Genomic DNA, 114,092 nt, shown 5'->3' on the forward strand with positions numbered 1-114,092 from the left:
TTCTTCCAGTGTCTGTTGAGTCCCTTCTGCGTGCTGGGCACCAAATGGGATGTAAATATAAAGAGGGCATTGTGTATGTTCTCCTAGGAAACATAAAATGTTTATCTAAATAGGGATTAGTCAAAGTGGAATATATTAAGCATCACTAGAGAAGAAGGAAATGTTATCATTCTCCACAGAGGTGGACGAGAGCACATCTCCTTAGGAACATCAGGAAGGGCCTTTAAAAAGGGGCATAAACTAGCAGTGCATTTTCAAACCTTTCTAGCAGTGAAACTCTCCTCCCCACCCCCTAGTAAACTTATGTGGAACCTCACTGATTAAATACAAGCAATATTTTATTGATATAAATTATTTTGATAAATCCAAATGTATAATGTTTACCTATAAAGTAGCAAAAGTAATCAGGTAATTCTGATGAATGCCTCATCAGAATTGAAATTACTCAACAAATGTTTATTCAGCCCACTTTGGTATTTCTTGATACTTTAGTGGTCAGAATTGCAAGAACATCTGGAAGAGGTTTATAGCTTCTAACTTGTATTTTGTTTGTGTATGCACACAGTTTATTTTTTCGTCTAGCCTATAAACTACCTGACAAGGCTGTATGAGTCATCTCTGTAATTGCCACATTATTTAAGCCATTTATCGAACACAACAGACATTCAATATATGTTGTTAAATAAATGTATTCAGACGTGCTAGCCATGGTAGGGATCTGGCTAAAGACCATGGGCAGAGTTTTCTCACAGATTTGGGACCTGATTGGGGCTGGGGTGTTGAGGAGACACCCCTCTGGTTTGACATATATAACGCCTTTCCCCCACTGAGAGAGTTGGTCTTCCAAAGGCCCCGCTTGCAATATGACAAAGCCAAAGCTGCAATCCAGAACACGTTGTACCCCAAAGATTGGATTAGAGTGAAATTTTATTCAGTCACTAATCTGGTCAGAAAGCTTTTGATCTGTTCAATCCAAACTTCAAGTCTACCTGTCAACAGTTTGTAGAGAAGTACATTGAACTACAGAAACTCAGAGACTGTTTTATTAACAGAAGGTGTCATTTTAAGACAAGTAGGAGAAGCAAGGACTCAAAAGGAAGATAGTCATGTTTCCTGCGAATCTGAACCCACAGGTGTCAAACTTCAAACAGTATTGGGGTGGGAGGGTGGTAACAGCCTCTGGAAGAAGCTCCACAAGCCCACCATTTGGAAGAATCTGAATAACAGTCAAAGGGTCTCTCACCTCCCCGAAGAACAGGTATACCATGCATATTGACATCCAAACTGTAGCCACTAGATGAATGTTGAACTGTTTTTAACAGCTGAACTTGATCTCTAAGGCATTATGTTTGCCTTCTTTTAGTTCCTATTTCTAGGTTGTCATAAAGCTCAGTTTCATGGTTTGAATGAACTTTTATGTTATGACAGTATTAAATAAAGAATTCCCTGGTTGCTTGTAAAGTAAGTTTACTTTAAAATTGTAAATAGCACAAGGAAAACCTTATAAGTATGGTTTGAATGGGACTCGTTCTGTGTAGGTTTGCTTGGATTTTTGTGTTAACATGTGGGTTGGTTCTATTTAATCCTCTGGTATCTCTCTCGTTTCTGGCTCCTTCAGGCTTTTACTTGTGCATTACGGTATGTCCCCTGGCCAGCTCTTCCTGTCTGCAGATCATCTTTACATTTTGCTATAGAATTATCGATCTTCAACTTGAGCAGCCAAGCTGACTTGTGCTTCGAGGTAAGAGTGAGAGCCTATCATTGATGATAGACAAAGGTCAAAACTATAACTTTACTCTCATAGCTTGAGTATGCTGGAGATGATTAGCATAGGCCGAGCATAGTAGTTTGCTCAGTAAAGATTTGAATGAATAAGTGATTACATCCAGTTAAAGACTGAATACAGATGACATCTCTATTGATAACTGGATTGCCAACACGGAGCCAGTTAATTTAGATGCCATTCTCCACCAGCATCCACCTGCCTCCCTGGTATTGAGATGTGCTTACAAGACCTTACTAACTGTTCTGCTTTCTTCATTTTCATATCTTATACTGAATAAATGAAATATTCCTCTGAAAAAAACATAAATGTATTCTATGAATAATGAACAAAATGAATAAGTGAACTTTAATATAAAGCTATGATTTAATACAGTGTGATAAAGTTGATAGGGTGTGGCAGATTATACCCCTTGTAAAACAGAGATAATAATTGTAGGTATTTATTAAAGAGTAGAAATAAAATATGCAAAGTAATTGGTCATCTTGGGTGTTCAGTCAGTGATAGCTGTCATAGCTATGGTAACTGTACACAAACAAAGGAATGATATGGTATGATAGTGGGTAATTTTGTTATTGATAGCAAGTGAAAGGATATAAAAAGAGGCGGGTGGGGAGGTAAAGGTAGGTAACAAAGGTGAGCTGAAAACAATGTGGAGAAAACTTAAAAAAAACAAAAAATAGAATAATGACAATAATCTACCCAAATCCTAAATAGGATTTGTATCACAAGATACCTTTCCTGCTCCAATAACCAATGATGCAAAGGCATTTGTCCTGCACAACCACCAGAACCATACAAGATGCAGGTTCTGAAAATCCATCCTCTGTGATGTGAAAAACATTCCTTTTGTTAGTTAGAACAAAGGTCATGATCAGTAAGAAGAGGCACACAAGTCCTAATAAGGAAATCACAGACTATATAGAAAAAGCACATCTGGTAGAGTTTACCTGGGTTGGAAGTAGGTTAGAAGAGCAGAAGCAAATTCTCAAACTTTTAAAGGATGGAATTTAAGTAGCCAGAAATGTCACCACGTATTTTAGAAAAAAAAAAAAAAAAAACTACATAAAAATAGATTCAATACTTTGAAACCAAAGATAACCTTTATTAAAAGGAAAATTAATTTCATCAAAAAATTATAGTAAAATTCTTTTTCCATCTATATTTTGATTATCCTATAAACATGTGAATATGGGACCTATGTAACTGAATTGCTGAAATAATCAGTGTGAGCTTACCCGAGGGCTGGGGGCCTGTGGCCCCACACACATATAACTATGATAAAACTAGTTGTGATAATGGACTTTATTTTATTGAATACATGCCTCCACTTCCAGAAATATGAATGATATGAATAAGCAACAGGACTAGCCAAACTCCTACCCTAATTAACCCCCATACTTTCTATGACTTGAAATCCATAATTTTGCATTTTAAAGGGTTTTTACTTCAAAAGTCCCTCAATAAAAGACAAATCCCTCTTGATAGGGAAATCCTGACCATCAACTAACACCCTACCTGAAGTATGATACCAGCTAGCTAATAACAAACCCTCAGAGAATGGAGTAGGCACCTAAAGACAAGAAAAAAGGTGGGCTGAGGGGAGGGAAGAGGGGGAGGGCTTGAGCTGCAAAGAAGAGAAAACAGAAGAAGCAAGAGGAAAAGACATAAAAGGGTCCTGGTTACCTTACAGTTTCTCTGGTCAGGCTTTGGGACCTACATTCATTTGTAACCATTTTTTTGCACAGAGTTAGGCACGATCAGTATTGAAAGCACAGATTCTACTCTGGTTATAAAGGCCTTAAATGTTAGCCTGGGTCAGTGGGGTAGAGAAGGCTGACAGGATAAAACAGGGAAAAGAGCAAGACAACAGAAACCATTTGTTTCTCTGAAGCTTCCTCAGGCTTCCTCAGACAGTATTGGATCCTGGGGAACCCTTTTTCAAAGTCCCCCACCTACAAAAATGGAACTGGAAAGACACCGTGAAACAGAATCAAATTCTTTGAGTACCAGGACATTTGAAGTCAGTTTCTGGAGTTTTCTTTGAATTTGAATTTTAATTAATAGATATCTAAACCCAGGAGATATTGTCTAAACATGTTCAACCTCCTTAATACCAAAGTAAAATCAAGCATTTAAAGGATGTCCTATCATTATGTTGAAAAACAAAAACTCACCAGGTCTCTGGAAGCTACTACAGTGAGGCTGCTGGTGTGGTGGGAAGGATAGGTTTTGGAATCACGCTGATCTTTGTTAGGATCCTGTTGCTTTTCAGAATTTTGAATACACTTCTTAATTTCTTTAACCTCAATTTCCTCATTTACATATGAAAAAGATAATATCTGTTCTGCAGAGATGAAAGAATAGAGACAATACACGGAAAGCACTTAGTATATAATTATATCTGGATAGAGGCACCTGGGTGGCTTAGTCGGTTGGGCATCCGACTTCAGCCCAGGTCATGATCTCACAGTTCATGGGTTCGAGCCCATCGGGTCTGTGGTGACAGCTCAGAACCTGGAGCCTGGTTTGAATTCTGTGTCTCCCTCTCTCTCTGCCCCTTCCCTACTCACGCTCTGTCTCTCAAAAATAAATAAACATTGAAAAAATTTTTTAAAAATAATTATACTTGGATATACTACCTTTAGCAACTTTGAGCTGTGATTATTATTAGCTCAATTCCAGGATACAGCCTTGACCAGAGCATGAGGTATTAAACACTGCTACGGCTTCACTCTGTTCACATTTGGCTGCACTTTGATTCTAAGATTTCCAAGTAAAAAAATAAGAAAAGAGTAAATTCAAGTCAGGATGCTCAGGAGATCCTAACAGCTACAACTGAGAAAAGCTGCGAGTGTAGGATTGGTCTTCTAGAGCCTATTCGAATATAGAGAAGACCCGTTTGTTCATCATCATGAACACTCTCATACAACAATCTAACGAACGCTTGACTGTGGCTGTTTTAACACATCATGTGCTGAGGTACTTAACCATCCTTTACGTCTACACATCTCTAGTACATGCTGCCCTTTTAGTATATTTGTGTTTAAGAGCAGAATCACCTAAAATGGATAACGTGCTGCTCTACCAAATGAGCTTAGTCACTGTGACCAGTAATCTGAGCTAAATTGTTTTTCATCTATAACACAGGAAAGCATCAGGATAAAATGTTTACGTATCTAAAAATTGTTATATCAATACAGTTACACTTTATTGCAAGTTTTATCTGGAACTTTGCCTCAGAAAACCTTAGGTATCATGACCTACACACCTCTTTTTCTAGCCTTTTCTAGAAATATATATTTAAAACTTAATTTAGCTGTAGAAATACACATAAATGTGACCACAATGACCAGATGCAGATGAGACTTATTAACAGATTAAGATCCACTGTTGACTTAAGAGGTTAGCAAATGATCCATGTCCCAGCTGGAAAATAGAAACTTGGAATACAGTGTATCCTCTGCCCTTTCCTTATGTATGTAAACAATTTCTTCTGTTCAGGTAAATATAGCAAAAGACAGTATAGAAAGATCAAAGATATGTTCTCTATTTCTGACATTGTAGCTTATTAAGTAGTCCTACCGCTTAGCCCCATTTACACGGGTTTTAACACCAAAACTCACAGCATAAACAATAAGAATGCATAAACTACAAATGATGTGTCACTAGCAAATGAAGGAAACATCACACTCATGTAGAAATAAAAGAAAGAAAATGTATCAAAAAAGAATCAGGACTTTTTCAAAATGAGGTGTTTCTGGTGGGCTTTTCAAATTCCTATTTCACTGCCTGTTTTCCCATTTGAGAATGCAAGTAAATTATACAGTTTCACTGGATCACCATATAATATTCTCATAAAAGTTGGTGAAATCACAGATTGTTACTGTCAAAGATTTCTAATTTATAAGACAAAAATGTTGGTGAGCCAAACCAATGCAGAACCCGGTCTACATTCTCCTCTCCTGTTCTTTTCCTGCACTAGCAATACAATGCAATTTACATCACATATTTAGATGACATTTTACAACACCCAAGCTCCCACTGCCACATCTGAATTAATTCTAATTTTTAAACCCAAGTAACCTAAATACCTCGGATTTTCCAGAACTGCCAAGGGACCATCTAAGTAGATCTTCTCAGGCTTTCTAGAATTGACTCAAATAGGAAATATCTAAATCTTCTTGCTGGATCCTGAAAATATCAGACATCCACATGGCATGTAATGAAAAATGAGATGAATGGTGTAAAGTACCTGTCAGAAAGCCTGACACATTTTAAGTTTCAATAATTGGTATCTCTTGCTGCCTCTGTTGCTACACAAAATGACTAAAAAGCTGCCAAACTTGAGCTTCATCTTATCCTGTTCTGCCTCTGAATAGCTGTATTTAGTAACTTTTTTTAAGTAATGTCTACACCAACATGGGGCTTGAACTCATGACCCTGAGATCAAGAGTGGCATGTTTTACCAACTGAGCCAGCCAGGTACCCCTGTAGTAAGTAACTCTTAAGACATTTTCTACTTGCTGTCCTCATTTCAGATATAGGACATGGAATCCTATTTATATCCTGTCTTTCAAGAAATAAATGGCTATTTGGAGATTTAAAATACTATATACATTTGGAACTCCTGGGTGGCTCAGTCAGTTAAGTGTCTGACTTCGGTTCAGGTCATGATCTTGCAGTTTATGAGTTTGAGCCATACGTCAGGCTCTGTGCTGACAGCTTAGAGCCTGGAGCCTTCTTTGGATTCTGTGTCTCCCTCTCTCTCTGCCCCTCCCCCACTCATTCTCTCTCTCTTTCTCTCTCTCTCTTCCAAAAAATAAACATTAAAAATATATTAAAATACTATGTATATTTCTGAAATTATTACCATTATTATAAATGATAAATTCTACTTTTAAAAATCTCCCTTTTTAACGTGGCCCAGATTTGATTCACATGCTTTGACTGTCCTCACCAATCCCCTATCCTGTGACATTGATGACCTACTTTCAAAGCTAAATCTATTCCCATGATTCATAAAGATGTCTTTAGGTTAAATGGTAAAATATTATGTATGTGTAGAAAATACTTCAGTAGAGCAACTAGCAACAGTATACTAAAGTAAGGGGAAGGTTGAAGGCAGGCAAATATATAATCCTGGTGTCTTTCTGAGAAGAAGGCCAATGTTTACTGAAAGGAATATGTTGTTGAGAAAAGACTTTAAAGTTTAAATAATCCACCCTTGTGCTCCTGACCAGTATTTACATTAGAAATTGATCACAAGTACAAGCCCCTTGAACAAATGGTCTTTATGATATCAGAGAAAAAGCCTTATTCTTCTCCCTCCACTGCCTATAAAATTTATTTTACGGGGCCAGTTCTTCTCCTAATACGAAACGGAATTTCAGGTCACACTACTTTTTGTTAACTTTCAAAAGAAAAGAAAAAAAAAGCCCTCTGGTCACGTTAGTCCCACAAAAAGGACTTTGGACTTAATTTAAACTGAAGCTTCTTCCATCCCACCACAACATATCCAAATCCTCCAGTTGGGAAGAAGGGTCCTGGTTGTGTCTCTATGTGCTGCACCAACTTCTCTTGGCCTCTCTCCCCAGCCCCACTCCAGCTTTCCCCCGACAGCTGAGGAAGGCTGCTTCTGTGTCCTCCAGAGTTGAAACTTGCAGGGGGTAGTTAAGGAGTCAGGAAATGTCATTTTTTTCTTTCTCTGGCCTAGAGAATAATTTAAAACAGACTCTCCTGGCCATTTCTGTGGGTCTTTGGACAGGCTACCCTTCATTTGTGATCTCTAACGTGCAGTATCTTCGGTGGGGTAAATGCACTTCATCTGACTAGTCACACACAAGTTTTCCTTCAAATTTTTACATGCATGACACACTTTTAGCCTCTCTACTCAGGTCTCATCACTGCTCCATATAATCCAATCAGTCAGAAGTAAGACAGACCCAGTGCCAGTGGACCCACCCTTGACTGGGATGTTGCTCCTTTTCAAATGTAGCCCTTGTTTCCTTCCACCTCCTGGCAGGAGGATCTACCCATGCTCTTTGCCTTCTAGACCTTTTAGCAAGAATCAGACAACAGTCCCTGCATCCTCCAAACTGCAGAGGACAAATATAAAGTGCTCTCAGAAAACCTCAAAAAGTCATGCTCACTAAACTTGAGGTTGGTCAAAACAATGTCTTACTCTGCCCTGAAACTGAAAAGGATTGTGGGCACCTGCCATAGGAGATGCTAAAACCTTCTGTAGCACTAATGTGATTCAAAAAGAAAGTCATGAGCAAAAAAGCAGGCAAACAAGTCACTGGTACAAAACTGAGTCCATTACTAGATCCAGTAAAAATGAAAATGTAGTATATGATAAATACTTCAGTTATAGTTTATTAGGAAAAAATGCAGCTTATTTAAAAATGATACTGATATCATAATCAGATCTCATCTGGAAAGAAAATAGTGTTAGCCCTTCTTAATGTCATGTTCAAAAGTGAAAAGAGCAATGGATTGAGGATTTAATGTAAAAAATGAAAATATTTAAAAAAAATAAGAAAGTATTAGAGTCAGGAAAAAACTCTTCAAAATTAAAAAAAAAAAAAAACCAAGAAACTATAATGGAAAAAATTTACAGAGTTGAATTCATAATAATACAAATATACAAAGACAAAAAATATGATAAGTAAGGTAAATAAAAAAGGGAAAGAGATAGAGAAAAGGCTTGAAATATATATGAGGCAGAAATATATAAAGAAATATATAGATATATATTATAGATAGATGAAGAATATGTATTACATATGTAAAGAAGTATATAAAAGAGGAAATGCAAATGGATGAAAAAATTTATGAAAAGTTTTTTGTAAAAGGTGCCACAGCTCACTAGCAGCTGAGAAATGCAACTCAACACAACCCAATACCCTCATTTTTTCATATATTAAGTTAACAAAATATTTGATAATTCATAACATTTAGTGAAACGGACTATAAAAATGGTGAAGTTGTGAATTGCAGTACACATTGTTTCTGTAAATGGAAACAATTTTGGAAATCTGTTCTGTAGAAACGGACATGTTTCTTTCTAAGAGATGAATGATTTAGATACATGTGCTGGCCTAGAGGAATGTTCATGGTACACAGTTCAATGAATACAGCAATGAGGTAAGAAACATATATAATAATGATCCTATTCTTGTGACTAAAAGTATGGGGTACATATGTATATAAATATGTATAATTATATATGTCATATTTTTATGTGAGTATAGAAAGAAATGTAAATGATAGGCACCAAATTGACTTTTTCTTTTTATAATTTTGTGTCATTTGGCTTTTTAAAAACATAACTCCCATTTTTGAATTTTGAAAGAAAACACCATTTTGTGTGTGTTGTGTGTGTGTATAGTATAGACAACTAGTGCTCTAAGATTTCAGGGGAGAAAGAGAGGGATATGGGAGACATGTGGCTTGATCAGAACTAGAAGGATGGGTTTGGAGAAATCAGATAAACAAAAAGAAGTCTTTCAGACCATGGACAAAACAGGAGGAAAGCAGTATTATCTTGAATCACTTAGACTCACTTCAAATGCTCCACACCAATTGTAACTACATATTTGAAAAAAATCAAAGTATATATCCATGTGTTTGTGAACAAGCAATATTATTATGATTTCATGATCCTGCATTACACAGAATTTTTGTCACTACCAGGAAATTATAGACAAGATAATTAGAAAACCAAAGAGTCTTATATTTCTGAGTATTAAATTGACCTTACATTTTTCCCAAGCAAAAATAACTGAATTGCAACTCACAACAACCTAAATCAAAGAACTCCCTTTACCTTAGCATTCACCATCATCTCTATTCACTGCTGCTTTTACACTTGCGTCTGATCATCAATTTTTTTTAAAAAATTACTCATTGAGTAACCAATATGTATAAAGCTCTGCACACATGTAATCTGGAGCTTCTTGCTCTGCAGAGAATCAGAGTTATAAATAAAGAGATCTTTGTTTATGTAAATTTTAATCCTTTGATAAAGTTTCCTTGGCTCTGAGGGTTACATAAAACAGGTTATAGAAAAGATTAGTCACTTGGAACCAGAGGCTCCTCCCTTGCTGTTTGTTTGTTTGTTTGTTTTGTTTTTAACAATTAAGCCTTATATGGTTGTGGCTCTGACTATAACATCATATTAAAAAACTAAAGAAAAACTCAGTGAATAAGTATAAGTAATAAGTAGTTCACTTGCTGAGCTTTCAGTGTTTTTCTTTTGTACTTTAACAAGGCATTTGTAAGTCAAAGAATTACTTACCAATTTGCTCACATATTAAACAAAATGCTAATATGTTGTTCGATTTTCTGGATAACTGTATAAGCTAAGAAAAGATGATACCAAAATAGGAATAAACTTGGAAGCAATAAACTTGAAGCAATGCTGTGGACAGGAGCATTCATTTCTATGAAACATTGGTTTTCTCCCATTGGCCACCAACATTTCTGAACAGTAGGCCAATGGGAGAAAACCAATGTTTACCAGTTAATCCACCTTGGTAACTTGCCAGCCATATTGGATGAGTGAAAGATCAGGGGCTATGTCATGTGGTGAAATAGTCAGATGCAGGTAAAATTTGGGATGAAGTAGAAAGGATGGTTTGGATTAAAATGATACAAATGCTATGGAATGTTTACAAACATCAGCTAAACCAGCTCCAGCACTGACAAGTTGTGATCTTTGACAAATTCATTTGCCTCAGTTTCTAACCTATTCTAAGGGATAATTATAGGACCTACCTCAAATAATTATAGGACCTACCTCAAACAAAAAGAGATTATTGTTTTTTCATTTAACAAATATTTGCTGAGTGCTTGTTCTATGTCAAATACTATCCTAGGTGGTAAAATGTCTAGAAGCTACTGTTTGGATCTTGAGGCAATCATCGTGGTAGAGTGTTAAGATGAAGGCTCAGACTCTAAGTTCTGTAAAATTTGAATCTTAGTCCCTGACCATGACAACGGAAGAACTGGTGCTTTCCCAGTAATGAATGGCATAGTAAAGGAATAGGAATAGCGGCGCCTGGGTGGCTCCGTCGGTTGGGTGTCCGACTTCGGCTCAAGTCACGATCTCGCGGTCCGTGGATTCGAGCCCCGTGTCCGGCTCTGTGCTGACTGCTTAGAGCCTGGAGCCTGTTTCAGATTCTGTGTCTCCCTCTCTCTCTGACCCTCCCCCGTTCATGCTCTGTCTCTCTCTGTCTCAAAAATAAATAAACATTAAAAAAAAAAAAAGGAATAGGAATAAAGGCCAAGATTTTACAATGTTATAGTGCTGTGACTTGCACTTTTGGACTTCAGTCCTTGAACATGCCAGGAAAAAGGTCTTATGACTTCTTAAGATACTTAGTTCACTGATTGTGATGCTTTCTTCTTTTCTTTCTTTCTTTCTTTCTTTCTTTCTTCTTTTTTTAATGTTTATTTACTTGTGAGAGAGAGAGTGCACAAGCAGGGGAAGGGCAGAGAGAGAAGGGGACAGAGGATCCCAAGCAGGCTCCATGCTGACAGCAGAGAGTCCAATGCAGGGCTTGAACTAGTGAACCACAAGACATTACCTGAGCAGAAATTGGATGCTTAACTAACTGAGCCACCCAAGCACACTGCTTTCTTCTTTGCTAATGTAAGTCCTTATGGTTATAAATTTCTCTTGAAGTACCACAGGTTTTGATAAATAGTATTTTTCTTACCATTCAATTCTAGGCCATTTTTTATGATTTTTTTAACCTATGATTTATTTGATAGCACTTTTTTTTTAATTTGCAAATATGTGGGGAATTTTATATATGTTTTGTTTCACTTCTAACTTGTCCTGGCTTGCTAATAGTATTGTTCAGATATTTTAAATCTTTCTAACCTTTTATATATCTGGCGTATCAATAATCAGAAGAGTGTACTGACATTTCAGTACTGTTAATTTGTATGTCAGGACCCACAAAATGGAGGTCACCCCAGGAACCTAGCCCATGTCACAAATGTAAACCTAAGTCCACCTACTCATACAGGAAGCACCTGTCAAAGAATCCTTACACCAATCACAATCCTCCAACCTAGCTTTAGCTAGCTTCCCTTACTCTAGAAAACAGGACCCTGTTTCTGAGTTGCCCCTTCTAAAGTTCTACAAAACTCCCTCTTGCCTCAAATCCCTTGGGAAGAGTGTTCCACTGCTTGTGAGGCACTGTAATCCCATAACCTATGAATTGGTTTTCCTTGAAAACAGGGCATCAGACTTGTCACTAAATTATTTTAGTTTTATCATTTTACAGTACAATAGTGGATGATATATTAATGTCTCTAATGTCTATCAATTGTGATTAATGTATTTTAAGTTTTAAAATTTATACATTTTCAAGGCATATTGAATCTTTTTCATTGTGTGATGATTTATTTTAGTTTTAATAATTATTTTTTACCTTAAAGTCTATTTTATCTGATATAAATAACTATAAAAACTTAATCTCGGCTAACATTTGCCTGATATAAATTGTTTTCATATTTTTACTTTTGATCTTTGCATGTCATTATACTTGGTGTTTCTTTTGTAAACACTATACATTTAGATTATTTGTCCTATTTATCCCCAAAATTTTAAGTTTATTTTTTTTTTTATTTTGAGAGAGAGAGAGAGCATGCAAGTGGTAGAAGGGCAGAGAAAGAGAATCCCAAGCAGGTTCCACACTGTCACTGCAGAGCTCGATGCAGGGCTCAATCCCCTGAACTGTGAGATCATGACCTGAGCCAAAGTCAGATGTTTAACCAACTGAGCCACTCAGACACCCCTTTATTTTCCCTATTTATCAATCTGTATCTTTTAACTGGTGAGTTTAGTCTAATTGTATTTTTTTAAATTACTAATATATTTGGACCTGCTTCTACCTTCTTAATTCATTATTTCAATTTTTTTTTCCTTTTACTAAGTTTGTTATTAATTCAGTTCAACTGGGTCAGGGGAATAAAGGACTCAAAGAAAGAGAATTCTAAGGAAAAACGAAACCCAATACATTACTAACGGGTTTGAAGTTATTGAGTTGGAATATTAAGTGTTTGAACTTACTGATCTAGAATGTTAACTCCAAAAGAGAAGTAAATAGCACATAGCAGTTACCCAATATATTAATTTTCTATATTCCTGTCATATTTTAATTTTTTGGACAGTTTGGGAAGAAAGTAAGTGATTGGAACCAAGAAAACTAAGCAAATAAAAAAGCAAAGCAATTATTAACCCCAGGGAAAACAAAAAGTTTGTACAGGAGAAGAAATGTAGTCTTAGTGTAATAGCAGCTATGACCAATATTTATATAGTTTTAACTATATAAGCATTGAATACATATTTAATCAAAATTATAATTGTATTGGGATGCTATCAAAAGTAGTATTATATGTATAGATATATGTATAATGAGTTATTTAAGAGAGTTACATCTTCCATAGGGAGAAGTAGATAACAACCATAAAGCCAATTACTTAGTTTAAAAAAAAAAAAGCCGGGGCGCCTGGGTGGCGCAGTCGGTTAAGCGTCCGACTTCAGCCAGGTCACGATCTCGCGGTCTGTGAGTTCGAGCCCCGCGTCGGGCTCTGGGTTGATGGCTCAGAGCCTGGAGCCTGCTTCCAATTCTGTGTCTCCCTCTCTCTCTGCCCCTCCCCCGTTCATGCTCTGTCTCTCTCTGTCCCAAAAATAAATAAAAAATGTTAAAAAAAAAAAAAAAAAAAAAAAAGCCAATTACCAGAAAAAAACAAAAAAAAAAACAGTGAAGAATATTAAAAATAGTTTTCTTTAATAAGGGGTATTTGGAAATGGGAAAAATTAACACGTGCTATATTTTTGTTGCAAGTTTTGTAAAACTTGACATTTATACATGTGTAATTTTGATACTTATAAAAATAACTTATTAAAAATTGTAAAACAAAATATAAAAATAAAAACTATGTGAACTAGTATACTTGCTCAATGACCAAAACTATGAATAAGATAGGAATTGGTGCATATCAAAGAGAAGTTAAACCATGGTAAATTTCCTGAATTGTTTGGGAGGGTGGTGAAAAAACATACATTTCAGAAAAGTACGATGTACATATGTATTGAAATGTAAGGATAATCAATAAACTTATAGAAATAGAATGTTGAGCTTTGCTTCCATTATTATATCAGATTAGAGCACTTAGAGACTGTATCACTGCACAATATCTTTTCAAGAACACTTCCAGCTTCTGGAAAGAAAACATACTTTTTTCAACATGCCATGGGTCTATACAGGTAGAGGAGGTGTATAAGAATGGTAAACTTTATGACCCTATCCATTCCCAACCTACACCTGGGTTGCCCTAAGGATGAAGACAAGAGCAATACTAGTATTGGGATGCTATGCCATAGTCCACAAGCAAATTTGCCATTGAGCCAAAACTCTAGAGAAAGGTTCCAAGTCAGCAGTGCCCCCGGGTGCCCACAGAAGCAGAAGAAATCCTACCTGCAGAAAAATGTTCCTCAATTTAGTTTCATGATTAAGATAAAATAATTAGCTCCACACACAGTGGAAAGACAGATCCCTTTGAGTGAGAGTCAGAGAAATAAACAGAATCAGACTACTGAGAGCCACAGATACTGGAAATTTCAGGCACAGAATATAGAACAGTCATATACAAAGATTTAAAGAGGTAAGGGGGGTTCCACTTAGAACATTTAACTATTGGTAAATGCAACAAGCTAGATGAACCTCCAGAGAATTATGCTGAGTGAAAAAAAAGCCAATCCTAAAAGGTTACTTATTGTCTTATTCCATTTTTATAAAGTTCTTTAAATAATGAAATTATGGAAGTAGAGAACAAATTAGTGGTTATTAGGAGTTAAAGCATCATGAGGGTGGCAGAGAAGTGGGTGTGGCTATAAAAAGGAAGTATGAACAATCCTGTGGTGATGGAAATGTTCTGTATGGTTGTGACATTGTATTATAGTTTTTCAAGAAGTTACCATTGGGGAAAACTGGGTAAAGGGAACATAGATTTTTCTGTAGTATTTCCTACAAATGCATGTGATCTTCCATTATTGCAATATAAAATGCTTAATATTTTTAAAGTATGAAAATTTTATATGATTTTCAGTGTCCATAAATAAAGTTATATGGGAAGTCAGTCAGGCTAATTTGTTTATATATTTTCTATAACCGCTTTGCTGCTTTAATGAGAGAGTTAAGTAGTCATGAGAGAGACCATATGTCCTGCAAAGCCAAAATATTTTTTATCTTGACCTTTACAAGGAACGTTTGCTGACTCCTGACCTAGGTAAATCAGATCAACTTACACATTGAAGTAAATTTATCCACTAAAATCAAAATCTAGCAGAAAATACAATATGATGTAATCCTAGCATTCAATCATTCAATGCTGCTTTTGTCCAGAACACATTTGTTTTTTACCTAAGATAAACAATTGCAAAACTAATCAATGTCTATAAAATGTGGGTGCAAAAGTCTGACTTGGTCAAATTTAAGAGAAAAGGAGAGGGGCACCTGGGTGGCTCAGTCAGTTAAGCGTCTGACTTCAGCTCAGGTCATGATCTCACAGTCTGTGAGTTTGAGCCCCGCGTTAGGCTCTGTGCTGACAGCTCAGAGCCTGGAGACTGCTTCAGATTCTGTGTCTCCCTCTCTCTGCCCCTCCCCTGCTCATTCTCTGTCTCAAAAATAAATAAAAACATTTTTTAAAAAAAGAGAGAAAAAGAGGGGCGCCTGGGTGGCTCAGTTGGTTAAGCGTCCGACTTCGGCTCAAGTCACGATCTCACTGTCCGTGAGTACGAGCCCCGCATAGGGCTCTGTGCTGACTGCTCATAGCCTGGAGCCTGTTTCAGATTCTGTGTCTCCCTCTCTCTCTGACCCTCCCCCATTCATGCTCTGTCTCTCTCTGTCTCAAAAATAAATAAACATTAAAAAATTTTTTTTAAAAAAAGAGAGAAAAGGAAAAAAGAAGTAGTATTTCTGTAAAGGGGTCACTAATGACTAGGATTAACTTATGTCCAGTCTTACCCAGGTCAGTTCTGACTTGCTCTTATTGTCTTAGCATCATAGTTATATCCACCCTCCCTTTTGGTTTTAGAAAAGCCAATTTTGAATAACTTATATGGTCAACCTACCTACGACCTTTCCATCACTAAATCTAACGGACATCTTCCCGTCTTCTCTTATTTGACTTATCAGTGGCATTTGACAAAGTCTATGATTCTTTTCTTTTGGAAACTCTTTTCACTTGGCTTCCAGGACACCATATTTCTTGGTTTTCCTCCTATCTTATGGGTGATTTATTTATGTCTCCTCTGAAGGACCCCCCTCTTCTGCATGATCTTCTAACACTGGAATACCTCATGACTCAGTCCTTGGTCTTCTTCTCTATTTCATCTATATTTACTTCCTTAGGGATATTGCCTAGTTCACTGGCTTATAAATATTCCCCACAGGCGGACCATTCCCAAACAGATGTATCCAGCCTGGGTATTACTACTAAACTTCAGATATATGTCTACTCAACATCTCTAATGGATCTCTAGTGGACATATTAAAGTTAACATGCACAAAACAGAATTGATCTTCCCTTTGCCTCTTCTCTCCCTCAAAATACATATGTACATACATACATACACACATATGTACCCTTGTTCTACATGCAGATTTCCCCATCTCTTGTTCTTCTATTTAAGCAAGAACTATTCCTGGAGCAATACTTGCTTCTCTTTCTCTTCCAGCATATCTCTCCCGGCATTCAATGCTGATTTTGCCCAGAGGACATTTTTCTGAGCCAGGACAAACAATTGCAAAATGGATCACTTATTGTGGATGATGGGGCAAAGCCTGACTGGGGTGGGATTGAAAAGAAAGAAGAGCAGAAATTGTTCTGCAATGGGAGGGGGAAAAAAGCTCTTTCAAGGTCACTAATATCTGTAATGATTTTATGTCCAGTTTTCTCCACGACAGTTCTGGTTTATGTCTCTTGTCTTGGTGGAATACTTAATAGCATCATCCCTTTTCTATTTTAGAAATGTTTAGTATAATATAAAAGTATATAGTCAACCTCCCCAAATCCTGTTGATTCTTTCATCAAAATATATCTAGAATCCAAATACTTCTTCCTGATGCAAGGCACCATCTCCTCTCACCTGCTGCATTTTGTCTCTGCTCTTAACCTTGCCTTCAGAGCAGGTCACTCTTATGTTCGAAGCCCTGCAATGACTCTACATTTCATTAAATAAATTCCAAAGTTCTCTCATGGCCTACAAAGCTCTACTTAATCTGTCCATCGCTTCCCTGATCCTTTCTCACCTCATATCTTATTATTTCCCCCTTGGGGCTCTGCTCCAGCCAGATTGGCCTGCTGGCATTGCCTTGTTCATGCCAGATATGTTCCCATTTAGGGGGCTTTGACTTACTGCCCACTACCTTGTCCTTGCCCCATCACCTATAATCTTTTTCTCCCAGACATTCATATAGATCTTTCACTCCCTTCATGTCTTAGCTCAAGTACCATCTTTTCAATGAGACCTCCCTTTTCACTTTGATTAAAATTGTAAACAGCATACCTCTACATGTATTATTCATCCCACTTTTCTTGTTCAAAGTGTTTTCCATAAATTTAACACTTTTAAACATACAGCTCTGTATATTTTATTTATTTTACTATCTGTCTTTCACTGGTAAGACAGAAATTTTTGTTTGTTTTATTCACAGCTATCACCCAGGTGCCAAGAACTGTGTCTGGCTTATAACAAATGCTCAGTAAATATTTGTTAAATTAATAAATCAGTGAAAGTGTAATTATTTTTAAACTTTTAAATGACATCAGAATGATCATGCTTATTTCCATTTGTGTAACCTAAATGTACTTCTCTTAATTCACTTCATTATGTTTTTCATTATGGAAGTAAATGTTACTGAGCTTATTGAGCATATATAGCTAATTATGATTAATACAAACTTTTATGAAACTAAAGAAATATATTCAGACCTAGAAATTCACTACATTAAATTATTAAATTCACTACATTAAATTATTAAATCCATGATATTTGGGAGGGGGCGATAAAGCCATTGCCCTGGAAAGAGTTGTATTTATGTACCTATTTGATATCTCAATCAGAGTTAGACATAAATATAGACATGCAGATATAGATCCAGATGTGTACATACATATGGATACATATAGGTGTTAATTATACGTTAGTCTGTACGGTATCCTACTTCTTGTTCATTGCTAAGCAACCTCAGTGTAGAAAACGTAGTAAACTGAAATCTGTGTGTGATAAAATATGACACAGCCCCTCACAAGGTAAATTTACAAAAAGATTAATTTGGACTGGATTTGCAGGAACGATTAACATGAATTGGCATCAGTGCGGCCAGGAACAGTATAAGAAAATCAAATTGTCAGGAGGGTCCCCAAAGTATAAATCACATCATGCCTACAGCAAAATGTTGCAGATAAATCACAGTGAGAAATACCACAATAAATCATTGAACTCCTTTGAACTATAAAAGCAATTTATTTGACTTTGAAAACAATATAAAATACTACCTTCAGTTTTGTACTCTTTCAAATACCACATAGAAAGTTAGTCAGAGATGAGCAATAGGAATAAATATAGCTGTAAGATATAACAGGAGTGAATCAAATGTTTCTGCCCTTAGGTAATAAAATAAAAGAGATCTAGGTTAGAAATATGTTCAGCAATAAGCACAGAAAACTAATAGTGGCTTAAGTATATAGATTTATTTGTCTTAAGCAACAAGAGGGCTGGAGACAGGCAATCCAGAGTTTTGAAAGGGGCTCAATTTACCCTTAAGAGGAGGGTTTTTCCATCTCTCCCCTTACATCATTAGAAAATATATATTTATCTTCATATTTCTGATCTCATGGTCACAAGACGGTGTCTTTACCCCTAATCTCACATCCACATTCTGGACAGGAAAAAGGAGAAAGAGAAAAGCAGGAACTAGCAGTACCTGTATCAGGAGAACAAAGGTTTCCTGAATCTCTGGCTCACTTCCACTTACTTAATGGCCAGGATGTGTCACATGGCCACCTCAGCAGCAAAAGGGTATGGAAAGACAGCTATTTTTAGGTAGCACACTGTCAATTTACAAAATTGGGAATTTGTTCGTAAAGAAGAAGGGAGTAATGGATATTCAATAGGCAACAAGGAGCAGATGTGTTAAAAAGACAGTATAGAAAGACAAGAGAACTTCACAGAGAATAGGGTTTTGAGAAATGAGTACATTTAGGGACAGGTGAAAGAAATGGGTCATCATGGGACAGAGAACAAAAGGATCTAGAGATGTAAAAGGGAAATATGAATACTGGTAAAGGATTTATTTATGTTTTACAATATTGTTAGGTTTGTATAATATTTTGACACATTTCAAAACTACCTTTTTAATGTGAGGAAGATCATTACATTTTGATTCCATAAGTCATGGTTTTCTGATAATTGGCATTAACATTAACATTCCTATTTAAAAAAAAAGGATAGTGTAGGTTCCTGGGGCAGATAGCTGGGGGAAAAGAAAGGAGGAAATCAATGGTTGCCCAATTCTCCACCAACACCAGATGCTGTAACTATTCTGTAACCAGTAAGACATTAGATTACTTCAAAGATGTCAAAAAATGAATCATTGCACAGCCAGCTGATGTGTATCTTTAAATAAATGCCTCATCTTTCTGAGGAAAATCTTTTCCCTCTGTGAATGCAGTTTCACAGCCACAATAACAAACTTCATGTTATACAAAATGTTTTTTAAAACATTGTTCTTCAAAATGTGACCCATACAATAAATGACCTCACCAAAACCTAACCAGAAATCAGTTAAATTTGTGTCTCCCATTTTCTAATGATGAAATGCCAATTTCTTTTCACTTTTATCTTGATATGTTTGAGTCGGCATGATCAATGTGAATCATTGTTGCTACCAAGCATGATTTGATCAAAGATCATTTTGACAGCTGGAATTCCAAAGTTTCATGTAAACTTGAAAGTATTTTCCAGACTAAAAAGGATAAATTTACTTAAACTTTCATATAAATCTGTCTTGTATACAACATAATTTTTTTCTTTCTAAAATACATAAAATTATTTGATACAATCTAATGCTAAAAAATTTTTTTTTACGTTTATTTATTTTTTGAGAGACAGAGCACAAGCAGGGTAGGGGCAGAGAGAGAACGAGACACAGAATCCAAAGCAGTCTCCAGGCTCTGAGCTGTCAACACAGAGCCCCACGCGGGTCTCAAACTCACAAACTGTGAGATCAGGACCTGAGCCAAAGTCGGACGCTTAACCGACTGAGCCACCCAGGCACCCCTTAATACAACCTAATTATAATGTCAATATTTTATATCAACTAAAATGAATTAGCCACATCTATTTGATGCCATAATTTAGTCTTTTTTTTTTCATTTTCAGGAAAATACGCTTCTTTATACCTTCACTTGTGTTATAGGAATTACAAGGGGTTTCAATAAACAAAAAGTATAAATATAAAGTGTTGTTCCTTACTTTTCCCTTAGTATAATAACCAGCTGTGGGAAATATTCTATTTATTTATTAGAAAACAACCTGAATTTCTCTTATCTTCAATGTAGCTGATGTTAAAATGTTGCCTTACACATCAAAATGGAAAAAGTTAAACATCAAAATAATTAAACAATAATTTCATCCCAGTGGCCTTTCTCCATTTCCTCTGGGAACTTGAGTTCCAGTCTATTCTTCTCTTTGCCCATCCTAAAGGGGGAGTAGCTTTCATAATATACAGGAAGACCTTAACCTTGGAAAATGAATGAAAGGTCTTGAGGGAACTTCCAGGCAGTCCCATGCTCCACCTAATTACATGTTCATTCAGGACATTTATATTAAGCACTCATTACTAATTAAAAATTGAGGATACAAAGGGAGACTAATAATCCCTGAGATTAAGGAGTTTATGTGGGTGGCACATGGGAGTCAGGAGAGGTAGTAGGTAGTTTTAAAATAAGGTGATATGAATCTAAATTCAGCGAATGACAAGGTGCTATTGGAAAATATAGAGAGGACACCTAGCTCAGTCTTAAGGATATTCAATAAAGATTCTTAGGGAAGGTGATGGCTTCTTGAAACCAAAGGTCAGTGAGGATTTAGCTAGGGAAAATTAGTTGGAGGAAGAGCATCACAGAAAATGTTATGTGCAAATGCTCAGATAAGAAAGAACAAACCAGGGGCACCTGGGTGGCCCAGTCAGCTGAGCGTCCATCTCTTGATTTCTGCTGGTGTCACAATCCCATGGTCTTGGGAGTGAGCCCTACAAGCCCATGCTCAGTGTGAAGCCTGCTTAAGATTCTTTCTGTCTCTCTCAAAAATTAAATAAATAAATAAATAAATAAATAAATAAATAAATAAGCAAGCAAGCGAACGTTTGAAAATTAAAAAAAAAACAACCGAAAGAACATACCATATCCTGGGTGCTGCCAGCATAGTTCAATCTAGTTAGAGCACAGTGTGAGTGAGATTATGTGAAAATAAGAAGCTACAGAAGTAAACAAGACTGGATTGCAATGGCTTAAAATAACTAGTTCCTCCTATAAATATTTTGTTTGGTTGTCTAAGCTAGTAGTGGGAATTAAAATCATTATTGAACTGCCTACTATTAAGTTTATTAAATCAAAGCACAGTAATTGTTAGGTTATCAGTAAATATCAGTAATTACATGGTAGGTTTTCCTGTTTATATAGAATGGTTATTTCCAGAGTTCAAAGAATCAAACGGGGGTTCTAATTACCAGTTTTAGAGTGAGCTAGAGAAATTGTACCCTCTTAATATTATAATACAACCCAAGGGAAAATATTATATGAGATAGCAAACGCAAGAGTAAATAATGAAAATAGTGAATACTCTAATAATGTGCATATGGTAAAAAAATATTTTTTTAAAAAAATTAGACACTTCTCAAAACAAATGAATACCACGGAAAGGTGCTAGCAGTAAAATTAAGATTGGGAATATTTAATTCAGACTTCACACATGCTATTTACTGGAAAATTGGGAGGAACGTTAATTTATTTTGACAAAATGGCGAGCAACTCACTATAGTACTGGAAATTTTAGCCAAGGTCAAAACTGTAAACGGAATAACTTCTGAGAGCAATTCACTAGTATTGCTTTGCTTTAATATGTCATGAATAATATGCTTCCAAAATACACAACCTTGGATTGCTAGGCGAAATGTAGGGAAGGATGATACTGCCTACGTCATTAAGAGTTTAAGAGCTGCCCCTATGCCAAATTTCTCGCAGGAATGAATAGTGAAAACTTCAGGGCAGTTCATTAATTCTGAGAGTGCTCTGTCCTGTGAGAACTCTGGTTTGTGTTTAGACAATTTGCCAAGCTTCTCTTGGCGACCCGTCTTCTTTGCTTTGTTTTAAGTTCTTTTTCCCCTTCCCCTTCTTCTTCTCTTTATCAAATCAACGTGGAGAAACCACAGTCAGGGGTAGTAACAGTAAAATGAAACCCCGGAATCAGAGATGTCTCTGCACTTCCGAATCGCAGCCGGAAGCGGATACGCAAGGAATTAAGTGTGAGCTACTGGGTACCCGTAGCTCAGAGTTTCACGTTAAGGCACAGGCACCGGAAGTAGCCGCCCAGCTTTGCTCCACCCCTGTGAGTACAAACTATCCGGCCTGGGCAACCCGCGGTCAGTAAACCACTAGGAGTCTGACCTCATGGAGGCAGGACACCCTCTCTCGAGGCGGGGAAATTTGTGGTGGTTGGAGGTGGCATCGCGGGTGTCACCGGTGCTAAGCAGGTAAGCTGACCCGCAGACAGTTCCGCCTCTTCCCCGGCTCAGGTGGTGGCGATCAAGGCATCCTCCCGCCTCTCCCCAAGTCCTCGTTCCAGATTCCTCTATAGCCGCTGCCTTTTCTCCCGCCCCCTGCACTCCTTCTTCTTCTCAGTTATTAGAGACTGCGTAGTGGCCCTTGAGCGAAATTCTTAGTACCTCGCAAGGTTCGCCTTAGGCTCAGGGAGAAGTGGGGACAAGTTGTTGGGGGGACCCCAAAGCTGAGTGAACCAGACTGTGGTGATAGTTAACCTGAGCAGACAAGAGGGTTTAAAACTGATTAAGTACTTGGTCAGAACATTCAGCCTCCTTTCTTAATTAGCTGATTGAGTTCAGCTTCCAGGTAGATGCCAGAGCCTTAGTTTATCGTAAATAATTGATAAACTCATGTTGTTTCCTATACTTTGAATTTCCAAGATAGAAGAGATTTCATCTCCAGTAATGTTTTATAAAACAACCAACAAGGGAATAGATGCAGCTGGGGAATAGTTTTCTGATTATAGTGAATAATCAGACCAAATATATACATATATACATTCCAAAAAGGACTATTTTGTGGATATAAAGTAAACATAAGCAATCACTGAAGTCACAGAAGTAGTGCAGGAAATTCGAGAGTTGTTTTCACACTTTCAATCCTAGGTGTCTATTTTCCGTTTTTTCACAAAGTAAACACCTGTTATCCAGGTACTGTACTAAGGGCTGGTTAGTCAATTATAAACAGAGCCTTGTATTTCCTTTTTAGGGATTCACAGGCTAGTGGAAGAGACATGTAAATAAATCATTTCATCAATGTGTTTGCCAGCTTAAGGATATCAGTGGAGTTGGTAGGGCATGAATTAGGGGAGAGGTATCCTTTTGTCTCAGTGTAGAAAATGAGTAAAAGTTCACCAGGTGGACAAGAAGAATTAGATGGTTCAAAGGGAGGCGAGGATATAATCTTAGGTGGAAAGCATGGCAGTACTGAGAGCAGCAAAGCTTAAAGAACATGGTGCTTGGGAGGTGATCAGAGATGAAGCTGGGAAGGTTGGCAGAGACCAGAACATGAAGGGTCTTATAAGCCTTGATGAAAATGTAACAAGAACTTACTAGTAATGAGATGATTTTGAGCAGTGGCCTAATGTGATCAAATACATTTTGAAAGATCATTAGTTACAATGCACTTGGGGGAGGGGTTAAAATGAGACTGGAAGGCCAGTTGAAAGGTGATTTTAGTAGTACAAAGAAGTTTGAGGGGTGTCTGGCTGGCTCATTCTGTAGCGTATGCGACTCTTGATCTCAAGGTCCTGAGGTTGAGCACCATGTTGAGTGGCAGGATTACTTTAAAAAAAAGGTTTGAGAGCTAGATGTAGCAATGAAAAGAGAAAGTAGGTAAATAAATTGCAGAATATATACAGAAAAGAAAGATGGAGAGAGTGGTAATATTATCAAGTATTATAGAAAGTTCAAATAAGATGATATTAAAAAAGAATCTGGTGGGTTTTAAGGATGTATAGGTGAATGGAAGATGCTCAGGGTTTTGGTTTTTTTTTTTCTTTTTTAATATTTATTTATTTTTGAGAGAGAGAGAGACAGAGTACAAACAGAGGAGGAGCGGAGAGAGGGGGACACACAGAATCTGAAGCAGGCTCCAAGCTCTGAGCTGTCAGCACAGAGCCTGACACGGGGCTCTAACTCACAAACCATGAGATCATAACCTGCGCTGAAGTCAGATGCTTAACCAGCTGAGCCACCCAGGCACCCCCTCAGGGTTTTTTTCTTTATTGAATATTGACATACAATATTCTCTTACTGAGGTGTACATTGTAGTGATTGGATATTTTTATGCATTATGAAGTGATCACCTCAATAGGCATAGTTACCCTCTATCACTATACAAAGTTATTATACTATTATTGACTATATTCCCTGTGCTGTGTATTGCATCCTTATGACTTATTTATTTTATAACTGGAAGTTAGTTCTTCTTAATTTTTGTTTTGGCCACTCCCACCCCCTACCCCCCAACCCCTTCCCACTCTGGTAACCAGAGTTTGTTTGTTTCCTGTATCTTTGAGTCTGTTGTTTGTTTTTAGATTCCACAGATATTGAAATCATATGGTATTTGTCTTTCTCTGACTTATTTCTCTTGACATAATACCCTCTGGGTCCATTCATATTGTCACAAATGTAAAGATTTCATTTATCTTATGACTGAATAGTATTTCATTGAATATTTATATACATATGCCACATCTTCTTTATCCATTCGTCTATCAGTGAACACTTAGGTTTCTCACCTACCTTGGCTATTGTAAATACTGCTGCAGTGAACATAGCAGTGCGTATATCTCTTTCAGTTGGTGTTTTTGTTCTCTTTGGATAAATACCCAGAAGTGGAATTCCTGGATCATATGGTAGTTCTATTTTTAATTTTCTGAGGAAACTCCATAGTGTTTTCCTTAGTGGCTACACCAGTTTATATTCCCACCATGACTGTACAGTGGTTCCCTTTTCTCCGCATCCTCACCAACACTTGTGACTTCTTATCTTTCTAATTACAGCCAATCTGACAGGTGTGAGGTGGTATCTCATTGTGGTTTTGATTTGCATTTCCCTGATGATTAGTGATGTTGAGTATGTTTTCATGTGTCGACGTGTGTTGGCCATGTGTATGTTTTTGGAAAAAATGTTCAATCTACCCATTTTTTTAATTGAGTTTTTTTTATTCAGTTGTATAAGTTTTTTAAATATATTTTGGATATTAACCCATTATTGCATGTGTGATTTGCAAATATTCTCTCCCATTCAGGTTACCTTTTCGTTTTGTTGATGGTTTCCTTCTCTCCACAAAAGCCTTTTAGTTTTATGTCATTTCATTTTACTTTGCCTGAGGAAAATGGTTCAAAAAATATTGCTAAGACTGGTGTCAGAGAGCTTACTGCCTATGTTTTCTTCTAGGAATGTTATGGTTTCACATCTTATATTCAAGTCTTTAATCCATTTTGAATTTATTTTTGTATATGGTATAAGATAGTGGTCTAGTTTCATTCTTCGGCATGTAAGCTGTCCAGTTTTCCCAAGACAATTTTCCATTGTATATTCTTACCTCCTTTGTCATAGACTAGTTGGCCATCTATGTGTGGGCTTATATGTGGGCTCTCTGTTTCATTTCATTAATCTGTGTGTCCATTTTTTTATGCCAGGACCATACCGTTTTGATTACTATAGCTTGGTAGTATGGTTTGAAATCAGGGAGCATAATACCTCCCACTCTGTTCTTTCTCAAGATTGCTTTGACTATTCAGGGTCTTTTTGTGGCTTCATACAAATTTTAGGATTCTTTGTTCCAGTTCTTTGAAAAATGCTGTTGGTATTTTGGTGGGGATTGTATTGAATCTGTAGATAGCTTTGAGAAGTATGGACATGTTAACATATTAATTTTTCCAAACCATGAGCATGATAGATCTTTCCATTTATGTATATCTTCTTAAGTTTTTTCATCAGTGGCTTATAGTTTTCAGTGTACAGGTCTCTTTGTCTCTTTGGTTAAATATATTCCTAGGTATTTTATTCTGTATGATGCAGTTGTAAATGGGATTGTTTTCTTAATTTCTCTTTCTGATAGCTTGTTATTAACGTATAGAAACTAGACCAATTTCTGTATGTCATTTTGTTCTCTGGAACTTACTGAATTAATTTATTCATTCTAATAGTTTTTTGGTTGAACATGCTCAGTTTTAACGGTATAGTAGTGAAAGAAATAGAAAATGGTGGAGTTGAAGTGGAGGATGATTTAAGAAAATTCTTTCAAGAAGTTTAAAGTGAAAGAAAAAGGTTGTAGCTGAAGGAAAATGATGGAAAAAAATGGTAAGTTAAGCCTCTAAATTCTTTCGAAGCTAATACTAAAATGGTTTTGTTTTCCCAGAGTATATACTGGCATATAAGATAGTTTAAGTAAATAAGGAATACAGTTGATGGTATTTGAGCCAATATGACAAAATCAGAGTTTTCAAGCCAAAATCAGAATTTTGGAAAATTCATATTCTTCACTGTGAGCCTCATGAAACTTGAAGAATTTTCTGATGAGATTGTTGGTGATAATAATGAATGTGTTTTTTTGATAATGTAGTGATTTGAAATTTGTTAACATTTGGAAGATCTCTATAAAACTTAGTGAACCAATATTGTCCAGATGACAAATGTGATGTTACAAGATCCATTTAAAGTTCAGGATAGACCAATGGCTTTCACAAGAACAGAATATGAAAAATTCTTTGATATGGTTTCAAATTCTACATTGCAACTAATCTTTAAGAAACCACACGTGTTAGTGTAATACCAAAGTAGAATATACAGTTCTCTGAAAAGGCTGCATATCTGTGTGAGGGTGAACTGTCTTCAGATACTTCAGCCAGATTAACATATTGTAATAGTTTGAATGCAGAAGCAGTTCTAAGACCAGACATTAAAGAAATTTTCAGGGGTGGCTGGGTGGCTCAGTCGGTTAAACGTCTGCATGATCTACAGTTCTTGAGTTTGAACTCCATGTCGGGCTCTGTGCTGACAGCTCAGCCTGGGGCCTGCTTCAGATTCCGTGTCTCCCTCTCCCTCTGCCCCTCCCCTGTTCATGCTCTGTCTCTCTCTTTCTCTCAAAAATAAATAAAAACATTTTTAAAAAATTAAAAAAATAAACTTGCAAAAATGTAAAAGTGCCATTCTTCTCAATTTGTTTTGGAAAAAAAGTATTATTTTTTATTAAAAGGATATTATATCTGTTTAACATGTATTGGATTTATTATTCTTTTAAGTGAATTAAATATTTTAATTTTTTCTTAGTTTTAATTTTAATGTGGCAAATATCACTGGGTTTAACTCACACAGACAAAAGTTCTTTGGAGTCCTCAGTCATTTTAAGAGTGTAAAGGGGTCTTGAGACTGAAAGGTTGAGAACTGCTAGGGCCATGGAGTAGGTAGGTCTTCCAAGTAGTATTTGATGGACAGCTGAAGTCAAATGCCAGTCTGCAAGGTGTGGTCCTTCCACCACACACTGAATATAGGACTGGAGAAAGCAGGTAGTTCAATCTGTGATTAGGAGTTTTAGGGTAGTTAATGGTTAAAGATAAGAGAGCAAGGAAGTAAAAGTTTGGGCAAAACATGAAATGATCTACAACGGAGTCTTGGCTGCATAGGAAGAAAAGTGAACCCAAGAGGATGCTCATGGTTTTGGACAGCAGGAAAGAGTCCAAAGACTAGATCACAATAAAGTTAGCTAGTAAGTGGACAGAGAAAACTGTAAGGATATGGAAATAGACAAGCTATTCTTGTCTATTCTATGTGGTTCAAGTATGCAGAAGTAAGTAGAGTTAGCCCTCATTTTCCAGGCTAGGAAACTAATGTGGAGTGACTTGGCTGACTTGAATTCAAGTCTTAAAATGTGGACTTTGCCTACTTTTCACTGCATATAGTGCAATTAGCTGACCTTCTTGTTTTATGAACATGAAGTAAGTAGTGTATACAAATAAAAATATTTATTAAAATTCTTAAAAGGAAATATTTTTTAAAAACATACATTTTTTTACCTTTTTGATCTAATATGGGTTTCTGAAGTATTGGAGGAATTTGATGTTGAAGAGCGACAGAAAACCATGTTAGAAAATTGCTTTCCCAACATTAAGGTTATAGAATCCAAAATAAAGGAACTGAAGAGTAAGGAACATGTAAGAGGATTTTTTTCTTGGGATGCCTGGGTGGCTCAGTTACACGTAGGACTCTTGATTTTGGCTCAGCTCATGATCTTACGGTTCGTGGGTTTGAGCCCTGCATCTGGCTCTGCGTTGACACTATGGAGCCTGCTTGGGATTCTCTCTGCCTCTGTGCTCCTCCCACATTTGTTCTCTGTCTCTCTCAAACAAACATTTAAAAAAAAAAAAAAAAGGATTTTTAATGACAGCCCATTGTTCGGTCATTTTTTAATATATTTTTTTAATGTTTTATTTATTTTTGAGAGAGAGAGAGGGAGACAGAGTGTGAGCGGGGGAGGGGCAGAGAGAGAGGGAGACACAGAACCCGAAGCAGGCTCCAGGCTCTACACTGTCGGCACAGAGCCGGACACAGGTCTGGAACCCATGAACTGGGAGATCATGACCTGAGTTGAAGTCGGCCGCTCAACCGACTGAACCACTTAGGCATCCCCCCCACCATTGTTCAATCTTGATGAGCTTTTGCCTGCTTTCTTTTGACCCCATCTGTACCCCCACCATTACTAAGGCCCCTAGTATATAAAGCTTAGTAACATTGGTTTCATTATTAGAAAAATTTATACTTTTTGAGAGTTTATTGGGATTATATAATTAGTTGGATTTAGCATTTTAGGTTTTACATTTCAAATTAGCATTAACATTTATATAGTGTCTACTATGTTCTAGGCACTGCAGAAGTGCTGGGATACAACAGGAACATTACAGTGAACTTGGCCTGGGAGGTCTCATTGTCATAGGGAATATAGACATGCACATGTACTAATTATATGTACATGTGAAAGCACAGTCACTGAAATATTATCAAAGCTCTGATACTAGGGATTTTGGAGGACCTCACAGAAGGAGAAAATATTTGAACTGGGTTTAAAAGGTGGGTGAATTAAGAGTTCTTAATTAAGGACATTGTAGGAAAAGGAGGTTGCTTGTTCAAAGACCCAAAGAAAAGCAGCACGTGGAAGAGTAACGTTGTCAGAGGTACTGTCTGTGGTAGAGATAAGGAGAGGAGATTGGCAGACTAGGGCAAACAAATAGGACTGTGAAGAGCTGTTTACATCATGCCAAGAAATTTATTTTACCGTCAGTGGAGAAATAAAGAGAATTTACATGAAGGCAAGGATGGTAATATATTTTTAGGAAGATAGATGGCAATGTTGAGGATGAAGCGGGATGGAGTGAGTGATAGTGGCCAGCAATCAAACCAGAAGGTGGTTGCAATAGTCCAAAATGATAGAAGACCTGAATGAAGACAAGGACAGTGTAGTTGGAAAGAATGGCCCAGATATGAATGAGATTTTTACTATAAACTCAGCAGGACTCAGTAACCCATTGGATGTGGGAATGAATAAGGCAGTCGGAAGAAAGGTGTTGTCAGATGAGAAACAATATCCTCAGGTGAGCCTTAGGTAAGATGAGTAATAGAGTTTGTAGTTGTTTCTCTACAGCAACTCTAATGTGGGAGTTCTCCCGAGAAAACGGGTAGGTAACACATTTGAAACACAAATAACTTGATAGGAAAAAATAAAAAGTACTAACTTTTCGGAGAAAAACATTAAAACTCTGAATCCCAAACCAGAATAAATTTCTAATACTCATAGTGGTACATATCGCCTAGGACATCCATGTCATTTAATTTGCAAACTGAGGTGGGCACAAATGTATGCTGATAAATTGTGAGGCAGTTATATTAGCACCTTTGAATAAATCAGAGTGCCACCCATTACCATTTGAAGTGTCCTACATGAGATCATGTCTGTATTCTCTTATTTAAATGTCCTGAATATTCTTTAATGAATTAGAGATTTTTTTATCTTCGTGTCTACTTGCAAAAATTTAACATTAACCAATGAAAAGAATGTTTGTTTTTACAGTAGCCAAATGTAAATTATTTTTTAAATTTGGTCAGTGTCTGTAACTACTGTTGATCAGATAAAATTCTAACACATTATCTGCAGGAAGACATATAGAATTTCTATGTGCAGTATACTGTATTGAATTATTGGCCTTATGTATTTGCAATGCAGCTAAAGAGTTAAATGGATAATGAATGGCTCAGTGGGTATCAAGTGCTGTCTTATGATTTGCCATATTTTATAACATGGCACAATGTTAACCTGTAAACCACTCCCACTCCACCAGTCTGGCATCTCTCATAGTTGTATGTGGGTGTGTGTGTGTGTATGCATGTATGCTTTTCTAAAAGCTACTACTTATATGTAGGTTTTCATTTGATATTAAGGAACAAAAACAGTGGATCTTGAATGTGTATTTTTAGCCTCAATGATATTAAAATTTAATATAAGGGTGCCTGTTAGTCAGTTAAGCATCTGACTCTTGGGTTTCGGCTCAGGTTATGATCTTACGGTTCGTGGGATCGAGCCCTGCCTCGGACTCTGCACCAACAGTGTGAGCCTGTTTGGGATTCTCTCTCTGCCTCTCCCCTGCTTGCCCTCTATCCCTCTCTTTCTCAAAATAAATAAACATAAAAAATTAAATAACCCTAAAACAGTATATGCTAGGATTTAAGGTTAACACACTTTACACTTATATGAAAATATCAAGGAGCATGTTTGCTGGTAAAGTGATTGTTATTTGTACTTAAGAAGAATCTAAATACTGTTTTAGTACTTCCAATGTTTTTATACTAAGACATATCGTAACCTTTTCTACCACACTTTACTCCCCTGTACCCATGGCAGACATTAAGGTATGATATGATTAGAATTACTAGATCTTAGTAACTCCCATTGAGATCAGAAATTCTCAATAAGGCCTGCCCCAGGTATAATATCAGAATGCTCAAATTTTATTTATTTCTTTATTTTAATTTTAACATTTATTTATTTTTGAGAGAGAGAGTGCAAGTTGGGGCGGGGGGGGGGGGCGGGCAGAGAGGAAGGGAGACACAGAATCCTAAGCAGGCTCCAGGTCCTGAGCTGTCAGCACAGAGCCCGACACGGGGCATGAACTCAAAAATCGCAGAAATCACGACCTAAGCCAAAGTCAGCTGCTTAATCAACTGAGCCACCTGGGCGCCCCCAGAATGCTGAATTTTAAATTTTTTTTAACCTGAGGTCAACATGCCTTCCTGAATATCATGAGATTACCTAAGTTTTATGCAAAATCTGGTGTGAGTGTACCTTTTTTCTCCAAGAGAGAAAGATTAGTTTTCACCAGATTCCCAAAATGGTTCACGGACCTAAAATGATGGTGACTCACTGGATTGGATAATGGGTTCTCAGGTTTACTTTGATTTTCAATTGCTATAACAAAGTATTGAGTATCACAAAAGGCAACCTTAATGTATTTTTTTTTGCTTTTGTCTTAATGAATTTTTTATTTAAAATGAAATTCTACCCATGTATAAATATATTTCTCCTCTCTTCTTCATGGCTCTATGTTTTTACAGTGCACTGTAACAGGAGATGGCAGTATGTGTATAAGAACTTTTTGTGCTGGAGCTAAAGCAAAATTGATACATGAAGGAAATCCTTTTGTATCAGGAACCCAGGATACAGACAGTGCTCAGGTAACATTCTGAGGTTGGGTCATGGAAAAGGAACATGAATATTTCTTAGATTTTTCTATATTTGAATCAAAGTATTCCACTTAGAGTGTTAAGTTCTAAATTATAGAAGAGGTTTGTTTTATGATCCATAAACCAGAAAATAGTTACAGTGTTTTATTACTACCTATTTCAGTTTTAGTTTTGGGTGATAATTTTTGTTTTTTAGTTCATGCTCATGTTCTGTGTTCTTTCCATTGTGCACTATCCCAGATGTAATGACTGAGCTGAAGGTTATAACTTTCTTTATACACATATTCATTACTGTACTTTGGGAATATGTGATTTGCAACCTAAATAATGGAGTATAATATATTAATATTTTTAAATAATTTATAAGGTAATTATCAATTTAAATTTACTTTGTTAGAAGTTCTATGCTTAAATTTGAAGGAAAAATGTTTAGAATGCCCTATTTTGTAATTATTCCCAAAACAAGGAGATAATATTGATTGCATTACAATTGTTTTAGCAAATGTGCCTTATAGACATTATTTAGGTCTTTTTTTTTTCTTAAACTACAGTGAACGTGGGGCTCGAACTCATCTCCCCAAGATCAAGAGCCGTATGCTTTACTGACTGAGCCAGCCAGGTGCCCCTCAAGGGGTGTTGTTTTAAAGTCCTCTCTCGCCTTTTTCTTTCTTTCTTCTATGCATTATCACAAAATGCTATAGATAGCTGGTGGTGATTACATTTGAGAATAAAGTTTGGTTTGTATTTTTGTTTTTAGAGGTATGGCCTACATAATTGACCAATGAAGAGATATACAGCTGCAATTTCATGGTCGGTGCTACAGAAGTTACTCCAAATATAGAACCTTTTCTCTGTGGCAACAATGTAAGGTGAAGTTTTTTTATGTCCTGCTGTGAATATTTTTAAAATACTGTATTTATAAGATTTCTAACTCCCAAGCATAAATAACTGTTCCTTGCTTTAGTGTAAAACTGTAAGTTAAGGAAGGTGAAAACAATTTGGGTCATATTCATGTTTGGATTTGCAGTTATTCCTTACTGCCTAAAGTCCTTAAGCAGCTAACACCCCAGCATAGATGTCATCGTTGATGGGACATAATGCACAGTTCATTTGTCTAAAGGTTAAGAGACTGACACCTATGGATTCACAAGTGATTTCTTTTAGAGAAACTATCTTGTCTTTTTTTGCCTTTTAGCATTTGAAGCTCACAAAACAGGAATATTGTAATTATGAGTGGGGTACTCATATGGTTACTAAGTGTTCTTGATGTTGAAAGTCTAAGAATTTTTGAGTTGGTCTGTCTTAGTAGCATTTTGATTCCCTGGAAATTGAGCTGAGTTATCTAAACTTGCAGCTATTTTTTACTTTCTCATTAAAGATCAGCATACCAAGGTGTATAAATGTGGTGTATAAATGTGACTTGTTCTTTTACTTTAGAATGACAAAGCCATCTTTCACTTTTCTTCCCATGTGTTCTCATATGAACATTGTTTAGTTTGATGTAGGCGAGGATGGTGGCCTGAAAGTGGATGATCACATGCACACGTCTCTCTCTGATATCTATGCTGCAGGTGACATCTGCACTGCATCATGGCAGCCCAGCCCAGTGTGGCAGCAGGTAAGCCAGCATCCAGGATCACATCTTCATATCAGAGATTCCATCTGACGGTAAAGGAGTTGCTACCAGCAAATCTAAATATCTGGTTTTCCAACTTCTTTACCTTAAGTAAGAAACTGTCATAGCGTTTTTTGTGACAAAGAATTTTTCCCTTTCGGTAAGTTATTATATAGTGATGGAACAGTAGTTTAAGAACTATGGGCTATTACTTTGCTTGTCATTTTCAGATACTTACCAGCACTGTCCAATGGAACTTTATGCGATGACAGAAATGTTCTGTACCTTTGCAGTGTCCAGTCAGGTAGTCACTAACTACGTATCTCTATTGAGCACTTGAGTTTAAATAGCTACATGTATTTAGCGTCTGCCAGACTGGACAGCACAGCTTTAGATTAATAAATAATTACTGAGGTATAAACCAAGTTGATAAATGATGATCCTATGGGACCCTGATTACCCTACTCTGTCCCTGGGGAATTAGGATTGAAAAAATTTCCGATAGTAAACAGCCTTCCTCAGCTGAACACGTCCATTCAACTGGATGTAGACTTCCTCCTGCCCTCACAGTGTTGCCGCCCTCCTAATGGTGGAGCAGAAATCCTTGAAGAGATACTCAAACTGTGGTCATAGGTGAGGTTGTCTCAGGGGGAGTAGAGACACAGATAAATGAACCAGGCAACAGTTGGTAAAAGACCAGCTCCAAAGGTTGGGATATCACTCCTTCAGATCAACCATGGAGCATGAAGTCATGAAGAACTAGATGTATTTTAAGAGGCAGCTTCATTACTTTGTGTGTTTTTACCTACAGCAGGGCTAACAATCATATAAGAGTGCTTTCAGCCTGTTTCTAAAGTGCTAGGTTGTTTTCAGTTTCCTCTGGAGTCATTCTGTGTCACTTCTATGGTATATCTGTCATCAACTCTCAATTAGGAGTTGGGGGTTGTGGGATTTTTTTTAACATTTTAAACCCTCTAGAATAAATTATATCCTTAATGTGTCATATTCTGCTATAGGCAATATCCAAAAATAAACAGGTGTCTGTTTTGAGTGAATCTAATAGACCTTGTCTCTTAATTTGCAGAAGCAATAAATAAGTACACTAAATAATTTGTTTTACATAGTCCAAGACACAAAGTGAAGGGACTTTGAGGCTAGAATACATTTGGTAACAGTCCAGGCAGTGTTATACTGCAAGCCACTTCTATTAGCCATTTTCTAGTACTGTGCTCTGTTTACTCTGCTCCCTTACCATAGGGAGGCTATGATTTCATCACACCTACCTTGTTTACACAGGAGACTGAATTAAAAAAAAAAAAATTATCACTTCTACCAGAAATGAAAATCCTATCTGTGACTGTGGTATTTTTGCATATGAAAGAACATTAGTCACACACAGTTATAAAGAAACTAATTGCTTAGCTTATTTAATTCTCATTTAATAGATGGGATACATTTATGTTTTAAGTGAAGAAATCAAGGCTCAGTTAATTAAATAAAAATATAAAAATTAAATATGTAAAAAAGTTGACATTTAAATCTCTTAACTCCTGGGGTGCCTGCGTGGCTTAGTCAGTTAAGCATCTGACTCTTGATCTCTGCTCAGGCCTTGATCTCAGGGTTGTGAGTTCAAGCCCCACATTTAAAAAAATAAAATAAATCTCTTGACTCTCAGGGCCAGTGTTCTATCAGGGATTCACAAAACTTGGTAGAAATATAATAAAAATACTGTAGAGGAGAAATTAATGATGTTTTAAAGGGAAGAATTAAAAATGTATTCCCAACATGGGTTGCTGAAATCTGGTAAGATTTCCTGAGACTAGACACCAACTAGTATTATCGGTCTGCGTGACTATTGAGGTTTAACTGCATTGGAAGCCTTAATCTAAGGATTAAAAATCTAAGGATTAGGAAAAGGGACATATATTTCAGTGATACTTTGTCATTTCTTGTGTGATAAACTTACTCTGCAAGGGGAGACTGGTTATTAGCGTTATTCTTACCTAGTATAGCCTCAAATATTTTAGTTATTTTTGATAGAGAATTTATTGAAACATATAGAGTTGGTATTATCCTTTAATTTTAGGGCAGTAATTTGGATAGAATTCTCAAATAGCCAAGTCAGTTTTGGTTAGTGTGGACTGGTGATTGCTTCCATGGCAAACATAATCTAACTAGTCATCTGGCTAGCTAGATCTAACCAATCTCAAGGACTGTCAATATTGAACCCCTTTTAAGGAATTTTTGTCAGGTTAAGGTGCTAGCATTTTTTAAGTAAGGACATTGAAAATTATATCTCATAACATTTTTCATTTCAGATGAGACTGTGGACCCAGGCTAGACAGATGGGGTGGTACGCAGCCAAGTGCATGGCTGCAGCTACTTTAGGACAATCTACTGACATGGACTTCAGCTTTGAACTTTTTGCTCATGTAACATTTTTCAACTATAAGGTAAAATAGATAAGCAAATTAGTACCTTTTTCTGCTTGTGAGTCTTGTAACTAATTACCTGATTTTCTCATTGAATAAGAATTTACATGGTTTTAATCATTTTAGAAAAATGACATGTTTTCTCATTTCTTGCAAATCAAACCTGGTATTAATGCTAGTCTTAAGGGAGAAAAAAATCTCTTCTGGAGTTGTTTCCCATTAGTGCATTTCTACATTTATTTGGGATTCAGTCTCACTTTTTAAGGGTGATAGCTACTGTACTTAAGAATGAACCAGGTACTTTGCCATACTTATTATTTACTCCTCTTTACATTATTCTGAGGTAGGTTTTTTTTTGTTTTTTTTTGTTTTTTTGTTTTTTTTGGTAATTTAATGATGAGTAATACACACAAGGTTTAAGGAGGTTAAATAATTTGCCCATGCAAGATATAACTCAGTTCCTTATTAAATATTTAAGTCATGACTCTAATATATAGTCCAGATCCTACATATTTAATTTACTACATATTTTTAATTTTCATATAGATTGTGTGGTAGTGTCATCTGAACAATAAATGTAATGTCATTCAAATGTTTTCTGTGGGACCCTCTCCAATGAATGACACTTTTAGCTATAAAATTTTGTGAATAGATTTTTGTGCTAGTCATCCTAAAATAACACAGTGTAACTGCATATTATGCTTCCTTTTTGGTACTCATTAGAATAACTTTATTATCTCTGTATATAGGTTGTACTACCAGGAAAATACCATACATGGGGCTGAGGTTCAGATCATGAATTAATGCTGAGATGTACCAAAGGACAAGAACACATCAAAGTCGTCATGCAGAATGGGAGAATGATGGGAGCTGTCTTAATTTTAAATCATATGGATCTTTCATCATATGAAGAAGGTCTGCTAGATCCAAATATTGATATACATTATTTTGATTTAAAAAGGCATTTCAAGAATTACATAAAGTTCCAAGTAACACAAGAAAGTCACAATAAGGTAAACGACCACATGGATTTAATGAAGTTAAGAATACAGAAGTCATAATGAGAGTAGTGGGAAAGTATTAAAATAGAAGTAAAATGGTAAAGATCAAATAATTTACAGATTTTTTTTTTTCCAACACAAATTGACCACTTATGTAAATGTAAGGATTTAAGTTAATCATTTCTGTGTAACTGCTTTGGAGCAGATTTAGCTACTTTATCTACTTAGCTGACAACTTGGTCTGGTATACCAAAGTCATTCTTTGATTGTGAAATGTCAGAGAGGATTGTCGTTTCAAGAAGCTTACAATTTTACTTTAAGGAGGTAGCAAGATCTTACTTGCTAATATCCTTTTATGTTCTGATTGTATAGCTGTTATGAGCTGAAATCACTCTTTTCTGTAATAAGCCTACATAAATATTCCTTATGATAACATTAATATCAAAAGAATACAATTAGGTATATCAAGGGATAAAAATATTTTACATTAAAATTATTTTTCTCAAAAAATAATAAAATTACTTTTCTTGTTTTATACTGTAAATTTATATAATTCATGATCTTAAATATTGAAGTCTTCAATACTTCAGGCAAGTTCCATATGTATAAAATATTAATAAAACTGTCTTAAACTTTTAACTACAAAATAATGGTGTACACATGCATAACTATTTTCTTGGAAAATTTAGAAACACTCATCTCCTGCATCATCAATTTTTCTTTTTTTAGTCCCTGTATTCTTAGATCGCTGAAGCATGTTTGCAGACTTCTGGAAGTTACCTGAATTTTTTTCTTCCCTCCTTTTATCAGCTCCTTCAGAATGACAAGTTTCAGATGATTCAGTCTGCCAACAAAAACAAAGCAAACATTCCGATCAAAACTCAGCTGTTCCATTTTTTCTTCAGATTAACAATCCCCCTGGTCCTTGTATATCCAGTAGCTCTTTAGTTAAGTGTCTAGTGGTCTCTTTTTTACCTTTAAATATCCACTCAAATATGAGCCCTATCCTAAAGGGATATGCTGTCAGAAAAACCCTAATCCATAGACACAATGATACATGGCATGTCTTTGCAGACGAGAGTATTTCATGCATAAGAGTCATTGGTTTTCGACATCTGCTACAAACATAGACTTCTCAACCAGTGTTGATCACAAACTAGACAACACTAAAATGGATTTTTCATGTTCTAAAAGGTTGGAAATTCTAGTCTATATTAAAAGGTAAAGTAGTTTAAATTGTTACTTAATACTTCTACAATAAAACAAAGGTAATGTTTTCTCTCTTCCATGCCTAGATTCCTGCCTGTCTCCTGTGTTCATCTGGACCCAGCACAGTACCATTTAAAGTATCCCATAAGCTTTAATGTATTTTTTCATTATATAAAGAGTCAGTTACCTTGAAACAACTCTGTGTGGGCTTCTTTACTTGCATGGTAATAACATGCGCCTCATTATTTAGAAGATGAGCTTTAGGTCCTATTTTCAAATATGAAATGGTAGCGTAAGCTGTAAAACTGTAGTCTTCTCTGTGGAAGATAAAGGCCAACAATCAGAAAGCTTTTAAGAAATTACAGAAAAACTACAATTTATAAAAACAACCATAAGTGCAATAATTTTAATATGTGGAATATGAAACTTGTGAAAAATTAAAATACTTTCTGTAAGTTGTATTTTTTTTGACATACAATGATCTGTTAAAGTTTATTAGGTAAATTTTATATGGCATTAAAGAGTTTCACATGAGACAACTGGAAAACCACTTGCTTTGTTGCGTTATGAGAAACAAAGACAACACCAAAGGACAAGAAATGGATCTGTATATACTTAAGATACTGCTGTAGAAGAAAGTGTGCAATAATTTTCTCCAGGTCTTCACGAGGAAGTTGGGGAGAAGCAACGCCTGCCACTCTCAGTTTTGCTGCCCCCTTTCCCATCCAAGAATCCATCAGTTTCAGTGGAGTTAGCTTTTCATTCAGGTCCTCTGCCTGCTTCAAAATCTTGATTAGATCTCTGCAGTATGCTGTTACATTCTTTACTTCACACGCTATAATGAGACAGGCAAATGAGATCTAGAAATTACAGCAAGGACAAGCTAGTCTAAGTGGTTAAACTGGTTTGAAACGAGTCCTCAACATGACCCACCCTAAACACTGATGTGTTATTTTGTTCTGAACCAAAATTAGGCTATTCCTCAAGTCTATCAGTAAACTAAGTTATAGTCTCAATAAGACATTGTTGAATTTACATGCTCGCTTCGGGAGCACATGTACTAAAATTGGAATGATACAGAGAAGACTAGCATGGCCCCTGCGCAAGGATAAAAGGCATTGTTTAATTTACAGTGATGTAAAGAAAATCAGCTGGTTACCAGAAGGCCTTTGGGTATGCTCTAGGAATTAGTGTCTGCCAGACCTGAGAGATTTATAGAGAATCAGTCTATTCATCGTATTTACCTAATTTGTGCTCATTAAACAATATTCTGAAAACTATGGCTTCCTTGGTACTGATTTAGAGACAAGAATGTCCTGGTTAAACATTCCTAATTATTGATTCTAGCACCCTGATTTACATATCAGACTCTTATTCATGTGATCAGTATAACACAGAATAAACTCATAAACAAGGTTATCTAGCTGCAAAGTTAAGACTAAAGTGATCTTCACCCACCAAGGCATCAGAACTCTGTGAGGGGGAACTGGTTATTCCCGCTCTTTGGACACAACACACAGGATGAGAAAAGTTAAAATACAACACCAAAACACTGGTAAATTAGTATCTTATGAGTAGTTAGGCATTATCTGGATCAAAAATGATTGGACTGTAATCTCTCCTTTACAATAAATTCTCTTCCTAATTAGTGACTTAGTGACTAGCCTTTTCTTACAAATAGCAGTAGCATTTAGAAGAATTTAAGCTTTTCCCTTCATTTAAACATTTAACATGACTTCAGTATAGCAACATAAAATACATTCATCCACATACCAATTTTCCTTTTGCCTTTGTTTTAAAACTTTGAGTTGTTACTTTTGAATCTAGAAAATGCTAGTCACAGCTTGCTTAATCCATTTTGGCGTCTAATAATTCCCCCTATGTAGTCCTAGCTATATACGTTAGCCTATAAAGATTTAAAAACAATGAACTAGGGAGTGTTCCAATCCAAGATGGCAACTTAGTAAGATCCTGAACTGGGTGCACCAAATCTACACCTATTTATAGGCAATTCCTCTTGAAGAACTGAGGACTGACTGAACTAAAGACCACACAGAACACCAAGAGAGACATGGTAACCAAGGGTACCCCACCCCTGATGCTGCAAACTGCAGTGAGGAGAATAGTAATGTACCAGGAGCAGATTCGTCTGCACTTAGACACACAAAATAAAAGCCACGGCTTAAAAGACCAACTAGAATATAAAGGAACTAGCCGTGAACCCTGCTAAATGGGAGGGGAGCTGCTACAACTCTCTCTGGGTTGGAAGATCTAATATGTGTCAAGTTTATGCACCCTCCCACCACCTTGACAGCATAGATTGGAGCAGGGTCCAGGCATCCTAACCAACCTACCACCTCAGTGAGCCCTGGGCCCCTAACCCACACCATCCCCAGCTGTCCCACCAAGACAGCCCCATGGTGGCGCACACCAGGAAGTCCTGGTCAACGCTCACTACAGCTCCACCTGTCTCACCACACTGAGGCAGGCACAAAGCACCTTGGAACATTCTAGGCCCTCACTAATTTGGCTTCAGGAAGCTTTCTAAGGCACCCCAGTAAATGCCCGTTTTCAGCTCCACCTGCCCTGCCAGGACACCCTGGCTTGCACCCACTTCAGCTTCTTTCCAGGGAACCATCTGTTCAGAGAGCCCTACAACTGCCACAGCCCATGCCCTTTCAACTACCAGCTGCCCTGCCAGGTTGCCCCCTGCACAAAGCACCCAGGGACCTCTCCAGCCAACAATACACCTCAGTTCCACCTGCCACAACCAGAGCACCTGCTGCACATCCCAGAACACCCCAGCTTACACCCACTTCAGTTTCAGCCATCCTGCCAGGGTGCCCTCTACATGGAGAACCCCAGAACCACTCCTGACTACACCCACTTCAGCTTCAGCTGTCCTGCCAGGACAACCTGTCTCTGCAAAGAGCCTCAGGAATGCCCCAGCCCACACCCACTTAAGCACTAGCCATCTCGCCAAGGCAGCCCCACCATGGGGTGCCCTGAAACCCCCAGCCCATGCCAGCCACAGCTCCAGCCAGCCAACAAAAGTCACCAGGCATATACAGTCAGCACAGAGGACCACCACACACCAAGAGCATTCCTTCAAGTTTGGGAAAAGTAGCAGTTCTGCCTAATTCATAGAAATAAACACCATGTCAAGCAAGATGGGGTAACAAGGGAATATGCTCCAAATGAAAGGATAAGACAAAACCTCACAAAAACAATAAAACAGAGAAGAGCAATATGCCCAATGGAAGAGCTTAAAGTAATGATCTTAAAGGTGCTCACTGGACTGAAGAATGGGAAAACTCAGCACTTCAACAAAGAACTGAAAAATATAAACAACCAGAGTTGAAGAATAACTGAAATGAAAAATTCATTAGAGGGAATCAAATAGTGATTAATGGATACAGAACAGATCAGTGATTTAGAAGACAGGGTAATGCACTCAAAGCTAAACAGCAAAAATAAAGAATTGTTTAAAATGAGGATAGAACAAGGGATCTGTTGGCCAATATCAAGTGAGTAAACTTTCATATTATATATGAATATATATGAATATATTTATATTTATATATATAAATATGTATATTATATATAATATTTATATATTCATATATATGAATATATTTATATTTATATATAAATATGTATATTATATATAATATTTATATATTCATATATAAATATATATGCATATATATTCATATATACTGCTTTATACTTAGAATGTTACATATGAACCTCATGATAACCATAAACAAAACCTGTAATAGGTTAAAAAAAAAAAAGGAAAAAGTACAGTATACAGAATATAGTCAATGGTACTGTAACAGTGTTGTATGGTGACAGTAACTACACTTGTGATGGGCACAGCATACCTTATAGTTGTTGAATCACTATCTTGTATATCTGAAACAAATATAACATTGTGCTGACTCAAAGTAAAAAGAAATTTAAAAATTAGGGGTGCTGGGCTGGCTCAGTGGGTAGAGTGTGAGACTTTTGATCTTGGGGTTGTGAGTTCAAACCCCATGTTCGGCATAGAGATTGAAAAAAATAAGACAATAAAAAGTCAAAAAGATGTGAAAAAATATTTTAAAAATTATAAAATAGAAAGCCAAATATAACACCTCAGAAAGTCATCAATCACAAAGAGAGCAAGAACAGAACAGAGAAGAACTACAGAAACAACCAGAAAACGATCAACAAAATGGCAGTAAGTACCTAGCTATCAATAATTACTTTAAATGAAAATGGTCTAAATGTTTCACTCAAAAGATACAGGGTGGTGGAATGGATTTTTAAAAAACAAGACCCGGGGCGCCTGGGTGGCTCAGTTGGTTGGGCATCCCACTTTGGCTCAGGTCATGACCTCGCGGTCCATGAGTTCGAGCCCCGCATCGGTCTCTGGGCTGACAGCTCAGAGCCTAGAGCCTGTTTCGGATTCTGTGTCTCCCTCTCTCTCTGACCCTCCCCTGCTCATGCTCTGTCTCTCTCTGTCTCAAAAATAAATAAATGTTAAAAAAAAAAATTTTTTTAAAAACAAGACCCATCTATATCTTGCCTATAAGAGATTAACTTCAGGCCTAAAGATACATGTAGATTCAGAATGAAGAGACAGAAAAACATCATGCAAGTGGAAGCAAAAAGAAAAGCCAGAGTAACAGTACACATATCAGACAAAATATGCTTTAAAACAAAGACTGTAAAAAGAGTCAAAGACGGGTATTACATAATGATAAAGGTACCAATCCAACAAGATATAACAAGTGTACATATCTACACACCCAACATAGGAGCATTGAAATACATAAAACACACATAACCAAAGAGAGAAACTGATAGTAATACAATAATGGTACGGAACTTTAACACACCACTTACATCAATGGATGGATCATCCAGGCAGTCGGTCAATAAGGAAACTGTCTTTGAATGACACATTGGACTGGATGGACATAACAGATATAGACAGAACATTCCATCCAAAAACAGAATACACAGTGCACATGGGACACATCTCTAGGACAGATCATATTAGAGGACAAAATAAAAATAACTCGATAAATTTAAAAGATGGAAATCATATCATGCAGCTTTTCCAACCACAACAGCATGAAACTAGAAATCAGTCACAAGAAAAACACAAACATGTGGAGGCTAAACAACATGATACTACACAATCAACAGGTAAGCAAAGAAAGAAGAAATTAAAAAAATACATGGAGACAATGAAAATGAAAACACAACTGCCCAAAATCTTTGGGAAACAGCAAAAGCAGTTTTAAGAGGTAAATTTATAACGACTACCTCAAGACAAGAAAAATCTCCAATAAACAATCTAGCTTTATACCTAAAGGAACTAGAAAGAAAAGAACTAGAAAAAGAACAAAACCCAAGGTAAATAGAAGAAAGGAAATAATGAAGATCAAATCAGAAATAGAGTCTAAACAAAGAAAAAGATCAAGTAAGCTAAGAACTGGGTCTTTGGAAAGATAAACGAAATTGCTAAACCTTAACCCCACCACTCATCAACAAAAACAAAAGAGGACTTCTACCCAGTGTGGAGCCTGCTTGAGATTCTCTCAAAAAAAAAAAAAAAAAAAAAAAAAAAAAAATTCAAAATGAAAGTGAAGCAACTGACACCACATACAAAGGATTCTAACAGAATATGAAAAATCATGTGCCAACAAATTGGACAACCTAGAAGAAATGGGTAAATTCCTAGAAATGTACCATTTTCCAAAAGTGAATAAGGGAAAATGGAAGTCTGAACAGACCAATTACCAGTAATAATATGGAAGTTTTTTATTACTAAAAAAAAAACTACCAACAGGGGAGCCTGGCTGGCTCAGGAGTCCAGCTCTTGATCTCAGACCAGGGCTTGATCTCAGGGTTGTGAGTTCAAGCCGCGTGTTAGGCTCCACACTCGGTATGGATCCTACGTAAACAAAAACAAAAACAAAAACGTTTTTAACTATCAACAAAGGTCCAAGACCAGATGGGCTCACAGGTGAAATCTACCAAACATATAAAAAGGAGTTAATACCTATTCTCAAACTATACCAAAAACTAGAAGAGGAAGGAAAGCTTCCAAATACATTCCATGAGGCCAGAATTACCCTGATGCCAAGCCAGACAAAGACAACACCTAAAAAGAAAGCTACGGCCATTATCATCAATGCACATAGATGCAAAAATCCTCAACAAAATATCAGCAAACCACATTCAGCAATACATTAAAAGGATCATTCACCAGGATGAAGTGGAATTTATTCTGGGGATACATGGATGTCTCAATATTTGCAAATCAATCAATGTGATACTCTTTTACAATAGGTAGAGTAAAAACCATATGATGATTTCAATAGATGTGGGAAAAGCATTTGACAAAATTCAACATCTGTTCATGACAAAAACTCAACAAAGGTTTAAAGGAAACATACCTCAACATAACAAAGGCCATACATGAAGTATCTAGAGCTAAAATTACACTCAATTGTGAAAAACTGAGAGCTTTTCCTCTAAGGTCAGGAGCAAGATAAGGATGTCCACTCTCACCACTTTCATTCAACATAATACTGGAAGCCCTAGCCACGGCATTCAGACAAGAAAAAGAAACCAATATTAGTAAGGAATAAATTAAAATGTCACTATTCGCAGGTGACATAATACTATACATAGAAAACCTTAAAGACTGCATTTACAAGCAATTAGAGTAAATGAATTCAGTAAAGTTGCAGGAAACAATACACATCAGCTATGTTTCTATATGCTAATAATGAAGTAGCAGAAAGATAAATTAAAAACACAATTCCATTTACAATTGCACCAAACATAATAAAATACCCAGGAATAAACTTAACCAAGGAGGCGAAAGACCCTGTACTCCGAAAACTACAAAACACTGATGAAAGAAATTGAAGATTACAAAAGCAAATGGAAAGATGCTCAATGCTCATGGATTGGAAGAATACTGGTAAAATACCTACTACACAAACCAATCTACAGATTCAGTGTAATCTCTATGAAAATACCAAGAGCATTTTTCACAGAACTAGAAATAATCCTAAAATTTGTATGGGACCACGAAGACATCAAATAGCCAGAGAAATCTTGAGAAAGAAGAATAAAGCTAGATTTCAAATCCCAGATTTCAAGATATACTACAAACTTGTAATAATCAAAATAACGTTGGGGCACCTGGGTGTCTCAGTCGGTTGAGAGTCCGACTTCGGCTCAGGTCATGATCTCGCCGTCTGTGAGTTCAGGCCCTGCATTGGGCTCTGTGCTGACAGCTCAGAGCCTGGACCCTGCTTCAAATTCTGGGTCTCCCTCTCTCTCTGCCCCTCCCCACCTCATGCTCTGTCTCTGTGTCTCTCTCTCTGTCAAAAATAAATAAACATTAAGAAAAAAAATTAAAAATATAATGTACTGGCACAAAAACAGATCAATGGAACAGAATAGGCCAGAAATAAACCCATGCTTATATATATGGTCAATCTATGACAAAGGATGCAAGAATATACAATAGTCTCTTCAATAAGTGGTACTGGGAAAACTGGACCACTTTCTTACAACATACACAAAAACAAACTAAAAATGGATTTAAGGCCTAAATGTGAGACCTGTTACCATAAAATGCCAGAAGAGAACATAAACAGTAATTTCTTTAACATTAGCCATAGCAACATTTTTCTGGCTATGTCTTCTCATGCAAGGGACACAAAAGCACAATTATTGGGACCACAACAAAATAAAAAGCTTTGACAGTGAAGAAAATCATCGACAAAACTGAAAGACAACCTACTGAATCAGAGAAGATACTTGCAAATGATATAGTCGATAAAGGGTTAGTATCCAAAATATATAAAGAACTTATACAACTCAACACCAAAAAAATAATCCAATTAGAAAATGAGAAGACCTGAATAGACATTCTCCCAAAGAAGACCTACAAATAGCCAAGAGACACATGAAAAGATGCTCACTAATCATTAGGGAAATGCAAATCAAACCCACAGTGATCAAACCACAATATCACCCCACACCTGTCAGAATGGCCAAAATCAACAACATAAGAAACAAGTGTTAGCAAGTATGGACAGAAAAGGGAACCTTGTGCATTGTTGGTGGCAAAGCAAACTGGTGTAGCCGCTGTGGAAAACAGTATGGAGCTTCCTCAAAAAATTAAAAATGGAACTACCACATGATCCAGTAATTCTACAACCAAGTATTTACCCCCCAAAACCAAAAACATTAATTTGAAAAGATAGATGTAATCCTATGTTTAAAGCCAAGATATGGTAGCAACCCAAGTGTCCATTACCACAATGGAATATACACACAATGGAATATTACTCAGCCATATAAAAGATCTTGCCATTTGCAAAAACATGAATGGATCGAGAGGGTATTATGCTAAGTGAAATAAGTTAAATACTATAGGATTTTACTTATATGTAGAATCTAAAAAATAAAGGAATAAGCAGAAAGCAAAAACTGACCCATAAATATAGAAAACAAAATGATGTTTGCCACAGGGGAAGGAGGTAGAGGGATGGGGAAAATGGGTGAAGGGGAGTGGGAGTACAAGCTTCCAGTTATGGAATGAATAAGTCATGGGGATGAAAGGTACAGTACAGAGAATATAGTCAATGGAACTGTAATAGCATTGCATGGTGACAGATGGTAGCTACACTGGTACCTGGCACAGCACAATATATAGACTTATCAAATTTCTATGCCATATACTTGAAACTAATATAACATTATGGGTCAACTGTACTTCAATAGACAGAGAACTCAGGGGTGCCTGGGTAGCTCAGTCAGTTAAACATTGGACTCTTGATTTCGGCTCAGGTCATGATCTCACAGTTTTGTGAGATCAAACCCCATGCCGGGCTCTGTGCTGACTCTATACAACCTGCTTGGGATTCTTGCTCTCTCTCTGCCCCTCCCCTGCTCATGCTCTGTCTCTCTCAAAATAAACTTTAAAAAATTAAAAAAAAAAAAAAACAAGAACTCACAAATGTCTTTACAACAGTTATCACACATTCTGTTGCATGCTTCTGAATTCCATACTTCATCAAAATGTTGAGCTATCAATACACGGCGACACCTGCAAACACATTGATATATACATTATTAAATGACCTAGTAAGTTTTAAGAATTCCTATTTCTTTTTTAATTAATTTATTTTTTTTAATGTTTATTTATTTTTGAGAGGAAGACAGAGTGCGAACGGGGGAGAGGCAGAAAGAGAGGGAGACACAGAATCCGAAGCAGGCTCCAGGCTCTGAGCTGTCATTGCAAAGCCTGATGCGGGGCTCAAACCCCTGAACCGTGAGATCATGATCTGAGCTGAAGTCAGACACTTAACTGACTGAACCACCCAGGCACCCCAAGAATCCCTATTTCAAAACAGAGTTATATATTATATTAGTTTCCTATTGCTGTCATAACATTACCACAAATCTAGTGGCTTAACACAAATTTATTGTCTTACATTTCTATACATGAGAAGTCTGATATGGGTTTTACTGGCTTAAAATCAGAGTATCAGCAGGGATGGATTTCTTCTGGAGGCTTTAGGGGAGAATCTGTTTCCTTGTCCTTTCTGATTCCTAGAGACTGCCTGAATTCCTTGGCTCATGCCCCACTTTCCTCCATCTCCAAAGCCAATGAATATCATTCTAACCTTTCTTGCTTCATTCCACAATTAAGTACCCTTATGATTATACTGGATCCACACAAACAACCCAGAGTTATATCCCTATTTTAAGGTCAGCTCATTAGCAACCTTAATTCCATTTGCAGTCTTAATTCCCTTTTGCCACGGAAGGTTAATTTACAGTTGCCAGGAATTTGAATGTAGACATCTTTGGGAGACTATTCTGCCTATCACATATTTTTTTTCCATATATACTTGATAAACACTGCTTTCAGAAGTTGTCTGAGATTCCCTTGAGATTCAATATTTGGGAACTATTAAAAGAATCTTCCTGATAGCAAAGCAGTTTCTTGTATCTTAGTAGTTTCTTGTATTTGACTCTAAACCCCCAAATATGCTTCTTGATATCTATTGGATATCTAAGAAAATTTTCATTTTCTTACTTCTTTAACTAGATTATTGTATCACCTACAGGAAGAAATGACGTTTTCTGTTACTGTTCGATAGCTGCTTATCAGTTCAAAAATTTTGAGTCCATTTTACATGATGGGCAATAAGAGTACAAAGATGACTAATACTGAAAAGCCACCAAGGAACTATATGCTCTAACTAAAACCATCCTAGATTTAAATTTTATTTAGTAAGGAGAAACTTAACCCTGCTCTCAATTATTTCATCAACCCATCAGCTGGTAAGATGGTACATGTTACAGAGCTCAGCTCTCAAAATGCCTATCATAAATACCTTTTCACAACTGGTAAAGCATGTAGCTGTATGTCAGTGCCAGAGAGAAAAGGCTTGAACTCACTGTGAATTTGTATCAAAATTTTCAATAAAAGTGGGGATGGATGAAATACATGAAGGGGATTAAGAGGTACAATCTTCTAGTTATAAATAAAATAGAGATGACAGGGGGATGTAATGTACAGTCCGTAATATTGTACCAACTCTGTAGGGTGACAGAGGGTAACTAGAATTATTGTGGTGACCATTTTGTGATATATGAGAATACTGAATCACTATGTTGTCCTCCTGAAACAGATACAATATTGTACTTCAATTATTCTTCAATTGAAAGAAAATCAGCATCTCAATATACTTGTTTTACTTAAAGAAACAACAACAAAAAAAAACTCCAATGAAAGTTTTGGAGGATTACCAAATAGAAAGAGAGAATACATTTTCTGGAATTAAGGCAGATCCTGAGGGTTCACGTACTGGTTCCCACCCTTTAGACATTTGCTTTTACAGGTTTGTACTTGATATTCTACCAGTGTATTTACTTACTGAGCAAGTATCCAAAGTAATTTCCCAGACTTTCATGTTGTGCTTATTTTTAAATAACAAGTTATAAAAAGGTATGTGGCTTACTTGCTTATGTTTTGACAGTATGACACCATCTCATAAAGCTTCTGTTGTCCCACATTTTCCATCACCACCATTGAACTTATTCTGAATATATCTCCAAAGCCATAATACAAAATACAGTCCGCCTTCATGTCATCTCGACCTGTAGTGTGAGAAGTCTTGAGATTGCATAATTACTTGAAAATTTCAAAATATGCAAAAATAATATATATAAAATTAGCTGGCAATGCTTCACAGTCTAAATATATCACATCTAGAAATTTCAGATATGTGCAAGTTAATTTGTAACAGCTGCCCTGAAATTATAAAAAGAAAAACCAACTAATGAGAGCTATCAACAATCAGCTTTATTAGTAAAAAAAAAATATGTGCATAAATAATCCAATTATTGAAGTTAACAATTTGAAGCCACTAATTAAAAATTCAGAAGTTAAAGACAGACATCAAATTATCTTAGAAAACATAGGAAACAATTCATAACACTCCAATACAAGTAAAATAAGCACACAAACATAAGTACCAAAAAAGTATAAAACTGTAAAAATGACTTCATTGTTCTAAAAAATACTAGCTACTAAATATTTAAAATACAGAATTATTAAACATATATAATGTGTTTTCTGGAAAAGCTTTGTTAAAAGTTCCCTCTGGTTAGAAGTTACACATACCTGCACGTCCACTCTCTTGGTAATAATTTTCAATAGATTTACTCATTGAATGATGGATAACAAATCTCACATCTGGTTTATCAATTCCCATACCAAATGCAACCGTGGCCACCACCACCTAAAATGTTTTAACATTTTATGTTAATTATATAAACTTAAAATATTTTTAAATGTTAATGAGGATGCTGTCGAAGATATATACTTAACCTGAATTTCATTGGCTGACCATCTTCTATGAACCTTGGTCTTATCTTCTGGTTCCATATTGGCATGGTATGCACCTGCCTGAATTCCCAGTTTCTGTAAACTAACTGTAACTTGCTCAGAGTCTTTCTGAGAAAAGCAATATATGATTCCTGTAATAAAATATGTCCAATTGTTAGATATACATACACACATATTCAAGATACTGATTAACACAACGCATGAGGGAAAAAGATTTAGGAAAAAATGCCAAGGTCTTCAACACATAATGACTTTCTGATATAATTCAAGATTTGATCAGCAGCTTGCTCTAAAACAGAAATAAGCCCTGGGCCACAAGTTTTGGTTCCCATTACCTCTTTTTTTCTCTCAAGTATGATGTGAAAAGTTTCATGTGCAAAGGAGTTTGGGAACCACTGCATTGAACAGGTTTCTCTCTTTATTTGCAGGACTGGCCAGAACCTCTAATGTGCTGGTATACCCCATGAAGCTCCAAGAGGATAAATAGCTGCAGCTTTTCTCAAACTTATTTGACCCTGGAGCTCCTTTTACCCTGTGTACTCATTAATGTCTCCTGAAAATCTGTAGAACAGCTTTGAAATGCTACCTTTACACAAACTCTGTGCTTCAGTAATGCTCATCTGTGCATTAATCCAGGAAACAGAAATACTCTCAACTCCATCTATAGATACCTCACTCAATGTGCACTATTTATTCTTTAATTGTCCTTTGCTATCAAGGACTATTTTACATCCATTCAGAAAGTCAGTGCTTAACCTTCTAATACACAGTGGATAATTAACTAAATGTGCTGTTGATAATTAGCATTATGCCATTAGGTCCACTAATGACTACTTAAAGCAATTAGGTGCAAATAAACAAAAATAAATAGTTTTATGACTCTTATAATCCATCCCATTAGTAAATGACACACCCAATTTCTAAGATCACCAAGCAAATTAATTTTTTTTAATTTTTTTAATGTTTATTTTTGAGAGAGAAACACAGAGCATGAGTGGCAGTGGGGGGGGGGTTGCAGTGCAGAGAAAGAGGGACACACAGAATCCAAAGCAGGCTCCAGGCTCTGAGCTATCAGCACAGAGCCCAACACAGGGCTCAAACCTGCAAACCATGAGATCATGACCTGAGCCAAAGTTGGACACTTAACCAAATGAACTACCCAGGCGCCCCCACCAAGCTAATTAATTTTAACATAACATTTTCAAATATCTTCTGCCATGCACTAATATTTTTGGTGGCTAATCATTCATCAGTAAATCAGTATGATATTACTTTTTGAAACTTTTCTCTCAGTCTTCAAAGTTGTTTTTGTATTACCTGATTGCCCTTTGTATCTCCCATTGATGAGCTTTACAATATCCTCAATAAAATCTTCAGTGTTGGAGGGCTTCTGCCGAATCTAAGAGAAAGCTAACTTATTACAAAGTAAATTAATGAGTACCATCCATGTAAACATTGACTTACAACTTTCAGGGTGCCAATCTTTTATAGGCATAGTGCCTTTTCCTTGCTCTTTCATTCACCTCTCCTGACCCTGCCACCTCCCAGGCTCTTCTTGATCCTTGGTTTTGAATTTGCCAGGAATAAGAAGGCACAGAAGCAGTGAACTTGTAAAGATGGAGACCTTTTTATTTTTTGATGCTACTTTTATAAAAACATAAACCATGGCATAAATAACTTGAATGGAGACTCAGAAAAATATTATCTATTCTTAAAAGGATATAATACACACACACACACACACACACACACACACACATACATACATTTAGGAAATTAGAAAAAACATGTCACATAATCTGAATAGAGTATTAGCAAATGGTATATTAATCTTGAACTATTTTGTAATTAACTTCAATAGAGATGTAGTTAGGGTCCTTGGCATCAATCTTCCCTCCATCCTTGCACAATAATGTGCATCAACTTCACAAGGCAATGTCTTTTATTTAACCCAGCAAAGGATTATGCAGCAAAAGAGATACAGAAGAAAGCACGAATCAATGAATATGCTTCTCATCACTTCCTCATTTTAAAAACTTTTAAACAGAGTTACCTGTTACTTATAAACATAATGAAAAGGTAACCTCTGCTATAATCCTTCATGAAAGTAATACGTTGACATAAAAGTTACACACCTCATAATAAAGATTTGGCCGATTAAAAGAAGCTGTGAAAGTAAAACACTTTTCCACACACAGTATTTTCTGGGCATCCTTCAAAACATGGCTAGTTGCGGTTGCCGTCAGCCCGATTAGGGCCGTGTTAGGGAACTGCCGCTTCAAGATACCCAGTGCCTTGTAATCTGGAAAAGAAAACATACAAAGTGGCCCACTTTCTACATGTAAGCAGTATATATCTAGCATGTGCTGCCTGGCCTTTCTGAGTAGGCAGGCTATATGATACTTTTCCCTGGCTCTTCAGAAACACTGTTCTTGGCCACAGGTAGAACTCCCTGTTGAAGAGAGAAAACCAACACATTTCCAGTAAGCTGTGCACTGGTCTACAACCTCTGACTAGTGGATTTAAGAGGCAGTGGGAGTGGCCACAGTGTGTGAATCTCTCACAACAAACAAGAGATAAAAGAGGCCATCAGGCAAACTCCTTCTACCAACACTATCACGCAAGTGTGGCAAATTCAGACCAGAAAAATTTTGGTGAGGGCACTAGTTTTTATAGAATGTACTTCCAGGAAACCATTCTGGGCTCATATTTGTCATCAACACTTAAATCACTAGATAAGTTGTCCTTATGTAATTAACTCTTTGCAGAAAGTAGAAGAGAACTGTGGTAGAAACTGCTAACTGCAAAGCTAGAGGACTATGAAAATAGAGGAGAAGGTCACTGCTGGGGAAGTCGTGAAGGTTTCAAGGAGGTAACATGTGAGTTGGGTCTTGAAGACAAGCAGAAGTTACTAGGAAGGGTAGAAGAAAACACCAGGCAGAGAAAACAGCACTTACACCGCAAATACACTGGCATGAAATTACTTAGCATATTCCAAAAACAGCAAGCAGGTCAGTCAGACCAACCCACAGGGTGTCGAGCTGGATGTATTACTGTCAACTCCAGTAAGCTGGTAACCACATTCCCTGTATGGATCCACGCTAGAACTAGACCAAAAAAGGAACGAACGTGTACAAGGTGTGGCAGGCAGAAGTGAACCAGTTGCCATTACTCTCTGAAGATCTTTCCAGGCAGATAAGATGAGGGACAGATAGATGCAGAGGGGCCCAGCCAGTTCTAACTTGTCCTAGTTTTTTTCCACTCCTCCTTCAGCTCTTATTCCCAACTGTAGGTCTTACCCATCACCAGTCCCCACTGGATGCCTGGCAGGCAGCAGGCTCACAGAGCTGACAGCTACTCAGAGAGAGCTTACCAGAGACCTCTCACAAGCTTCCTGTCTGTGTACCCTCTGGCCCCGGCCATGCCAGTTGCAGACCTCCCTACAAGCTCCAGTTGGTCCTCCCACACCAGGGCTTCAGGAAATCAGAGACCATCCTCCACCTCCTTCACACCTTCTCTTTCCCTGCTCTTCACACAGTTGTGCAGGGTCTGCTTCCTAAAATAAATCCCTGATCACCTGCCATTCACAATGGCTCTGCTTTCCTGCCTGCACCTTAACTGATACTGTTACACTGAAGAGTACAAGAAGGCAGGTTTAAGTAAGACTGGGAACAACATAGTTGATTCTAAGAACTAGGACTTTATCCTATAGGAAATTTTTGAAGCATAAAAGGGATATAAATAGACTCATCTTTTGGCAGTAGTGCAAGGTATGGGCTGGAAGAGACAAAACATAAACAAATGGAGATCAGTCAAGAGATGACAGCAGCAAACCAGAACCCCACTAAGAATAGGAAACAAGGCATGACACTGAGGATAGAGCAGAAAGAAAAGACTGAATACAAACCCAAGAACCAAAGCCCGATAGGTCCTGGTAACTATTGGTATATGGGCTCCGGGGGATGCGGGGTGGGGAAAAGGGGAGAGAAGGGGAGGGAAAGAGCCCAAGATTCATCCATTTGTGCCAAGCATGTCTTCAGGAACTGAATGTTAAGTGGTGAACAAGACAAAGCCGTTTTGCAAATGGAATGATTCAAGCAAAGAACCAGACAAAACAAAAAGTAAACCAATAAATATGTTATTATCAGAGAGTGAGAAGGGCTCGGAGTGGTAAGCCCAGTGTAATGGAAGTATAACGAGGGAGGGAGGAAGAATAGGAAATCGAAGAGAGGTAAACAAAGGACAGACCACATGTCACCTTATGGACCTCGGTCAAGAATATGGAATTTATTCTAAGTACAAAGAGAATCTGCTGGGTAGTTTAGGAAGGGAAGTAACAGGATTTGATTTATACTTAGAAAAGATCACTTTGGTTGCTGTATGAAGAATGAACTGTAAAAGGGTAAGACTGGAATCACAGACTAGTTAGGGAATCATTGTAGTAGGTCAGTGGAAAGGAGCCCAGGTGTACCTAAGAGACAGCAGGACAAAGAGAAGAGGACAAACTTGAGATTCACTTTAGAGGCAGAGTTGACAGGACTTGGTGATGGACTGGATCTGCAGAAGTAGGATAAACCGGGCACCTGGGTGGCTCACTCGGTTGAGTGTCCAACTTCGTCTCAGGTCATGATCTTGCAGTCCGTGAGTTCAAGCCCCGCATCGGGCCCTGTGCTGACAGCTCAGAGCCTGGAGCCTACTTCTGATTCTGTGTCTCCCTCTCTCTCTGCCCCTCCCCCACTCATGCTCTGTGTCTTTCACTCTCAAAAATAATTAAAAAATTAAAAAAAAAAAAAAAGAAGTAGGATAAACCAAGGATGATGGACTAGCTATTACATTATTTGTTCACAACTCCAACTCCACCTTTTGATACACTGTTTGCAGTGCTGATGCAGGGAATGTGCACACTATCTTTCTGCTTTGCCAGCTGGCCCTAGACTACAAGGCTAAGGGAAGAATTAGGGTCTTGCTCCTTCCTTTTTGCTTCCTGTGGGCTTGCCTGTGTTCTCAAGAATGTTACCCAGCAAGGCTTCTTCATCCCTATACCAGCACTGTCTCTTTGTAGTAGCAGCCAAATACAGTTTTTCCAAACTTTGAAGAACCAGCTTCATCACAGGTCCACCTCACCTCTGCCTCCATTAAGAGGCTCCAGCACCAGGTAGCTGTGCCTCCTCAGAGGTCTGAGTTTCAGCTCCACAAAGACCCTCCTCTCAAGCTTATTAGTTCCAACCTTTTCTTCTCACTCAGGAACAAGACAAGGATACCCACTCTCACTACTCTTATCCAACACAGTATTAGAAGTCCTAGCCAGAGAAATTAGGCAAGAAAAAGAATAAACAGTATCCAAATTAAAAGAGAATAAGTAAAACTGTCACTATTTAAAGAAAGTTTGCAAAACATAAAATGAATACACAAAAATAAGTTGTGTTTCTATATACTATTAATAGACTATTAGAGAAATTAAGAAAACAATTCCATGTGTACCTGGGTGGCTCAGTCGATTAAACATCTGTCTCTTGATTTTGGCTCAGGTCATTATCTTGCAGTTCGTGAGATAGAGCTCCATATCCGGCTGTGCACTGACAGCATGGAGCCTGTTTGGGATTCTCTCTCCACTTCTCTGCCTCTCCCCTGTTCACACTGTCTCTCAAAGTAAATATTTAAAAAAAAAAAAAGAGGGATGACTGGGTGGCTTAGTCAGTTAAGCATCTGACTCTTAATTTAGGCTCAGGTCATGATCTCACGGTTGTGAGATCAAGACCACGTTGGGCTCTGTGCTAGCAGCATGAAGCCTCCTTGGGATTCTCTCTCGCCTTCTCTCTCTGCCCCTCCCTGCTTATGCATGCTCTCTCTCTCTAATAAATAAACATTAAAAAAAGAAAAGAGGGGCGCCTGGGTGGCTTGGTCGGTTAAGCTTCCGACTTCAGCTCAGGTCATGATCTCACGGTCTGTGGGTTCGAGCCCCGCGTCGGGCTCTGTGCTGACAGCTCAGAGCCTGGAGCCTGTTTCGGATTCTGTGTTTCCCTCTCTCTCTGCTCCTCCCCCGTTCATGCTCTGTCTCTCTCTGTCTCAAAAATAAAATAAAACGTTAAAAAAAAATTAAAAAAAAAAAAAAAAAAAGAAAAGAAAAGAAAAGAAACAATTCCATTTACAATTGCATCAAGAAGAATAAAATGCTGAGGGATAAATTTACCCAAGGAGGTAAAAGATCTATACACCTGAAAACTATAAGACATTGATAAAAGAAATTGAAGAGAACACAAATAAATGGAAACATATTTTGTGTCTATGAACAGGAAGACTTAACACCGTTAAAATGTCCATACACCCTGAGCAACCTACAGATTCAATGCAATCCCTATCAAGATTCCAATGGCATTTTTCACAGAACTAGAAACAACAATCTTAAAATTTGTATGGAACCACAAAAGGCCCCCAATAGCCAAGGCAATCTTAAGAAAGAATGAAGCTGGAGACATCAAACTCCCTGATTTCAAACCATATTACAAAGCTATAATAATCAAAACAATATGTTATTAGCATAAAAACAGAAACATGGATCAACAAAACAGAATAGAGAACCCAGGAATAAATTCACATATATATGGTCAATTTATGACAAAGGCATCAAGAATATACAATCAGGAAGCAACAGTCTCTTCAATAAATGGTGTTGGGAAAACTAGACAGCCACATGCAAAAGAATGAAACAGGACTTTACACCATATACAAAATCAACTCAAAGTGGATTTAAAAAGTCTTAAACATAAGACCTGGAACCAGAGCACTACTAGAAGAAAACATAGGGTATATCCTTTCTTCTGTTAACGTGATGTATCACATTGATTGATTTGTGAATACTGAACCAGCCCTGTAGCCCAAGAATGAATCCCACTTGACCATGGTGAATAATTCTTTTAATATACTGTTGGACTCGATTTGCTAGTATCTTGTTGAGAATTTTTGCATCCATGTTCATCACAGATATTTGCCTGTAATTCTCCTTTTTAGTGATGTCTTTGTCTGGCTTGGGAATCAAGGTAATGCTGGCTTCACAGAAGGAGTACAGAAGCTTTCCTTCCGTTTCTATTTCATGGAACAGCTTGAGAAGCATAGGTACTAACTCTGCTTTAAATGTCTGCTAGAATTCCCCTGAGAAGCCATCTGGCCCAGGACTCTTATTTGTTGGGAGATTTTTGATAACCAATTCAATTTCTTCACTGGTTATGGGTCTGTTCAAGTTTTCTATTTCTTCCCTTTTGAGTTTTGGTAGTGTGTGGGTGAGTAGAATTTGTCCATTTCTTCCAGATTGTCCAGTTTGTTGGCATATAATTTTTCATAGTATTCTCTGATAATTGTTTGTATTTCTTCAACGTTTTTTTGTTTTTTTTTGTTTTTTGTTTTTTATTATTTATTTTTGGGACAGAGAGACAGAGCATGAACGGGGGAGGGGCAGAGAGAGAGGGAGACACAGAATCGGAAACAGGCTCCAGGCTCCGAGCCATCAGCCCAGAGCCTGACGCGGGGCTCGAACTCACGGACCGCGAGATCGTGACCTGGCTGAAGTCGGACGCTTAACCGACTGCGCCACCCAGGCGCCCCTTGTTTGTATTTCTTAATGTTGGTTGTGATCTCTCCTCTTTCATTCGTGATTTTATCTATTTGGGACCTCTCTCTTTTCTTTTTGAGAAGCCTGGCTAGGGGCTCATCAATTGCTTATTCTTTCAAAAAACCAGTGATTCATTTATCTGTCCTACTGTTTTTTGGATTCTATATTGTTTATGCTCTAATCTTTATGATTTCTCTTCTTCTGCTGGCTTTAGGGTTTCTTTGCTGCTCTGTTTCTAGTTCCTTTAGGTGTGAGGTTAGATTCTGTATTTGGGATTTTTCTTGTTTCTTGAGATAGGCCTGGACTCCAATGTATTTTCCTCTTAGGACTGACTTTGCTGTATCCCAAAGGGTTTGGACTGTCATGTTTTCATTTTCACAGGCTTCCATATATTTTTTAAGTTCTTCCTTAATTTCCTGGTTGACTCATTCATTCCTTAGTAGGATGTTCTTTTCTTGTGGTTGATTTCAAGTTTCAAAGTGTTGTGATCTGAAAATATGCATGGTATGATCTCAATCCTTTTATATTTGTTGAGGACTGTTTTGTGAACCAGTATGTGATCTATTTTGGAGAATGTTCCATGTGCACTCATGAAGACTGTATATTCTGCTGCTTTTGGATGAAAAGATCTGAATTTATCTGTTAAGCCCATCTGGTCCAATGTGTCATTCAGAGCCACTGTTTGCTTACTTATTTTCTACCTAGATGATCTGTCAATAGAGGGAGAAAAAGCATTTGACAAAATACAGCATCCTTTCTTAAAAAAAAATCCTCAAGAAAGTAGGGACAGAGGGAATATACCTTAACATCATAAAAGCCATATATTAAAGGCCCACAGCTAATACCATCCTCAATGGGGAAAAAGTGAGAGCCTTCCCCCTGATATCAGGAACACAACACAGATGTCCACTCTCACCACTGTTGTTTAACACAGTGTTGAAGACCTAGCCTCAGCAGTCAGACAATAAAATGAAATAAGTCATCCAAATTGGCAAAGAAGAAGTCAAGCTTTCTCTTTTCACAGATAACACGATACTCGACATGGGAAACCTGAAAGACTCCACCAAAAAACTGCCAGAACTGATACATGACACCATTTCAGCAAAGTTGCAGGATAAAAAATCAATTTATAGATATCAGCTGAATTTCTATACAACAGAAAGAGATATCAAGGAGTCGATCCCATAAAATACTTAGGAATAAATCTAACCAAACAGGCAAAAGATCTGTATGCTGAAAACTACAGAAAGCTTATGAAAGAAATTGAAGAAGAAACAAAGAAATGGAAAAATATTCCATGCTCATGGATTGGAAGAGCAAATATTGCTAAAATGTCGATAGTACCCAAAAAATCTATGCATTCAATGCAACCCCAAACAAAATAGCATCAGTATTCTTCACAGAGCTAGAACAAGCAATCCTAAAATCTGTATGAAACCACAAAAGTCCCCGAATAGCCAAAGTACTGTTGAAAAAGAAAACCAAAGCTGGAGGCATCACAGTCCCGGACTTTAACTTTAACCTCTACTACAAAGCTGTAAACATCAAGACAGTTATGGTATTGGCATGAAAACAGACACAAAGACCAATGGAACAGAATACAGAACCCAGAATTGGACCCATAAACATACAGCCAACTAAACTTCAACAAAACAGGAAAGAGTATCCAATGGAAAAAAAACAGCCTCTTTAGCAAATGGTGCTGAGAACTGTACAGCAACTTGCACAAGAATGAAACTGGGCCACTTTCTTACACCATACACAAAAATAAACTCAAAATGGATGAAAGACCTAAATGTGAGATAGGAAACCATCAAAATCCTACAGGACAAAACAGGCAACAACCTATTTATTTGACCTCAGCCACAGCAAATGCTTACTTGACACGTCTTCGAAGGCAAAGGAAATAAAGGCAAAAATGAACTATTGGGACCTCATCAAGATAAAAACCTTCTGTACAGCAAAGGAAACAATCCAAAAAACTAAAAGGCAGCTGACGGAAAGGGAGAAGATATTTTCAAATGATGTATTGGATAAGGGTTAGTATCGAAAATCTATAAAGAACTTATCAAACTCAACACCTGAAAAACAAATAATCCAGTGAAGAAATGGGCAGAAGACATGAATAGACACTTTTCCAAAGAAGACATCCAAATGGCTAACAGGCACATGAAAAGATGCTCAACATTGCTCATCATCAGGGAAATACAAATCAAAACCACATTGAGATACCACCTCACACCGGTCAGAGGGGCTAAAATTAACAACTCAAGAAACAACAGATGTGTCAAGGATGTGGAGAAAGAGGAACCCTCTTGGGCTGTTGGTGGGAATGTAAAATGGTGCAGTCATTCTGAAAATAGTGTGGAGGTTCCTCAAAAAGTTAAAAATAGAATTATCCTGCGATCCAGCAATAGTACTTCTAGGACTTTATCCAAAGGATACAGGAATGCTGATTCATAGGGGCACATGTATCCCAATGTTTATAGCAGTGCTATCAACCAGAGCCAAATTGTAGAAAGAGCCCAAACGTCCATCAACTGATGAATGGATAAAGATGATGTGGTGTGTATATATGAGCACGATGCTACATAAAACTATAAAACACTTTTGTACAGCAAAGAAAACCTATGGGCTAGGAAAAAATATTTGCAACTATATGATAAAATGTCAACATAAAAACTACACAAAGAATTCATTTATCTCAATAGCAAAAATACCTAAAAATTACAACTGAAAAATAGGCGGAGGATCTAGATAGATATTTTTTCTAGAGAAGACATACAAATAGGCAATGCGTACATGAAAAAGTATTCAGCATCACTAATCATCAGTGAAATGAAAATCAAAACCACAATGAAGTATCACCTCACACCTGTTACAATGGCTATTATCAAAAATACAAGAAATAAGAAATGTGAGAGAAAAGAGAAACCCCGATGCACTGGTGTTAGCAATGTAAATTAATGTGGCTGCTACGGAAAACAGTACAGAGGTTCCTCAAAAATTTAAAAATAGGGGCATCTGCGTGGCTCAGTTGGTTAAGCGTCCAACTTTGGCTCAGGTCATGATCTCATGGTTCACAAGTTCAAGCCCTGTGTTGGGCTCTATGCTGACAGCTCAGAGCCTGGAGCCTGCTTCAGATTCTGTGTCTCCCTCTCTCTGCCCCTTCCCTGCTCATACTCTTTCTTTCTCACTCTCAAAAACAAACAATAAAAAAATTTTTTTTAATTTAAAAATAAAACTACTTTATGATCTAACAATTCCACTTCTGAGTCTTTACCCAAAGGAAACAAAATCACTATCTTGAAAAGATATCTAAGCCACTATGTTCACTGTAGCATTATTTATAATAACCAAGACATGGAAAAAATGTAAGTGTGCACTGATGTACAGATAAAGAAAATGTGCTATGTATATATACATACACACACAATGGAATATTATTTGGCCATAAAAGAGGAAATTCTATTTGCAACAACATGGATGAAGCTTGACAGCATTATGCTAAGTGATGTAAGTCAGCCAGAGAAAGACATTGTATGACATCACTGACATGTGGAATCTTAAAACAAACAAACAAACAAACAAACAAAAAACATCTCAAAGATACAGAGAACACAATGGTAGTTGCCAGAAGTGAGGCATAGTGTGGGAAAAATGGGTGAAGGGAGTCAAAATGTACACACTTATAGTAATGCTCAATAGTGATAATACTGTATGTTAAGTCGCTAAGGGAGTAAATCTTGAAAGTTCTTATAAAGAAAAAAAAGATTTTGCAACTATGTGTATTGATGATGTAACTAAACTTACTGTAATAATCACTTCCCAGTATATGCATATGTCAAAGAACTATCTTACACAACTAAGACTAATAAGTGCAATGTTATATGTCAATTATATCTCAAACAGTTTTTTAAATGGGTACACATTTCTAATAAACAATTAGGAATATAAATCTACAGCTGAGGAGTAACAGGACTAGACATGGGAAAAACTGATTACAGCTGGCAGCTAATCTACAGAGCCAACACAAGTTATGGTAATACACAAGCAATGGTTCTCATCCTAAGTGATCAGCACTGAGGTTGGAAATATAAGGTAAGGGTCAGAAACCTAGCATTTCCACTAGCTACCAGGTAACAACTCTTTGGAGTAGTCTGATTAAGATGGTGGGGTCTTTTGTAGAAAGGACAGTATATGTACTGAGGCATTTAAAACAAAATTTTAAAAATTACCTGTGTCCCAAATAATTCTGAAGGCAGTGAATGTGTCTTCAGGCCACAAGTCCACTAGGCCTGGGGAAGTGTAAGAAAAGGTGAAAGAGATCGGAACCATAGAGAACACTAACATTTGAGGTGGCAGCAAAGGAAGAAGGCAGCAGTGAGCGGGGAAAGCGTTCCGTCACTGAGGGAGGCGAAAGTGGCAAGGAGAGAGGTGAGTGCAGGAAATGCTCCTGAAAGTGAGCAGGAAGGGGAATGCAGATGAGCCCACAGCATTAAGCAGTGGGGAGTGAGGTCTCAGCTCACCCCTAAGCAGAGTGGCAGAGGCAGAAGCGACTCAGTGAAGTCAAAAAGGAATAAAGGTGAGAAGGGGAGAGAGTTTAGAGGAGGAGGCAAAAAGAAGAACAGAAATAGGACAATGCCATAAAGGGGTGGAAAAGGCCAAAGACTACTTGGGCTTCTAATGTTTGTTTTTGTAAAGTCTGAAGATGCAGGAGTGAAGACTTTGACAAAGTCAAAGTTAAGAAGGCAGGAAAGGATGAAGCGGAAGGAGTCATGGTAACTTATAAAGAAATGGTCCCTTTTGCCTTAAGAAAAAACAAAATAAAACAAAACAAGATTACTAATGTTTGGAAGGGGAAAGAGAAGACGTCCATACCTGCTGGCACCTACTTTCCGGGCTCTGGGAGGCATCTGCTAAGTATGAGTTAGGACCTAAAGAAAAGTTAGCGGCATGAAAAGCTCATTGGAAGAAATGTATGCAGGAGACAAAACAGGAACAAGAAAAAGATAGTGGGGTACGATGAAAGCTGAACTGAGGTGGAAATTAATGCAGTTCTGCAATTTTTTCCCACCAATGCTTAGTACTGAAACAGCAGGCATAGAGAAAGCAGAAGCCTGGATGGGTCCAGAAGAAAAGTCTGGCACAGAGACTGAAGTAGGTAAAATGCCAGGCAATCCACGAGAAACACAACAGAAAAGTGGCAACAGAAGAGTCTGGAAGGAGGAAACAGTGGCCATCAGGTGGGGCCTAGAGCAGTGGGCAAATATAAGGACAGATTAAAGAGGACCCCAGGGGAACCATATGAGTGTGAAAGCAGGTTCAGAAAGAAATGAGGTTGAAATCACAAGCAGGACTTTTTAAATCTAAGACCGTCTTACACAGAATAAGTCTGAGTGATCTGCTTCTGGCCATGTAGGATTAAGTTGGAGAAGTAAAGAAACAGGTTACTCAAATATCCCACAGAACTTTAACCCTGAGGTGTTAGTTGAGTGTAGATCTGGAAGTGGATGCCAAAGACCCTGAAGACGACCTTGAAGGAGATCCTAATTCCTCAACAGATGTGAGAGAGAACCTGGATGTCAGTAAATCTTTATGGCTAAAGATGGGAAAGAATAATGTTTAAGAAACATACATTTCAAGGGATAAAGGCAATCAGACTAAGCACTACCATGGCGGGGAGTAGAGATTAAAATTCTGCCTCTTGGTTCCCCGTAAGTTAAGGCAAGAGGAAATGAGTAATAACTGGCTGAGAAAATAATTTTAATGGAAGCAGGGATTTCCATCATATAAGAAAACAGTCCCTAGAATCAAGGAGTTTTCTAGACACATCATACATACCAGGTCTGAAATCATGTCCCCAGTGGCTACAGCAGTGAACTTCATCCACAGCAATTCGGGTAAATCTCCTCGCTTCATAGGCTTTCTCTAGTCTTGACATGAACATTTTGCTTTTTGCAATTTTCTCTGGAGTCACATAAATTAGCTTTAGCTTGGAATTTTTATTTACCATTTCAGCATGAACCCATTTCACATGCTCCTGTTGGAAGGAGAAACAGACGTAATGACGGAACTGAGCTAGCCAGTGGGGATGCTAAGCAGTAAATTAAGATGCTCATTACTCAAAGCAACAGCCTTAAACTGTTTTAGCAGATGTTGAGTTCATTAAAATTGTGACCATGTCCCAGTACTAAACTTCAGGGCAGCTGTAAATAGCATTTTAGCTATTTACTTATAACCAAATATTGATAAAAGAATAATCTCATTTGACAAAAAAGAGAAAAGTAAAAATGAAAACACTCCAATAGGCATTTACTCTATGAAGACATAATTCTAAGTTGTTCATATAAATGCCAAAATATGAGCTAAATGCAATAGGGATGGTTATAACGTTGGGTTTTATTAATTTTAACATTGTATTTGTGATCTCTTCATGTATCTGAACAAAATCTATTCTTTATTAGCTACTTTAATGATGCTATCAAATCTACGCAATCTCTTTAGGTTTTATAAAGTATCTTATTCATTGAATTATGATTTTATAAAATAAAATATATACTTATATATAATAAAAAATAAATCCTAAAAGCTCACAGTTATTAGGTTCTTAGTGCTCTATTTCATAAAATATTTAGCACATTAGGTGTCATATTTTTCCTTCTAACCTAATTAGGACCAAAAGAAGTGTAAAGAAACAATGGTGAACGTGATGGACAAAGTCCAAACTGCTTTCAGTATCCCAGCAAAACCATTTGCTAATTCCTCAAGAATCCTTAAGTTTCTTAAGGAATGACTAAAGTACATTAAACATTTCAACTGGTCCTAAATGTCTCAGAAATCTTAGGGGAGCAAACATAAGGCTATTTCCTCAGAAATGGAGGAGTTAAAAAAGAAAAAAAAAAAACCACCAGAATTTCTGGCAAAGTGGAGCAGCAAGGTTAAAAAGATTTGTATTCACATCCTATGAACTGCTAGTGAAAGCAAACAGAAATTTGGACTTGACATATCCCTTCTCTTTATTTTCTCTCCAACTTTTCAGTCGTGATACAGTTCAAATTATTACTCTTTTTCAGTGTTAAAGAAGTACAGTATTAGAAAGCAATGTTCTCCACATTCACCCATTGAATAAGAGAGCAGTTAGGACATGACAGTTTCAATAAAATAGAAATAGATGGGAAAAACCAAGGAACCAGGGCTACCTGGAGATAGGGCTGATGCCAGGTCTGAGAGGAAATATGCAAACTGAGCATGGAGTAACTTCACAAAAAAGCAAGGAGTCAAAAACTATGGGATGAAGAAAAAAGATTCAGGAGCCAACTTGAAGAGATGCTCACTGCTCAAAGATGGGGCTATTTCAGCACAAAAAACAATAATATGGATTAAGATCTATCAAATACGCTAGATACTCGTAGGTTTATAATGATACTTAAAAAAACAAAAAAGATCTTATTGACCACCTTTGGAGAATGCTAAGAAAACAACTCTCTGACAACTGGGAAAGAATGGGAAACAATTCTCAATCTGCAAAGGTTTATAAGGAAAAAGTTCTTTATAGAAAATGCCTAGCTAATAAAAGAAGGAGTGACAGAAGGAGAAATCACCACTTTGGAAGCCCCTAATTACAGCTGTTACTTAAAGGCAGGCAATAATCATCAGTGGCTTTAAAGCCAATAGATGAAAAGGGGACAAAGAACTTGATAATAACAGAACAAGCAGTTATCACCTGAACCCACTGACCAAACTTAACATCACACAAAATAACCAGGTTATGATGTACCTCCTACTTATGCCATGGGGAATAAAGTCTTGAAAAAGAAAAGACCAAATACAGTCACGCTTTTAAGTCTAACTAAAAATAACAAGTTAAACAATATCACAAGAAGGTTATCAGAAAAACCAGAATGTAGCAAACTAGAAAAAGACCCTAGTTTCAATAAAAAAAATTAAATTTGCATGGGGAAACAAATAAGAAATAAGGGGAATCTACAGAGAGATCAACAAAATACAACATAATGCATGAATTTATTCTGGACCGTGATTTTAAAAAAGAAAAGTAAGATTTGATGAGACAAAGGAATGTGAATTTGTTTGTTTTGTTGTTTGTTTATTCTTGAGAGAGAGAGAGAGACAGACAGAGAGCAAGTGGGGCAGGGGCAGAGAGAAAAGGAGACACAGAATCCGAAGCAGGTTCCAGGCTCTGAGTTGTCAGCACAGAGCCCAACACGGGGTTCGAACCCAAGAACTATGAGATCATGACCAGAACCAAAGTCAGATGCCCAACCGAGCCACCCAGGTGGCCCAAAATGTGAATATTTTTTAATGTTTTAATTTTTGAAAGAGAGAGAGAGAGAGAGAGAACGAGCAGGGCAAGGGCAGAGAAAGGGAGACCGAGGATCCAAAGAAGGTCCACACTGTCAGCACAGAGCCCGATGGCAGTCTCAAACCCACAAACCCTGAGATCATAACCTGAGCCGAAGTCAGACACTTAACCAACTGAGTCACACAGACACCCATTTACTTGATGATTTTAATGAATCAATATTAAATTGTTTTAGGTATGATAATGCCATTGCAATTATTTTTTTTCTGATATACATTAAAGGAGTTACAACTAAAATGATATGATATCTGGGAACTGTTTCAAATGAATAAACCAAGGGGAGGAGGCAGGGAAAATTCCAGGTATATAATTGAAAAAGGATTGGTCATATGTTGATAAATGTTAAAGGTGGTTAATGGGTACTTACAGTTTTATTACGATTCTCTCTACTTTTCTGCACTTTAAAAAATTTCAATAACATCCTTTTTAAAAAAGAATAGTTGGGAAATGCTTATTCAACAGATGAAAGTAAGAGAGTCCATTCCGAAACCAAAAAGATTCCATAGGGACAGGTTATCTTGTTAGTAGTGCACCATTTATATTTAATAATATTGTATAATTAGGAATTCTTATTTACTATCTTCTAATAGATAATATAAAACAGCTCAGCTGATGTTTACTGTAAAGTGCCAGATAGTAGATATTATTAGGTTTTGTGGGCCATACAGTATCTATCACAACTATTTTGCCATTATTGTGTGAAAACACATAAATGAACGAGCACTGTTGTGTTCCAATAAAACTTTACAGACTTCCTTATAATTTTCACACTTCACAAAGTGTTATTCTTTTAACTTTTTTTTAACCATTTAAAAATATAAAAACCAGGGCGCCTGGGTGGTTCAGTTGGTTGGGCATCCAACTCTTGATTTCAGCCCAGGTCATGACCCCAGGGCTGTGGAATCAAGCCCTGTGTCAGGCTCCGTGCTAAGTGTGGAGACTGCCTAAGATTCTCTCTGTCTCTCCCTGTGCCCCTGCCTTGCTCATGCTCTCTCTCTCTCAAATAAACCAAATTAAATTAAAATATATAAATATAAATGTAAAAACCATTCTTAGCTCACAGACCATATAAAAATAGGTAGTAGACTAGAACTGGCCCATCAACAGTACTTTGTAACTCTTGATATAGTTATTAGCTTATAATTTTATAACCAATTCAATTGTAACCAAGGCTCCTACTTTAGTGAAGAGTTTGGATTTTAAAAAAAGGGCGTGCCTAGGTGGCTCAGATGGTTAAGCATCCAACTCTTGGTTTCAGCTCAGGTCATGATCTTTTTCACGGGATTGAGCCCCACTTTAGACTCTGTGCTAAGAGCATGGACCCTGCTTGAGATTCTCTCTCCGCCCCTCTCCCAAACAGGCATTCACACTCTCTCTCTCTCTCAAAATAAATAAACTTAAAAAACAAATCAAAAAAAAAAAAAAAAAAAAAAAAGAACCACAGAAGCATACCTTAGGACTAGAAGCATTTAACATGGTAGCTGAAATTCCTAATTGTTTTAAAACCATTAACTGGTCTTCCATAAGAGAGATCAATGGGCAAATCACAAGGGTAAAACCTAAAAGAGAAAGTATCTACTTTAAATTTTATACTACCTCCAGAATGAGTTTCAACCACTCACCTGAGGGCATCACAACATCAATATACTACCTATTTTTTTAGCCTCATTAATAGAGGAGATAGATATAAATAAATGATCATTAGTCAAATAAGCAGATATAAGATTAGACAGAAATCTCTTCCCTCATTCGTTACTATAAAGATAAAAATAGATATGATTGTGAATTTTTACTTTACTATCATTTTTAACAATCAGTACTGGTAACCTTAGCAAAATAACATAAATCAAGTCAAGTAGTAAGCAGTTATATCAGAAAAAAGTTATTCCAAAGTTTCCAAAGAAAACATAAGCAACCCGTATAATTAAGAATGATAGTTACAAGACTATTCTTCCACTTACTGTACCAGATTAATATATGCCACATAGAAACCAGTGAACAGTTTATTGACTGGATGAAATTCTGATAGTGTCCCCTTTCTCTTATTTTTGAAATTGTGCACAGCTGTAAGAGCTATTCTACATTATTAAAATCACTGACCTTATGTTTCTATAGTTTGTTCCTTAAAATAAACCAGAGAGCAGACCAATTAAAAAATATACCAGATTCGGACTTTATCAGGGATTTTGACATCTCAAATAGTCTCTCTGCTGTATTTTCATATTCTCCCTCATCAATGATAACTTCACATTACATTTAAACACGGGCAAGCCTCTCTCATCTTTGAAAAACCCTGGACACCTAATTTAGGGTCCCCTCTTTTTCCCTTCACAGCAATTCTTTCCAAAGAATGTCCTATTCACTACCTCCCCTTCCTCAACTCATCTTCCCTCTCTCTCCATTCCCATGTAAATTATGTCTCCAAATGTAACCTATTTCAGTGAACAATTTGTCCCAGCCTAGAATTTGGGCAACATTCTATACTATCCCTTCTCCTACCCCGAATCGAATGAATACCAAGTCCTACTGAATCTACCTCCTAATTATTTCTGGAATTCCTCCATCTTCTAAACCACAATTCTGGCAAGTCTCTTACCTATATAAAACCCTTCAATGGTTTCCCACTCATCTAAGGAAATTTTTATAATATCTTTCAAGACTCTTTCCATGTGCCTTGCCCCTCACTGCCTGCCACACTGAAATTCTTCCAGATTATTGATACTCCCTACCATGCATGTTCTTACTTTTGGGCTCTCAGAAATACTGCTCCCCTGCGTGAACATTCTTCCTTCCTCTCCTGTCTATCTTTGCCTACTTATCCTTCAGCTTTCAGCTCAAATGCCACTTCCTCAGGACAGCCTTCTCTGGACAGTCCCTAGACCAGATCTTTGCACTGACTTAATTCCCTATTAACACCTTTCTCATGGGACACCTGGGTGGCTCAGTTGGTTAAGTGTCCAACTCACAGTTTGTGAGTTCAAGCCCCGCGTTGGGCTCTGTGCTGACAGCTCAGAGCCCGGAGCCTGCTTTGGATTCAGTGTCTCCCTTTCTCTCTGCCCCTTCCCTGCTCGTGCTCTCTCTCTCTCTCTCTCTCAAAATAAATAAATAAATGAATAAATAAATAAATAAAATTTAAAAATTAATTAATTTGGGGCGCCTGGGTGGCTTGGTCGGTTAAGCGTCCGACTTCGGCTCAGGTCATGATCTCACGGTCCGTGAGTTCAAGCCCCGCGTCAGGCTCTGTGCTGACAGCTCAGAGCCTGGAGCCTGTTTCAGATTCTGTGTCTCCCTCTCTCTGTGCTCCTCACCTGTTCATGCTCTGTCTCTCTCTGTCTCAAAAATAAATAAACATTAAAAAAATTTTTTAATTAATTAATTAATTAATTAATTAAAATAAAAAAACCTTTATCACAAAACTTTTATTGCAATTGCCTACAATTACCTCTATTTTCTAGTCCAGGTATCAATAAACTAAGAACTAGCTACTTGTTTGAGTAAATAAAGTTTTAATAGAATACAGGCATATCCATTTGTTTCCATGCTGTCTATGGCTACTTTTGTACCACAATGGCAGAGTTCAGTAGTTGCCACAGAGACCATATGAACCACACCTATCACATTTACTGACTGCCTCTCTAAAGGTAAGTTTGCTGACCCCTATCTATACCACTGCTAGTCCCCAAAGAGCAACCCAGTACCTGGGAGCTTGTTAGAAATGCAAGATCTTGGGTCTCACACAAACTCAGAATCTGCATGTCAATCATGTCACCAGTAATCCTTACACACATTATAGTTTGAGAAAGTTCTGCTTTACACTATGAGCTCGGTGAAAACAAGAACCTTGCCCATTTTGCTCACTACTGTTATCTCCAGGGCCGAACACCCCTAGCTGACACTCAATAAAGATCTGGGACTAGACTCCAGGTCTATAGATTCCTTTTCTAGTACTTTTTGTCCCACAACATGTTTTTTAATTATGTTTGAAGAACCATATAAAAGAACCAATTCTGCTCAAAGTCTTTAACATTCCCTCTTTAAGTGAACCTTTTAAAATGTCTATTAACATTAAGATAAATGAAATTAAAAATGCACTTGATTTATACATAAGTATGGTTAGAAATTATTTTTTTTAAGACTTAAAAGAGAAATTCCTTGGGGTGCCTGGGTGGCTCAGTCGGTTGAATGTCCGACTTTGGCTCAGGTCATGATCTCATGGTTCATGAGTTCAAGTCCACGTCAGGATCTGTGCTGACAGCTTGGAGCCTGGAGCCTGTTTCAGATTCTGTGTCTCCCTCTCTCTGCCCCTCCCCCACTCGTGCTCTGTGTGTCTCTCTCTCTCAAAAATAAATAAACATTTTAAAAAAAGAGAGAAATTCCTTTGTTCAACTTAAAACGAATCTTTATTAATACATACCATCTGAACATAATGCTGGTAACTGGTAGCATAAGCTCTTTCCACCTCCTGTAGGCATAACAAGAAATACCTCCTTTCCAGACATTGTTACATTAATAGTTTCAAGCTGAAGCAGTCTGAACCTCTGCAGTTTAAAGACATTTTGCAGAACCTCTTTAACTTTACCAGACCAGGGAAAATCTAGACAAAAAATAATAATAAAACAATAATAATAATAATAATAAGCCAAATATATTAGAATTATTTAGGATTATAAATGCAATACAAACGTAAATGGCAGCTTTTATATTAGAGAAAAGCAGTTAAGAATTTATGTAAGTTTTAATATTACTGACAATTTAACCTTTATACTGACAATTTTGAGATTAGTTTAACTCCGAAGCTTAGGCAAAAAGATTTAATGATATATAGTAAGAAACAATCCATCAGAAAAAAATGAAAACATTTGTCAGTTGAGAATTAACCTACACAGAAGAGGAAGGTCCTTGACCAGGCATTTGAAAACCAGTCTGATTGTTGATCAAGGAATTCATAGTATCATAAAAATCTCAAATACCGTCAAGTTAACAATTATGTGGAGTTTTTTATGTAAATATCTTGTTTAGAAGCAAATCCCCTGAAAAGCAAGGGCTACAAAAGCACTGTTACGAACTCCAGTATAAGTGATAGTTCATGATAAACATGAGACTTGGCAAGATCTTGAATCAAGGAAGGTGTTCACTAGGGCAGGAAAATGAACTAGACTTTGGCAACTTTGAATTTTTTTTTAATTGTTTAACTTTTTTCTAATTAAAACTTAGAAAATTTAGTAAAAAATCTTCTTTTTCCAAGCATTGATTGATGCTGCTAGAACCATATTTGGAGGGGCACCTGAATGGGTCAGTCAGTTAAGCGTCCGATTTTGGCTCGGGTCATGATCTCATGGTTCGTGGGTTCAAGCCCTGCGTCAGGGCTCTGTGCTGACAGCTCAAAGCCTGGAGCCTGCTTCGGATTCTGTATCTCCTTCTCCTCTCTCTGTACCCCTCCCCCGCTCATGCTCTGTCTCTCTTTCTCTCTCAAAAATAAACATTAAAAAAATTTTTAAAAAACGAACCACATTTGGAAAAAATAATGAAGTGTGAATAATAAAAGCTTCATTCAAAAAGACCATGGGCAAAGAATGGTTTGCCTACTGGTTTCCCATGCACTTAAGGAACAGCCAGTTTCCCTTCCAAGTGCCTAGAAAGCACTGATCCAGGAACAATGATTTAACTCCTGTGTAAAGAAACAAGCAGAAACAAGACTAGCAAACAAAAACAGAGCAAACCTTCTTTATTCCAAGCAGCAGGTGAAGAATCCCATTCACTGCTTTCCCCAGCATCAGAATCCTCAAAATGCTGCTTTATTTGGTTTGTTAGGATGTTCTTTTTCTGAATAAGCTCTTGTTGCTTTTCCAGAAGTTCCTGAATTTGAATGTCTACTGCATGTAGCTCATTGGTTACAGACTCCAATTCTTCAGTTAGAGCTATGAGGAAGGAAAAAAAGATGCAATAATTAATTAGTTTTAGGTATCTCTGTTGATTTTTGGCTATTCCTCACCATCAGAAATACAGACAAACTTACAGTAGTAGAGTAAGGTGGTTAAGAGCATGTGTGCTGGAGTCACATAGACCTAAATTTTAGGTCCTCCTCTTAGCTCAGGCTAAGCACTAAACCAAGCCTCAATTTCCCCATCTGTACAAGGGGACAATATCTAGCTTTCATAGTATTGTTTTAAAGAATTAAGTGAGATAATATATGGAAAGTTTTAACATAGTAACTGGCACATAGTTATGCATTTAATAAATGATCATTATTATATTTACTGTGTTGTAGAGCAGTGGTCCAACAGTCTCCTAAGTCATTTAAGTGACCAAACTTTGAAACAAAAGGAAGCTTTTTTTTTGCTAATTTGAATCCAAGGTAGTTAACATATAATGCAATAATGGTTTCAAGAGTAGAATTTAGTGATTCATCACTTACATATAACACCCAGTGCTCATCACAACAAGTGCTCTCTTTAATGCCCATCACTCATTCAGCTCATTGCCCCACCCACCTCCCCTCCAGTAACCCGCAGTTTATTCTGTGTATTTGAAAGTCTCTTATGATTTGCCTTCCTCTCTGTTTTTATCTTATTTTTCCTTCCCTTCCCCTATGTTCATCTGCTTGTTTCTTAAACACCACACATGAATGAAATCTTAATTTGTCTTTCTCTGACTTACTTCGCTTAGCATAATACACTCTAATTCCATCCATGTTGTTGTAAATGGCAAGATTTCATTCTTTTGATTGCCAATATTCCATTGTATATATATATACCACACCTATCTTATCCATTCATCAGTCGATGTACATTTGGGTTCTTTTCATAATTTGGCTATTGTTGATAGTGCTGCTATAAATACTGGTGTGTTGTGCTTCTTCAAATCAGCATTTTTGTATCCTTTGGATAAATACCTAGTAGTGCAATTGCTGGGTCATAGGGTAGCTCTATCTTCAATTTTTTGAGGAACCTTCATATTGTTTTCCAAAGTGGCTAGACCAGTCTGCATTCCCATCAACAGTGCAAAAGTGTTCCCCTTTCTCCATATCCTCACCAACATCTGTCGTCTCCTGAGTTGTTAATTTTAGCCATTCTGACAGGTTATGAAGTAGTATCTCATTGTGGTTTTGATTTGTATTTCCCTGATGATGAGTGATATTCACCCCATAACTACTTAGCTATTATTTCATGAAAACATATTTGGGTTCATATGTTGGCAAGATAAGGCGTTGGTGATTATAAACAAGCTGATGTAACAATTAAAAGAAAAATCGAGTGTGCTACTGGAATTGACATTATAAGTCCATCATCACTAATTTATAAAGCAGACTTAATGTACGATTCTAATCAATCCGAGTATTAAAGTCAAAGTGAGATTCCTTTTGACACCATACCAATAGAAACCAAAAATTTTTAAAGATGTCCTTGATGCTCTCTAAAACATCAGCCTGCTTTAATCAGTGTCCAGCTTTAATGCCCCAAATTTTCATAAGATGAAATCTCATGGCTATGATTTAAAATAGGATGTTATGGTGTTTTTGTATTATGTCAATACCAGAATTGCCTTCCCTGCATGATTCTGGTTAGGATTGGTCACAAGTGAACTCTGCTTCAGACCTGGAAGGTAAAAATGAAACAGCAGTCAGGTTTACATTCAGATGGCTGGCATAATGTCAGGTGCTGCTGGGGTTCATTCACATTGTCATGGATCTGCTGCTTCACCTTCCTGGCATAAAGCAGAACCCAATTCCACCAGCTCCTACTGAACCTCTTTGGGGCAGCAGCTTGGCCCACAGCTTCTTCAGCTTCCCTGAATCCCTGGCCATGTTCTTGTGCAATTTTCTATGGCAAGTGTACTAGCTCTTCTGCAGGGCACCAGCATCTGGAGTCAGAGCCTTGGAGGCGGTTACACAACCAACACAAGTCCAAGTGAAAGGCAGACAAGCTCCATTTTGTCCTCCTGGGTTTGAGCTCATCTTTACCCTCCCACACTCCATCTCCATCTTCCCGTTCCTACTGCTGGCACTGCTGACTTCAGGACTAGCAATGGACTGCTTAACCAGGCCCCATGATCATACAGGAACTGATCCCTACAATAAATCCCTTAAATCACTCATGATTCAGCTTCTCTGAGTGAACCCTAACCAATATCAAATGTTGTTCCAGAGGAAAAGAAACTTAAAAGCAGGTTCTCTAAATTGCTTCTATGCCACCTAGAATAGTCTCCGATCTGATTAGATTTAGGCATTAATGACCCTTGCCTGCAGTTCAATTGGTATTCCATGGCATGTAGTAGACAAAGTTATTTAGATTACAATCTAGACACCAGTAATTAAGTATCTAGAGAGGGAAAGGCTCTGGGTGACCAAGTGTTTGCTGTCACAGAATATTTCTGTTGAGAATAATGCGGTTGATTAGCCCCTCCTAAATATGCTGAAAAACCTGAGAGAAATGTAGGATCTGTATAAAGGAACCTCAAAGTCTCTATGATTGTCCCAGAAGAACCCCTTATCTCCTATAGGTACTGGGCCAAGACTACCGAATGTCAAAAGCCAATACAGGCTGAAAGTTAGACCTCTTGAGTCAGTTAGCTGAGTTGTGAATGGAAGGGAAAAGTTCTGGAAGGAAATTAAAAGTACTATTCCAGTAAACGTATGAAACGTAAGAAAGGAAAACAGCCTTAATGCTGATATGGAGAGAGGTTTAGTAATCCGAACAGAAGATCACACCAGCCACAACATTCCCCTAAGCCAAAGCCTAATCCAGAGCAAGGCCCTGACTCTCTTCAATTCTAGGAAGGCTGAGTGCTCACTTCGGCACATTTACTAAAATTCTACGAAAGCTCAGAAAGGTGAGGAAGGTGAAGAAAAGTTTGAAGCTAGTCGAGGTTGGTTTGCTAGGTTTAATCTCCATAACATAAAAGTGTTAAGCAGCAAGTGTTGATGTAGAAACACCAAGTTATCCAGAAGATTTAGCTAAAATAGTTAATTAAGGTGGCCACAAGAAACAACAGATTTTTATTGTAGCCTTCTACTGGAAGATGCCATGTAAGACTTTCATAGAGAGGAGAAGTCAATGCCTGGCTACAAAGCTTCTAAGAACAGACTGACTCTCTTGGTAGGATCTAAAGCAGCTGGTGACTTTAAGTTGAAGCCAATGCTCATTCATAATTCCAAAAATCATAGGGGCAAGAAGAATTATGCTAAATCTATTCTGCCTGTGTTCTATAAGCCTGAATCTATAATTATGCACATCTGTTTATAACGTGGGTTATATTTGAGCTCTATTTGAGCCCTAGGGCTCAGAAAAAAGATTTCTTTCATTGACAATGCACTGGTCACCCAAGAGCTCTGATGAAGATGTTTAAAGAGATTCATCTTGTTTTCATGCCTGATAACACAACATCCATCTGTAATTCGTGGGTCATTTACTTTCAAGTCTTATTATTTATAAAATACATTTCATAAGGCTATAGCTGCCACAGATAGGGATTGCTCTGATGGGTTTGGGTAAAATCAATTGAAAACCTCTGGAAAGGATTCATCACTCTAGATGCCATTCAGAAAATTCATGATCCATGGGAAAATGTCAAAATATCAACATTAATAGGAGTTTGGAAGCAGTTGATTCCAACCCTCATGGATGAAGGGCTCAAGATTTCAGTGGAGTAAGTCACTGCAGATGAGGTGGGAATAGCAAGAGAACTAGAATTAGAAGTGGAGCCTGGGACACCTAGGTGGCTCAGTGGGTTAAGCGTCCATCTCTTGGTTTCGGCTCAGGTCACAATCTCACGGTTCATGAGTTCAAGTGCTGCATTGGCTCTGTGTTGACAGTGTGGAGCCTGCTTGGGATTCTCTCTCTCTCTGTTCCTCCCCTGCTCATTCTTTCTCTCTCTCAAAATAAATAAATAAACTTAAAAAAAAAAAAAAGTGGAGCCTGAAGATGTGACTGAATTGCTGCCATCTCATGATAAAACTTTAACAGAAGTTAAATGAACAAAGAAAGTGGTTTCTTGACATGGAATCTACTCCCAGTGAAGATGCTGTGAAGATGGTTGAAAGGACAACCAAGGATTTAGAATATTACATAAACTTAGTTGATAGAGCAGTGACAAGTTTTGAGAGGACTGACTCCAATTCTGAAAGATGTTCTACTGTGGGTGAAATGCTATCACACATACAGAGAAATCATTCGTGAAAGGAAGAATCTATTAATGCAGCAAACTTAAGTGTTGTCTTATTTAAGAAATTGCCACAGCCACCCCACCCTTCAAAACCACCACCCTGATCAGTCAGAAGCCATCAACATTACAGCAAGACCCTCTACCAGCAAAAACATTACACTCACTGAAAGCTCAGATGATAGCTAGGATTTTTCAGCAATCAAGTATCTCTAATTAGGTATGAACATCATTGTTTGACGTTCTATTGCACACTTAGTAGAGAACAGTATAAACATAATGTTTATATGCACTGGACAACTAAAAAGTTCATTTGACTAGCTTTATTGTGATATTGACTTATTATTGCAGTGGTTGGAAACAAATCTGAAGATCTCTGAGGTATGCCTATATCACCAGAAATATGGTGGGAATATGTGAGGGAACAGATCCCAACGGTACTAAATCAGAGTGAATAGAATATTAAATGAAGCTAAATTCACTGATACAGACTCAATATGTAATTCTGGTTTAGTGCAGTAGTACAGTGGCCAGGAGTGGCTCTAATAATTTACTTCGTTGGTTGCCAGAAACCTGGCTCCAAAGATGAATTATTAGAAAGTTGAGATAGAATGACACAGGTGTAGATCTCAATGATACTGAAGGGCTAGAACTTTCTGGGTATACACTAAAGGAGGGGATCCAGAGGCTTCAGGAAAGGAGAATGCTACCCAGCTTCCCTGAGGAGCTCACAGTGACTGTTCTCTGTAAGCTAGGAATGACAGCGAGGGAAGTACTGCCTTTGAAGCAGATCAACAGAATCAATGAGAATAATGGACTTTCCAAGGTATGAGGGCTAATTCAGTTCACAACCAAAGAAAAGATATATGTGGTTGCTATAATAGGCAACAGAGCAGAAACAGTAATCAGAATAGTCTGATCCGCAGAGAACTCTGGCATTGGCTAGTTGATCATGATGTCCTTGAAACGGTTTACTTGATTTGAATATGCAGAATCCAAAGCCCTGATTCTGGTAAACTAAGTTTGACTTGAATCACTATAGAGTCAGAGTCTTTCAACCAGCTCCCAGAAAAGAACCAATTTATAGACCCAGAGTCCCCTGAATAGAGATTGGGACCCTGTGAGAAAAGACACAACTAAAAATTTATATAGTAAATCTTCTCACTAGTGTTCTCCAAAGAAACGTATCAGGGTAATTATGTATTGGGGAAAGGAAAATAGCTTCTCATAAATTACTGGACACTAACTCTGAATGGACAGTTCCTGGAAGACAAATGCCATGGTGATCCACCAGTCAAAACAGGGACTGGACTTATGCAAATCACGTGATCAATGCAGTTTTGCTCATGTCCATCATACAGTGGGCTCAGGAGATCCTCTAACCCATTCTATGGTTATTTCTCCAGTTCTAGATCATATTATCAGAATAGATACATTCAGCAATGGGCCAAATACATATATCAGTCCCCTCTTAGGAAAGACTAAGTGGAAGCCAGTATAACTGCCCTTACCTACCAAAACAATGAATAATGCTGTTTGTCCTATAGATCGGATTCTTGAGCCTAGGGATCAGGGTGGAAATGAGAGTGGCTCTTCTTACTATTACCACTTACTAGTGATCCACTAATAAAATGTTTGCTTCCCATCCCTGAAACTTTGAACCTTGTTGGCTTAGAGGTCTTATCAGGAAGGAATGCTTCTACCAGGGGAAAATGCAGTGGTTCCATTTAAACAGAAGTTGGTGGGATTGCAAACTGGTGTAGCCATTCCGGAGAATAGTATGGAGGCTCCTCAAGAACTACCCTATAACCCAGAAATTGCATTACTAGGTATTTACCCAAAGGATACAAAAATACTGATTCAAAGGGGTACATGCACCCTGATGTTTACAGCAGCATTATCAACAATAGTCAAACTGTGGAGACAGCCCAAATGTCCATCAACAACTGATGAATGGATAAAAAAGATGTGGTATATATACACAATGGAATATTACTCAGCCATCAAAAAAATGAAATCTTGCCATTTACAACATTGATGGAGCCAGAGTGTATTATGCTAAGTGAAATCAGTCAGTCAGAGGAAGATAAATACTCTATGATCTCACTCATATGTGGAATTTAAGAAACAGATGAACATATGGGAAGAGACAAAGGAAAAAGAGAGAGAAACAAACTGTAAGAGACTTTTTAGTGTTTATTTTTGAAAGAGAGAAACAGAGTGTGAGCAGGGGAGTGGCAGAGAGAGGGAGACACAGAATCCAAAGCAGGCTCCAGGCTCTGAGCTGTCAGCAAGGAGACCAGTGTGGAGCTCAAACTCACGAACCATGAGATCATGACTTGAGCCAAAGTCAGATGCTTACCCCACTGAGCCACCCAGGCACCCCCATAAGAGAATCTTAACAATAGAGAACAAAAAGGGTTGATGGAGGGAGGTGGGCAGAGGGTGGGCTAAATGGGTGATGGGTATTAAGAGCACTTGTTGTGATGAACACTGGGTATTATATGTGATGAATTACTGAATTCTACTCCAGAAACCAATATTGCACTGTATGTTCACAAAACTAAAATTTAAATTAAAAAAAATAATAATAAAAATAAATGGAAGTGGACTGCCTCTTGACCACTTTGAGCTCCTCATGCCAGTAAATCAACAGGAAAAGATGGAGGTTACTATACTGGCTTGGGTGACTGATTCTGACTATTCAAGGGAAATTGGATTGCTACAACACTACTGAAATAAGGAAGAGTATGTGTGAAATGTAGGAAAACCTCTAGGGTACCTTTTGGTAGTCCCACATTCTGTGATCAAAGTTAATGCAAAACTACAAAAGCTAAATCCAAGCAAACTGCTAAGGCAAGTCCACACACCGGGCAAGGATTTGTAACCAGGTGAGGTGTTGTTGACAGCAAAGAAGGAATACGTAAGTGAAGAACATAGTTATAAAACAACATCTAATGACCACATGACCAGGTGAGAAACAGAACTGTAATAACTATAAGCATCTCTTCCTTTTTGTTGTTGGTGGTAGGTATGTATGTATGTATCTAGGTCCCTTTTCCTATTTTCCTAACATCTAAATAAAATGTGCTAATAGTAGCTGACTTCATATCTCAGGAATTAAGTTAGAGGATTACCAAGAAGGATGTGATTTAGCAAGAGGAATGAGCATCATCCAAAGATGAATAACAAGAACCTGTGCCCTTTTTTGGGGAGAAGAAGAGTTTGTCTTTGGTTGTACAAGGGACACTTGTTTCCTTGGGCAGCCAGATATATGGAAGGTAGAAGTGAAAGAGTACCCTTGTTTTCCATATGTGGAAAGGTTAGTTAAGACCAGGACTGATGACCTCACTGGCACAGGGCAGCACCAAGCCCACAACTCTGGCTGCTGCTAGATATCCTTGGGGAAAGAGCAGAGTCTGTAGCTCCCCCGGATGCTGTTGGTTCTCCTTCAGCTTCTCTGAACCCTCAGCCAAGCAGTATGCCAGTCCATGTGCATGTACACCCACTCCTGAATCATCCACACTGGAGACTGTGAGGCACTGAGACTAATACAGGTTCTGCTAAGAAACACGATTCATGATTCACAGGTTGCAGTTTGCCTCTGCACCCCCACTGTACATCACCTTCTCTTCCTGACCGTTGGCATGGACTTCAGTGCCACACACACAGGTGACAAACACCAGGGAAGAGCTTGACCACTTCACACAATCACATAAGGTTAAATCCCTCCAGTAAATCCCTTGTATCATGCATAGTGCCTCTGCTTCTCTGATCAAACCCTAACTGACAGAGAACTTCTGATCCAAGATGGCAACATAGAAGACCCTGAACTCATCTCCTCCACAGACACAACAAATCTACACCTATTAACAGAGCAATTCCTTCTGAAGAACTGCGAGCAGACTGAACAGCTTCTGCACAACAAAAGATAGAGCACATGAAAAACAGCAAGAGACATACACTGTAACAAAGAAAACTCCCAGCCCCTATGCTGCAAACTACAGTGGGAAAGGATACTATTGAAGGGCCGGGAGCAGGTTCATCTGCCCTGGGACACAGAAAAACAGCCACAGTTTGGAAGGGAAATTAGAATATAAAGGAACGAGCCTTAGGCCACTACCAAATGGTGGGGCAGCTCCTAGAACTCTCTCCAGATCTGAGGCGCTGGCAAGTGCCATGGTTAACGTTCCCAGTCCACCTTGACAGCACAGACGGGAGCGGGTTCCAGAAGCCATAGCTGGCCTGCTGCCTCTGCAAGCCCTGGTCATACTAGCCCTGAACCCCCTAGGACACAGAAAAAAAGCCACAGTTTAACAGAACAACTGAAATATAAAGGATCCATCCCTAGAACTCCACCAAATAGCAGGGAAGCTGCTGGAAATCTCTCTGGATTGAAGGGGCTGGTTGAGTGGAGAGTATACATTACTTTCCACCTTGATTACATGGATGGGAGCATGGTCTAGGCACCTTAACTGGCCTATTGCCTCAGTGAGTCCTGGTCCCCTAGCCCACACCATCCCAAGCCGACCCACCAGGGCAGCCACGGTACAATGAATGCCAGGAAACCCTTGGTCAGCACTCACCACAGCTATGGCCATCTTGCCAAAGTGACATAGGCCCAAAGCACCCTGGAACAATCCAAATCTGTACCATACTAGCTCCAGATGACATGCTAGGACACCACAGTGAACAGCACTCCAGGACCTCCTGGCTCATGCTCTCTTCCACTCCAGCCACCCTGCAAGAGCGCCACTTGCACAGTGTGCCACAGGAGCCACTGGCTTGCACACACCTTGGCTACAGCCACTCTGCCAAGGCACCCCCTACATGGAGTGCCCTGGGACTCCCCTCCTTCCCAAACCTTGCCTCTGTTCCAGCAGCCCCACCACAACCAACTCATGTCCACTTCAGCTCCAGCCACACCATTCGGGTGCCCCTTATGCTAAAAACCCTGGGACACCCTGGCTTGCACCCACTTCAGCTACAGCTCTCCTGCCAGGGCACCATCTGTACAGAAAGGCCTGGGACTGCCTCAGCCAATGCCCACTTCAGCTCTGGCCATCCCACCAAAGCAACGTCAGTACAGAGTGCCCCAGAAACCCTGGCCCACACCAGTCAAAGCCTCAGCCAGCCAGCAAAAGTCACCAGGCACACACAGTCTGCACAGAAGACAACTATACATACACAAAACCATTCCTTCAAGTTTAGGAGAAGTAGCTGAAACAAACACAGAAGGTCAAAAAACATGAGACAGGAGCATATGTTCCCAACACAAGAAGACAAAACCTCAGAAAAAGGACTGAAAGATGGATATGGCAAATCTAACTAATGAAGAATTCAAAGTAATGGTCATAAAGATGCTCACCGGACTGGAAAGAAGAGTGGATGAATTCAGTGAAAACTTCAACAAAGAAATACAAAATATAAAAAGGAACCAATCAGAAGTGAAGAATAGAATAACTGAAATTAAAAAATATAGTAGAAGGAATCAACACATCACAGGATAGGTTAAGGGACCTCTGCAATAACCTCAAGCATAATAACATTTGCATTTTTAGTGGTCTCAAAAGCAGAAGAGAAAGAAAAGGGGGCAGAAAACTTTTCCAATTTCCCTAACCTGCAGAAGGAAACAGACATCTAGGTTCAGGAAGCACTGAGAGCCCATAACAAGATGAAGCCAAGGAGGGCCATATCAAGTCATATAATAATTAAAACGGCAAACATTAAAGATTAAGAGAGAGTTTTAAAAGTAGCAAGAAAGATGGGGCGCCTGGGTGGCTCAGTCGGTTAAGCGTCCGACTTCGGCTCAGGTCACGATCTCACGGTTGGTGAGTTCGAGCCCCGCGTCGGGCTCTGGGCTGATGGCTCAGAGCCTGGAGGCTGCTTCCGATTCTGTGTCTCCCTCTCTCTCTGCCCCTCCCCCATTAATGCTCTGTCTCTCTCTGTCTCAAAAATAAATAAAACGTTAAAAAAAGATTAAAAAAAAAAATGTAGCAAGAAAGAAGCAAAAGTTATATGCGAGGGAAACAGCTTAGAGCCCAGAGCCTACTATGGATTGTGTCTCCCTCTCTCTGCCCCTTCTCTGCTCACACTCTGTCTCTCTCCCTCAAAAATAAATAAACATTAATAAATAAATAAATAAATAAATAAATATTAAACAAAAAGAGAAACTGAAAACCAAATAAATAAAATCAGAAATGCAAAATACATAACAACTGATACCACAGAAATACAAAAGATTACATAATAGGCTACAATGAAAAATTATACACTAGCAAATAAAACCAACTAGAAGAAATGGATAAATTCCTAGACACTTACCACCTTCCAAAACTGATCAGGAAGAAATAGAAACTGACCAATTACAGGCAACACAATTAAATCAGTAATCAAAGAACTACCAACAAAGGAAAGTCCAAGACCAGATAGATTCACAGGTGAATTCTACCAAGCATTTAAAGAACAGTAATACCTATTCTCCTCAAACTATTGGAAAAATGAGGAAGCAAAACTTCCAAATACATTCTACAAAACTGGCATTATCTTCATGCCAAAGCCACACAAAGATACTACAAAAAAAAAAAAAAAAAAAAAAAAAAAAGAAAACCAGAGACCAATGTTGCTAATAAACATAGGCGCAAAAGTCCTGAATAAAATATTAGCAAAGCACATTCAACAATACTTTAAAAGGATCATTCACCTCAATCAAGTGGGACTTATTCTGGGGAGGAAAGAATAATTCAATATTCACAAATCAATCAACGTGATATACCACATTAACAAAATGAAGGATACAACTCATATGATCATCTCAACAGATGCAGAAAAAGCATTTGACAAAATTCAACATCCATTCATGATAAAAACTCTCAACAAAGTTGTGTTTAGAGGGAATATACATCAACATAACAAAGGCCATATAAGACAAACCCACATCTAACATACTCCAAAGGTGAAAAACTGAGAGCTCTTCCTCTAATATCAGAAAAGGCAAGATGTTGTTCACTCTCAACACTTTCATTCAACATAGTACTGAAAGTCCTAGAAACAGCAATCAGACAATTTTTTTTTTTCCTAACCGGTACATTTTATTTTATTTTTCAATATATGAAATTTATTGTCAAATTGGTTTCCATACAACACCCAGTGCTCATCCCAAAAGGTGCCCTCCTCAATACCCATCACCCACCCTCCCTTCCCTCCCACCCCCCATCAACCCTCAGTTTCTTCTCAGTTTTTAAGAGTCCCTTATGCTTTGGCTCTCTCCCACTCTAACCTCTTTTTTTTTTTTCCTTCCCCTTCCCCATGGGTTTCTGTTAAGTTTCTCAGGATCCACATAAGAGTGAAACCATATGGTATCTGTCTTTCTCTGTATGGCTTATTTCACTTAGCATCATACTCTCCAGTTCCATCCACATTGCTACAAAGGGCCATATTTTGTTCTTTCTCATTGCCATGTAGTATTCCATTGTGTATATAAACCACAATTTTTTTATCCATTCATCAGTTGATGGACATTTAGGCTCTTTCCATAATTTGGCTATTGTTGAGAGTGCTGCTATAAACATTGGGGTACAAGTGTCCCTATGCATCAGTACTCCTGTATCCCTTGGGTAAATTCCTAGCAGTGCTATTGCTGGGTCATAGAGTAGGTCTATTTTTAATTTTCTGAGGAACCTCCACACTGCTTTCCAGAGTGGCTGACCAATTTGCATTCCCACCAACAGTGCAAGAGGGTTCCCGTTTCTCCACATCCTCTACAGCATCTCTAGTCTCCTGATTTGTTCATTTTGGCCACTCTGACTGGCGTGAGGTGATATCTGAGTGTGGTTTTGATTTGTATTTCCCTGATAAGGAGCGACATTGAACATCTTTTCATGTGCCTGTTGGCCATCCGGATGTCTTCTTTAGAGAAGTGTCTATTCATGTTTTCTGCCCATTTCTTCACTGGGTTATTTGTTTTTCGGGTGTGGAGTTTGGTGAGCTCTTTATAGATTTTGGGTACTAGCCCTTTGTCCGATATGTCATTTGCAAATATCTTTTCCCATTGCGTTGGTTGCCTTTTAGTTTTGTTGGTTGTTTCCTTTGCTGTGCAGAAGCTTTTTATCTTCATAAGGTCCCAGTAATTCATTTTTGCTTTTAATTCCCTTGCCTTTGGGGATGTGTCGAGTAAGAGATTGCTACGGCTGAGGTCAGAGAGGTCTTTTCCTGCTTTCTCCTCTAGGGTTTTGATGGTTTCCTGTCTCACATTCAGGTCCTTTATCCATTTTGAGTTTATTTTTGTGAATGGTGTGAGAAAGTGGTCTAGTTTCAACCTTCTGCATGTTGCTGTCCAGTTCTCCCAGCACCATTTGTTAAAGAGACTGTCTTTTTTCCATTGGATGTTCTTTCCTGCTTTGTCAAAGATGAGTTGGCCATACGTTTGTGGGTCTAGTTCTGGGGTTTCTATTCTATTCCATTGGTCTATGTGTCTGTTTTTGTGCCAATACCATGCTGTCTTGATGATGACAGCTTTGTAGTAGAAGCAATCAGACAATTTAAAAAACTAGACAAAAGGCATTTGGATTGGTAAGGAATAAAAAAAACTGTTACTATTTGTTGGTGACAGGACCCTATTAGAAAACACCAAAGAGTCCACTAAAACACTACTAGAACTGACAAACTCAGTGAAGTTGCAAGATACAAAATTTATAGAAATCTGTTGCATTTCTATACTCTAATAATGAAGTAGAAGAAAGAGAAATTTACAACTGCACCAAAAAGAATAAAATACTCAGAAATACACTTAACCATAAATATCAAAGACCTATATACTGAAAACTAGAGGACACTGCTAAGAGAAACTGAAGAAAACACAAATAAATAGAAAGATATTCTCTCCTCACAGACTGGAAGAATTAACATTGTTAAAATGTTCATAATACCTGAAGTAACCTACAGATGCAATGCAATTTCAACCAAAATTCCAATATATTTTTCACAGAACTAGAACAAATAATTCCAAAACTATGGAACCACAAAAGACCCCAAATAGCCAAAGCAATCTTCAGAAAGAAGAACAGAGCTGGACAATCCCAGATTTCAAGATATACTACACAAATATAGTAATCAAAACAGTACGCTATTGTCACAAAAACAGACACACAGATTATAGAACAGACAAGAGAGCCCAAAAATAAATCTACGCTTATGTGGTCAATTAATCTATGGCAATGAAGGGAAGAATATACAATGGGGAAAAGACAGTGTTTTCAATACATGGTGTTGAGAAAACTGGGTGGCTACATGCAAAAGAATGAAACTGGACCATTTTCTTACACAATACACAAAAACAAACTCAAAATGGATTAAAGACCTAAATGTGAGACCTTACCATAAAACTCCCAAAAGAAAACTCATGCAGAAATTTTTTAGACACTGCCCTTAGCAACATTATCTAAGTTTTCTCAAGCAAGGAAAACAAATGCAAATATAAACTATTGAGACTACATCAAAATAAAATGCTTTTGCACAACCATCAACAAAACAAAATGGCAACATAGTGAATGACAGAAGATATGTGCAAATGATATCTAATAAGGGATTAACATCCAAAATACATAAAGAACTTACACAACTCAACACCAGAAAAACCCAAACAATCCAATTAAAAATTTGGCAGAATACCTGAATAGACATTTTTCTGTAGACAGAGATGACAGACAGATGAAAAGATGTTCAACATCACTAATCATTAGGGAAATGCAAATCAAAACCACAATAGAATATCACCTCACACCAGTCCAAATGGCTACTATCAAAAACACAAGAAGTAGCAAGTATTGATAAGGATGTGGAGAAAAAAGAACTTTCATGCATATGTAAAAACAGTATGGAGGTTCCAAAAAACATTAAAAGTAGAAATACCGTATAATCTAGCAATTCTCCTTCTGGGTATTTATCCAAAGAAAATGAAAATACTAATTCAAAAAGATATACACATCTCTATGTTCACTGCAGCATTATTTACAATAGCCAGGATATGGAAGCAAACCAAGCATCCATTGATAGACAAACGGATAAAGAAGATGTGGTGTGTGTGTGTATATCTGTGTGTGTGTGTGTGTGTGTGTGTGTGTGTGTGTGTGTGTGTATATGCAATGGAATATTTCTCAGCCATAGAAAAGAATGAGAGCTTGTTATTTGAAATAAGATGGATGGACCTAAGAGGTATTAGGCTAAATAAGTCAGAGAAAGACAAATACCATATGATTTCATTTACATGTGGAATGTTTAAAAAAAAAAAAAAAAAAAACTCATACAGAGAACAAACTGGTGGTTGGCAAAGGGGAAGTAGGTAGAGAAATAATGAAATTGGTGGAAGGGATTAAGAGGTACCAACTTCCAATTATAAAATAAGTCACAGAAATGAAAAGTACAGCATAGGTAGTATAGTCAATAATATTACAACAATATTTTATGGTGACAAATAGTAACTACATTTATCATGGTAAGCACTGATTAATGGATAGAACTGAGGAATATGTTGTGCTCCTGAAACTAACATAACATTATATGTTAATTATACTTCATTAAAAAAATAATAAAAACTCTTTGCAAACTAAAAATCTGTTGAAAAATAATGCATCCATATATTACAGTATTAATTTGAGTAGTGGGATTTGGAGTGATTGATATATTCTACTTTGTGATTTCTTAGGTTCCCATAATTCCATCAAAAAACATCACCCTTCTGTACTACTGCTGGGAATGTAAAATGGAACAGTGAGTATGGAGAAAAATACAGCAGTTCCTGAAAACTTAAATAGAAGAAAGAGCATGTGATTCAGCAGCTCCACCTCTAAGTATATATACCCAAAAGAACTGAAAAAAGAGACTCAAGCCCATTTGTATTTAAACGTTCATAGCAGCATTATTCACAATTGCCATAAGGTAAAACAACCCAGATGTCCACTGACAGACAAACTGATAAACAAAAGGTGGTATATACATACAATGCAATGTTATTCAACCTTAAAAAGATACATATAAAATGGATGAAGCTCAAAAATACTAAAGAAAACAAGCCAGACACAAAAGGACAAATATTGCATGAGTCCAGTTATCTTAGGTACCTAGAGTAGTCAAATTCATACAGAGTACGAGTAGTGTTACTAGCAATTGGGGGAAAGGGAGTAAGAGGGCATTATTGTACGATGGGTACAAAATTTCAGTTTGGAATGATGAAAAAGTTCTGGAGATGGATATTGGTGATGGTTACACAATAATGTGAATTGCTCCCATTGAATTGTATACTTAAAATTAGTTAAAATGGTACATTTTGGTATGTTTTACAATTTAAAAAAAAAACACAAAACATAAAAATCAGAATTTTTAAAACAAATATTTTTATAATTTATTATTCTTTATTTTTATTAAGACTTTCCTCTTAGAGCAGTTTAAGGTTCACAGCAAAATTGAAAGTACAGAGAAAAACAATTTTTTTCAAAGAGCATGCAGTTAGAAACAAAACAGAATATACTATAAAATGTAATCATTTCCACTAACCTGAAATGGCTGCCATCCTAAAATTGAATTGGGATCCAAACTTCTTTCTAAAAGTGAAAGAAAAATCACAGCAAATTTTTTTAAACCATAGTATTGATAATGCCTACCCAATAATTTATCACTACTAAGCATGAAAAATGTCAGAAAGTAAATTATATATTATAGTGACTTTTAAAATAAGGACTACATGGTTATTCCCACACTAATTTTTATAGCGAATTCTCTAGATTTCAGAGAAGTGTCCAAAATCACATAAACAAGTATAACATCAATGACACTTAAACACCACATACAAAGCAATTAGCAAAAAAGAAAGCTTTGAGGCTAAACAGTTTTAGCAATAAATTACTGTATGATCTTAGCAAAGTTAAACAACCTGTTCCTCTTCACCTCTTTCCTTATCTGTAAAATTGGGATGGTAAAACCTATCTTATAAATAACAGATTCAAACATCCCAGATTAGGTAAAATCCACCCACATAAACACTCAAATTAATCATTCAACATTTTATTGAATACCTGCTTTACAGTTACAATTTAGGTTCAGTCTTAAAAGAAGAACTGGTATTCCACGGAGGGACTAGATTTCAGGAAAAAACATGAAAATACCAGAAGTGGGGGAAACACATGGTATGTAATTAAGGAACTTTAAATACCTATGAATGACTAAAACTTAAGACTACATACAGATGAACAAGTAGAAGGAGAGGAGGCTTGAGAGCAGGAATTTCTCACTATATAAACCACTTTCTAACAATATACCTCTGAGCTTCCTTCCATGTTTTGGTTTGAATGCTCTTGGTTTGCAGTCTGTCTTTCTGGTGTGTGCACAATAAACTTTTCCTGATTACTACTTCAATAATTCATTGGTTTTACCTCTGGTAATTCTAAACTTTTGACAGTCTGTGGTGTAAAAATGGGATCCAAAAGGGGTGCCTGCGTGGCTCAGTTGGCTGAGTGTCTGACTTCGGCTCAAGTCATGATCTTGCTGTTGCCAAGTTCAAGCCCCACATCAGGCTCTGTGCTGACAACCCAGAGCCTGGAGCCTGTTCCAGATTCTGATGTCCCCCTCTCTCTCTCTGCCCCTCCCCAACTTGCCCTCTATCTCTCTCTCAAAAATAAATAAACATTAAAAAAAAATTTTTTTTAATGGGATCCAAAGAAGACACCCCCCCCCAACCTCCCTTCCTCCTTAACTCTGAGGCCCCTATGGTGATGGAACCCACAGAGTCCATTTAATTCACTTTCTCACTGACCCTAGAGTTTGAAGTCAAGTCTGTCTTAGATCTGAGCTCTGTTCTCTCCATTTTGAGCTGACTTTAATTTGCATACCTGTATTTTGTTTGTTGAAGCTTCTAGGTAAATCTTCCTATTCTACTCCAAAGAGAGGAGGGCAGGGAAACACATGATTCCCTGTGTTTTAGAACAGCTTTTAGAAACCAGGGCCCCTCATATCTAAGAACTCTTAGGGAATCTAAAGGTAAAGATGTATTCTACCTGGTTGGTCTATGGACCAGGATTTTGTGCCTTTTTGGAAAAATGGGTGAACTTCTAGAATTGTAGTGGCCACTGGAGGGCAACTTTAACTTAGAGAAGTGTATCTTAAAGCTGTGCCTTTGACAAGAGAAGATTTCAAATCTCTCAGAGACAACAGAATGCATTCTCTGATAAGCAGAAACTTCTAAAAGACACAATGACTGCAAAAATAGCTCTAAAAGATCTTTGCATCATGCAAACAAAAAAAAAGTTACTAGGGGGAAAACAAACAACTTTGCTATCTGAGCAGGTAACCTCAACTTCCCAGAAAGACAATTTAGATCCAACTGTTCTTTTCTAAACTGGAGAATTTTGCAATATTATGGCTAGCAGCTCATGGCTAAACCTTTTTAAACAAAAGCTACAAGATCTGTTTGCCTCTGTCTGTATGTTTATGTATGTCTACGTATGCATGTTATAGATGGGTAATATTTTTCTAATTCCAGATGCTATTGCCAGAATATGTAAGGAGCTCTATTTAATTGGCTTAAAGAAAAATAAGCACTTATAAATTAAGTACTCCTGAAACCCTCAGACATATAAAAACAAACCAAAATGTTTTTCAAGTTCACATGACCTGATACAACCTTTGATATGTAAAACCTAGTTTAAGTTTGTTGACTTAAAAAAAGCAAGCATGTCTGGGTGTCTGGGTGGCTTGGTTGGTTGAGCATCCGACTTCAGATCAGGTAATAATCTAGTGTTTCATGAGTTTGAGCCCCATATCAGGCTCGCTGCTGTCAGCTCAGAGCCTGCTTCAGATTCTCTGTTCCCTTCTCCTTGCCCCTCCCCCATTTTCGCTCTCTCAAAAATAAAACAAAAACATTAAAACAAAAGCAAGCATGACTTCAAAATTTGTTGATAAAAAAAATAGTGTGATGGTTAGCTGTTTAATGTCTAATCCAAGAATAATTGGTAAAAATAAATAATTTAAATAAATGTAAATAAAAAGTTTATAACAAGTTAAACTAAATCATGAATATTTGTTGAGTATCTAAATCATTTGCAAATGAGATAATATACTGAATCATTAAATGCAAAACATAAGTTTATCTACTTTAAGCTTTTCTTTTTTTTGTACAGTATTGTAGTATTACTAATACTTTATTTAAGGAAACTAACTTTAAACTTTTACTGAAATAAAACTATACATCACTACCAGAAATGAAAACAAAAAAACAAAACAAAAAACTGTCACTTGCTAAAAACAGAAAGTAACCATACCTATGACTGTAATAAACATAAACCAATAATATTTCTACCTGCTACAGTTTGGAGCTTGGTAACTGCTCTTTTTGTTAAAATGAGTAATTAGCCGATATAAGAAAATTACTAAGGACATACAACCTCAACTAATAATTTTTCCCTGAAGCTAATAAGAACTACAGAAAGTTAAAAAGAAAGTATAACTATATCATTCAATATACTTTTCATCAAGTCTGAGGGCCAACTAAAACTGACCTGAGCAAATCAGTGTTTTGGAAATGCCATTTAAAGGTTGCTTAAAGTCTGCTCTCTGAATTGGTTCCCATCATGGCAGTCCCTCAGTACTACTACAGTGTCTCAAATCTACCTCAGAGTGAATGGTTTTCATTGTGCATCTCCCTTGCACTACTATGCAAGGCTCTTATTTATGTTTAATTTCTAGTTCCATTTGTATCATCTGCTACAAGATAACCTAAATCTAGTTCATCTTCTAGAACTCTTCCAATAAATTCAAGCTTTGGCAACTCTCCTTTTATTAATGACAAATTGCTTTCTATTGGCACCTGCCAACATTGTTTTACCCTAGCCTCACTTGCTCAGACAGTCTGAAAAGAGTCACTCAGACGTTAGTAGCCTAGGATTCATTAGAACAACCCCAACTTTTGGCTTTTTAATTTTTACAGACAGACAATAGATACTTGGGTCTATTAATAACTATATCCTTTGTCATATTAAAAACTATATTATAAAAAGCATAGATCTCTAAAAGGTTTTTATAATTGTGTATGTATAAAGTTGCCAGTCCACAATTGCTTAATTCTTGTTTTTTACTAGGAATTAAAGATAAGAGTTAAGAAATCTAATTAATATATTTAATTAAAACTACTAGAAAAAAAAAAACTACTAGAAAGAGTAAGATTAAAAGAAAACAACAGTATATGAAAAGTAGTTAAAGAAAATAGAACATGTTTTTGGACAAGGAAAGATATGAAGAACATGGGTATGTTGTTTTGGTAAAGGAATAAAGGAAGTAATTTTGTCCAAAAGTAAAATGATTATTCCAGAATGAGGAAAAAAAAAAGACGTAACAAAAACTGGATGGATATAAAGTGTAGAAGTTTTATGGAAAAGGGATCTTGAGAAAGGAATTTTTTGTGTGGTCTAGCTAAAATTGAACTGGATTTAAGTTTGTTTTTGCAAAACTGTTCCTACGATAGTGCTTCATCTGCAAGGAGATTCATGGAAAAGACTAAGAAGTACAGGTTTCTGTTAACTTTAAGATCATAACACTGAACTGGGTAAGAATTTCTAAAAATCTAATGAAAAACTGATTCATAAAGTTATTAACCCTAAGGTGAAGCAAAACAAGAATTACAGGAGACTGAATGAACTAATGAAGATGATTATAATTTTTTATGATTTCATTTAAAATATTGCTGGTTCTGGGGCGCCTGGGTGGCTTGGTCGGTTAAGCGTCCGACTTCAGCTCAGGTCATGATCTCACAGTCCGTGAGTTCGAGCCCCGCGTCGGGCTCTGTGCTGACAGCTCAGAGCCTGGAGCCTGCTTCAGATTCTGTGTCTCCCTCTCTCTCTGCCCCTCCCCTACTCATGCTCTGTCTCTCTCTGTCTCAAAAATAAATAAACGTTAAAAAAAAAATTAAAAAAAAAAAATATTGCTGGTTCTTCAATGTCCTGCTTTCCAGACTTAAAAAGCTCCATTTTCTCCTCTCTTTTAAGCTATCTATAGCTTACAGTGATTCAGTAAAAACTACTTTTGTAAACAAAGGTTGAAACATTTATCTTTTTCTCTCTACCTGATCCCACCAGAATGTAAAACCTTTTATTAAATAGTCTTATTTTTCATGACAATGTATGTATTTACTTAAGCTCGATCTGATCTCCTTGTAATAGGACACAATTAGACAAGTCCTTAGCTTGGCTGCTTAGCCTGAAGAGCCCTGAAAAGTTCAATCTAAGATTCTTTATGAAAAAGTTCCAGCAAAGCAGATTTAAGAGCCTATATGGTCAGTCACTATTTTTGCTGCACTTATGTAAATAGTCAGGCCAAATTTATTGAAACTAGACTCAATTTGCAAACAAATTAGCCTAACTGTAGTTACCCTAATAGAAATGGGATGATGACAGAAAAATTATGATTGTGTTTTGGTAATACATCTAGTGCTATTAATTTTCCTTAAGGTTTTATTTTCTACTTATAAACTGAACTGGATCCTGAATTCTAGTTTCCTCCAATATCTGGCTAGAACTCTCCAAACTAACATTTCCAATTTCCTCCCATTCTTGTAACTTGGAATCACTATGAAAATAAAACTGCCCTTTTCTCAAAGCCATGCAAACTAAAGCTGGACAACCTGATGTAAACTTCAGAGAAACCACCAAAGCAGCTCATGTGAGGAGGACAACGTGCCTGTTGCTATGTGGTCACTCAGCAAGATCACCAGTGACATTCAAACTGCAAACCAGGAAAATCTGTCAGATTGTTACTCTTGCCTTCATCCATCTAAAGATAATTTGAACCCAACATCTAGAAATTTTTTCAACTGGTTTCTCTCCAAACTCAGACACTGAATTTATAATCTTCTTAAAATATTAGCTTTTATTTTTCTTTTGCTTCCACAGAAATGCCTCTCTTTAAATTATTTGATTGCTCACACCACAGAGGCTTAATTTAGGTGGAAGTTCACCTGCAACACAGCCACTTAAAATAAAGCATCTTCACCTTCATCCAGTCCTGAGTCATCACAAAGATGTGACTGTTAATATATCATATTATGCTTATGTAAATACCTTTAAAAAGCTGAAATCCATTTAAAGTGAGCAGCCACTCACAGACCAAATGGTATCCATCAGGATCAGACAACTGTATGAAATCAACAATAACCACATAAATGATGAAGATGGTGACCACGTGGCCCTTAGCCTAATAATCCAACTAATGACAACAGCAAAAATGTGATTCTTGGGGCGCCTGGGTGGCTCAGTCGGTTAAGCGTCCGACTTCAGCTCAGGTCATGGTCTCGTGGTTTGTGAGTTCAAGCCCCCCGTCGGGCTCTGTGCTGACAGCTCAGAACCTGGAGCCTGTTTCAGATTCTGTGTCTCCCTCTCTCTGACCCTCCCCCGTTCATGCTCTGTCTCTCTCTGTCTCAAAAATAAATAAACGTTAAAAAAAATTTTTTTTAAATAAAAAAAATAAAAATGTGATTCTTCAGCCTGAGTACTTCAATGGTAGAACCTGAAAATAACACTATACTGGTTGATCATACTCTCATCCTGCTGAGAGAACCAAAAGGGGGAAAATGTTAAAATCAAAAACAAACGGAGAAGAGCCTTGAAAATTCCTCAAACGGACAAAACCAGTTTACTCAAAGTCAATTGACCTTACGTTGTTGTAAGACTAACTTGACCTAGGTAATTTCCTTTTTATGCCTCCAGAAATCATAAACAAAACTTGAAGCGTTTCCCAAGGCTGATATGAGATAACCACTAACCAATTCCCTACCTTAAGAAAATGTTAATATTCGAATCACTGCGAAGAATAAAGTCCCTGACTTCTTACTACATAAGCCGCTTTGTAACAATATACCCAAGAGCCTCATTCCCTTTTTGGCTTGAGTGCTCCTGGTTCCCTAGCTGTCTCTTTGGTGGGTGCGCCACAAACTTTAATTACTACTTCAGTGATTCATTGGTTTTACTCCCGCTATTTCTTAACTTTTAACAGCACCCACAGCAAATATTTCACGGGGTCACAGCCAGTCATTGATACTGGAGTAACCGTCACTACGGTACCACAGGCTAATTCACCAGGCTCCCCAGCACCTGCTTTTTAAAGACAACATTAATTTAATAATACCCTCCACTGGGCCTATGCGTCCACCGTGCTGTTCACCAATAAATGGTGGTTGCCAAAAAACAGACTTTGGTAACCAAGCTTCCTGCATGGGAAAGGCTAGAGATAAAAAGAGAGGAGCAGAAAGTTCAAGGTGCCCCTAAAGGCCCGAACTCCATTAGAGATGGGCGACGATTAACGCCGGTTTCTCTCCTGCCAATATATTGGTGAAAGGAAGTGATCCGCGATAGACCGGCCTCGCCCTCAGGAAGGAAAAAGAAAGGTTAGCCCATTCAAAGCAGAGTTACCCCCAGATCCCCACCCCTCCACACTCCACCCCTACCCCACCCCACCCGCTTCCTCGGTCTCCCACCTCAAAGCGCCCGGCTCAGGACCACTAGGTACTGCTTTCAGCCACTCTCCAATGAAAACTTCCCGCCACCAAGCTTTCCTTTTTCTCTAGCTGGGAGCATCCGCCCTTCCGGTTAGGTCTCCTCAACCAATTGCAAGTAACACTCTTCTCTAATTGGTGAGGGGGTGTGGCCACCATTTGCGTCACCGAACAAGACTAAGAATGATTGGTCTATATTGGGAGCGGATTTCGCCAATGGGAAGCTGTCTTGAGGCTAGGGTAGGGGTGGCTGCGTGTTTCCGGAAGACGTGGCGGCTCTCCCCTGGGTTGTTTCCCGGCTTCTTTTCTCCCCACTTTGCTTAACGCCCTGGGCGCCCGGAGGTGCTGTAGCCGTTCCCCTCACCGCTGCAGCCATGATCTCCTTAACGGACACCCAGAGTAAGCACTCGCCCCGGTATCCCCGCCTGGAGCTTCACACACCCGTTGCTCGAGCTCGTCTCGCTCGCCCGCCCCTCTGCCCGGGTCAATGAATGAAGCTCCGTGTTGGGGGCGGCGGCCTGCGGGACTGAGCGAGGGATGCGGGACTGGGAGGGCTGCCTTGAAGGGTCGGGGGCTGGACTTGCAGTGGCAGACCTGGTCTGGGAGGCGGGTCGGCGGGGTCTGGGGAGAAGTCCGATCTGGAGTGGGGGGAAGCCTTTGCTGAGCGTCTGTCTTGCACCAGGGTCTCGCCGCCCTCACCCCAGTGAGATGGACGCTTTGTTCCTGCAGATGGCCACAAGAGAAAGTTTGATGCGCGGTACCCGCGGTTCATCCTTGGGGACGTTTCTGCACATGACAAACTTGGGGTCCTCTACAAGTTACTGGCCGGTTGTTTGGGAGGCGGTATTTTAGATGTCACCTATTGTAGGTGTTTGGGTTTTTTAAAAATATGCTTACACTTAAATATTTTGAGTATTTCGCCTTTTGCCACCTCTGGAAACCTTCCAAAAATTCCTTGAAACGACTTCACTTTTCTACCACCTAATGTTTCCGCAGTAGTAAAAAGCCACTTTGTGTTCAGTTAAACGATTTCTTTTCTTAATGTTGTATATTGTGCTTTGTGGTTTGTTTTATTATTTTAGCATTTCTTTCTGCCTACCACAGAGTTCTCCAGGCTTATTTTATATCTAAGGTTAGCATTGCTATCTGTTACCATTTCTTTCATTATAACACTTCTACTTTTCTCACGCTTTTGTCAATCTTAATAGTTTTTTTATTTACATATCTGCCCAACAGTGGGTCCTATCTTTTAATGGTCATGATAGTCTTTTTGTCTCACCTTGCTTTATCTGTCAAGATTTTTTTCTTAATTATGCTTAACTTACTTTGATTTTCAAGATTTTAAAATCTAAACAGTCTATTGAAAATAGAGTTTCATTTAAAATGCTCTATATTAAAGTGGAGTCTTAAAGTTTGGATTCAAGTCATGGCTGAGTTGAACTTGACAGAGCTTCTGTTTTGTCCTATATACACTACCACCCCAATCAGGTGCTTTTCCTTCCAGTGGCTGGATGGGTCTACACCTTGGTGCCACCTGCACTGACCCCTTTTGGTCTGTTGGCCTGCTCTGATCAGAAAACATAAAGTCCTTTTTTGTTTCTTTTTTTCCTTTTTTCTTTTCTTTCTTTTTTTCTCCTTTTTCCCCCCTTACTGTTATAATAGAAACTAACAATTGTATAAAGGCATCTTCTTTTATTTTATCAAGTGCTTTCATGTAAATCATTACACTGAATTTTTATTAGAGCCCTATAAGGCAGGGAGAGGTATATCTCTTCTATAAATTAAAAGAGGCTCAAAAGAAATTCAATGTGTGGTCATAAGGAAAGTGACAGAAGCAAGGCTTGATCCCAGGTCTCCTGGCTCAGAAACCTTTGTGTTCACTGGACCATACTAGCATCTAAGAAGACTTGACATAAATCTTATTTGAGATCTATCTTAGAATGATGTAATTCTTTCATAGCATACACAATTATGCATTGATTTTTTTTTTTGAGAGAGATTGTGTAGGATAGTGAGATCCTATTCTGTTTGTGATGCAGTGTTCTGTTCCTCTTGACTGAGACCCAAAATTAAAATTAAGTTGTTTAGAGGAAATTAGGAGAATTGTATACCTAAATTGCTGAAATTTATTTCTAATTCTACTAATTAGAAGTACTTAATCTCTACACAGTTATTCTAACTATAAAGTATTATTTTTTTATCTGAGTCTGATTATTACACAGATTAAAACTATGAACTATTATCCTTTGCACAGAGATTCTCTTCTATGGAAGACTTCTTATAGGGACAGGTGCCTGATTTACATTCTTCCAAAATCCAGAACCAGGGGATTGAGTTGGAATATGGGCAGAATAGGTAGGGAGTGTTCCCCCTTATTAAATTGATGAGAAAGGTTAAATTATACTCTTTGATGTTCATTTGCCATATGTTTTAGTTAGGACAGTGGATTGGAACACAAAATGGTTAGTGAACCAAAAGCTCTTGGATTTCAAATGGTGTTTGTGTGTGTGTGTTTAACTGCAGAAATTGGCCATCATTCAAGTGATTTGCCGAGATTATTCTGGAATCCTGATTCTGGGAGAGGGTGACAGAGCACTGAACAGAATCAATAGCAATTCATGATTGTTTTAAGGGATTCTATAATAGCACTCTCCCCACCCCCTCCATAAAAACACAAGATTTATTGAGGGGATGGAGTAGGGTATTTCCCATGCTGCCTGTAAATCTTTACATCATTATGTCACTTTGTCTGAAATTCTACCATAATATTCAGTTGAGTGGTTCAATTAGCTGATATTCAGTCGAGTTCTTTATAATGAAATTTTCTGTTTTTTAAAAGGCATAGGAAGAAAGAGAAAGCTAATATTAAAATTTTTAAATAAGATACCAAAATGTTAGTGATTGCTATTGGATTAAGTATATCTTTCCTTATAAAGTTTCCACAATAAGTTCTCTTTTTATTTTAGACAAATTTCATTAAGTTGTTTTTATTAGATTGTTCTTTAAAAAAAAAAAAAAAACCACACACATGGGCAAGAGGAATGCAGATTTGATAGCTGCAAGAGAGGAAGGTAAATTTGTTTTTCTGGATATGATCCTGGTAATGAGCGGGCAACTCCATGTAGGGCTTTACTAACCAGAGGGCTTATGAATGCATAAGCCTAGGGAAGATGGGAATTTGGGAGATGAGAAAAGGGCACAGTGAGACCAGAAACTTTTGGCCCATTCAGGTCCGGAAATAACTTGGCAAGTACCAGTTTGGGCAAATATGTCACAGGCAACTGTCTGGATGAAATAGTTTTGGTTCCCCTGTTATGGTTTTAAGCTGTGGAGTCCAGAAACAGGGTTTGAATTCTAGCCTGACTCCACACAACCACCACTCTTCCTGCCCAGCTGTCCCCCCACCTCCAAGGCACCACATACATACATTTGCTGATTCTATGAACAAAGATGAGTTCCTAATCTGTGATACGTGGGGCGGGTGCTACTTTTCACCTCACATTTTTGTTAAAAGAATTACAATATATTTGTATAAACATTTCAGTGAATATGAAACCATATCCAGATATTATCTTTTTTCACAGCAGTCAATTTTTAATACTTCTACTAACACCTACTTAGTTGTGTTAGGTAACAAACTAATCCTATTAAACTTGAGTCACCTAGAGATGCTTCTCCCAGAAGCTCAGTATGCTCCAGTGCCCTTGAATTTAATTTAATCAGACATATTTAACCTAAAAAAAAAGGTAAGAAAGTCCTGTAGGAAGGGGTATGATGTAATAGGTAAGCACAGGGACTGAGTCCAAATGGTTAGCCAGAAGTGTGACTCCAGTATATTAAGTCATCTCTCTAAACTCCTCTTACTCGATCTCTAAAATGATGTAATGATACCTACCTTGCAGTAGTATTGGGAGGATTAAGTTATGTAAGGCATGCAAAGCACCTCCTAATGGCTAATTCATGGTAAATTCTCAGTACATAGTAGGTGTATTTCTATATAATTCCTTTCTGCTGAACAAACCTCTCAAAATTTTTATGTAATCATTAGGACAATTTATGAAAAGTTGGAAGTTAGTCATACTCAAGTAACTCAGCTGTTGATGACTAAATCCTAACTACTAAATAGTTGTACAATGGAATTTTACTTGTTCTTTTGTCCATGTTTTCCTCTAGGAAATTATGTCTGACAGCTAAACAGTTATTTTGGTGAATTCTCTTAAGGGATTTAAGCATGAAAGCATTAGCTTCACATTTTCATAGGATTTTGTGTCTGTGGAATACATTTATCAGTGTATTTATAGACTAGTACCTGAATTCTTTTAGACTAACTTTGGGAGAAAAGGTAGCTGGAATGGAAGGCAGTAGATAACTGCAAATTGAGGACATGGGGGATATAGAAAAGGTATATGATAGAAGTATTCAACTCATCAGAACATTTTACAAGTCTTAATTTTTTTTTTTAAGTGCCTGTGACCTAGATTTGGGCTTTCTGGAGCCACAGCCAAAAAGTTAAGTAACAGATCAGAAATCATTAACGGTGTATTTAAAATTGAGTTTCCAGGGGCGCGTGGGGGACTCAGTCAGTTAAGCATCCTACTTCCGCTCAAGTCATGATCTCTCAGTTCGTGAGTTCCAGCCTCTCATAGGGCTCTGTGCTGACAGCTCGGAGCCTGCAGTCTGCTTCAGATTCTGTGTGTCTCTCTCTCTGCCTCTCTCCCACTTGTGCTCTGTCTCTCTCTCTGTCTCTCAAAAATAAATAAACATTAAAAAAATAAAATAAAATTGAGTTTCCAAAAATATGGTAGTTTTTGCTCTGATTGATTATTTCAAGCAGATAGTAAGCGTCTAGGTAAAATAAGGATTGGTGAGTATTTCCTGACAGCAAAACTAAAATGATCAAGGTGACTTAGTGGCTTATGCTTTTAGCATTAACAGAAAAGGACAACTGTAATCTTAGAAAGTTAGGAATCTTCAGACTGAAAAGAGAAGACCAAGAGAATGTGAAGGTAATAAAATTATTAGTTTTATATACAGGATGAACATAAACTTCAGTGCTTATGCTTCATTCACCATCAGATAGTACCTAGAAGAGATACAGGCATTTCGGAGTCTTTGAATAAAAAGAGTAAAACTCCAGAATATTAATATTAAGTACAACTGTGTTCTTTGAAACTCTGGAGTGCTGCTTTTGGGACTCGTACACTAAACATGTGATTGGATTCATGGTTTAGGTAATTTATAGAAGATAAACCCATACCATCAAGAAGTTAAAAGTGATACATAACCTTCTGAAAATTAACTTTTGAGGAGATGGCAATGTGATTCTCAAAATACTGTTGTTGTGAGAAGTGTATCATGGAGTGAAGTATACCGTGCAGACCCACTGTAACATTTCCACTGGGTTAAAGAAGGAGTTAGATGAAAAGAAGGAAGAAGTAACTGGAGATATTGTGCATTATCAATAATATCATAGAATATGAAAGAGATAAATAGTAAAAGTAAACTCATATATTTATGCCTGGTGCCAGAGGAGTTCTTGGGAGGGAAAAAATTTACAACCCAAGATTTAGAATCCTGATTATCTTTCTCTGTTATGCATATGTTTATGAGAAGTGCTGTCTCTCATAAATTCATATTTTATATGTTGAGGTTATTTGCTGATGTTACTTTGTTATAGACCTTAATGAATGTCATAAAGTTAACCTGCAATGTTAGGAACCTATTTTCTTATATCATCCAAAAGAAAAACTGAGAAACTTTCTTACTTAGTTTATAGGGATCTTAATGTAACTTTAATTTTTCTCTACCCTTAACTATATAATTTATATTGCAGAAATTGGAATGGGATTAACAGGATTTGGAGTGTTTTTCCTGTTCTTTGGAATGATTCTCTTTTTTGACAAAGCACTACTGGCTATTGGAAATGTGAGTTTTTCAATATATATTTTAACTAAATTCATAAGGAAATTTTAACTGCAAATGAATTATTGCCTGCTGTTAGGTTGGGGGGAAACAATTCCCTATTATTCATGTAAAGATTCCTGTTAGCTTCTCTGTTTCCATCAGGAGTAAAACCTGTTTTCTGTTTAAATAAAAGGTAAACACTTAAAGAAGTTTTTGAATAACTACTCTGTTAAGTGTTTGATGTGTGATATACAATAGATTAAATCAAGGCTGCCTCTAAATAGGAGTTCAAAATAAATGACTTGGTAGCCCCCATGTCTTGGTAAATTTATAAATATGTTTAACTTAAAACATACGACCTTAGACATTTGGTTCAGTAGCATGAAATAGATTTTTAAAAGCCATTTAAACCTCTTAATATATCTGTATATTAAGAGTTGACTTCCTAAGAAACGTGTATATTGTTTATTTGGACTGTACTTTGTTGTCCATGTGTGGAGGTTGTGCAAGAGTGAAGTATCTTAGAAGTGTGTATTACTGTTGGGCTTGTAATTGGAAATTGGAAGATATAAAGGGTAACAAAATTGTTCAAAATTGATAGGTTAATTAATAACATATAAGTAGCATTGGTATCTGAGAATACGAAGCTTAACCATTAGGTTCAATCAATATTTGTATGAAAATTTTTCATTAAACACAGTTATGAAATGGGGCACCTGGGAGGCTCAGTCGGTTAAGCCTTCAACCCTTGATTTCTGCTGAGGTCATGAACTCAAGGTTCGAGGGATTGGAAACCACCACCACCATCACCCTGTGGACGCTGAGCCATTCAGCCTGCTTAGTATTCTTTCTCTCCCTCTCACCCTCCCCTAATTATGTGTATGTGTGCACACGTGCGTGCACGCTTGCTCTCTCTCTCAAAAAAAAAAATAATAAGTAAATAAAAATTAAATAAAAATGTTTCATCCCATTAAAAAAAAAAAAAAAAAAAGATAGGAAGGAAGGCAAGTATTGGGAATAAAGCCTGGGAAAAAACAAGCTTTTACTAGATCACCATTTCTTGTTCACTATCTGAAAACATACAAAATATATATTTGAGAACGTGGCTTTATTTTTATTTCTGCTGCCACCAGATATTCTGGAATTAGTAAGACTAATTCCTCTTCCTGGCTTTTCATGGTTTCTTCCATCATCTTGGCCATGTCAGTACTTCTCCCACCCACAGAACACCTCTAGCCTAGGGTGAAGTGTGCAAAACCAGGAATACCTTCGGGTGACATATTTATGGGCAGCCTTCTTTTTTTGCCCTGCCTTTCATCTGCTTAGCCAAGCCCTCTCCATCTAGTTTACCTGGGAAAACCACTGCATGTACACATGCCCTTCGGTAACATCTAATCTTTAGTTCTCTTTTCTGCATTTAATCAAGATAGAAGAGGACTGAGAAGACTGGACTACAACCTACAACATTAGCATGCTTAGCACACTCCTTGGTTCTGCCTCTTCGTGTGCACTGTAGTTTTCTCCAGCCAGTTGCCCACACTAAGAGCCAGATGTATTTCTTTTTATTATATTTAGCTTTGACCTTGCTTTTCAAATTTATGCAGTGTGTGTAACTGCTTTTTCTATCTTGCATTTTCTTTCTCTCCTAGGTTTTATTTGTGGCTGGCTTGGCTTTTGTAATTGGTTTAGAAAGAACATTCAGATTCTTCTTCCAAAAACATAAAATGAAAGCGACAGGATTTTTCCTGGGTGGAGTATTTGTAGTCCTTATTGGTTGGCCTTTGATAGGCATGATCTTTGAAATTTATGGATTCTTTCTATTGTTCAGGTAAGGCAATTTTTTTATTTTACCTTTTCTCTTTCAATGAACCAGTACCTCAAATAATTATTACAAAAGCCCAGATATTTGCATCAGCATGAATACAAAGACCATAATTTTCTCAAATGGATTTTTGTTTACATTGAATCTTTTATTACAGCTTTAGATAATTCAGTCAACTATAAAAGTGTTTATCAAATGTATAAATAGTATACATTATCTTGTATTTTCAATGCAATAAAATTCATTTTATTGGGATTTTAAGGCACTGTCTTTCCTATTAAGGCACTGTGTCTGCTATTTTTATCAACTAAACAGTGGTACATACATACAGCATTTTAATACATAGAACCTAATACTGCATAGTTACTGCCACTTGATGACAATTCTTTTAGTACATACTCATATTAGAAAATTTTGTGCTAAATGAACTATGTTAGATTTTGATCAGTTAACATTTTACAAATGCTAGTTACTAAGTGAATAAATAATAGCATGCAATGTGAGAAAATACCTTTATATAAGGTAAGTTTATTTATTCAGGAAATGTATATCCTTTGTCTTCTATCTGCCAAATACCATATTCTTCATGGGAAGACATGAAAATGAATTGAGTGTCAAATCCGCCTTAGAAAATCTCTCATTTCTGATATGGGCACTAGACTATAAATATCCAGTAGTAGGGGAGCCTGGGTGGCTCAGTCGGTTAAGCATCTGACTTCAGTTCAGGTGATGATCTCATGTTTCATGGATTCGAGCCCCGCATCAGGCTCTGCACTGCTACAGAGCCTACTTAGGATTCTCACTTTCTCCTCTCTCTCTGCCCCTCTCCTGCTTGCACTTTCTCTCTGTCTCAAGATGAATAAATAACTTAAAAAAAAAAAGAATATAGTAGTAGTAATAATAGTAGTAATGCTGTTACAAATGTATAAGCAAAATACTATATGAGCATAATTAAGAAAGATCAAATCCAGGGAGAGGAAAGAAACATTACCACTAAAGGTAACATTTGAAATTTGAAGTCTCCAAAACATTTAAAATTTTAATAGGATCCTTTCTTCTTACTTGGTTAGCAATTGATTTTGATAATAAAGAATATGTAAGTTCTGAGAACCTTTTTTTCCTTCTTCCTAGGGGCTTCTTTCCTGTGGTCATTGGCTTTATTAGAAGAGTACCAGTCCTTGGATCCCTCTTGAATTTACCTGGAATTAGATCAGTAAGTAATCATGTATTAGAAATAAAATTTTTAAACCTACAAAATAAATACTGTGATGTTCTTTACTTCTAGAAATACAAGTAATTGATGTTTTTATTATGATATAAATTGTTACATTGCCATAGATTACCATGAATACCAGAGAAAATAATCATTTCTGACCTTATAAAACCTGGAATTTTGTTTCACTATATCCATTTAATATTCTTGTTTTATTTTTTTTTTTTAATGTAACTCAAATTTATATGCTGCCTTTCTCTTTGAAAGTTCTGGTACTTTTCAATTAACTTTTATATGATCTCTAATTTTAGAAGCCATTATATAAAAAGGACATCATTATTTCTAGTAAATATTATTTTCTTTCTTAGTATCACCAATAGCATGCATTAAGACAATTAAATCAAGCACTAATTATACTGGAAGTCAGATGATAAAATGCTGTTCCCAACTCTGTTCCACAGTTTGAATGATCTCATCAAATCTGTTCCTCCAAGATGGGCCATCAACATCCTAAAGTTGTTTACAGACATTTGTAGATGTTACTAACAAAGTCCATAGCATTTACTGGATTCTCAGAGAGCTAAAGGATGGCTCACCCACAGAAGAATAGGTACCACTGTAAGACAAAAATCTCATTTTCAACCTCAAGTCGATTTTAGAGTCAGAATATTACAGCCCAGACAACCTTGATGTTTGAAGTTACTTTTGGAGAGAGAATGTTGTGCTTTCTCTACACATAAATTTAACTGAAAATCCTAATGAATCCATGGTACTTTCAAAGCAACATTTAGTTTTAGTGCACCCATTACCTATTTATAATAATATAAAAGGTTGGAATATGTATATTCTGATTTCATTTGCATTAATCTCCAAACTCTTACTGTAGTAAATGTTGTTTTTACTTAGAATGGCTTTTGAATTTACTGAAACTTCTAGTTATGCAGTTGTAATCATTATTCATGTCCTTAATTTAAGGATCCTTCATTGTTTGCATAAACACCCAATGCTGTCAGTTATGTTTCCTATCATTATTACTTTCTTATAATAAATTCTTAAGTAAAAGTGTGAATAGTGAAATGAAAAGAAGGGTTAAATGATTGCTAGAGTTTGATAGTATTGTGACCACTTGGGTTACACAACTTTTAATATATCCACTAATTATTTTGTTTCAATATTTGCATCACCATCTGGAATGCTGAAGAAGGCCCAATTGCTTTATATTTGGGGTGGAGTAGCCAAAGTAAATAACCACTTAACATTAATGTGTGTTAAAATTTATATTCTGTAATTATTAATTTGTGCTTGCCTCATTACATCTATTTTTAATGTCATTGCCACTTTCAGTCTGAAGTCCAGAATACACATTTAAAGTATTTTTAGTCAATAGCTGTTGTTAATTGTTGAACTTAATGGAGTTAAATCTGTTTGTTCAAAGACTACATAGGCCCAGAAGAGATCCACAGTAATGGTCAGTGGAAATATCTTATTGGGTTCATTAATGCATGAATGGCTGACATTTCAGCTTTTTATTTTTTTATTGTTTTGTTAAGCTAGCAGTGTTACCTTCATTTTATCCAGTTTTTTTTATTCATTGTGTTGCATTTCTTGTGTTGCACCCTTAAAGTCATATGCATAACATGTCATGCAAAAACAACCTTAGAAAAGAAAAATTTTTATACACATTTACATGTCAGAAGATTGTGGTGAGTAGTACTGGATTAACCATTGTCAGTCACACCTTAAATTGCCACGAATCTTACGACGTTGGGTTTTTTAAATCAACATATAAAATGTTGATATAATGTTTTTGTAATGCTCTGGGCTTTCTTTTAATTATCTGTTTTTCTTCTCCTTGCAGTTTGTAGATAAAGTTGGAGAAAGCAACAATATGGTATAACAACAAGTGAATTGAAGACTCATTTAAAATATTGTATTATTTATAAAATCCTTTGAAGAATATTCAGCACAAAATTAAATTACATGAAATAGCTTGTAATGTTCTTTACAGAAGTTTAAAACGCATAGTCTACAAAGTACCAATAGCAGTTAACAAAGAAGCAATGAGAACAGGCTTCTAATCAAGTGATCTGAGAAGTCAGCAAGAAAACTAAAGGAGATGAACTCTAGGTTACAGTACTTATTGAAACTCTTGAAGGCGATTTTTATTGTTTATCCACAATGTGCGAAGCACAGCCATCCTTGGAGAACTGTGGTGCCTGTTTCTTTCCTTTTTATTTTGAAGGTGCAGGAGCACGCATAGGCATTTGCTTTTTAGAAATATCCACTGGAATGGCAAAAATATTTCCAGTTGCACTGTGTCTCTGAAAGTGATGCATGAGTTAGATTGGATTATGTCATTTTAATGTATTAAAACCAAGGAAAACCCAGTTTTGATGTATGAATCACTTTTTTTTTGTAAACATATGGCTAAAATAAAACATTTGTGGTTCTTCTGATTCTTAATATTTTAGAGCCAGATGAAAACTGAACTAGATATTCGCTGTTGGAATACGCAAAGGTCATTTATTCTTTATAACTGAACACTCCAGAACTACTCATAAGTCTTGAGAGTCTAACTTGGTTATCTATATCCTACATTACATGTAAGCATCTAACAAAAAGCATTCTTAACCATGAAGTAGTCTGTTACATTGAATAGTCTTTTATTTAAGATACTAAATGATGCAAACCAAATGGATTTTTCCATGTCATGGTGTAGTTTTCCTTTCTTTTTTGTTTTTGTTTTTGTTTTTGATTTTAGCAGTGGTTTTACTGTTTTGCTTTTCATAAATAACTATTGGTAATGTTTACTTTAAGATGTAATATGTTAAAAGGTTAAACTTACAGGTATTTGTTAAGGGCTTTTCATGTAAAATTGAGTTTTCCTTTACTTTTAGCTTTTTCATAACATAAACATCAATACGCATGACGAATGCTTCATAAGATGCTTTGTCTTGAGTTTATGGAGAAAATACCAGAATTCACATGCTAAAGTTAGTTTACTGTAATTAAATGGGCTATAGTTTCTTAAAAACATGACACTAAAAAAATATGTTGTTTTTCCTACTATTGATGTTTGACTGGCAGTAAGAAACAGTGGTTGTTTCTTGGTAGTTTTCCAAGTTGACAGCTTTTCTGCTAGATGTAAGAACACATTTCAACAGCCACAGTACTATTTGTTTTACCACTAATGATTGCATTATTTACCTTTTTTTTAACAGTTGCAAAGCTTTGTAATGCACAAAATCATAATTGAAATTTGTGATTTTTATTTAGAAACATGTCTACAAAATATATCATAGCTTATATTATTTTTAGTTAAATCTCAATACACAGGGAACTCCCATTCTTGCTTGTCGAAAGAAGGAAAGACTTGGTATGTAGTTTAATGGTTCAGTCTTGTGGATTACTGCCTTTTGGTACTGGCATTTGACTTATGACATAATCTGTGAAACTAGATGATATTGACAAAATGAGACTCCTACCTCAATAGTTCATGGAATAATAAGAGACCTAGTGTTGTGTCTAATGTTCTTCAAAAAAGTAATATCCTCATTTGGGAGAGTGTCAAATATATACATATTTTGGGGATCGACTTATACAAGTTGCCCTGTAGGACTCTTCTACATATTTTTGACTGATCCATATTATTTTCAGTGGCTAGATAATTCTACCTTTTTAGAACAAGAACAGTATCTGTTAATGTAAGGAACATCTGTATTATTTAACTCCTTTGTAGACATGAATTTCTATCAAAATGTTCTTTGCACTGTAACAGATAACTTTTTCAAAATCTTATTTCAGAAGCATTATTAGAAGTTATGTAAAGGATTTGATAATTTCCCAGTCCTTAGTAAGATTGAGAGGCTGGAGCAGTTTTCAGTTTTCAAAGAGTCCACAGTTAATCTCAAATGTGAGTTTGGGACTGCTCGGCAGCACTGTATATTTCTTATTCATAACCACTGATGAGGCTTTATTTTTAAACATATTAGTCTTCTGACAGAAAGCACTGTACATTGTATTGTTTCTTCCTTTCCAAAATTAGCCTTCTGTCTTTGTGACAAAAATGTACTTTGATCATTGCTATAAAGATGGAGGAGAAGGTCTAATACTACTTAGCCTTAAGTGTATCTGGCATTGTTCAAATGTATTTTCTGTAACAGAAACATACTTGCAATGTTTTTCTTTTCCCCTTATAAATTGTAATTCCTGGAATACTGCTGCTTTAAAAAGTCTCACAGTCAGATTATATGATCTAACAATTGAATATTGTAAATACACTTGTCTTACCTCTCAATAAAAGGGTACTTTTCTATTAATTGGTGGTTGTCTTAGCTCCGGCTGCTATAACAAAATTCTGTAGACTGGGTAGCGTAAACAGACATTTGTTTCTCAGTTCTGGATGCTGGGAAGTCCAAAAAGACAGGTGAGGGTAGACTCAGTTAGTGGTAAGGACCACAGCTGCCTTCTTGCTGTGCCCTTGTGTGGCAGACAGCTTTAGTCTCTTCATCTTTTTATAAGGACACTAATCCCATCATGGAGAGCTCATCTTCATGACCTCATCTAAACCTAACTACTTCCCCCAAAACCCAACCTCCAAATACCCTCATATTAAGGGTTAAGGTCTCAACATAATGAATTTGGGGAGGATACATATTCAGTCCTTAAGAGCAGTCAAATAAATCTTTATAATGAAATCCTAAAAAATTAGCATTGCACAATAGCTTGCCTCATTTTTTTTTTAAATTAGCCTTATATGCAGTTTCTTTTCTATAAAATGGTCATTGCATTTTTCATTTCCAAATTGTTTAGATGTACTCAAACCTTAGGTTAAAAAGTTGGCAGTTAGAAACTGGAGAAATGCGGGGCGCCTGGGTGGCTCAGTCGGTTGAGCATCCGACTTCGGCTCAGGTCACGATCTCACGGTCTGTGAGTTCGAGCCCCGTGTCAGGCTCTGGGCTGATGGCTTAGAGCCTGGAGCCTGCTTCCGATTCTGTGTCTCCCTCTCTTTCTGCCCCTCCCCCATTCATGCTCTGTCTCTGTCTCAAAAATAAATAAAATGTTAAAAAAAAAAAAAACTGGAGAAATGTTTAAATGATTTTTCTCAAAATGGAAAGAATAGTAACAATTCGTAAGTATTTTGTGACGAAACCACTTCTGCGGTGTTTTGATTATAAATTTTGGTAAGACCAAAAATCACTGCCTATGTCTACCACTTAAGGTACCCAATAAGTATTTGTTGAATCCAATAATTGAACGTTAAGTCTTGACTATTGTCCGGCAAACCAGAAGTCTTAAATCTGTTTATCTTTCTAACCTTGTCCTCTGTGCTAAAATGTTCCAACCTCTACCCTTCTGTTACCTGTACCCATGGAGGAGATTGGACACAGAAGTAGGATGCCCCAAACCCAACAACTGGGACACATTTTTTTTTTTTAATAGGCTTCACACCCAGCATGGGGCCCAACATAGGGCTTAAATTCACTACCATGTGATCAAGACCTGAGCTGAGATCAAGAGTTAGATGCTTAACGGACTGAGTGATCCACCCAGGAGCCTCTGGCACACTCTTCCACAACCTTGTCTTTATTAGTTCTCAAGACCAAATCAAAAGTGCACCTCTGTCATATCTTCTTTGACCCACTATACCGAAACATCTGGTCCATCCTTGTCCTCTCATAGAACTTTCCACTTGTTTTGTATTATTTGGTTATGGAAAAGAGATTCCCAAGGTTCAAAACCTTAAGTAAAAGAAAAACAGTAGACATTGGCTAATGAATAGGGAGTTTTATTTTGGATAGCAGGCCTTTTCTGTGTCCCTGAATCAGAAACTGGTAGCCCTTTGAGAAAGATACTTCTATTTGTGAGACAGCTGGCCTACGTGGCAGACTGGCCCTGGCATAGAATAAAGCCAAAATAGAAGATTGAACCAATGACCTCATTCATATATACCAAAATCCTCTATTCTGTCATCAAAGAAGTAATTTGGATATTTTATTAGTATAATAGCCATATTATCCAAGTAACTTTACCCAAAATAGGTGTGTTGCCTATATGAACACAATAATCACTAACCTTGTAAAAATATGATTTAAACAGTGACCATTATTGTGTAAATGGCCTGGGCACACTGCAGTCGATTGGAAGAATTCAGGTAGCATCAGTAATACAGGCAAAATGGTCTTCGTTGAATATGTCTTTAAAAAAGGTTTAACCAATGGGTGCCTGGGTGGCTCAGTCAGATGAGCATCCGACTTCAGCTCAGGTCATGATCTCACGGTCTATGAGTTCAAGCCCCGCATCGGGCTCTGTGCTGACAGCTCAGAGCCTGGAGCCTGCTTCAGATTCTATGTCTCCCTCTCTCTCTGCCCCTCCCCTGCTCATTCTCTCTCTCTCTCTCTCTCTCTCTCTCTCTCTGTCAAAAATAAATAAACATTAAAAATTTTGAAAAAAAAAAAAAAAGGTTTATCCAAGTTGTCTGGTGCCTGGTCATAATATCAGTAGAACAAAATTGAATGGTTTTATCCCTCAAGTGTTTTTTGATCAAGTAACTTTTCTTAGCCTATCTCTAAGTTTAGATATGTAAAAGTCCTAAAATGTTGTGATTTAACAAAAAATATATTGGGAGGCAATGCCATTTTAGAACAAATGCATTATGCCGCTTTTGATAAGACTACAATATTGATAATATGTCAAAACCATTCTCTTCGTTTGTGCGTATTACACTGAAAATGGCAGCTTTGACGTAAAGCATCTGCTTGTGAATTCATCAGCTAAACCTTTATAAACAAGCCACATCATACATTTTTCCTTCAAATTATAAATTCAAAACATGGTTTTATTGGTGATTCACTTTCCTGTCCCTCTTCCTAAAAATGTTTCTGTGTTTTTGGTAGGGAGAGGGGGAAGAGGCATTTTATTTGTTTGTTGAGTGACCTAACATTTGGGTTTCACTTAGGACTTCATTTGAAACAATATATAATTTTATTTAGTTTATTGCTCATTTTTGGAAGTTGCTACCATCCCTTGAAATTAAATCCTAAAATCTAATATTTAAAGAAATATTATGATTTTATCCAGTTTCGATGGTAACCTTTTAGTCCTTAGTTTTTAATGTTTTCCTTCTTCTAAGACCTTGGGAAACACTACAGGAACAGCTTTGTCTCCTTCTTGCTTGACTTACGCTTTAAAGGGAATAAATATTCCTCGAGTTTCTACCTATAGACTACTTTCTATATTCCATTCTCATTTACTAACCTAACCTTATGTTCATGTCTTCACAGCTGGCAAGTCTAAATATCAAGTGCCCAAATCCTAATCTCTCTTACACAATCTATTTGCAGATAGAGAGCATCAGCCCCTCAAACTTCAATCCCAAATCAACTGTATCTGTTCTCTCCCCGTACACTCCCTGATATTTCTATTACTAGCCATTTTCCCAGCCACACAGACTCACAAAGTTTCATTTTTGTCACTTATATCATCTAAAGCTTTACTACTCAAAATGTCTCAGGATCAGTAGAGTAACATCCATCAGCGTCACCGGGGAGTTTATTAGAAATGAGAATTTCAGACCTCACCCTAGCTGTACTAAATCAGAAACCGCATTTTTACAAGTTTTCCAAGTGATTCATATGCATTTTAGTTCCTGAGGAGCACTACTCTAACTTTTAGAGGAAAGGGATTATCTTGCTTATCTATGGTACCTTAGCATATGGTGGGTACTCAGGTCCTTGTTCAGTATCTGCGTATGTATGTAACTGTTTCGACTGAATATTGATATACTTTGCATCCTTTCCCTCTTGCACTCTACACATTCCTTTTTGAAGTTACCTTATGTTCAGCATCATTAATGTCCCCTTCCCCTGGTCATCTCCATCAGCATACATGTTCGGTAAATGGTTTCTTAATTGTTATTCAGACACACCAACAAACCTGATTTTAGCAGGACACTGCAGGTGGTATCACCATCCTGGAATCTGACTTTAGCCCTGTAGGCAGGCAATATTGCCCCCAGAAACTTAAACTTACCACAACCATTTCGGCACCAGAACATGCTTCTCCTAATTCCCACTTTCCTCCATCTTAGCTCCAGATTTCCCATCCAAGTGGGCATGTCTGATTGGTGAAGCCTGTGTCATATGCTCATATCCTAGCTGACAGGGAGGCTGGGAAAGTGAGTGCCTGGCATTTTCAGCTTGTACAATAGAAGGAAGACTCTGCCTCCCACCAAGATTCTTATTCCATAATTCATAATTTAGAAAACTTTAGGAATTCCCTAAAAATGAAAGGGTTCAGATATTACTGAAAGGCCAAAAATTAATAACACACTTCCACCATCCTCAAGCATCTACTCTTTAAAAAAAATTCACTTTTTCTTTCCCCCCTTTTAGTGAAATGTAGTGAAACTAACCTAAAAATTGTGCACACTTGTCTTTCTTTCCTCATATCCTATTCACTTTAGACCCACGCCAATATAGCTTATGGCCTCAAAAGCTATCACATTCCCAAATCCAGTGCACACTTCCTAGTGCTCATCTAGCTTGACCTTCCAACATTGTTAGATATTCTGCTGGCTTCCATGGCCTCATGATCTCTGGAAATTTCTCTTTTCTTTTTTATTGCTTCACCTCAACTTGTTTTGCTGGCTCTCCTGTTTATCTCTGTATGTTTGTTTTCATAGCTCTGTCCCTGTTTCTCGCTGCCTTCTTCTTCTTCTTCTTCTTCTTCTTCTTCTTCTTCTTCTTCTTCTAATTTATTTTTGAGAGAGTGCAAGCGGGGGGGGGGGGGGGGGGGAGGGGCAGAGAGAGGGACTGAGTATCTGAAGCAAGCTCTGTGCTGACAGCAGTGAGTCAGTGAGCCGGATGTGGGGCTTGAACTCATAAACTATGAGATCATGACCTGAGCTGAATTTGGATGCTCAACCGACTAAGCCACCCAGGTGCCCCCCTGCTTCTCTTTTGTAACTCCTCTTAGTCTCTAGGTGTTCTTGTTCAATTCCAATCCTTTTCCTTCCTTAAAATTCATAGAATTCTTAAATTTGAATTCTGCCTTTAGAAAAAAGTCTCGGGGTGTTTGGGTGCCTTACTTGGTTAGGTGAGTGAGCTTTGGATTCCTATTGGAGAGACACTAAAGATGTTTGTGTCTATTGGTAAACATGCTTCATGCTTTATTAAAAGGTTGTACTACGCAGGTGCCTGATGGCTCCGTTGGTTAAGCATCCAACTTTGGCTCAGGTCATGATCTCTGGGTTCGTGGGTTTGGCCCCATTGTCTCCCTCTCTCTCTGTCCTTCCCCCTTTCACATATTCTCTTTCCCTCTCAAAATAAATAAAAAACATTAAAAAAAATTATAGGCTGGTGACCTCTTTGCTGAGCTCTGTAGAGTTTTGCATTTCCAACTGCCTACTTAACATTTCAACTTGAATGCTTAATACATATTTTAATTTTAATATTCAAATTTAATTTCCATCTCTTTAACTGGCTCCTTATGAAGTCTCCAATTTCAGTAATGGCTTTATCATACCCAGTGTTTAAGCCAAAAACCCAAAATTCATCCTTGATTTATTTTTCTTATACTCTCATATCCCATTTATCCACAGGTTCTACATTTTCTATCTCTAACATCTATCCCAAATTCATTTACAGCTCTCCATTCCCTGCAAGTACCACCCAAATCTAAGCCATCATCACTTTTGCTTATAACCATGTTTGCACATGAACTTGTCCAATTCTTCCTCTCCAACCTCATTTCCAAGTGCTCTCGCCTATCACCCTGTGACCAACTTAGCTTTGGCCTCATTGGTCTCCTCCCTATTCCTCAAACAAGCCAAGCTCTTTGTCATCCCAAGATTTTGCTTTTCTTTACTCTGCCTGTTACACTAATTCTCACTCTAACTCATCTCATGTCTGACTCTACCTGATCCTTCCAGACCCCTTCAATTGTTGCCTTCCCTAAACCAGCCCACCACTTACCTTATCACATCACCTAGCTTATTTTTACTTTATAAAGCATTTAACAGTTTTAAATTACCTTATTTACCTGTTTACTAGTTGACGGTATTTCTCCCCTGACTGGAAGATAAGCTTGATCACAGCAGAGAAGGTGTCTTTTTAATGCATGGCTGTGTCCCTTGAACTAAAAGAAGAAATGTCCAATACATAGTAGGCTTTTAATAAATGTTTGTTAAAGAATCGAATGGATACTTAGGTGAAGGATTGATGTAAAATTCCATTGAGATCCCCTAACCTTTTCATTTCTGCCCAAAGGATTCATCTTTAGTCATCAGTGATAGCTTTGATAGCTAGCTACCCAAAACAAGTTTGCTTACTGTATTCATTTACT

The 114,092-nt window shown here is 37.3% G+C and overlaps 3 protein-coding genes and 2 non-coding genes across 8 annotated transcripts; 4 read left to right on the top strand and 1 right to left on the bottom strand.

Moving 5' to 3' along the window:
• Positions 1-22,370: 22,370 nt before the first annotated feature.
• Positions 22,371-38,384, top strand: PYROXD1 (pyridine nucleotide-disulphide oxidoreductase domain 1). Of its 3 annotated transcripts, none has more exons than XR_006204719.1 (7): positions 22,371-22,623; positions 31,804-31,923; positions 32,690-32,801; positions 33,428-33,550; positions 35,866-36,000; positions 36,729-36,992; positions 38,276-38,384. XR_006204719.1 is itself a non-coding variant. In XM_042946001.1 (6 exons), exons 3-6 carry the CDS (start codon positions 32,740-32,742, stop codon positions 36,762-36,764), a joined length of 351 nt encoding a protein of 116 aa, XP_042801935.1. In that variant the 5' UTR covers positions 22,429-22,623; positions 31,804-31,923; positions 32,690-32,739; the 3' UTR covers positions 36,765-36,906. The 3 variants fall into 3 exon arrangements, 1 of the variants encoding a protein (XP_042801935.1); XR_006204720.1 differs by having other exon boundaries at positions 22,379-22,623; positions 32,690-32,796; positions 36,729-36,894; positions 38,276-38,383; XM_042946001.1 differs by lacking the exon at positions 38,276-38,384 and having other exon boundaries at positions 22,429-22,623; positions 32,690-32,796; positions 36,729-36,906.
• On the bottom strand, positions 36,994-94,902 carry RECQL (RecQ like helicase). 2 transcript variants are annotated; one of them, XM_042945949.1, is made up of 15 exons: positions 94,792-94,902; positions 87,831-87,877; positions 71,843-72,040; positions 70,537-70,716; positions 67,575-67,681; positions 63,584-63,782; positions 52,269-52,435; positions 51,451-51,532; positions 50,116-50,264; positions 49,909-50,026; positions 49,244-49,382; positions 47,228-47,319; positions 38,805-39,024; positions 38,377-38,506; positions 36,994-37,824 (listed from the first exon to the last, which is right to left on the bottom strand). In XM_042945949.1, exons 2-15 carry the CDS (start codon positions 87,844-87,846, stop codon positions 37,666-37,668), a joined length of 1,956 nt encoding a protein of 651 aa, XP_042801883.1. In that variant the 5' UTR covers positions 87,847-87,877; positions 94,792-94,902; the 3' UTR covers positions 36,994-37,665. The 2 variants fall into 2 exon arrangements, with proteins under 2 accessions (XP_042801883.1, XP_042801884.1); XM_042945950.1 differs by lacking the exon at positions 94,792-94,902 and adding an exon at positions 93,380-93,534.
• LOC122225695 lies at positions 39,226-39,328 on the top strand. Its single transcript, XR_006205308.1, has one exon. It is a non-coding gene; the product is annotated as a U6 spliceosomal RNA (small nuclear RNA).
• TRNAK-UUU lies at positions 42,167-42,239 on the top strand. Its single transcript has one exon. It is a non-coding gene; the product is annotated as a tRNA-Lys (tRNA).
• Positions 94,903-95,066: 164 nt separating the features above from the next.
• Positions 95,067-108,067, top strand: GOLT1B (golgi transport 1B). The gene is made up of 5 exons (XM_042945998.1): positions 95,067-95,208; positions 100,643-100,734; positions 102,363-102,541; positions 103,667-103,748; positions 105,607-108,067. The coding sequence occupies exons 1-5, from the start codon at positions 95,184-95,186 to the stop codon at positions 105,643-105,645; spliced, it is 417 nt and encodes a 138-aa protein (XP_042801932.1). The 5' UTR covers positions 95,067-95,183; the 3' UTR covers positions 105,646-108,067.
• Positions 108,068-114,092: the final 6,025 nt, after the last annotated feature.

The sequence above is a fragment of the Panthera leo genome, chromosome B4 (genome assembly GCF_018350215.1).
Source record: "Panthera leo isolate Ple1 chromosome B4, P.leo_Ple1_pat1.1, whole genome shotgun sequence".
Lineage (NCBI taxonomy): Eukaryota > Metazoa > Chordata > Mammalia > Carnivora > Felidae > Panthera > Panthera leo.

Excerpts from the sequence above, each read along its gene's own strand:
- PYROXD1 (XM_042946001.1), top strand. The coding sequence starts at position 32,740 with ATGGTCGGTGCTACAGAAGTTACTCCAAATATAGAACCTTTTCTCTGT. Across the intron at positions 32,797-33,427 it reads CTTTTCTCTGTGGCAACAAT|TTTGATGTAGGCGAGGATGG; the intron begins GTAAGGTGAAGT and ends AACATTGTTTAG. Across the intron at positions 33,551-35,865 it reads CCAGCCCAGTGTGGCAGCAG|ATGAGACTGTGGACCCAGGC; the intron begins GTAAGCCAGCAT and ends TTTTCATTTCAG.
- RECQL (XM_042945949.1), bottom strand. Across the intron at positions 70,717-71,842 it reads TGCTGCTTGGAATAAAGAAG|ATTTTCCCTGGTCTGGTAAA; the intron begins GTTTGCTCTGTT and ends TTTTTTGTCTAG. Across the intron at positions 63,783-67,574 it reads TAAATGCTTCTAGTCCTAAG|GAGCATGTGAAATGGGTTCA; the intron begins GTATGCTTCTGT and ends TCCTTCCAACAG.
- GOLT1B (XM_042945998.1), top strand. The coding sequence starts at position 95,184 with ATGATCTCCTTAACGGACACCCAGA. Across the intron at positions 100,735-102,362 it reads CACTACTGGCTATTGGAAAT|GTTTTATTTGTGGCTGGCTT; the intron begins GTGAGTTTTTCA and ends TTTCTCTCCTAG. Across the intron at positions 102,542-103,666 it reads GGATTCTTTCTATTGTTCAG|GGGCTTCTTTCCTGTGGTCA; the intron begins GTAAGGCAATTT and ends CCTTCTTCCTAG.